General features: G+C 37.9%; 3 protein-coding genes and 1 long non-coding RNA gene across 6 annotated transcripts; 1 reads left to right on the top strand and 3 right to left on the bottom strand.

Annotated features, from left to right (window-relative positions):
- Nucleotides 1-26121: 26121 nt before the first annotated feature.
- LOC121324851 (sodium-dependent phosphate transport protein 2A-like) lies at nucleotides 26122-33362 on the bottom strand. Its single transcript, XM_041267063.1, has 7 exons — nucleotides 32465-33362; nucleotides 31943-32086; nucleotides 31405-31516; nucleotides 30744-30939; nucleotides 30095-30233; nucleotides 27259-27383; nucleotides 26122-26691 (listed from the first exon to the last, which is right to left on the bottom strand). Exons 1-7 carry the CDS (start codon nucleotides 32616-32618, stop codon nucleotides 26122-26124), a joined length of 1440 nt encoding a protein of 479 aa, XP_041122997.1. The 5' UTR covers nucleotides 32619-33362.
- Nucleotides 33363-50459: 17097 nt separating this feature from the next.
- On the bottom strand, nucleotides 50460-75593 carry LOC121324046. 3 transcript variants are annotated; one of them, XR_005951209.1, is made up of 6 exons: nucleotides 75398-75593; nucleotides 64633-64749; nucleotides 55435-55522; nucleotides 52803-52880; nucleotides 51938-51994; nucleotides 50460-51754 (listed from the first exon to the last, which is right to left on the bottom strand). It is a non-coding gene; the product is annotated as an uncharacterized LOC121324046 (long non-coding RNA). The 3 variants fall into 3 exon arrangements; XR_005951210.1 differs by lacking the exon at nucleotides 75398-75593 and adding an exon at nucleotides 74883-74965; XR_005951208.1 differs by lacking the exon at nucleotides 75398-75593 and adding an exon at nucleotides 68311-68475.
- Nucleotides 75594-76841: 1248 nt separating this feature from the next.
- On the bottom strand, nucleotides 76842-99407 carry LOC121323977 (regulator of G-protein signaling 14-like). Its single transcript, XM_041265332.1, has 15 exons — nucleotides 99288-99407; nucleotides 94533-94554; nucleotides 89644-89819; nucleotides 88700-88792; nucleotides 88290-88433; nucleotides 87741-87923; nucleotides 85049-85193; nucleotides 84407-84519; nucleotides 83851-84054; nucleotides 83509-83582; nucleotides 82757-82883; nucleotides 82243-82324; nucleotides 81991-82037; nucleotides 81312-81432; nucleotides 76842-80190 (listed from the first exon to the last, which is right to left on the bottom strand). The coding sequence occupies exons 1-15, from the start codon at nucleotides 99330-99332 to the stop codon at nucleotides 79919-79921; spliced, it is 1848 nt and encodes a 615-aa protein (XP_041121266.1). The 5' UTR covers nucleotides 99333-99407; the 3' UTR covers nucleotides 76842-79918.
- A 34783-nt stretch (nucleotides 99408-134190) lies between these two features.
- On the top strand, nucleotides 134191-141848 carry arl3l1 (ADP ribosylation factor like GTPase 3, like 1). Its single transcript, XM_041264945.1, has 6 exons — nucleotides 134191-134208; nucleotides 139002-139145; nucleotides 139729-139845; nucleotides 140565-140615; nucleotides 141260-141445; nucleotides 141568-141848. Exons 1-6 carry the CDS (start codon nucleotides 134191-134193, stop codon nucleotides 141613-141615), a joined length of 564 nt encoding a protein of 187 aa, XP_041120879.1. The 3' UTR covers nucleotides 141616-141848.
- Nucleotides 141849-144179: the final 2331 nt, after the last annotated feature.

Raw genomic sequence — 144179 nt, 5'->3', positions numbered from 1 at the left:
TAATTACATATTTGATTATTGTAAAGACATTTATCAACAATAAATCGATGCATTGACCTTTTATTTTTCAAAATAAAGAACAAACAGGGTTTTTTTGTTTTTTTAACAGAAGATCCAATAACTAAGAACACAGTCGTGCATAATAGTTAAACAAAAATAAACTGAATTGAAAAGAATATGCGTCTGTTGTCCCTTTAACATTGTAATAATACAAAATATTATATTTTAACAGAAGTAATTTCTTTCTGAACTATGGTTGTTCATTACTATTAACATGTTATGTCCAAAAGCAAAGCAAAACATTTGAATTCATCTCACAAATCCTGACAAATGCAAATATCGTACTAAATTCAGCTTCTTTTCACATAATATTGCCATATAATCCAAACACAACATGTTTTGAAACAAAATAAGTTAAATTGGTAGATGTAATAGATTTAAAAAAGAAACAAACAAAAAAAATGTATTCCCTTCATTTTTAAATCAAGAAAACGTGAGTACAATAGATCTACTTCTGCTATGGCTTGTCCAACGCGAATGTAGAGGCCTGAAGTGTGTATCCTAGCAATGCACTAATCTACCATACTAGCACTAAAAAAAGTGCACTCTCACTTGCTCAACGTTTTAATGCAAACCGGCAACAGGAGACTTCAAACTGTGTTTTAATTTGATGCATTGATTTACCAATATGTAGTCAAAGCTCAGGAAATTTAAGGACAGATGATTAATAATTGATGCATCGGTTAATTCTTGCACCGCTATTGCATTGTGGTGATGAAAAAAGCAATAGCTATACAGCTGCATGCTGTTTAAAGTTTCAGAGAACGTCTGTAAGTGCTGATTTTATGCAGAGAAAAACAATGTATGTTTAAAATATTTAGTTCTTGGTTGAAACAAACACCTGGACTGTTGTGGGTTACAAACAGGGCCATAACTAAATATGAAGACACTAAGGTTGAGTCCTCGGTTTTTTTTTTTTTTGCATAAATCCTGATGAATATGTAAAAAGTCTGGTAAAGTACAAAAGTGGTAATTTTCTATGATGGTTTGCTGTGCAACATAGATTTGGAGGTTGAATAGTAAATACCAAGCAGTCCTATAAATACTGTCAGCTATAGCAAACCTAAGTTTGAATGTCGCTCTGGTTACGACGCTGGTTACAAATATTAAAATATAAATATTCACTAAAGACAGTTTGAGGGATTTAAAAAAAAAACAGATTAAAAACAGGATTAGAAAACATGAAATAGACAGCATCATTATGGAAAAACATTTTGCCTTTAGCCAGTCAGGAGAGACTATGTGAGTCATCAATCATGTGACTGCAAGACGTGACTTCTATAGAAGATGAGATGGTTTGTAATCCTGCTACAATCAATCATTTTATTGATATGCACGCTGGTGCATTGTAGTGTCATTTCAGGTTATTCATGACCCTACAAGCCTCAACATATATACAGTGGCTCTCAAAAGTATTCACCCCCCTTGGACTTTTCCACATTTTATTGTGTTACAACATGGAATCGAAATGGATTTAATTAGGAGTTTTTGCCACTGATAAACACAAAAAAGTCCATAATGTCAAAGTGAAAAATAAAATCTACAAATTGTTCTTAATTAATTACAAATATAAAACAGAAAATAATTGATTGGACAAGTATTCACCCCCTTTGCTATGACACACCTAAATAAATAAATAGGTGTTTCACATGATTTCAGGTTAAATACACCTGTCTCTGGGAGATCCCACAGTTGGTTAGTACATTTCCTAACAAAAACTATATCGTGAAGACGAAGGAACATTCAAAGCAAATTTGGAATAAGGTTCTTCAGAAGCACCAATCAGGGGTAGGATATAAGAACATTTCCAAGGCATTGAATATCACCTGACTGGGCCCACATTTTATTAAAACAGCATTATATAATCCAATCATTGTGAGCTGCATCTCAATAAGATTCACAGAATAAGAGATGGAGCTTTGAATATGAAAGTAACCCAGTATAAATGTTATGGGTAAACTGTTTATTGCCAAAAGTGCATTACACTCAATATAAAATTCACAACTAATGTGTGTAACTCAATTGTCAATTATTTATGGCAGACCATTGAGGTAGTCTTAATAAATGTTTGTTATGATTAGAAGCACTTAAACAAAGCTTCTTCGCTATTTAATGCCGACATTTTCTAGCATTCCTTACAAGACAATATTAGCGCATCCTCTTCTTTCATGGGAGGTGTGATGTGGAATCTTTACCATGTAATACAATTAATTTAGACAATCCTCTCTATTAATCTAAGGTCCACATTTAAATGTGGATTACTATGTTTAAGTAAAAATAGGACAAAAGGTACAGTTGTTGTTACACAATTTAGGGTAACTTAAGTTGAATGTCAACCATTTAAGAGTTCAAGTCAATACACCTGTCTCCCAGACATATAGATTACATTAGCTATTCAGTTTTTTGTTTTAGTCAACTATAACTCCAGGCAAGAAGCGGAAGTCTTTGTAGATGACTGAACAATTATATGTTGTCCTTGTTGGGTAAATTGATGTATACTGTCTATATAACAGCAACAACAAAAACTTTACTTTGCTCAAGTATCCAACTATTGTAAAGTATATTGTCTGATTACTGATTAAATAATGGAATGTTTCTGAAGCAGATTCTACAGGGGAATTTTTAACACAGTGGTGTAGAGGTTTAAAGATTGCAGAGTAACGATGAAGGCTCCCATTTGTTAAATAAAGGAACACAATTCATGTGATCAATTTTATACAGCCTTCTGAAATATATCACCTTGTATATTCAACACCACACACTCACACACACACACACACACACACACACACACACACACACACACACACACACACACACACACACACACACACACACACACACATCACTTTAGTCTTAGCTAGCTTCATATTCAGCTCAACTTTGATGCTAGCTTCATGCAGTTCTTAAAATCTTAGCTGCAATTCCTCTGAGCTCATTTCAAACAAATTATTATCATCAGCAAATCGTAGATGGTTTAAGCAAGTTCCATTAATCCTTACCTTCCCAATCCAGGGTCCTGAAGACCTCTTCTAACGTGGCTGTGAAGAATTTGGGAGATAAGGTATCTCCTTGTCAGATACCTTTCCCGACCCTGAATTTCCCACTGTCCTTGTGTAGTCTTGTTGTGGCTGTTAACTGCTTATAAATGGTTTGGATAAGGTCAGTGTAGGTATTCTCAATGCCCTGGTTCTTTAAAGCATCTAAAATAGATTTTGTATGTATAGAGTCAAATGCTTTCCCACAGTCTACAAATCATATACATAGTGGCATTGCATATTTGTTAATTGTTTGTAATACTTGACCTACAACTTGGAGATGATCCATGGTGTTGACCCTTCTTTAACCAATATTCTGTTCCAAAAGTCATCATACTATATTGTATTAAGACAGAAGTAAAATAATATGTACATTTAGGATAATTAAAAACATCAAAGGATAATCAGATGCCTGAAATAAAAGGGATAATCAAAATGGGTTGCAGTGCTTTTGCAAGAGTGAATATGGTTCTTAAGGGTAAATTGCCTTTGTGCATCAAAGGAAAAGTCTTCGAACAGTGTATACTTCCAGTTGTAACATACGGAAGTGAAACATGGACACTAATACAATAATTATACAAAAACTGCTAGGGATAACAAAGAGATACAGAAAAATAAATGAATGGATAAGAAAACAAAGATATGTGCAAAAGTGAAAAGGTTAAAATGGCAATGGGCAGGGCATATCATAAGAAGAAATTATTATCGTCGAACCTAAGAAATCCTGAACTGGATCCTAAGGGACATCAAATGACCAGGAAGATGCCCTCTTGGAAGATGCCAGGATGAAATAAAGTTTGCTAGCATAAAGTGGAAGTGGATAGCTGAGGATCTTGAAAGACTCTTGGGGAGGCCTTCATCCAGCAGTGGATCGAAAACGGCTGATGAAAAAGAAGAAATATATATATATATATATATATATATATATATATATATATATATATATATATATATATATATATATATAGATATAGATATATAGATATAGATATATAGATATATACACCACCCACTCAATATATCGCAGGTGAAAGGGTCCAAAATAAATCTGCCATATATGGAGGGCCATGATATAGCGAGAGACCCATAGAAAAACAAATAGGCTAACAAATAAATACTGTACAACAACTCCCTCGTTTTATCAGGGGCGTCAGGGTCCAATATAAATCCTCTACGCAAACAGTTTTTTCTCATTTTTCATATAAAAAGCAGCACACCGTTTTAATTTGTAGTGCAGAGGGTAATTGCTTCTCATCAACTTCAGTCTCTAATTATTTTCTTGAGTCTTCCTCTTCTTTCTCAAATGCACAAACCCGCTGCATTGAAATAATCCATTCCCAACAACAACAGAGCAGGCTTGCTGCTAGGGAGCTGACGACACTGCCTGCCTTGTGGCTTTAGCCAGTGCATTGCTGCCACATGTGAACACACTCATTGGCTAAAATAAAAACTGCTTCAGCCAGTAGATATTTAATTTGCATTGTGTTATTGTGCAAAATGTGTGTCTATGATAACAGTATGATATCAATGCTTTGTTTTTAATTGATTACTATACTGTTGTTTGTGACGTGCACTATGAAATAAAATGAACAGTAATTCTTTGTGCCTATGTATATTGCAGCTAAGGCATACACAGTTAGACAGTAAAAATGGGGAGCCAACTCCAGGACCGCAATATATCTGAATTGGCAGTACAGCGAGGGGCGACATAACAAGGGGTGGGTGTATTATTATATTATTTGAAAAGTAGGGGCAAGGAGGGACAAAATGGAATCAGAAATAACTACAGAGTCTGTTTGGAATCATTTTAGTGAACAATACACATCCGTGTCTAAAGAAAATTTAAAAAAACAAAGGCACAGTGATTAACAGATATTGCATTACTAGGTAATAGAAGAGGTTTATATAACAAACAGACCCATTGAAATTAGTAAAATGCTGCACTTGGACAACACAAGTTTTAAATCAATATCTCAATAACTGTCTAGATGTCTGTATTTGAAATAATTTCAGTAATTCAGTAACCTGGAACCATGAGTCACAGTCCTACATATCGCAGCCCATCAACTCCCACAGACTATAATAATGTCAGTCTATCTAAATTGGTCCAAACAGGTACGTTTGTATGCGCCTCAGGGTTGTTCAAAAGTACAGAATAGCCAAGTTAAATATTGTCAGCCTGTGCTTTAGAAGTGTTATCATATCATGAGGTTGCTGTACTAAGCCCAGGCTTGTTGAGATGTTTTGTTTGTTGGTGTTATTGCTACTTACTGTAGCACAGAGTGGAGCTGATAACTTGATAAGTACTGGAATAAATGGCCTTTGAAATAGGTAAAAGTTTTGTCTGGAGCTCTTTTCCCATTTTGCATAAGGGATTCAAAAAAAAAAAGAAAAAGAATGTTGCACAGACTGTTGCAAAAAAAAAGATAAAATGTTGCATAGACTTGTAAATAAAATAAACTGTTCAACCTGTTCTTAAAAGTAAAGCAGACATGTGTAAACTACAGCATCTAAGTGGATCAAAACATTACAAGTTGCATTTCTAAACATTTTCTGGTAAACATGTTGCAAATGATCAAGGACTGTTGTTAAAGCATGTTTTATTTAAAAAGATAAGCAGGTGATGCTGGCTTCGTTTTATTAACAATGTTTTACATAATAGCAACCGAATGCAAATACAAGGGTTACAGTTTTGTTCAATGGCTGTCAGCATCCCCCCTAGAAAAGCTGTTCCAGCACCACTGGCTTTGAGTTTAGAAAAAGGAGGTACTTATACCAAGAAATAGTCTTCTAAAACTTTTATTAGTTAGCTTAGTGTAGCTCCTGGACCAATTAAAACTTTCCAATTGCACAGAAATTAAGAATTTGTCTATTTTTTCAATAGATCACTTTACATTACATTGAAGCACAGAATAATTTTGTAGATTGTGGAATGATTTTGTAGGAATGCAAAACAAAGCTATTTATTCATGTTTTAACTGTAATTTGAATGCACTTATTTGCTGTGATTTATTATTATTGTAGTTTTGTATTACTATTGCATTGATAAAATAACATGTGATAATATATATTACTGTATATATAATATATATATAATATATATATATATATATATAATATATATATATATATATATATATATATATATATATATATATATATATATATAATTTGTGTGTGTATATGTGTGTGTGTGTGTGTGTGTGTGTGTGTATATATATATATATATATATATATATATATATATATATATATATATATATATATATATATATATGCTCATGCTGAGTCATCTATTCATATTAAAAAGTATACTATTTATTCATATTAAACTTATACATACATTTTTAAAAACAGGCATATTATTATCTGTGACAATTACTGTATCATCATTCTATCATGGTGTAAGACAAGAGAGCATGATCAGTACCTGTAATTTTGTAGAAAAGCACTGTGCATCTACAGTAGTTAATTTAGAATTGAGGTGGGTTTTGAATTTCGATGTATATTCTTGTTTTAAACAGAAAACAAAAATATTTGTGAGTACATAATAAGAAATTATGCATTGTATGTCAAAGCAAAATGTTGAAGTTAAAAATAATAGAAAAAGCAAATTGTGTAGCAGTGGTATACGCTGATATAGTGTGAGCAATCCTATACAATACGATAGCCTTTATTAACTGATGGAGCTTTAGCATTTGTCATTTACACCACCTGCTACCACCTGAATGGTCTCAAAACAGTAAATTCAGCTCTTAGCAGGACAGAATAGATTTTGTTGCATATAAAAACCAAAAGATGAGTGGGGTATTGCTTTAGACAGTGAATGCAGTTTCACATTGTACATGCTGGCTGTCACTAAGTTCACATAAAACAGAACAAGAAAGCAAGGGGTTCATATACTGTACCGTTAAAAATCGGTGCTTTTTTTTTTTTTTTACTCAGGTATAATATTGCATGAAAGAACACCTAAACACAGAAGAGTTGTATACATGTAGACCTCGCTGAAAACCACTTTTTAAGAAAAATCATAAAACAAATCATCTAAAATTTGCCAAGAGATATAAAGAGGAATTTGAAGCATTCTGCAGCATTTTTTTCCCACATAAATGGACCAGAGAATATTTGGAGAAAAAAAGGGAATATCTTCAATGACTAAAATCTTGTAGCTTCAATTAAACATGGAGGTAGGTTGATCATGATATGGGCATGTTTTAGCGGTTTAGGGACAGGAGACAATCGTGTGATTAAAGAAAGAATCAGAGCAGCCATGTATTAAAACACCCGACAAAAATCTCATTGGCTGATTGGCAGGCAGTTTATCTTTCAACATGACATTGACCCAAAGCATCCAGATACAAACCCTGGAAAGAAAAAAAGTTCTGAAGTGGCCTTCGCAATCACGAAATCTCAATCCAATAGAAATGCTTTGGGCTGATCTGAAAAAAAAGCTGTAGCCAAGCATTGTGTATCCAATCTGTCTAGCACTGTGTATCCAATCTGTCTGAGCTGAAGGAAATAAGCAAGACAGAATGGGCCCAGATTTCACCAACAAGATGTAACATACTGGATACGAATTATCACAAATGCTTAACAGCCATAAGAAAAGCAAAAGGAGGACAAATTAAATACTATGATGGACTCCCTGACACTTTCTCTGGGCTTTTAAAAGACCACTTAATCAACATCATTCTAAAGGTTACTGTAATTGTTAATTGTCGAATAATGACAGTTTTACTGAGACCACACACAGGATCAACAAGGAACCACTATCTAGCCTTGATATTTATCATAGTGTTTGATTTGTTGACTATCCTCATATTGTGCATTTATTTCCATTGCAATAATTAATTATTAATTTAAATTTCAGTTTTGCACATGTATGCATGACCTTTCGAAAAGGCCAGTCATTCCCAGTACAGAGAAACAGATGGGGGGAAATAAAAGTAATTGACACTTTGCAGAGTCAAGGTAAAACCAAATGAACTGAAAAATACACCTTTTATTTTGAAGTTCCTTTTGTTCTGCTTATTCTGTTTATTATGAATCTGAATATAGATTTGAATTTGGGCTCTACCTTTGTTTATTTTTTCTCCTCCGACTTACAATGTACACATGTTTAGTGTTACTTTCTTTTTATCCAGAATCAATTGTGTTTGGCCATTTCTGACTTCAATATGTATTTGTTTTTTGTTTATTCTGACTCCAGGTCGCAGAGTGTTATTGTCTTGTAGGCTCTGCATCATTGTTGGCGATTCCTTGCAGTTTAGACAGTCCAAATTCTCTCTGCATTGTCTTGAGAATATGACATAGTGCGCACATATCCTGCGCATTACTCACACTATAGGAAGTGCGGGGCTAAAATGGTATGGCTAAAAAGGGTGAGTAAATCATCTCCTCTCGCTAAAATGCCATGCTAATTGACCAAGTTCAAAAGCCATACCTTTATCCAGCAGTGAAGATCCTGTTTGTGACGTAACCTTGTGCGACTTTCTTCTATAACCAAGGAATTCTTTATTATCAACAGAGACCTGCTGTAAGTAACCCTGGCACGCTTCTTTGACCAAATAGGAACAAATAAGCATACAGTACGAGGGGTTTAGAGAACTCTTCATTCAGCATTTTTTTTTTTATGTGACATCATTTATTTAACATTTCAAATTATTGCTATTGGAGTCATAAAATGATAAGATTTATACAGTAGTTTAGTTGTTTTATAAGCAAAGTTATAAAAAAATATGGAAGCTACTACCTATTTAAAATGCAGCCCTTTGCCAGAAATAAATACATAAATAAATAACTAAGCCCTTTGCAAAGCACAGAAAGATTTTCTTTTGCAATTTTGTTATCTTTGTGTTTGGCCATTGGATAGCTGATTGCTTTAGGCCTAGACTTTTCTGTCCCTTAGCAATAAGATGGAATTACTGTACCATTGCATTTATCATGGGTACCTACCAAGGACAAAACAAGTCATGTTTGTACACAACATTCATTAAATTAGCATGGCTGAGAATTCATACCAGTGGCCTCCTGCATTTTTGCAGCAGGCTACCTACAGCACCAGACTTGGCAAACAACTATAAAGGTTCTCTTAAACTTAACACCAGCTTGCTGCAAGATTTACAGAACAAAGTTCCAGAAAGTTACAAAAATCCCTTTAGTTTAGGGATCAGTTATAAGTGGTTTTAAACAATAGCAAAAACGAAACAATGACAAAAGTGTATAATAACTGTATAGCAACCCCATACAATCGCTGAGACAGACATATAAAGACATACAGACAGACACACACAAGCACAGAAAGACAGACAGACTATAGTAAACTTTGGGTTAAAATGAAACAAGCATATAAAAAAGGGGATTTACTCATGTGCAATTTTCAAGAATCTGTTGATCACGTGCACAACTGGTAACTGCAGGTAAAGGTTCCCTCAGTACTGTGCTGCAATTCTACCACTGGTTTATCCATTATAATGTCTCCTTTGGTGTCGTTATCCCTTAGTACAGAACTGTTGCATTGCGAACAGACAACATTCACTAGGGTTACCTAAATCACAGATCCCTCATGTACTTATCTTCAGCTATGCATTCTTTTTGTTTAGATTCCAAATAACAAAAATAATACATTTGTTTAGTGATATTCCATACTCCTACTAAGTTCTCCTTTAAGAACCATTATTAAAACAAAAATAACAATTCTAAAATAGATCCACTTATTGTATTCATTACTATATATATATATATATATATATATATATATATATATATATATATATATATATATATATATATATATATATATGATATATTTGAACACCCTGGAATATGTCATTATGCTTATTGAATGGGACCTGCATCCAGCCTCCCCCTACCAGAATGAATTGGTTGTCAAAGGATAATGAGGCAAAACAGTTCTAAAAGTTCCAAGCTGCTCCATGCAGTGAATTTGACAATAAAGATTTGATGGATGCCAGCTTGACATTTATGTAAATTTTTTTTGTTTTGTGCCAGTATTATTTAGTGCAAGTAAATGTACCACCTGCTATCTTAGAGAAATAAAATATTTACAAAACATCAGTATACAAGTAGTCTGCTATTCGTATGTAGCTGTTACTATTAATTAAGGAGAAATTCAGAGTTCATAAATATTCAGCCACTGTTTGAGACATCTTGCATTCTTTTGTAATTTTAATTAGAGTGAGATATTCTGAACCCGACACACAAGAGACCTGCAACTCTAAAGCGATCTAAACTTATTACAATATGACCACACACACTTCCTGGGAGTCAGTATACAGTCTTCATTGTGGCAGGTGTACATTCGAATGCATGTGTGTGTACATGCGTGTGTGTTTACATGCATGCTTACAGAACAACAGCACAAATCTTCCCGTCAGTCACCATTTTATGTCATTTTTATTCATTTGGAAAATGTTGACTTTTGAAAAAACATTATAAATGATGGGATAGATAGGAAACATAACATGGTACTGCATGCAGTGACCGGTGGAGATACACAACTAAACTGTTTTGAAATCCAAACCTTGACAAAAGCAGTAAATACATAAAACACCTTACAAAATCTTGTGGCTGGAGGTTTTAAAGAGTGAAGGAGGTAAATTCTGTAAATTCTGGGAGATAGGTCAATTCATGACAAGAGAAAGACCACAAAATGCTGCCAAACAGGAAACTAGTGACTATGCTAGAAACCTACATTAGATAGGATATGTGTGGTGGAGATTAGAGGCTGTATGCTGAGGCTTTGTTAGGTTTCAACTTACCTTATATTACTGTATCTTATTACTTTGCCTTTTTTTACATTCGCTATACGCTGTCAACATTAACCACGAGAAGGAAGTTAACTTGTTAAAGTAAAAGTATAAAATCGAAGAGACAAGTATAGCCTCTAATTAACAGGGTAGTAATAAAGCGATTGTCTTTGAAAGGGTTCTCTGAGTCCCTCTAAAATGTTCCTCAAATAAAAATGAAAATAAATGATTTAAAATATGTTTACCATTTTCATGCATGGCGACCTCATATGAAAATTATCACAGGTATATGACAGGATGCACATACAGCCTGTTGCATGCTATTCCACTTAAGTAATACTTTCCATACACATAATCCTGCTGCTTTCTTGATTAAAACATACTTTTTGTATTGTTCTGCCATCACGTGGCCATACTTTAATGGGGCATAATACTTAGGCTCCAATGCATTTTTGAATAGAAGAATACTAACTGACTTACTTTAATTACTTTTAAGTTTTACTTTAGTTATAATCTATAACCAAGTGTATTGTAAGTTATAAATAAATGATTAGCAAGAACAAACTTGATGCAGTTTTGGTTGAAACAGTTTAGCTGCAATACCTTCATACAGTTGGCTTGAAAGTTTGATGAGCAATTATGCATGGATTTGATGGAGCCTTTTTTTCTGTTTTTCCGAATCAGTCTCTTCTTCACTGTGAAAATGATGATGTTTAGTAGGAGCTCCAGAAACTTGGCCACTGTGAAGATTGACACTCCGATCCACAGACCAACCAGGCCGCTGTTCCTGGACACGTGATCGATCGCCTGGGAGGGTTCAAGAGACATGCAAGAGGTAATGCGTACAGAAACCAGACCAATCACAGCTGCTGTATACTGGCATAGATAGGAAAAGTCAATGTGCTTTCTGTATAGCATTCTTTTGGAAATGTAATGCAGGGAATTAAAGAATAAAGCCTGCTTGATACAGTATATACTGTATGAGAATGAATAACGTTGCCGGCATGTATTTGCATTGGAAACAGGTATGTGTTTTCCAGTCTTGATGGTTTCTGTAATGTGGGCATTGTAGCATCTCTATTGCTTTTGACCAGAGTAGTGGTTTTCAGCAAACATTGCCATTCCAGGAACATCCTGGTCAGTGCAAGCCACTTCATTTAGATGAGCCAATTCCATGGGCAACAACTATCAAGCCCCTTGTGAAGTATTTGATTTCTCATGATTGTTGCTGAATAGTTGCGCACAACTATCAAACAGTTTTTCTAGAGCAATTAGATCTTTCATGTAACCACACAGCTTGGCATACATTTCAGGACACTTAACATTCTTCCATTTTTGTCCAGACACTGTACAGTAAATTTACATTGCATTTGTTTACTGTTGCTTTCTTTCGTATTTTGCATAGTGTTCCATAGTTCAACATGCTTTATCATTCTTCACTGTTCTTAACCATGCTTGTGTATGTTAACTTTTATAATACTTTACAAAACGATGGTATGCTTTATTTTAGTAAACATTTATAAGTGTGGTCAGATTAAGACAAATCTTGAATTGGGTATTGTGGCAGAGCAGAGTTCTGCCCTTATAAATTGGCAGGGATGGGGTTAAATTCACCTACCTGCCTGGGTTTATTGTGTTCAGGTGGCTGGGGTTGATTGGAGTAATTAACAATCAATCAGCAAGCAGCCACCTGACATAAAAGGAGGCCTCAGCCCATTAGACCCTCAGACACAACTATCCTGTCGCAGTTCATGCACTAGCCTCACCAAGGCCACAACCTTGCTATCCCATCTCTATAGTTTCTTTTCAGGTCCAAGGGCCTTTCTACCCCTTCTGGCTAGTCAAGTCCCCACCTGCCGATCCAGGTCCCGCGAAGGGGGGGGGGGGAGGTTTCTATTTTTATCTGTCCAACATGGACCCAAGACACTTTATCCTAACTCTCCAAGCTGCCCAGCTGCCAGCCACACTGCCTGAGGATCCTGCACTGAGTAGTGACGGATCTATCCCTTTGTCTTTTATGTTTCTAATCGAGAGTGTCTTTTATGTTTGTCTTCTCATTCTCCTTGTTTGACCAGTAGCTAAGAGATGCCGCCTGGCTAACTACCTGGACTGAGAGCTTTGTCTTTATTTGTTCCGTCTCTCATTCTCAATAGCCGCTCAGCGCTGCGTATGCGGCCTGACCCAGTGAGACGTGAGAGTTCAGAATGTTTTACATCGTATGTCTTGTCCAGCTATTTTCTTCTCAAACTGTCCAGCTTTATGTCTCTAATTCCTTGTTACACAAGCACCCCAGTTCCTCAAATCAAACCCTCGTAAGACCAGTGAATTTATTCTGCACAGTAGAGTTAGTGAAAACGACACACTGTGTTCTTCATGAGGCTGACACGTCTGCTGATCACTAACTTACCGGTATACAAAGGTAAAAACGCTTCATTGTGTCTGTGTTTACTGTCATGCTGGTCGTATGGTGTTGAGTTGAGAGGAGGGGATACATCTATTACATGATAATGAGGTTTTTTTTTTTTTGTATATGACTCCTCCCATGTGCAAGGCAGACTGTGGCAGCTGTTGCTAATAATCTCCAATGGTATACTCTACACTATATCACTGTGTTTTTAGTTGGGTTTTTTGACAGCTTGAGTAAAAGCAGACACTTATCCAAATTCTGGAATGTTCAACAACATTGCTGGTTCAGCTGGCTATTTTGGAGCATGCATACCCTTATATGTCCAGCAGAGGATAATGGGTATACACATAGAATATGAGAAGTTCTGAATTTGCAGTTGGTTGTGTTACACACATTGCAGCTGTTTTTAATTAAAGGCGTAGGTTGTGTGGGTAATGGGTTTTAAAGAACTTGCTTTTTTTTCTATTATTGATAAGCTGGTAAATCAGTCCTCTATTGCTCCTCCTCATTTAGAATCCTCCACTTTTAAATGTGAAGGATTTCTTAATTACTTTCAAATTAAGATTATTAATATTAGGAATCAAATTTCCATAGATGGCTGTCCTTTGAATATGCAGTGTAATCAGATTAGTTTTGTTATGGAATCTTTCTTTCAGATTACGGTATAAGATCTCAATAAATTTGACTGCTAATGAATTCTTCTACTTGCTTGTTAGATCCAATTTCAACCAGCATTGTAAAAGCAGTTTTCAGTGATTTGAATGAAATTATCTTGATGCTCAGACCCAACAGAAGATATGTCACACATTGAATTTTTAAATAACTTTCAAAAGCATTTGATGTACTGGTTCTCTCAGGTCAAGTGTCTGGCAGTCAAAGTATAATTTAATACACATATTAATACACTGTACCAAAAATAATAATGCAAGTACATGACAGTGTTTACTAAGGATATCTGTTATTCTTATCATGTAGCCAGCACTGGTGCACTGGGATGAAGCATTACATGGCAAGGCCTAGAAGTTGGAATAATGGCAGGATGTACCATTTCTCCACTGGTTTTTACCATAGCAATGGAAGTAATTATTAGGGCATCAAAATGGGTAGTGGGAGGAGCATACATGGATGACATGACAACAATGACTACAACAGTAGCCTGCACTAATCGATTATTGGGCAAATTAACCAATACCATTGAATGGGCATGAATGCAATTCAAGCCCACTATATCAAGGAGCATCTCTATAATTAAAGGTAAAGTAGTAGATAAAAGGTTCTACATTAACAGTGAGGCAATACCAACAGTGTCTGAGAAGCCAGTGAAAAGTTTAGGGAGATGGTACGACAGGGATCTAAAGGACACAGTTCGTGTGGTAGAAGTTAGACAACAAGCAGTGGAAGGGTTGAAGAGTATAGACAGCAGCGCTTTACCAGGCAAACTGAAACTCTGGTGCTTTCAGTTTGGTCTACTGCCAAGATTGCTGTGGCCACTGACTGTGTACGAGGTTTCCTTGACAACAGTTGAGAAGCTAGAAGCTTTAATCAGTTCATACGTCAGGAAATGGTTGGGAGTTTCACGCTGCCTCAGCAGAGTGGGACTTTATGGTAAAGGAATACTGCAGCTACCAATCTGTGCTCTAACCGAGGAGTTTAAGTGCACCAAAGTCCTACTAAAAATGACAATAGTAGATTCACGCAACAAATACATAAGGGAGGCAGCACTTGTGTTGAAAACTGGAAGAAAATGGACGGCAAAGAAAGCTGTTGAAGATGCTAAGGCTCCCTTTTTAATCAGAAATATTAGATGGAAAGTTCAACGTGGAATAGGAGGTTTTGGTCTCAGTTCAGCTCCTCCTACATGGCACAAGGCAACCCCGGCTCAACGGAGGAAGCTGGTAGTCAATGAGGTGCAAAAGCAGGAGGAGAGTATTGGGTGTGTAAAGGCCATTTCCCAGGCCAAGCAGGGAGAATGGATGAGATGGATGAGATGGGAGAGTGTGGAACAACGCAAGATCGGCTGGCAAGACCTATGGACAATGTAACAGAGCAGAATCAGTTTCCTCATCAGATCAGCATATGATGTTCTCCCATCACCACAGAACCTAAACAGTTGGCCTGAGAGAACCAGTACATCAAATGCTTTTGAAAATTATTTAAAAATGCAATTTGTGACATATCTTCTGTTAAGTCTCACAGAGACTGACCTGTCACTTAAGAACACACACAGAAAAAGAGCCTGTAAATGCTATATTTATATATTTGCATTTACTGTTTATAATATATACTTAAATTTGTAACTAGTACTGAAACAAATCACCTATTTATTTTTCTGTCTCTAACATGCTCCTGCAAACAGAGTTAATAGTTTTATTGTTCAGTAGGTTTGCAACTACTTAGATAACAGTAGATATTAAGGCTGAAAATGCTTAGCTGTTGGATGTCAGGCTTTTTTTTTTATTAATTCGCAGTACGCAACAAAGCAACATTCCTGTCAAACCTGCGACAAGAGTTTGGGATGAACTTGAATTTCAACAAATGTAGGAATACGTTCTAGAGCTTTGCAAAAATAACCTCATGATGTATTCTTGTATTTTCATTACATATACTCTTATAGATACTGTTACAGTTTGTTAAGTGATTGTGTGAATGTACACTTGGGACCTCATGGTGTTCACACATGAAGAGCATTCCCAGCACGGGCAATTTTAAATACAATTTCTTACACATCCTGTCATGCTTGACCAGCAGCAGAACTCCAATAGAGTGATGACAGGCTAATACATTAGCTGTTCTTGTTGAGTAGGTTTAGACCTTTGTCTGTTTGCTCAGCCAGATGGTTGAGAACATTACATTCCTTGTCAAATTGTATCTGTGGCTTATCATTATTAAATCTAAAGCTATTTTGTTTCTCAGATGTCTATTTTGATAATTAATAGTTAATGGGTATATTTATGGGTGTGTTGCTACAGTGGAAGGATATACACTTGTGTTTTGCAACAGAACAAATTATATTTTAAAGTGTTTTGTCCAACGTTGTGGTGCCCCACTTAATTTATCCTTGACTGCATCTCTGGGTAAGGCTGGATTTCTTTCACTGTTATCACAGATTTCATGATTTCCGTGAAATTTACCCTTTGCTGTATAATGCCAATTTCTAAAAGAATGGTGTAAATAAACATTTTGTTATGCCACTTAAATAAATACAGGAAATGTTTGCCAGTGTAACATGACCTGTTACACTGTATTTAGGAACCTGGCAGTCGGTTTCATTTACTTCCAGTAAATGATTGAACACACTGCACAGAGCTACACGATTTCTTTCAAATGTCAATAAAAAAGACACCACCTGCATCAAATATCAGACATATTTCTGCTAAAGATTGCTCTGTCCAGTACAAAAAGTACTCTGAAAACAATACAGCCCAGACAGTGGTATTTAAAACATTAGTATTTACATGTTTAAATAAACCAGCCTTACACCCTGGACACAGGCTTCAAGCAGAAGCATATTTCACTGATTAGGGGCTTTCCATGAATCAGATTAGGAGGCAAGAAAGTATGTGAATCATTTTATTGGAAACATATTTCTCTACTTTACCTTCAGAATGGCGAGGTCAGACTCCTGCCCAGGAGGAATGCTCACTCAATCATCTTCAGGGAACGGCATGTCCTTCTGTTCATGAATGATGAAACGTAGTCCTACCGTGTGACTCAACAGCTCTAAATACTCATCCTGTTCTATGAATAGCTCCATGATTAGACCTGGCAGAACCGAAACAAAATCCCTGCCCTTAGCTGAAGCCAATGGAATTACCGAACACCAGCACTAGTTTTTGCTTCTTTGCAATGCAACTGACACTTAATGGTATTCACTTCATTAGCCTTTTCCCTCTTTCCTGCCTTTACCATTAACCAGTTGCACAATTACCAGGTTTTAACGATGTTTCAATAAAGAAACCAAGTTGGCTGAAAATAAATGTTACACCAAAAGTGCTTCTACTCGATAAAAGTATGAAATGAAAAGTGGAGGTGAAGAGTGAAATACTGTGGAAAATACTGTAATGAAAATAAAATGTATTGTTTATGGTAGGTAGGCATATTTTTCTGTGAAATTTGTGATATTGTGAATTTTTCGGGGCCCTAAATATAAGGCTAGTAAATATGATCTGTGCTCAATCTGTATCTGGTTATTACCTCCTCCTCACACAACCCAAGTAACATCTGCCTGGTCCGAAATACTCTCTCCCTGACTTCTTCTTGCTCTCCAGTGCAGCTCTTCTGCTGCTTCTGTGACACCACCTGGTTTCAATAAGCAGTATTTTAAACACACACTGAGGCACCTGGTAAAGTGAGCACCCTTAAGTGAATATGGTTTGCATATCAAATACTTCCCTCATGGTATTTTATGGTATGATTTGCATACATTTCCACACATGAACATTATTTATTATATTTAAAATACTCAACGCGGTACTTTTTCCACACGCTTTTTCCACGCGCTAGGTTTCCTGTCACTGGTTAGTGAATACAGCAGGTGCACAAAACACACTGTAAGGGGCTTTCTGCTCACACTTCATCCAACCAAGCTGTTTCAGTTTTTATTTTTAATTAATTTTCTACAAATTTCTAGAATAGATTTTCACTTGGAAGTTGTGGGGTAGGATGTGTAGATAAATTAAAACAAAAAACTCAAGGACATTTACCTTTTTGTTCCTTTTGTTCCTTAATGGCTTCCTTCTTGCCATCCTTCCAAACAGGTCAGATTTGTGGAGTACTTGGGATATTGTTGTCACGTGCACACTTTGACCAATGTTGGCCATAAAAGTCTGTAGCTCTTGCAAAGTTGCCATTGGCCTCTTGGTAGCCTCTCTGATCAGTCTCCTTCTTGCTCGGTCATCCAGTTTGGAGGGACGGTCTGATCTAAGCAGGATCTTGGTGGTGCCATATACCTTTCACTTCTTAATAATTGTCTTGACCATGCTCCAAGGGATATTCAAGACCTTTGATATTTTTTTTATACCCATCCCCTGATCTGTGCCTTTCAACAACTTTGTCCCAGAGTTTTTTTGAAAGTACCTTGGTGCTCATGGTTGAGTCTTTGCTTTGAAATGCACTACCCATCAGAGGGAACCTACAGCAACTGTTGAATTTATCCTGAAATCATGTGAATCACTACAATTTAACACAGGTGGAGGCCACTTAACTTGGTGTATGATTTTGAAGGTGATTGGTTACACCTGAGCTAATTTAGGATTGCTATTACAAGGGGGGTGGACACTTATCCAACCAAGCTATTTCAGTTTTTATTTTTAATTGATTTTCTACAAATTTCTAGAATATTTTTTTTCACTTGGAAGTTGTGGGGTAGGATGTGTAGATAAAAGAAAAAAACAAACAATTTTTATGCATTTTAATTCCAGGCTATAAACTAACAAAAGGTGAACATTCTGAAAGGGGGTGTAGACTTTCTATAGGCAATGTATGCAGAAATATTTCTATGTGAGGATATTGTCAAGTATATGGCCAGTGCAAATAGAAAATATAATCCCCTTAAAATAATTACATTATTACTCAAGTTTGTTACAACATTCAGTGACAGCATTAAAAACACCCTCCTTACCTTAACTTTGTCGATGGCATTAAAAAAAAGAAAAAACCTACAAAGTGAAACAAGGTAATGGGAGTGATTATTTGTTTAAAAAAATGGATGAAATTGTTAACAATGACACAGCACTCATCTTAACTGAATCCTGCCTTGGTGGCATTCAGAACTTCTCGTCTCATCAGCTGCCCACGGCTTCCCATTTTCATTAAGCTATTGAACGTGTAACAGTTTCCAAACTTGTGATGCATGAAAGTACTGAAGAAACTGTAAGCATTTAACAAAAAAATATTAAACAAAACACACTGGGAATTTAAACATGCAAGAATTTCAATATTCTGAAAACACTGATGTATAAAGCAGGGGGTACAAATCCAGTCCTAAAGATTCTCCAGGTTTTAAAAGTATCATTAAATAATGAATCAATGAGGATCTGGAAGGAGGTTAAATTAGTTGTATTAAATAATTCAGGGTACAGATGGAACAAAGACCAGGAGTACTCTGGACCTCAAGGACTGGAATTGTGTCTCAATGAGTGCTGTCAGAGTTGATATCCCTACCTCCTGTCACACCTGCTTCCAGGAGCATGTCTTCCAGCTGATGTCCAGCCTCTGCCTGCATCTCAATGCTCAGTTTTGACAGCGCATAATCCAGGCTATAGGAATACTCATGATCGTTCTCCGAGCTCCTCGTCAAGTTAGAGACAAAGTTATTGTCCAGAAATAACAGCTTCTTCTTCAGGAAGTTGTACTTAGAGTTCAGAAGGGACTTGCGAACCCGGATGAGGTTGCAGAAGGTCACAGCGGGAAACTTCAGCTTGGCATTGTTGACCAAGGTGATCCTCTCTTGCGAGGGATACTGGCAGAAGGCAATGATGAGCTCACTGCATTGCCAGAACATGCATGTTATAACAAAGATAACAAAGACGATCCTGCAGTTCTTCTGAAATGTGGACTTGGAACGAAAAATGATGGAGATGCTGTGTGCTGTTGTATAAGTCAAGGTCTCTTTATAAATCCTTTGCAAAGACACTTTCTGGGAATAAGACATGTTGGCAAGATTTTCTTGGATACAGCTGTGGTACCACGTTACCAGACAGCTTGTCTTATTGATGGAGAATAAAAAAAATTATATTACCTACACATCTGCAACTCCAATAGCTCCTGGTTTACTACAGGGAGAACAACATGTAATGCACCCTGGTTAATTCAGTGCTAATGAGCTACGTGTGTCATTGTATTTTCTGTGGTCCTCAGAGATTTCTTTTGATCGTGGCATGATATGTTTCCACACACCTGCATGGTGAAGACCAAACTCACAAAGTTTCTGATCTTTATATAGGGTGGAGATCTACCCAATTATTTACACCTGATTCTAATTATCCCCTTAATTGAGCTGATAAAACCAGGGGTTAACTTATTCTTTCACATACCCTGAATCTTAATTACTCATTGTTTTTCTAATTTATACATCATTTTGTTTCAAAAGACATGGAACTGGTTACTATAGACCCTGTTGGATATTTAAGAAAAGACTGGTTTTGATTCAAGAAGGCTATCATGGTAAAAGTATGGAATTTCCATAATTATCAGTGGAGTTCACAAACTTTTTCTCGGCACTGTGCAGCATTGCATTACAGTGTGTATTACAAACTAGGGAATGCTAAAACACATACACCTTTGCATTACAGTGTGTATTACAAACTAGGAAATGCAAAAGTCAATGTACTTATAAAAAGAGAGAGCTTTGGCAGAGCAGTTTCTTTTTTTTATATAAAGAGTCATCCAAAATTATTATCCTGCTGGATCTGTGATTCATAGCTGATGTCAGCTCTTCAAAGAGTTTGAGTATTGCTAATAACAATTGTGCCCAATTGAGTGGTTGTGCCCTGAAGGCGATGCCTTAGGTCACCCAGTGCAGCTTTGAGGACTGGGACTGTTCTAGTGACAGTTCGAGTCTGGGGAGCTCGCCAGCGACTCGACCCACCCCATGCAGACGCACCTGACAGGACGCTTCACGTTCCCGATGAGATCTTTGTAGTATCTCCTCCACAGCTGGCCCAAAAGTTTGTCCTGGGGATATGGGCAAGTCAAGCCTTGCGGCCTTATCCGCATCAGGGATCCTGGCTTGTGTTAGCCACAGCTGTCTATAAGCCAACCCAAGCTGGCTAGGCTCCAGCCAAGGGCTTGCCCTTGGAGACCTGCAGCAGCGTGCTGGACAGGAGATGTAACTCTGAGGCTACCGGGTTTGTAGCCAGACCACCCACCTGCGGGGCCTTAACCAGGGCCACAATGGTGGAGTCTACCGGGGGAAACCTCTCCAGGCTGAGCTTATCTGCACCTTCCAAGGAGGTGAGCGGTGCAGCCTGTTTAAGTAAACTAGGACCCGAAGCCAGGCGATCCCAGGAGGAGTGTACTTCCTCCATAAAATCTGGGAAGGCCGGGAAACTCTGAGGGCAAGGAGCCAGCATCTGTGTCTGGAAAACACACCAGTGTGGTTTTGCCACTGGCATCCAGGGGACCTGCAGAAAAGCTGTAGCATGCCCCATGAGAGCCGGGACCGAGCTGGACAACGAGGTGGAAAAGGCCTCTGAGACACTCTCGGAGCCGGGCTCTTCCTCAGACGGCCCTCCCCAACCACCCTGCACTCCCATAAGGGAGGAGGGTATGGTAATTGGGGCTGCGGCGGACCCTGGACAGGGGCCTGGGCGGCTGGCACCTGCTTGGTCATTGAGGATATGACAGCGTTACAGGCTGTACAGGGACGGGACTCCGACATGAGCCTGACTTTGTGCATAGCACTAAAGCACTGCTTACACTGCGTTAAACACTGGAAGCGTTAACGTAGTGTAAAATCAGCAGTGGTAACACTCAGTATCGTGCACCGAGTACCGTGGGCACCTTGTGCACCATGTACTGTGCCAAAATGTAATGTATTCACTAGGAGAGCAGTGGATACGCAACAAGCACAACATGCAGCTCGTGCACTGCTTGAACCGTGCGTTCCAAGTGCTGTGCGTACTGAGTAACGTACACTATGTATATTGCGTACCGTGTCGCACTGTTCACAATTGCACTAAGTAGTAGAGGTACTAGCATGTGTACACTAGGTGCACTGTGCGTACCAAGCACCTCGTACACTGAGTAGTGAGAGAACTAAATGCACCACGTACCGTGTAGCGTTATTGTGCACTACCATAGAGGCGCTGGCAACATGTATCACTACTCTAAGAGGGAGAGAAAGTACACCTTCTGTACAAGGCCTGACTCATCGCAGTTTCAGGCCTGTAGCTGGCAGAACTACTCGACAACAGGGATGTGGCAAGGCCTAGCCCTGTGGAGGAGAATGCAGCTGGAAGGGTAACTCGACAGCAGGGATACGGCAAAGCCTATCCCCAAGGAGAACACATGTACTCTCAGGAGAACTATCTCACGGGCTTTGCCCACCGCAGTACCATAGCACTGGGGAGGGCGCTATGCATCGTGCCTACCCTATCCGCATGGTCAACCCACACACCTGGTCAGCGCATTGGATGTTTAAGCAGACAGCAAAACGTGGAACAATAGCAAAGGGAGAGAGTACATCGTTCATACAAGGCGCTAACCACCGCAGCGGCGAGTCTGTGGCTGGCAGAACTATTCGACAGCGGGGACGCGGCAGGGCCTAGCCCCATGGATTAGAACGAGGCTGCGAAGGTCACTTGACAGCGGGGATACGGCAAAGCCTAGCCCAGAGGAGGACATGTGCATTCTCAGAAAGAACAGACAATCATTCGCAGATGACTGCACAGACAGTCGCTCACATACGACAGACAGATAAAAAAAAGAGCGGCCTACCACGCAAGTGGGGATGCTGCTGAAAGACAGAAAGGCAATAAAGGACTCAGTCTTTCTTAAGTTGTTGATTCCAGGAAAGTGGCAAGCTGGCTTTCAGCACAAATGCAGGGGACATACAACCAACTTGAATCGACTCAAGAAGCTCGTTTCTTTAAACACACTCAGCTCAACACAGAGGTCTTACCGTATCGTCTTGACAGGGAAAAAGAGGAGGATCTCCCTGTGAGTGACGGTTTTATTCCCACGGTAAGCGGGCCCGAGTGCGTCATCATGGGAAGGGGCCTTTCGGCAGCTCTGGTATAGAGAGCTCAGCAATACTTACCCGAAGGGCAGGAATATCCCATACCTATCTGGTGGTGGTTGTCTTTGAATTGAAAGAGAATGCCAATCAATGGAATAAAATAGTTAAATAATACTTCATGTGTGGTGTTTGACTGCGGGACTACATACCAATCATTGTTATACAGCTTGTTAAATCTTAATACGAAATACACTTAATTATAGTATGTTTGTATTTTTAGCAGTATTAGCAACGAAAAATCTGCGAGCACACCTGATTTATTTTTTTTTATCCCACGATATCACGATATGTTAATTATTATCGATATCGACGTCGCTCTAGTTTTAAATGATGTGTCTTAATATACTGCAGGAGTAATAATTCATTAAGTACAAGTACAAACATATGCTTTTCAGTCTCTCTGTTAATTACCGTCACTACCGATTTCACAGCCCTCTTCTCAGTGTTCAGTTCAGGTATTCATTTATTAAGCATTCCTCCGGGTTTCAAAATCACAACCGTAAGGGGAGTAGTGAAATTGGTACTTAACTAATAATAGATCGAGCAATTGAAGATATATTCTTAGGAAAGGCACTCTTAAGCAGACGGTCATCCTTTGACCAGCAGGATATTGGCATTTAACCATTTGCAGCGAATATATTTGGCCTTGATTAGTATAAAATCAAAGTGGTCAGCTGACAGCTACAAAATAATTTCATCCCAGTCCAATCTGACCATTAGCCCATCCTATTGCTTTCAGGGTCTCATTCTTTACTTCAATGACATGCCATCTAATTCATGACAAGTGTCTGCCTTTTGACTTCTAAAACAGAGAGATCTTGATGGGTCATATAATTACAAACTCAGCAGGGGGGGGGGAAATAAATAAATAAATAATACACCATACCAATGAGACTGTCAGAAATTTATTACAAGGTCTTTAAAAAGGTCAAGTGCCAGTATGATACCACACACGTGGAAAGTCTTGAATGGAATACTATCATTTCCTTACCAAATGTGATTAAAGAGAAGTCTAATTTCCTGTTAAATCGCGACATGACCGGCTTTATTTTCTGTCAAAATAAAAACAAAATAACCTTTGCATACCAGTTGTTATATACAGTAGAGGATACTAGAAGAGTACTGTATTTATTCACCAGAGGAGGTTTTCTCTGACAAAAAAATGCATCTCCGAAGAAAACTGTATCTAAACCTGATTTGCCAAGTTATTATAGGCTGCACCTTACGAACTGCTCATCCTGAATTTCAGCTGCTATAAACAACCTGTGCAAACTCTAAGCCTAATGCTAATTATGGAAGTCAGGGCATGAGGATTAAGTCAGGCAGTGAATGAGACACTCAAGCAGTTATTTATTAGTATGTTTAAGGCATTGGGGAAGCTTCTAATTTCCACATTTGGGAATTAGCCATTTATTTCATAGTCCAACCTCCCAGCAGGCTCATATTTATGACTCATAATCCTGTTTTGACTTACTGATTAGCAGGTGTAAGTGAACACTGGAAGCTTCTGCATCCCTATTTGGTTATCCATACAAAAGGCTAAAAATACAACCAGTGACTAGAAAATCGACAGTATTTTAAGACTCATCAAAAAACAAAAAAAAAAAATAGTGAAACATGTAACAGAGCTTTTATTGTTGACTTTCGTCAGCTACATTGACTTTTACAACCATGTATACAATGCAATGCTATTAAGAGAATATAATCATTGATACAAAGTACAGTCTAACCCTTATGCAATCACATGGTCAAAAAAGAACAAATCATATTCGTAAATCGTATGATTTACGTTCATTACAGGAAGGATCAATGCTACTACTAACCATACTTGTACTTGATAATCAAAACTGTCGAAATGTTACCTTTCCAAAAAAAAAAAATATATCATAGCACCATTCAAAAAATAAGACAAAACAAGACTGCTCTTGAGTTTTGTGTGGTCTTTGACTTGTGTGGCTGCAATGTCTGACAATATTGTATTATAACACCCCCCCCCCCCCCCCCCCCCCCCCCCCCCCCCCCCCCAAAAAAAAAAAAACAAAGAAAAAAAACCCAAAAAACACTTGTATTGCGAAGATGACATATCTTTGAATATTTTAGCCTTGAAGTTGATAGAAAAATGGCACTGCATACTGTAGACAGACAATTTCAGTGTGTTCAATTTAGCCCAATAAATGTAAGCAAGTTGAAAAATGTTGTATCATTGAGCACAAGATGAATTACACTGTTTGACATGGGGGTGCTTGCTATTAGATGAAGTATATCATAAAGTCGGTCAGCCACAAATCAGATCTGAAATGTATAGCTGCCTATATTGACCTTTCACTTATTCTATTTCTACGAGGGACTCATCAGTTATCGTGTTGCCTGACACACTAGAGACCTTCGTGGCTCATATGATTACAAAACACACAGCACTGAAGATGAAGCTGTCAAAGGTAACATGTAAGCATCAAACTCAATTTGGATTCCCTGGGGATCATTTGTCTGAATTACGAACTGGGAGATTTTAGTAGTATAATAGCTAATCTGCAGCAGTCTTTTTGCATTTCTGAAAACAAAATTGACTTTTTGTATACTTTTTTGTGTTAATTCATGCTGCCATCCACTTATCGATCAGTAGGACTGAAGATCAGCGGACAACTTCCATTCTAGTCATCAAGCCAATTGCTTTCTTTCACCCACAGATTCTAAGGCAAGGGAGTTTCTGACTGACCAGTAGTGGTCGCTAAAGCAAACCTGCCCTAGATAACTTTTCCCCCTGAACCCTGCAGGAGAACAAAGGCAATTGCAGTTTCTGCAATTCCCAGCCAAGAATACTGGCAATGTGGTGCCCTTTTTCAGTTCATGCTTTTTATTTCTATTAATGTTAATGCACAATACAAGCAATCATAAAAAAAGAAAACTTACACTTAATACTTTAATTTAACAATTTTCAAAATAAAATAAAATCTACCTGCCATTCACAACCACAGCAGAATCAATTGTTTTTTTTATACACAAATATTCCTTTGGCTTGGATCCTGTTAAAACAGTTTGCAATCAAACTAGTAAAGATTTAACAAATCAAATACCACTGAAAAACAAATCTACGCTGTAACCCATCACCTAAAGCTGTGTGCTTTTCTGCCTCTCCAGTCCGCGGAGGGTCAGCATCGGGGTGGCTGTTGGGCTCTCATCCAGATAGGCAATGGTTGGGTTCTCATAAGCTAGCTTGTCTTTCCCCTGGGGAGACTTCTCTGGGAATGCACACAAGTCTTGGGTGTCGCTCTCCTTTGAGGTGCAATGGTCTGTGCAGCACAGTGTGGCGTTGGTGATGAATGTGTCCATTGGCTTCAGAGAATGCATCCACCGGGGGAGGAAGTCCCAGCTCTGCAGTTTATTTGGCAGGTGGTCTGGGCTTCTGGTCTGAAGGCAGTTGATGAAGCCGATGAAGACCAAGATCCCTGCAAAGGGAGCTCCTACTCCCACCATGACCTGCCACCCAGCCATGGATAGCCCAAAAACCAGCGAAGGCAGAAGGAGGAAACAAATGATCAGGTAGAGCACTGCGAACCAGCGGTACTTGGCGGTGCGCTCCCCGAGGGTCTTGGCCATGCGGATGGGCAAGCGTGTGCAAGGGATGGGGTACCACAGGAGGATACCAAAGATGTTGAAGAAGAAATGACAGAGAGCAATCTAAAATAGCATAAATAAGGGAGTTTATTCAATTAGGATACACAAGGACTAGAGAACCACTTCTGTGAGCTGCATATTATAATATTATCACTTCAAGTGAGACTGAGCAAAACAGGTGACAAAAAGGGGGGGGTTATCAGGAGTTCACCAATACCTTAGCAAAAGAGGCATTATGCAACTGAAAATATAGTGCTAGGTATTTGGATTGATTTAAAATAATATATTTATGAAGAAGATTGTATTCAGAAAAAAAATGCAGGACATGCAAATTACAGTGTTGATATGATAGTCAGAAATGTAATACTTTACCTGAACCTAAATTACATATAATTTCTATCATGCTTCCCAGCGAGACATTTCAGTGAGATAATGTGGAGAGAAGGTGACACTAGCAGATATACAGCATATATCACACTAAATATATACAGCATTAAAAGTGTGCAATGTTTCTCATTCTTTTTTTTTTTTGTAGAAGGCACACTGTTGCAAACTTTTATAAGCGATCAAACCTGGTAAGGTAAAAAAAAAAAAAAAGCACATAAGTATCACTACTCCAGTAGCTGTTACCTGAAAAGCTGCTGCTAGCTTGTCACCCGGGCTGGCCAAGGCAGCCAGAATGGCAGTGGTGGTGGTACCAATATTGGAGCCGAGAGTGAGTGGATAGGCACGTTCGATACTAATCACACCAATGCCTGAAACAACAAGAAGAAACAGGAGCTAAATCCTCTGTTTTCCTTTCTAATGTCATCTTAATGATAAACAAATCAATGATGTAGCTCAGCTGCTCTCATCTAGGTGGTTTGAACTTGAGCTGCTTGTTAAATCAGGGAATGAAATGATTAAATACAGATGAGTCACACTGTAGTGAATTATCAGCAAGTTTAAGCTATCGGGTGCTGCTAATTTCTTTCATTGGAAATTGGAAGAGAACTGTAATAAAGTTATGAAGATTAAACATTTGCTATACATCCTTTATCTGAATCCCAGTCAGCACACATTAGGCAGTTTCCACTTGACTTAAATTGTGATTCTGTACAGCTAATTAAAATGAACATTTCAGCAGGATTTTTTTTCTTTTTAAATTCTATAGATCTATAATTGAGGACTTAATTCAATCTAAACATTAGTCATGGCTAATCATCACCACAGTGGAAATTATGACAGACAGTATGTAGCAATTCACTTGCTCCATGAAGTGGGTGTAAGTTTCACCCACCTGTCCCTTTAATTAGGGACAGTAGACTGGCCAGGTTAAACTCAATTTCCCATAGTTCCTTGCTTTCACCCTCTGTTCATCCTCTCCCCCCATTGGCTCATTCAGATATCCACTCCTTCAATCTCAGAGCTCCTTGGAAGCCAGCACTTGTATTAAAGCTGGCTGGCTAGGCCAAGGAGGAGTCCATTTTCTCTTTAGGCATCCATTTACAAACATACAGCATATTACTTAATTAACAGTGTAACTTTAACTAATTTAGATAAATCCTGGTGCATCCATTTACTCTTTTCATAATCTTGTACTTTGTCTAAACCTTTCTTTTTTGTTTACACTGTTACTTGTTTAAGTTTAGTTGCTGTTCAAGGTCTGTTTAGGGTTTGTTTTTGTTATTGTGTTCAGTCTCCATTTTGTTCCTGATTCTCCTGATATTTTCCAAATGGCTGTTCACCATTCAACCCGGTACTACTCAACAGACTCACCATTTTCAACGATCGTTATTTTTTCATCAACCTTCATCCATCCTCTTCAGTACAGGACTCTATTCTGGACTTCTTTGTTGGTGAGATTATTCCTTTTCTGTTTGCTGTTTTTTTCTACTTTACTTTAGAATATAAGAACATAAGAAAGTTTACAAACGAGAGGAGGCCATTCGGCCCATCTTGCTCGTTTGGTTGTTGTTAGCGTATTGATCCCAGAATCTCATCAAGCAGCTTCTTGAAGGATCCCAGGGTGTCAGCTTCAACAACATTACTGGGGAGTTGAATCCAGACCCTCACAATTCTCTGTGTAAAAAAGTGTCTCCTATTTTCTGTTCTGAATGCCCCTTTGTCTAATCTCCATTTGTGACCCCTGGTCCTTGTTTCTTTTTTCAGGCTGAAAAAGTCCCTTGGGTTGACACTATCAATACCTTTTAGAATTTTGAATGCTTGAATTTGGTCACCACATAGTCTTCTTTGTTCAAGACTGAACAGATTCAATTCTTTATGCCTGTCTGCATATGACATGCCTTTTAAGCCCGGAATAATTCTGGTCGCTCTTCTTCGCACTCTTTCTAGAGCAGCAATATCTTTTTTATAGCGAGGTGACCAGAACTGCACACAATATTCAAGATGAGGTCTTACTAGTGCATTGTACAGTTTTAACATTACTTCCCTTGATTTAAATTCAACACTTTTCACAATGTATCCAGGCATCTTGTTAGCCTTTTTTATAGCTTCCCCACATTGTCTAGATGAAGACATTTCTGAGTCAACAAAAACTCCTAGGTCTTTTTCATAGATTCCTTCTCCAATTTCAATATCTCCCATATGATATTTATAATGTACATTTTTATTTCCTGCGTGCAGTACCTTACACTTTTCTCTATTAAATGTCATTTGCCATGTGTCTGCCCAGTTCTGAATCTTGTCTAGATCATTTTGAATGACCTTTGCTGCTACAACAGTGTTTGCCACTCCTCCTACTTTTGTGTCATCTGCAAATTTAACAAGTTTGCTTACTATACCAGAATCTAAATCATTAATGTAGATTAGGAATAGCAGAGGACCTAATACTGATCCCTGTGGTACACCGCTGGTTACCACACTCCATTCTGAGGTTTTTCCTCTAATCAGTACTTTCTGTTTTTTACATGTTAACCACTCCCTAATCCATGTACATGTGTTTCCTTGAATCCCAACTGCGTTCAGTTTGAGAATTAATCTTTTGTGCGGGACTTTGTCAAAAGCTTTCTGGAAATCTAAATAAACCATGTCATATGCTTTGCAATTATCCATTATCGATGTTGCATCCTCAAAAAAATCAAGCAAGTTAGTTAGACACGATCTCCCTTTCCTAAAACCATGTTGACTGTCTCCTAGGCCTCTGTTACCATAAAGGTAATTTTCCATTTTGGATCTTATTATAGTTTCCATAAGTTTGCATATAATAGAAGTCAGGCTTACTGGTCTTACTTACTGGTATATATATATGAACATTTTTTCAAATACTCTAGTCTTCAAAAAGGAGAACCACAACTGTTAACTGCTGTAAATAATATAATTGAATGCCACTTAAGTTTTAAATAGGAGTCTATTAAAGACTGTAAATATGTTTAGAAAATATCACCCATAGTGCCTGGGTGGGGTGTTGAAGGGCAGGTAGCAACCCTACACATGTCTGTTAAGCAATGATCTTCAGTGTTCTATGGAAGTAAGCTGCTGGCTCTATGTGTGGCTGCAGAGACTCTTACCACAGAGATGCTGGTCCTGCACCACACCTTCACCAGGCTCTTATTCCTCAGACTCTCGTCCCCAGTCGTGATGCCTGTTATCACAGATTTGTCCAGCTGTATAAAACAAATACAAAAGAATAGATTCACTACTGTATATGAAAATGTATTCTTGTCCATCATAATCATCCCTTTAAGTACAGTACACTGTAGCAGTGCCCTCTGTTGGATACTAAGAGGAAATGTTTTTTGTTTGTTTGTTTGTTTGTTTTAAGCTGCAGTGTTTATCAGAATTGGACATTGCTGACAGTATGCAGTAACAGCGGTAGGATGTTATGGGCTTTTTTTTTTTTCATCATTCAACAGGAAATTCCATAACTGATATTTTCTACTAAAACAAACATCTACTTAAATATTCACTAAACTTACAGTGCCAATACAATAAATGAAAGCAAAATATTTACTAGGCTTTTACAGAAGTTAACTCAGTTTCAATTTCAGGGCAACTTCAAGCACCTGCAAGTTATTTTTAACATGTCTAGGCCAGTACCAATTTAACAACAGCAGCATAAATTGCACTAGAGCAAGTGCCTATTAAATCGCATGTCCCAGAGTAGGAGGCATTACTTGTATGATGAGTTTTGTGAAAGGCTCAGTGATGATCTTCAGCAGCTCAGGAGCGTCCTCTCCACTCTGGATCTGGAAAGTCTCCACTACAATCACAGTGAGGTGATACAGGAGCCCGCTGGCAACCTCGAGGGGCAGCAGCACCAGCACAGAAAGCCAGTTGAAGCAGTCGTGGACTGTGGCACCAGCAAACGCACTGCAAGGAAAGAGAAAACTCAGTAAGGAATGACAGAACTATTAATTTTTTAAATCCCCTTATGTCCTTAATTAGCCATGATACCAGCAGTTATTGGGAGATTTATAGGACACAAGAAGCACTGTTTTGGATGAAAAGCAAAGACACATTTTCAGAGAGAAATTAAAATTATTACATTATCACACTTGCATGAAATTTCTTTGAACTGTTACTTAATGCAACTAAATGTAAATTGTTCCTTGCTAGATTTATTCCATTACAATTGTTTTATTTTATTTTATTTTTTTTATTTTTTTTATGTTCTCTTAGAAAATGTACAATTAGCCATTGCCTCAGGTTCTTAAATTGTTTACAACTAAATGCTCCAGGAACATCCAGACTTTGAAATAGTATTTCTCTATGCAATAAATGCTATTTAACTGTCAGGGTTGAGCAACCCACAAAGAACCCTGAAAAGCTGCTTACCACTTAAATTCATTCCTATCTCCAGCCTGCATTAGAGCTACTATGGTATTTGTGACTGAGGTCCCAATGTTTGAGCCCATGATAATAGGAATGGCAGCTTCTACTGAAAATACTGCAGGACAAAAATAAAACAGTACAGGCATAAGAGGTCATTGGCAAGACATTTTATTATGCCGATACAGGGTGGTTATACTGTAAAGTCAAATTCAGTTTTGGAAAAAAAAAAAAAGCCTAAACACTACACACAATTAAGCAGTTAAGGTAAGGCTATAAACTCACACTGTAACCTGTATTGTGCTTTATTTTAAATGACCAGGTGCTATGAATCTGAGCAGCCAGGCCCCTGCTAAAGCTAACCACGTGTTAAATCTGAACTGGTCCTACTTATCACAGAATGTTTACTATAATCTCCTTTATCATTCATGATTTGATACCTGTCAAAAAACAAAACATGCTGTACCATAAATAAAGCACTTTCAAGAATTAGTCAATATCTTTTCCACCTTAAACCTTTTATATGAATCATGACAAGGCTTACATCCCGATGATACCATGCTGACAATGATAGACGTTGATGTGCTAGAGCTCTGAACCAGAACAGTCACCAGAATCCCCACCACCAGCCCAGCAACTGGGTTAGACAGAATAGCGTTGTCCTTGAAAATATCTCCAGCGACTCTGCCTGCAGTAGGAAGGTGATAGTACTTCATAAATAAAAGATGCTCATTCACAACACACCTGCACAAATCCTGACAGTTTGTTTATTGATTTCCTCAGTTGGTTGCAAAGGGTCAGTTAGGCATTCCACTCTGCCATCATGTGTAAAGCAAGAACAACTGAAACCAAGTTACAAGGTTTCATGAACAAGCTGATTTTAATTCAAACCCTTCTGACTTGTGAGCTTCTACTCTACTGGGTCAGGTGATGCAAAGCTCCTTCATTTTGTTAGACTGGCTGTCCATTCTCTTATTTCATTTTAATACCCTATCACTCTGCAACACAGGAGCATAGCCCTTTTCTAAGTCTATGGTACTTTGACATAAAGGAACATACAAATTACCTCCTGCCAGCTGGAAGGCTGAGCTAAGGACATCCAGGGAGCACACAAACATGTATAGAAATAAAAACAGCATAGGGACCTTCATGAAAGAGATGAACCGGGATTTTATTGTCCATGTCTCTTCTTGTCTCGGCTCTATAAGGAAACCCAACATGTTACCAACTTAACAAATAAGTGATATTCTAAAAGCCCCAAAGCAGGCAGATTTAAATTTAGTTTACAGTTTGCTTGTGCAAGCTTTATATGCAATGATTCAATGTTTCTTCCTGGCTTTAGCCTACCATATCTTGAGCATCATATGGCCCTAACAATGTGACCACTCACCTTGCACCTTGGGCAGTCTCTGGCATTCCCATGCTTTTGGCAAGTGAGGCTCAGGTTCGAATCGGTCCAGACAGCCAACAAGATCTCCTGCTGACCCTGGGCAGAGGTATCCATGGTCAGCACCTGGGAAGGGGTAGGGATGGGTTCCTGGAAGCCTCACACCTGAAATAGCAGCAGATGTTAGAGAATACTCTTGTTAGATCTGATAAAGTAAACAAGGTTGGGCCTGGTCAGTACTGCACAGAGCACCTTTGAATTAAGTCCTTCAGGAAGAGTTCCACCAACTCCCCAGCAAAGTGCAGGGGGACAGTGCCATGAACATTTAAGATCTCATGATTCAGCCAAATGTAACAGGTGAGATCTTTTTGCTAATTACTTTTAATTAAGTAATGATTGAATTAACGTCTCACCGTTTTTCAACAATTTTCGCACCTGTATATATAGAGCTGCAGTGTCCCTTGGTAAATCAAGACGCTTTGCTGTGGTTGATTTGTTTGGGTCTCCCTGCTACTATTGACAGTAAGATTTAAAAACAAGAGAATCACTCTCTCTCCCTTTGTTTGTTGTGTGCCGATCTCCCCTGTTTGTAAATGCTTTTATTTTGTTTTATTGTTGTTTAACTAGAGACGATTAGATCAGTCCGGTTCATCCGAGGTAACATGATTTGTTTTTCATTTTAGACAGGTTCGACTTGTGGGGCAATGTGTGGACGCGCCAGTAGCAATGGAACTGTTTTCACTGAACCTTTTAAAGTGAATACATTTACTGATGGTTACCATTGTAGTTAGCCAGTGGGCAGGGTGCTTCTTTGTGGGGGGGCGTCTGAATTCTGGACACATGAGGACTGGAGGTTTCAAGAGAACAGGAAGCCATAACCCCGTGAGTCTGGGAGACTAAACAGAAATTCACAATGACATCCTATGAAACATTAAAGTGATACTTTACAGCATCCACATTTTCCTGTTTGTTCTCCTATGATGTGTGTTCAGTATGGATTCCGCTTGAATCATTATTTGCCATGCTTACTAAGCCGCATTGTTGGGAAGTGAGGTGGGGAAGCAGATCAGACATGCATAGGCTTCAGTAGACAAAGCTTCACTGGACTTCAGTTGGAAAGTGCAACAATAATATTCTTCCCTACATCACCTCCCCCACAATCGGCCTTTAAAGGTTGTTTTTTTTTTCTGAGGAAATTTATGCAAGAATAGCATAGCATAGAATACAGAACACAGTTAACAATATATTAAATAGGTAAGACATGGAAATGTAAGTCCCTTTACAGGGGCAAAATGAGGTACACTATTAAATTAGATAATATGACCATTTCAAAAGAAAATTAAAAAAAACAAAAAAAAACAAATTATGCTGATAGTTGATTCAATTAATTTAAAATTACTCATTTTACAATAGATCCAATCCCAAAATATCCAATTGTTCCCATTGTCAAATGTGTTATTATCGTATGCTGGTATTGGATTAAAAAAAAAATACATCATTTAACTCTATTCTTAAATTGAAAAGCCTCTAATGTGTTACCTTGAAAGCAGTATACAGTCATTCATTGCAGATACTGTAAAAATTGTTATTAATGTTGGTAAATTTAGTAATACTAAAAGAAAAACAATACATATTCTGACAAATATTTGAATGAGAAGTCTCTCAATGTCTTCAATGTTACATTTTGGTAATCTACATGAACATTAGACAATATGTCCTATTACTTCCTTTTACAAATTGTCCATGTAAGGAAATGTTTGATTAAATACATTTTGGCTACAAGGTGTTGTTTTAATGGAACTACAGTACCACAGGGCAGGGGTTCCCACACTTTCTTGACTCCCCATAACATTACGCATCTTGCCCTATTAGCAAGTAGGGCACTATAAGTTAAATTCCAGAAGCTTCCCAAATTGGTGATAAAAACTATCAAGTTTCATTACAATTCGATGCGCAGCAAAGCTAATAATAATATTTAAAACATTGACAGAGACATATTTGGTAGATGGATATAAATACAATCCAAGCAACTGGGTTCTTATGATATAGTCTTCATTAGCCCAACAGATAATAAGCCAGATAAACATTAGAATTAGCAGGTGGAGTTTGACATTGTAAAGAGTATAAAAATACTATACTGGTAGGAATGCCAAACAAACTGGAGTCACTTCTCCTAAGTTCTAATTAAACCCAACATTAGTAAAGCTTGTCGCCCTTCCTTCTTTACTACTGTCTTCCATAAAGCAATATATTCTGTATTCTTTGAGACTGCAGTCAATAATAGTTTGTCTAGCCGTATTGGTTAAATAAGGAAAGTGAAGAGACATTATAATTCAAAAGAAGTAAGTAATATAAATAAACAGAAGTAAATAAATCTTCCTTACCAAGTTCAAATGAATGCTTTCGTTGTCTTTTTTAATATATATATATATATATATAGATATATATATAGATATAGAGAGAGAGAGAGAGAGAGAGAGAGAGAGAGAGTACCAAAGTCTGAGAAGCATTCTGTGATTTTCCACACTAATTAACTAATCATTGATAAAAAATTAACAAACTGGAATTTGATGAAGTGATGTGTGGATGCAAAAATCTGATTGCTTTTTCCAATACCAAAATATGTTCTATATAAAAATGTGTTTATATAAATATACTTTAGAAACAGAATTCTCCAAAGCATTCATAGAGAGCCTTGGTTATTTCATTCATGAGGACAGCCCATCTACAGTACGCGATCAACAGTTTTAGGGCAAAAAATACAGCAGCATTTCTACTCCCAATAACATCAACACCATACAAGGGATATTCTATAAATAGATTTCTTAAGATAAATCTGTTCCCAAGAGTTACCATTTTGTACTTATTAATCAAAGTCCCATTCATGCAATTCCTAAACAGTCCATGTAATAGGACGATACCAACGTCCATATTGGATCCATTCTACTCCTACAGATTAAGACAAAAAAGGATAACCTGCCATTCAAAGGCTTCCAAAGATCCTTGTACCTGTGTGACTGACCTCCGTGACTATCTTGATTGCAAGATACAGAGCACGATAGGACAGATGGACAAACAACCAGACAGCTACTTTTTAGTATTCAGCATCTTTTTTACAATAAGAGACATCAAAATGGATTTAATTAGAAGTTTTTTGCCACTGATCAACACAAAAAAAGTCTAAAATGTCAAAGTGAAAAATAAAATCTACAAATTGTTCTAAATTAATTACAAATACAAAACAGAAAATAATTGATTGCATAAGTATTCACCCCCTTGAGTCAATATTTGGTAGAGGCACATTTGGCAGCAATTACAGCCAGTAATTCCAGTGAGTCTATTTGGATAAGTCTCTACCAGCGTTGGACATCTAGACACTGCCATTTTTGCCCATTCTTCTTTGCAAAATTGCTAAAGCTCCGTCAAGTTGGATGGGGACCTTTGATGAACATCAATTTTCAACTCTTTTCACATATTCTTAATTGGATTTAAGTCCGTGCTTTGACTGGGCCACTCCAGGACATTGACCTTTTTGTTTTTAAGCATATCCATTCTGGCTTTGGTTCTATGTTTGGGGTCATTGTCCTGCTGGAAGCTGAATCTTCTCCCAAGTCCCAGGACTTCAGCAGGTTTTCCTCCAGGATTTCTCTGTACTTTGCTGCATCCATTTTGCCCTCTATCTTCACAAGCTTTCCAGGCCCTGACGCAGAGAAGCATCCCCATAGCATGATGCTGCCACCACCATACTTCATGGTAGGGATGGTGTTCTCAGGTGCAGTGATAGGCTTGCGCCAAACATAACGCTTAGCGTTGAGGCCAAAAAGCCCTATTTTGGTCTCATCAGACCATAAAATCTTCTTCCACTTGGTCTCAGAGTCTCATACATGCCTTCTGGCAAAATTTGGCCGAGATTTGATGTGAGATTTTTTCAACAATGGCTTTCTTTTTGCCACTCTCCCATAAAGGCCAGTTTTGTGAAGCACCCGGGCTATTGTTGCCATATGTACAGTGTCTCCCAGCTCAGCCAAGGAAGAATGTAACTCCTTTAGAGTTGCCATAGGCCTCTTGGTGGCCTCCCTGACTAGTGCCCTTCTCGCCTGGATGCTCAGTTTTTGAGGACGGCCTCTTCTAGACGGATTCACAGTTGTGCCATATTATCTCCTTTTCTTAATAATGGACTTTACTGTGCTCTGGGGGATATTCACTGCCTTGGAAATGTTTTTATATCCTACCCCTGACTGGTGCTTTTGAAGAACCTTATTCCGGATTTGCTTTGAATGTTCCTTCGTCTTCATGATGTAGTTTTTGTTAGGAAATGTACTAACCGACTGTGGGACCTCCCAGAGACAGGTGTATTTAACCTGAAATTATGTGAAACACTTTAATTGCACACAAGTGGTCTCCATTCAACTAATTTGCTGTGTCATAGCAAAGTGGGGATATGCTTATGCAATCAATTATTTTCTGCTTTATATATGTAATTAATTTAGAACAATTTGTAGATTTTATTTTTCACTTTGACATTATGGACTTTTTTGTGTTGATCAGTGGCAAAAACTCCTAAATAAATCCATTTTGATTCCATTTTGTAACACAATAAAATGTGGAAAAGTCCAAGGGGGGGTGAATACTTTTGAGAGGCCACTGTATGAGGGTATTGAATCTCTGCTAAACCCACCTCCCATTTTCCCAGTAGATTCAAAGGTTTATAAACTTTGATAGTAAAATCAGACAGTGTTTTTAGGGAAATCATCCTGTGAAGAGTTGTTAGGGAGAGTCACATAAAAAGAGTTTTGGTCCATCTTGAATAAGTGTTTTAGGATAATTACCCTGTGGCAGGGCAGGGCCCTGTCTGTAAATATTGTTGTGTGGTGATTTGGTGGTGGTTGGCAGGGATGGGGTTAATTTCCTATCCCTGCCAAAATACATGTGAGAATGTGGCTGGAGCTAATTGAGTAATTGATAATTAGGCTCTAGCCACATGCTATAAAAAAGGGGGAAATTACTTTGTTTTGGGGTGTGTATTATTGTGTTGCTAAATTTGTTTTGTGTTACAAAGTTCAGTGAAGGCTCTGCCCAGCCTGAACAGTTTTTGTTTGACCTTTTATATTTGGCTCTGTGAGCAGTGTTTTGTTTGACTTTTTGATTTATTTTTGTTAATTAAAACACAGCAGCGCGGTAACTGCAGTTTTACTGTCTCTGAGTCTCTGTCTTCCCAGCTATCCTGTCACAGACCCCTTTAAACTTCTCTAACTCTCAATATCTGTCAACAATATCTGTTGGGCAATAAATATTTTTTCTTCTCAACCTAAACAATCATTGCACTTATTGTCTGCAGGTCAGGTTTATAAAAGGTCCCTGTTATTTCTTCTCCATCATAGTCATTCAGTTTATACACTGATGGGTCTCTTGGCAGACATTTGGCAATAGTAAAAATGTCACCTGTGAAAGTCTGTTCATAACTCTTTATAAATGGGGCCCTTAGCTTTGAAACTCTGACGCAGTCCCCTACCCTAAATCTATATTTAGGGCATTTGCTGGGAACCTCCATAGAGTATAAGTTTTTAAACACTTTAAATTAATTGTCTTCATTAACCTCTGAGGGGCCCATGTTAATACTGTAATGGTATGAGTTAATATAAGCCTGTACCATTTCTTGTAGTTTATCTGTATATTTATGGGTGTTGAAGGCTGTAAAATATTTCCACATTTTTGTTTTAAGAGTCCTATTAAACCTTTCGATAATAGAGGTTTTTTATTTGCTACCTGTTGTAAAATGGCGTAGTTTGTATTTTTTTAGTAAGTTTTGAAATTCTCTGCTTAAAAATTCTATCCCTTTATCAGTTTGCTTTTTTTTATGGATGTGTCCAAGCAAGAGCTTTAGACACCAGAATTTTTTTCCACGGAATGTGAACTTTTTCTAGTATTACTTCAAAAACGGTTGATGAAATATCCAGTATCAGCTTCAAAAAGGCAGCAATGTCTTTGTATCCACAGCCTTCACAATCTTTCCTTAGATCCCGGTTTATGATCACTTCTAGTAGAGCAGCCAGGAGACCCTTTGCAATCTTTAAGATTCGACTGAAAGATTCATCGGGGACATCCTCAGGCTCCAACAATGAGTCACGACTCATATTTTCAAAAGCTTTTAAAAGATTTTGCATGACGTCCGTTTGACGACCCATCCCTGCAACCTTGTCCTCATTAACGGGGTGCTCCATCAAGACATCATCAACCTAAAGAACAGCATTGTCTATCTAAATATCTAAAGCTTTCAGAAGACATGGTTTTGTAACTCTTTTTAAGATGCTAGAGAATGTGTTACTCCTTTTATCAGGTTTGAAAGACACCCCTTCAACACAAACAAGAAGCATCACAGGATATGGGGCGGATAAAATGTGTCACAGGATATGGGGCGGATAAATGTGTCACAGGATATGGAGCATGATAAAAACACATCACCGGAAGGGGAGTGACTTAGGGGCCATAAATCAATTAATAAAGGGGTCATAAAGGCATCTTGACAGAAGGTGTCATACCTTTACTACTTACTGTACTATAGGGCAGTGGTGCCCAAACTTTTTTGGCTCAAGGCCCCCCATAACATTAGGCATTGTCATTGAGGACCCCTATCTGAAATTTAGATTTTGATACCTTTAGTGAGAGAGGCTGTTCATTGGTACAGGCAGAAGTGCTACTGTTTTCATGATGATCAGTGTCATTTCTCAGACATTTGAGAAACCGCTCCATAATTACTATACTGACTGCAAACGCAACAAAACCTGCCTGTAAAGTTAAGTAATAGTGGTATGGTTTACCTTGTTCATGTAGGGGGAAGAGAAAAAACATAATAATAACTAACACCGAAAAACCACACATTGGCAAAAATACAGCACTTATTTACAAAAAAGATGTTATAATTATAAAGTGCATTATATGATTGCCTGTATCTGTTCTCCTTACAATCACTCCCTTTTTGTTGCAAAGTGCTAGAAACCTTCTTTTAACCCCAAGCACCTAATATCAGCATTTGTGTGCAGTGTTCCCCCGGTCTGGGACATTTGGGAGAAGGCAATTGCGTATGTGCTATGACCCCATGTAACCCACTTCTGGCCCCCAGTTTGGGATCTCCATACATAGGGTTTATTTTACAGTAAATGTGTTGTTTTTGCCAGTCACTTGTTGAATCGTGTCCTTTATGCAGTTCCACATTAATTCAAACGGTGAACTTAATATAAATATTCTTTTTAATATTTTGTTATTTTAAGCAAGTGAACCATACATAAAAAATAAGAAAAACTCTAGGGTCAATAAACACACTCTTTAGACTTTGATTGCATTGTGTTAACCATTAGAGAATGATTAACCTGTTAAACCCCCAGCCTCCGACAGGAAATTTCCACCTGGAGGGCTATGACCTTAAATAAATCACATTATCTTCCAAAGTATAGACAGCACAGGCATGGTTCAGGACTTGAATCCAAGGTAACCCCCTGGCCATTAGGACTAAAACCTCAGATTTGATATAAGTCTTACTCAGTACCACACTGAAAGGAGATATCCAGGAAAAAAACAAAACATAAAAAACAAGAAAAGCTTTTCATTTGTTTATATTTTATCATCATTTTTTCACCTTCTAGCAAATGAAAGCCAGATTTTTTTCCAGTGCTTCCCCAATGTGTCTACTACACTGGATAAAAATGGATTGAATACATGGATCAAATTCTACATGAGTTTTTAAAAAGCTAGGCCCAAGGGTCCCCACACCTCTCCAAAAATGAATATTGTGTAAATCTTTATGGCCAATCATACACTAGTTTCTTGAGCAAGATGTAAGATCTAACCTTCTGGCACCTCAAATGCTATACATTTCCACATGAATTAGGTTTTGTAATCCTCATTTTTACATATTTTTCCAATATTTCATTCAAAAGGTGGCCTTTCTGGAGAGCTTTGGGGTGCCCGAAATATATCCATAATGAGTATGCATGACAAATACTCTCAGTTCAATGCCACAACTGTCAGGCACATTGCTCTCACATAACTGTGTGTTTGTGCAGGAGAATGTTTCTACTGAGATTTTTTTGTAACTCTTAATTTTCAGTACCTGACTGTATTTTTGTTACTCACTTGCTTGAAAGTATGTAAATGTCAAGAAGCAAAATTATGAGGTTTTTTTTTTTCAAAACAAAGTGGTTACACTCATTCAAGCATTGCTGACAGGTGAACATATGTTGATTATTGGATAAAGACGTCTGCTAAATGTCTTAATAATAATAATAATAATAATAATAATAATAATAATAATAAATAATAATAATAATAATAATAATGAGATTGCAGACACCTTTGCTGCTCTAAATCAGGCTGCCAGACTGAAAACACCTCAGTTCCTTTCATCTTTACTTTGAGTGACATGTGGCAAACAAAGGAACTGAGTGAGTGATTGTTGGAGCAGGCAGACAGCTTATCTTGAAAGGCTAAGAAACCTCTCTAGCTGAAATATAAAAAAGTTTGCTAAAAACTCCTATGCAGTAATTTAAATCAATGAACATCAATGAGAAAATAATAGACGGCTGGAAAGCAACAATTACTTCTTGCAACTTGTATTGCATTGTAAAGATCAGGGACCGTGTACAGCAGCACAGCACAGATGAGACATGGTGTTGCTGTTTACTATGCAATAAAAATTATTTTAAAAAATGTTATTTTTATGTGCTCCTTGAGAGTCAAATGGTTGCATTTTCTAATAACATTTACAGTAAAAATGTATATTGAAAATTACACAATAATAATAATAATAATAATAATAATACTAATAATAATTATTATTATTATTATTATTATTATTATTATTATTATTATTATGTGGATCCATTATACTTACAAATCCTGAAGAGGCTCCTATCCATCTTCAAATGCTGCTTCACAGACGCTGAATCAATGCTCTCCAACCCAGAAAGTCATTTTCGCTGTCACTTTAACTATCCATCTCCTCCAAAACTTCAAAAAGACTGAATTGACTTCTTTTGGGATGCTTTGGAACACTGCTTGCCATTTCATTCGATTTTATAAATTTTACAAATTGAAAAATGATCAGAAAACAATAAGAAACCTTGGTCCTAAGTGCGTAACACTGCGCTCTCGCTTGCAAATATGTGTATTGTTTACATAAGCACATTGATTACTCTTCAATGGATTAGGCTACAAAGTCAAGGTATGAATGGACAGCTTGTGACCTCCCCTACAACGTAATCAGGGAGATTTCACCATCAACAGATACATGTAAGGCCAGAACAGCGAAACGCACAGCTAGTCGATCGGAGTTGAACCGTGAGGTATTAGACACATTGCGAAGGGAATAGCTCAGCGGTGAAACGGCGAATTCGAAAAATTCCTTCGCTGTTTGACGGTAGGAAAACAAAGTTTCTGATATTGAGTCAGTTTTTTTTGCTGTTTTGCTTTTGTAATAATACTACAGATGATTTTTGAAATATAATGTGTAATTGCAGTACCATGTCCCGCCTGCAGGACATAGGGGGCGTAAGAGGTTAAAGGCAGATTCTAGGAACATATAATATAGGGATCTACTTTAGGTAGACGCTAACAAGGTACTGTGCACAGATAGCCATGACTCAGTGTAAAAGACGCTGAATACTAAAATGTAGCTGACTGGTTGTTTGTCCATCTATCCTATCGTGCTTGGTATCTTGCAATCAAGAGAGTCATGGAGGTCAGTACCAGAGGTACAAGGAACTTTGGAAGCCTTTGAATGGCAGGTAAATCCTTTATTTTCTTACTCTATAGGGGTAGAATGGATCCAATATGGATACACAGTTGTAGAACTAGCTACAATATTGGTACCTTCCTATTACACGGAATGTTTAGGAATTGCATGAATGGGACTTTGATTAAGAAGTACAACATGACAGATTTATTTTAAGAAATCTGTTTATAGAATATCCCTTGTACGGTGGTGCTGTTATTGGGAGCAGAAATAATACACGTGATGAAACACGTCACCTGATATGGGGAATGATAAAAAGCACGACACTGGAAGGGGAGTGACTTAGGGGCCATTAATCGATTAATATAAGGGTCATAAAAACATATTGACAGAAGGTGTCATACCTTTACTACTACAGTAGTTCCACAATTTAATGTAGGCAAAACTTCTCATCTTATAGACCTCTGTCCTTAAATGTTTGTGTACACTTTATTTAGAAAAGGTACTAAACCCAATGTACCACAGAATGTGCATCATGGTTGTTGACCTTGGCAGTAAGCCATGGTCAAAGGTATTATGATTGGACTATGGTCAACCATGGTAATTGCACTATCCCCAGAATATAAATAACAATGGCTTGGGCATTCTTTAAATTGTAAAGGTTTTTTGTATGATCTAAATGTTGTTTCTTTATTCTCTTTACATATTGACCAATTAAAAAACAAACAAACATGAGCCTTTCAATTTCAAAATATGATTGTAAGAGTACATTGTATGCCTGTACTCAGTACAACACTACTTTTTAATAAAATACATTTCTCATAAGGTTCTTGAGGCTGCAGCTTATTGTGCAGGTCATCAACAAGTGTTGCTGAGGTCAACTAGTGTTAAACAGTAACTCATATTCTGGGAGATTGTGGTGAAGCCTGATTAATCATGATTACTCACAACACCAGAAATCATTGTCAGCTATTGAAACAACCACTATGAACAAATTTCTACATGGTTTTAAATATGGTACCATGGCCTGCTGTTGATTATTGTCAGTGACACAATTTCTCAATGTTAACTCAAATATGATTTAAAAAAAACAAAAAAAAACAGTTGGCTTATTTATGGAGGTGTTCTTTGACATTGTTCCACAAATGTATTTATTTTATAAAAAATAACTGACAGCACCAAGATCAGGTATTTGATCATCTGAAATAACCTATAGGAATGGAAATAAGCCGAAATATTATTTCTTTACAGTAGTAGCTCACATATTATTTTGGAAGAATGTACTAAAACAGAAATCAGGAAATATTTTGTCAAATTATTTTATAGTATGCAGCCTAAAACACAAAAATCTCTGATCAAAGCAACCGATCTTCAGTCCTCCTCCCGCAGTGAAACAAACAACCTAAAAAAGCATATTCTTCGGGTTCCATCTTGGGACTCATTCTTTCCACTGACACATGCTGTCCCAGTCATTTCTGGAGATTAGTATTTGAGATCCCAGTACAATGCCCCAATCTGTTCTACCTTGATGTGTCAGGTAAGGAATGATTGCTCTTCTTTGTGCCCGTCGTCACTGGAGAGTTCATCCTGCATGCATCCCGAGGCATTTTGTGGAGACTAAACACGCTTCACGCTTCCCGAGGGGTGTGTTCTCTTAGCAGAAGACACTACTGTATATGAAGAATCTAACACAAGACTGAAACAGTGTTCTAAAAAAAAAAGAAATCAATCACTTTACAAAGAGAAACAATGAACCACAAAATTGGATGGGTGCCTGGTATGTTTCGCTTCAATAAAGGAAAAGTGTGCAATCATTTGGCTCAATGTGCTTGTTTAGAGAGACCAACTTTAAAAAATGTATAAATCAAAATTATGCTGAAAAAGCAACATCAAATTAAGTATATTCTCAAAGCATTACTCAACTGCTATTTTTGGAAAGGTGAAAAATTCCACATCATACAGTATATACACCCTCGCTATAACACCCTTCATTATAACAAATCTTTGGCTATAATAAACCAGACCACTGGACCTCCCCCCAAAAAAGTTACACTTCTTCAACAGTTTATAGTTAATTTTGATTGTTGTTTTGCTATATCGAACCCCTCGATATAACAAAAGGCTTGGACCCCAACAAGTTTGCTATAGTGAGGGTGTACTGTATGTTATAGACAAAAATAAACTGCAGGTGTGTCACAAAGATGGCTGCAGTGGGATGACGTCAGACCCAGAACAGTAACACACAGGACAGACAGAGACGTGGAGTTTGGTGAAGCTGAGCGCTTCGTTGCGCTCAGCATTTAATAGGTAAACAGACAGTAAATAAAAAGGTTGTAACAAAACACTGACACCAAAATAGGACACGGCACTTGTGGCCAAAATAAATAGACAAACAAATGTACTAACAGACAAAACAAGTGGACAAATGTTAAACAAATAAATACCGCGCTGGCCCTCCAGCACGCCTTAGCAATTGCTATTTCTCTCCTTACTTTATTTTAACTCTCCTCTCCACACCCGTTCTCCACGCACAAACACACAACCCCGAGTGAGTGAAAACATGCTGCTTTTATTCAGCTGTACCGAGACTCAATTACTAATCAATCATTCAATTGGAGTCTCGGTACAACTGCACGTGAATGTGCAATTCCCCGTGCTCACATATTATTACATTTTACCTGCACGTGAAGTGCTGTGCAATCCTTGTGCCTAAATACAAATATACATTTTAAACACTAATGCTCGTAACCCATATTATATCCCGTGTACCAATAACTATACACCAACATTAACACTCTACATACAACATAAAACACAAATAAATAGCACAGGGGCGGGCACTTTGCCACAGGGTGTAAGAGACCCAATTCTATTATATTAGTTGTTTGGCTATATGTAGTTTAATTTTTTTTCTCCTTCCATAGACTGGAGTGAAAGCTTTGAAAATATGCCCCACATCAAGTTACCCATCAATTCTGTCTGTCTTGTTCATGCTAGTCTGTCTTGGCCAGGCATACAGTAGTATAGTTGTTCTTGGAAGTTTAGTTTCAGGATCAAGACAAACCACCACGATATTTAGTAGAACATGATTGTATTGAACAAATTTGTGAATACAATGGAAGACAAAGAAGTGACAACAGTGTTTTGATACAATATTTGGCCTCTTGCCTGATGGGCTGCTTCTTAAGGTGATTGGAGACCCCCACATATGTAAAACTAGGCGCTGCTGTAGTGGTGGAGAGGCGAGAGGTGAAGAGATGTTGATCCTGGCACAGACGCCGTTGGATGAATGGAATACTAGGAATGTATATTCTGAGAGAAGTGGCGTAAAACATAAAGGAAGTGACTTAGCGCTGGGGTGGTCTCTCCTCCTGAAATCTGGTTAACAATTATTTGGTGGAAACCTGTTATTGAGACTTCAATTATTACAGCACAGAAAAGACAATACCTGGCACACTGACCAAGTTGGACATAAAGGGATTCCCCTGGAGAATCAACAGTAAACTAACACTGGGCACCAGGTTCTGGATTTTATCCAGCACACCACTGAAGCAATGGCTGGACTGCTTTGGAATGTCAACTGAGAATTGGCAGGAAAACCATATAGCATGGTTACAAACTAAAGCAAGGTTACAGCCAATTTGGCGGATGATCTCACATTACATCATTTCAATAGAAAAGTCCAAAGCACATACTAATGTGCCAAGATACAGGAGCAGAAAAGAATTATGTTATGACCAATTATCTTATTTTTCCGCTCAGGCGGTCAAGTAAAGAGTAAAGACTATTTATTTAGATGTAACCAAAGCAAAATGTTATAATTCATGTGCAGAGCATTGGTTTGGAAACATTATGCAAAAAGCATCAAGTACCACTTAGCAAGTCATCTCACATGCCGTGGACAGAATGTAAAATAATATACGGGACCCTGCACAATTATGCATTTCAAAATTGAATTTAACATGAGCAAGTGTTTATATTGTGAATGTCATTTTAGAAGGCATAGCAAAGACAAGGAAACAAACTTTTCAGTCATGTTAAGGACAACAAAAAATGTGTGCAATGCAGCTAGAAACAGGTCTTTCCAAATGTCCAAGTAAGATTGGGGTGGATGATGGCAATAGGGTTACAACACACATTACATTGCCGATAGTCAGGGCCCATAGTAGAAAAACATATTGCCACAGGATGAAGCATGTAACCCCTATATCGTGCAGTGGTCAAACTTCCATTATCAATCACATGCAGGTTTGTGTTGCCACCAATCAGAACCTTTAGAAGCATTTTAGATTCTGATTACAATACTGAAATGTAGAAATTAAAATCCATATAAAATGTAGTATGTGCTGTACGCAGAATAGTAAGTGCATATAAAACGTACTGAATACATATTTCTGTCCAAACCAGTTGTGCAGCATGCACAAGTCAGACAACCCGGTCCACACTCTGCTGCCTCCCTTAGAACATGTGAACTGGAAGGGTACAGCTTTTAACTTAGTACCTAAAAAAAAAAAAAAAAAAATCTAAATAATTTTAAACTTAGAACTGACCCAAGGACCCTCGCTCAGGAACAAGTCCAGTTAACCATTATAACAGTAGGTCACAGTTTATAAAAGTTATGTGTTTTAGTTACTACTGTACGTTTTTATTTGTGGCTGACTTATTAAAAATATATTAGTAACCTGATACTTGATATATTTGTCAGCAGCAACAACATTGTTGTACAGATATAATAACACAGATGTAAAAAATAGTGCTAACTTGTATTTATTTATGAATGTATGCATTTATTTACCTTACTATTGCATGCTGAATGCAATCAATCCGAGTAGCTCCTGGTTACCTTGCTCCAATATTTAGTTTATTGTTGCGTTTGCCTACTTTCACAACCATTGTTGTAGTGAATACTTTTCCACCCTTGTAGAATATTGTGTTTAAAAGCCAACATCATCATAAGCAATACATTTGTTTCAAGTAGCAGGGTCGACATGAACAATTATACCCTTAGAGATATTCAGAATAAGACACTGGCTTTAGAAATTGCAGCCAACCAGATGGTTAATATTATTTTACTGGTAATTCAAATCTTGAAAATAAAAATAAAAAGTCATCATCTGTTTGAATTATAGTTTTTCTGGACAGCAGAAAGCCATGCCTATATACTGTACATAGAGGATTTCATTTTGCTGGAAATGTGAATATTGTCATGAAAATTCCAAATGCTAAAATGTTTGACTCTGCACCTGATTAATCTAACATCATAAGCAATCAGCTACTTGTTACATTACAATAACAATCCAGTAGATGGCAGTAATGTATTGTATAAATTGTGTTACTGCACTATGTTTGTAGGCAGACAAAAACAGTAATGAAGGTGCTGATGGCCATTTCAACGAATTAACAAAAGACCCCCCCTTCCAACCAATCTCAAAAGAATGGTACTTCAGAAATCCAGGGCTTGTTCCTCCTTACAGATAGATTCCACAGGTATGCCCTTCAATTACAAATCCCTCCCTTCGCAAGAGCTAACACAGAACAAGTTTGAACAATATTTATTTTTGTTCTCTTTACAGATCCTTCCAGAAGGCCTTTTACCAAACATTCTCTCACCAAAGAACCCCAACCAGCTGACTTGAATTGCTTAATTGGTTAACTCAGTAACAGATAAAGTGACAGGGGAAGAAAAACACTGGTAATTTCAAGAAAACAAAGCCAGCACTTTTCTTTTAATCCATATCTGGTACAAAAATAAATTGAGACGGAAGTTGCTCACACACTTAACAGACAATGACAGTTAAACTAGAATACCCTTTATACAAACAAAGCAGGGAATCGTCCTTTTTGTATAATATTGTAGCGTTTTTGTCAGGTTTATGAAACAGGACTCAGGGAGACAGTGTGGAATTCTCGATCTTGAATTTTTATTGTTAATAAACAGAAATCCTGTCAGGGGTCGGAATTCACGCCACCAAAACAACAAACCCTTCTATTGCTATCTTTCTCGCTTTTGCACAAGTCGCTTCTCGCTGTCACTCTCTCTGCCACTCTCTCCCCTCTGTCACTCATGCACCCCCTTATATATCCTCCCCTCATTTCCCGCTGCTGTCTGGCTCAACCACTCAACACATGGTCTGGAGTCCCCCTCTTCCCGCTGCTAACTAACGATGTGACCCGTTCCCCTTACAATACACGTAACATAAAAGGTAGACAAGACAAACAAGTCCTGCGACGATGCAATTGCCCGGGTTGTTGCAATATAATACAGCAGGCCTAATACATTTTGTGTTCTGGAAGAAACTTACTGTATCTCACTGTACGTCCCAGTGTTCAATTAGGAAGATTTGATGTGGGAAATGGCACTAAACGATATCAGCTTGTATCTTTTTCTCATGTATTAAAGTCAGTAAATTTACTACAAAATATTTTGGAATGGCAGCAATCATTTTAACCCCTGCAGATTACAACACAATTGTCAGCAGGGCAGTTGAAGGCAAGACAATCATTTCAGTCACACTGAGCAACTGTGTATTGTCGGTATTCTGTGAAAATGGTGTAAGTAATAACAACCACTTAAAGAAACACTATTCCAATCCCAATAAAAAGCAAAGCTTGTTGCTTCATAATACGTTTAATTGATAGTTTTACAAAAAGAATCCGTACAGCACACAACAAACCATACACACTGACATCACGAAATTAAGAGAGCTACTCTCTGGATTGATTGGCTGAGCTTCAGATATTAAAACAATGCTTACTTTTCGGGTAAACTCTGCCTGGAAATAAAACTAATAAAAACACCAATATTGCAACGTCACAATTAAACCAATACTGTAAAGTGAAAAAGAAAGTAATGGAACACATGTTTTCATTTAACAAAAGCAGAAGCAAAATATATACACCTAGGGCCAAAATGCATCACCCTGTAAAATTCACAAATTTAGCTTCATAAAGTCGAATGAAACCTGCTGAATAATGTGTCGTTAACATATTGAATTACATGCTGCTTTGTAGTTTTCCATATACTTAACGAAATATGCATTTCAAAATCTAACATGAAATACTGTTCTACTATTATGGCTTCTGGTAGACTTGTGCAAGATAATTTTGTAGTTTCTTTGATTACATGATAAAATATCAAAATTATGTTCATATAGTTTGTTTTATATATATATAATATCTCCATTTGAACAAGCATGTTTTAGTCATGATGAAATATCCAAATTTTAAACATATATTCCACATGTACACTTGCTCAGATGCAGGGTGTTTTGAATTGGCATAGTAAACAAACTGGTTTTAAAAGGTACTGTAAATAATGGCAATTTCAAACTAGTTTATATACAGTCAGACTGTTCTACACTAGAACACAAATGGCATATCAAATAAAAGTAAGCAAGACTTTAAAAACCCATGTAACCACCTCCATCAGTACAACTTGTACTGACCGTTTCTCTGTTGTGAAACATTTTTGTAACTACAACCCCACAGAGCAGCCCTCTCTCTTGGTTCTCTGGGTGACTCAGGTAGTCTATTTTCATGATCTAATCAATTACAGATGTAAATAACGCCACGATTCAACTTCAACGTAATCCTGCAGGCGTTGTCACCAGGTGTGATTTATTTACCGCGTTCCTTCAAATTTAAGATACAGCCCAAATTTCCCACCCTCAATTTGAGGTAAAAATAAATCAAATAAATATTAGGGCTGTCACTCAATTGAAATTTTTGATAGGTTAATTTTTGGGCATTAGTTGATTAAATCAGTAGATTAATCCCTGCACATTTTTAATAAAGGTAATGATCTTATAGTGGCTGTCCTGCATATTAATACATTTAAAAAAAAAATCATAAGAATCTAAAATAACATAAACCCAATAGGAATTTGCCATTTTAAAAGCGTTTTCATTTCAGTAAATGTAACATTTATTTCACAGAACGTCAATCCATGAAAGAGTTTAATGGCAAAATATAATGCAGAAGAACTGAGAATGGATTTTTATTTATTTATTTATTTGTCTTTGATGCAAACATACTACATATAACACTTATGGCTCCTTATGAATCTTTATTTTTTTACATTATATTTAGGGCTTCACAACAATATGAACTACTATGAATCGGTATACATGAACAACTTGAACAGTAATGTAATATTAACCACAGTAACATCAATAAAACTAAACTTTATAGTCGCAGCTTGTGACACTAGTAAAAGACATTTACTCGCCTGAAAACCATGCCAGGCCAAATGAAGGAATCATGAAAAATTAATGCTGCACTACACAGTCAACTCCGTCAAAATTAACTTTGTACATCCAATTTAAACATAAAAACTCCCTTTTCACGAACACAGTTGTAAAATGAATAAAGTCTGCCTTGACTGTAGTAAATGCAGACATTGAGGATCGTTCTGGACGTTATAGAAAATGTAAGAAGTGTGTGTGTGTGTGTGTGTTTGTGTAGCAACAACAAACCAGATACGAACTGACGCTGGAAGCCTCCTTGAGCGCATTCTTTCTCAGCAGGGGATGTTGGGAAATGGAGTTCAAAATGCCCAGCCAAGAAAATAAAAACTGCCTGATTAAATTGTAAAAAAAAAATGTAGTTATCGCAGATTATTTTTTGTTTGTATACTCGAATTTAAGGCGTAGGATATTTGAGAAGAAGAAATTGGTTTAAAAATTGCATCTTAAATTCGAAGGAATATGGTATTTCAGAGCAAAATGGAGCTATGCCCTTGTTTTATCTTCCAAGACTTTACAAATAGCTCTAAAATGATAAGGGGTAAAAAGAAAAAAAGGTAAGTACAGCATATTGAAGGGTTTGAAAAACCCATTCAACAACACAAAATAAGACTTGGCTAGTAAGATGTCACCTATTCAAGCACTCAAGCCAACTCATGGCAAGACTTCACATGAACAATACCAAGTCATTTTACTGTTTGTGCATTCAGTACAGGTGAACTGGCATTACAATGGCATTGCATCAGCGTTGCATTTGCAACATGATAGCAAGAATGAAAAAGGCAAAACCCTCCCACCACACTTGCAATATGGTATCCTGGTCCTTTTTGAATGAATTAAGAGAGAAATAAGTTTGCAAAGATTCCTTGGTTTCTGGAAAAATAATGAACCCATTGAGGGGAAAAAGTAGCCAAGCCAATTGCTCTTGGTCTTTCAGTTCTCTTCTGCTCCAGTTAATTCCTCAGTTGAAGTTGATGTCTCCAAGACTTCACTGGACTCCTGAAGTGGAAAAAAATTAAACAAAAAAAGAGTAAGCAATATGACCTCAGCAGGGACTCACAGACAATTGGCATAGATACACTACTGTATAGTATGTCTTCATTTCACCTAATCCTTTTTGAATCATTAGATTCCCAGTACTGTATCTCTGGAAATCCATTGGAATTTAGGAGATGAACTGACCTTCAGCTTCTCCAGTTCCGTTTTGCCTGGCAGGGACTTCTGTGGCGTGTGGAAAGCCTGCAAACAAGCAAAGAAAATACAATAAAAAAGATCCTTCTATAATAACTTTCAGGTACATTGCAAGAGTCTCAGGGTCTTTTCAAACAGGGCTTAACTGGACCATTGCATCAATTAAAGACATCTAGGTAGTTTGTTCTACAACCACAACATCAGATATCAAATCAGAGCATTACATGGGGCAGCATGTAAATAAGTATCCGCAACTATCAATAAGCAACCGGGTGGGTGATTAAATCACATAGGTAAATTAGCAATGTAACTTAATTATGCAGACACATTGTGGATGCATGTCAGCCACACTGCACTCTATTCCCAAAAGTTTAAGACAGTTTTAAGGAATGTCTAGATAAGAATAAACTTCTAAACATTTTTGAAACAGTTCACAAAACCTGATTACATTTAAAAAAAAAAAAAAAATGGTTTAAAAAAAAACTGTCCTTAAAATAATTGTTAATGTTTTGTGAATAGGACCCATTGTTTCAATATGCACCTTGAATTATTCTATATTAATTTGTACCTGTGGAATGAATGGCTGAGTGACTTACCTGTTTGATATCATGTTATGTGTTTTCTATATGATTACCTTTTGTTATTTCTCCTTAGATCATTATTTGCCATGCTTACTAGCTATCCCAGCAACATTGTTTCTGAAAAGACTTGAAGACTAATTGTGTGGAGGCTTTATATAGACCTGTGTTAGCTACAACACAAGCTACATTATACAAATGTCACACACCACACACAAACCTGCTTTAGTGAGCAGATAGAGTAATAAGTTCCTGTGTAACAAAGATAACAATATTACCTTCTTTGCTTGCTGGATCTCCTCAGTGGATTTGGATCGATTCTTCACTGTTTGTTTCTGAGGGGAAGATGACTGGCACTGAGAGAAAGCGGGGCAAACAAGAACTTCAGACCTTTAAAAAACAGCCCTCCATGCTGACAGGAAAATACGAAATGCCAGATTAAAAATGAGAAATTGACATTTCCAGAACTTGACCCAAGGTGTGCTATGCACTGATAATATTCTGCAAAAAAGTTTTTAACTTTTAGTGCAGTTCTTCATAACTCATTTACATTGTACAACTCAAACGTTTCCCATCAAATCATTTACTAAACCACACATTTATTTATTCATTTAATTGTATTTTACTGTAATAAATGGGTAAATCACTGTGCAGCTCTTCACTATCAAATAGGTCTTTCACTACAGTATTTTAAAGAGACTGCCTTTTTGTAAATAGACTAGTTATAGTCTTTTTTGTAAAAGGAAAACTAGTGTTAGTGTTACAAAACTACTGACAAAGACTGTTAATACATTATTTCTTTGTTTTACAACACAACAGGCCATTTGAACTACAGTGCTCCCTCGTTGTAAGCCGGCCCTTTATACCAGGAAACTGGTTATAATGAAGTTTGGTTGTGGCTTCCATTTGCTCAATAATGGCATTCCACTAGCACTCTTGCAATAAGGCAGAACACAAATAGCACCCTATCATAATGGCTCCTGACTACTGCATTATAAAGGGGGAGCACTGTATTTATTTAGACAGGAAAATAAGACTGAGACCTGGATACAACTGGCCACATACAGTAAACTCCTCTTAGCGTGGTCATCTAGGGACAAAGTCTAGTAGTCCACATTAAGCAGCTTGTCAAACACACTCTGCAGTCTACAAGGGTAATAAAGCTCTTGCACAGAGCTGTATAAGTACATAACATTTTTGTTTAATTAAAAAGTACCAGGAAACCCCTTTATAGGTTTTATTGATGCGCATATAGCACCACACGAAGGGGCATAAAAACTTGCCAGCGTGTTTGTTCAGCCAATTGTCCCCATATCGTAAAACAGTGTATAGATGTAGTCATTTTGCTTTTGTCCATAAGTAGAGTGCACTCAATTTCCATGTTCAGAAACTGAAAACACAGAAGGACAGTGATCTGGGTGAACTGGCTGTCTGGTCATTGCTGTCCTCTTGTAGAATGAACCACCTGTATACTAAGCCCTTCAGGGTAAACTACCATTTTATAATGATTTGTAAACAATCTGTACCAGTGCTTATAAACTCGGGTCTTTGTCATTTTTTGACTTTTGCAATCCCTAAAGTACAACCAGAAATTGGTAAAGCATATTACTGGTTATAGAAGCAAGCATGATATAACCCATACACAGATGCTCACTTATGTAATGCTAACATGACTGGCAGTGGGACCAGGGGTAATTTACAATCATTTAATTACCACCTGGCCACATTCCACACTTTTCAATAAAACAAGCATACCATTCAACACAATCCTCACACCAATTAAACAATTACATTCACCTGTGCATAGGCAGCCACAAAACACACACACACATATATATATCTCAGCATGATTCACAATACAGTATAAGCAACACACTCTGACAGGTTAATGTAACCTTAGTACCAAAGAGATTATAGGTTAAATTAGATACTGGTTGTGGGTGTAATACTTCTGTAACATTACTTTGAGACCTAATCCTTTTTTTTTATATATAATAATGTCTGGTTTCGCAGGCCCCAATTTGCACTCATTTTGGACTACCTATGGATTTAGTACCAGATGTGGTTTACCTAAGGGAGTTCAAAACCAGTGCTTATTAGTATATTTGTATTTTGTGAATTAAGATCACTAATGTTTCTCCAGTAGATGTTACTAGTCTACCATTTTAATCATAGTTAAGTCATGAGTGAGTGACGCTGAGATTAACTCATGTTTGGATAACTAATTGAAGGCAGAACTCCCTGTCAGATAGAGAAGAGCACTCTCCATTAATATGAATGGAGTTCTGTAAAAGGATGTGTCCAGGCAATCTCTTGCAATCCAGGGCTTCAGTGTATATAACGTGACACCTCCTTCTTCATGTGCAGGACTACTTTCTACTCCACAAGGGTGACTTACAAGAGCAATGGGAAGCAACATTTCCATGTTACATTAATAAAGAAGTGATTAGTAGTAAATAAAGAAGAGGTTCCATAGAAAAGCTATGGCTCCTTAGCTGTACCACCCTTGTAGGTGCTAACCAAAAGGGTTATGTTGATTCAATTCTGAATGATTCTCCATATTCAACTGTTCTAATCCACGGATGCCACTTGCTGTTTTTAAATTGCTGCATAGTTATCCTCACAGTTTGAAGAGGAAATGAGTGCTGTGAAAAATCTGACACTGCTTTCACTCGCATAAAGTACACGAATTCCAACCTAATAATAAATGGCTAGGTAAAAATGCCATTACCTACGAACTGGATGTTAACAGGAAGAGGAGCAGTCTGTGTGTATATCTGTTAAAAGGAGGGGTACTGTTGAAACAGTGGCAGCACTGTAAAATATTAACAACACTGATTTAAAAAGTGCGATTATCAATCAACTTCAGTACTGTTGCTAGGTTTTGTGCACCCCGTAATAAATTCTTACCTTTGGGTCCATAGCTACCTCCTTTAGAGAGTCAAGGTGCTAAGAAATGTATTGGCTTCCTCTGCAGAGCCGACAGACTTAAAATGACCTGTGGAAGCATAAAATGTACAATTATCGTTTGTGTCCTGTAGAATAATGGTAATGTCTGCTAGAAGAGGGTCACTGAAATGTAAGCATCTTAAAAATAGACTGATCTGTGGATTAGGTATTGTTTCCTGTTCTCAGTAATGGAATGTACCCCAATTATTTTAATGTATTGCCCACATTTTGTTATTATACAGTATTAGAAAGCCCTAGAACTGTAATACAACTGATCTAGAACTCAGTCCAGTTATACGACAAGGTTCTGGAAAGAAGTAGAACTCTGTAGGTAGTATTTGCTCATTTGGTACCAATAAATGCAATGAGTGGCACATGCCAGTACATGCACAATCTTTAGAAATTGCTGGTGAATTCTACTCAGAAGTATTGTATTTAGGAGTACTGTCGGCGGTTTCAGAGTGTAGAGAGAACTGCACTTCTGTAAAAGGTCAGTCTGTATGTGAAAGGGGGATTGTGGGTATCCACAGGAAGTTGATGTTGAAATGATGAGTTGGCATCCAGGTTTACATGACCATTTGATGTTACCAACAATGGTAGATCACAGGGGTGCACAGAAAAAATGTACAAAAAGGGGAAGAGAAAATTAAACACTGAAAACAGCTAAAAATAAAAAATGTCATAAAGACTGCTCCCGCTACAAAGGGCGGTCCTGCGGACACACTTCACTGTACTTTTAAAAATCTCTAAACTCGTTTTAAAAACCTTGATCCAGGTTCCACCCATGTGGCAGAGGTTTGGTTTCTTGTTTCACCAACTGTAAACAAGAAATAAATGCTTGTTGTCCGGGGTTAGCATGGACAGTCCTGATTGGCTCATCAGCCTCGATGTGTGTCAGCGTCCTCCTTATATAGCAAGATGCTCCGCCGGAATACGTCCACCAGCCAGTCAAGGAACCGCAGCCGTCCAAATCAGCAGCTGCAATTCTCAGTAAAAAAAAAAAAAAAAAAAAAAACACACACTACTGCCATCTGAGTGCTTGGCTCTAAATATTGAGAGAATAGCTACAAAAATATAATCAAAATACAAAACACATTCTTATTCCCATGTGCAGGGCTTCTGCTCTGCCACACTAGATAATTCAGATAAGCCATGCAAGTGAGAATACTGATGTTGAAGTTAATAGAAAGTTATTTGGTTTTATTTTGCAGTCTTGTTCAACGTCGTAAATCATCTCCTGTACATACAAGCACTAAAGTGTGAAAATAACACTATTTAGTCCAGAATGTTGAAGGATTTTAAAATGGTTACCAGAGTTGATAAAGGACATCTCCTGTTGCCTATCAGTTTCTTATAAATAGGCCACACTTTGCTGTACACTGTTCTCAGTGGTGAACAATAATATTCTAACCTTAAATTTCACGAGCCCAAAATTTAACAAGCCTGTGCTTTTTTAGGTTATGTTTAACAGTGATTGATTCCCCCTGACATTTAGCCCCCTAAACCTTTAGGTTTGGCAAGTTAGCTGAAAATAAATTAGACACCTCAAGACAGAGCAAAGCACATAGCTGCACCAGCCTTATATTATTACTATTCAAACTGTAGTTATAAAGCATGATCTTTGGAGGTGTTCCTTGTAAAGCTTTATTCAGCTCAAAAAAAAAACAAGGGCTGCCTACAAATGATGGCTAAAAATATTTATTGTGGAGCTGTTTCACCTTGGTACAGTAAATCTGCCGAAATGCCACATTCTTTTTGCCATGTGTATCGAATCCTGTTAGGCGCATTTTTACTTCTTTGGAATAATTTCATTTAAATGCCATCTTTAAACTATCATATTTTGATATTTATCATGTCATAATGATAATTACACTGAAGACTGAAGTTGCCTAGAGATGGTGCCGACATTAAGAAATTAAGACACAGAAAATGTCCTTAAATTGAGCAAAAGAGTAAGAAAAGCCATTTTCATTTTCGCAAATATACCCTATGGTAGTTGTAAAGGTAAAGCAACTTCCATTGTAAATTTCATATTTAGCCATCAATTTGTAGACCGTCATATAGACGTCAGCCCTCTTTCTACCCAATCAGAAAATCTATTATTAGACTGATGAGTCAACCCACCTGTTGATCAGGAGGCCTAGATTAGCCGACTATCACTGTCAAGCCAAATGACCTCTGTTAATATGCAGCATCTAAGCAACAGCAATTACATAGCTACTGAACCCTGGAAGCAAGAGTCAGTCTTGAAAGTCAACCTCATCCACCTGGACCAGTCAGTCAGACACCTGACCAGTAAGGGTGGCTGAACCGCAATGAGGAAACCTAGCCTGAGCTGAGCTCCCAAACTCTGTAAGAGAACAAGTCTGTACTCCAGGCAGCAGTGCTTCTACTATAGGAGAGCCTCTGGGGGTGGACAACCTGATAACTATTCAAATACAGCAATAGCATGTACACCTTATAGTAAAAGCTGTAAAGTATCACTTGCTTAATTAGACCTTTTTAATTAATTGTTCTCAGCTCCTAAAAAGTTGCCGATTTCAAGTTACTTAAACAATTCGATAGTTAACTTGAAATCTTCAACTGTTTAAAAGCTGAAAACAAGTAAGACTAATTAAGCTGATTAAGTTATATTAAGGGTTTGATTAAGCAACTGAGAAAGAACAGTTGGCATGAAAATCAGCAGACACAGGGGTCCCCCAGAACTAGGATTGGGAAACCCTGCTGTAAGGCATAAGGCAATGCCAAAATGTAATGTTTGGAATCTGAGTACCTATAAAGGGATTGCTTTCATTAACACTTTCATATGCAGGTTGAAGCTGTTGAAATAATGTATTTCTATCCATGTCAGTGACATAAATTGTATCCAATATACAGTGTATACAATGAATTTGTGTCTGCATCTCTCAAATATCTCCACTATTAATATCTTACTAGATTAGGACTGCTTTTTCTTCCTCACCTGCACTACATATTTCTTACCCTGTATTTCACACTGGAATCCTCTAAAGTAAACTCCCTTGATGTACTAGCTAATCATCAAACAGCTCATGGGAGTGAGGACTTGTCCCCTTGCACTGGCTCTGCACATTAGCAGAATATTAATATGCTCCGAGACATGTTTGCAGTTATGCAGTGCTTATGCTTTTTTTTTTTTTTTTTTTTTTTTTTTTTATTAATTTGCTACTGTGAAATGACAATCCCATTTCATTTAATGTTTATATTGATTTCTGAGCTTTGTCAGCAATACTGGTAATGTGCATTATATATGAACTTGCCAGGCTTTTTTTTTTTTTATCCCTATCTGGAAGAAAGTGCAAAGGGACATTTTCAGAGACAGGTTTTGACAAGATTTTTGCTTTGTATTACTTAACCTATTAAGTACCAAATACAAGCTGTATTTATGAAATCTGATACATTATAAATCAATATTTCTTCTAGAAAAAATGAAATCCTTTTGCTTTGGCTAAAAACGACTGTCAAATTAGACGTGCCTGTAATCAGAGCAGTGACATTACACACGGGCTATTGAGCTTTATCATCACTGTGGGGAGGAAAACACCAAGAAATTGATCATTTTCAGTTTCTTGTTTTATATTGCAATATCAATTGCGTTTTGATTTAACTTTTGGTGTTAACAATATAGTTAGAGAAAATAAAAAAAAAAAAAAAAAAAAAAAAAAAAAAAAAAAACAGGTAGATGCCAGTTAAATTCTCAAAGAAATTACAAAGTAGCCTTTTCTCAAATGAGGACAATGACACTTCATGGGTTAGAGGGATGTGTACTTACAATACATATGCATTCAGTGTTGTGTGTACACAGTTTGCATGTTTAGCCATTACTGTGTCAAAGGTATGAAGAATACAATGCAAAAAACAAATGCCCTAAATAACACGTTGATGTCTAACATTTATGTAGTTAACCTACATCAGTTTATTGAAATCTCAGGGTAAAAATGCAAAAGAAAATAAAACAGGGGGCAAAAAACCATGAAAAGACTCATGCCATCGATATTAATAATTGCCATCGGCTTCCGTCACATCTGAACAAACAGTTATTTAGAGACATGTATTTAAGTATGATGTAGTGACAGACAGCTTCTATACAGCCTCCTGTTGACCACAGATGATGATACACTCACTAACTTGGGATATGGGTCCTTAGCAAGCTAGCAAAACCCTAAAGTGTGACAACCAGCCTCCACTACAACCCCTGGCACAGATATGCTTTTCCAGAAAGGCTGAAATGGGATTCTGCACTAAAATTAGTATACATTTTATTACATAAATGATTTGAAACAATGCATGCTATCCAATACATTACTTTGTTTATACAGTATCTAATAAAAGGAGAGGGGAATTGAACAACTATTAAGCAGAAATCAATGTTAATGAACAACGATAAACAGAAAAAGTTGATTTTACACTAAGCTGCACTGCAAGATCATGGCGGCTGAGCTTGAGCTTTTGCAAGGTACTATGCTCTCTACTGTGGTACTGGGGCCCTTCATTATAGGACCCACTAAGTATTAACACCTGTAAATTTCAGACCCATCCTCTGATCCTGTGAGCGAAGTGAAACTATGTATTGCTCAACTATCCCTTTTCCTGGTTATAGGCAAAACTTCCATTTGCTCTTACGTCAGCTCAACTCATATTCCAGGCTATCAGTGAAATTAGATTGTCGATGTCCAAGTCAGATTAAACTGTAAACACAGTTTGGTAAAAGGTAAAAGTGATTTCATTCCATTTCCAGTTGAACATTTACACATGGGTTCTTCACACTGTATCAGAAGCACTGGAGTCTTTATAAAGCAAAATCAGAAGTCTGCACTTTATGTGGATTATATTTCAACAATAGATTCACAACAGGCCTAAGAAAAAATAACAAATAAAACTGAATAGAACCAAATACGTGTATATTGTGGTGATTTTAACAACAAGAACTACCACAAAACAAAAACATAAAAAAAAAAAAAAAAACACAACATTTTGTCACCGATTTATTTCCTTGTACTCTTAACCGGTCCTAAAGTTGCTTGAGGGCAAGACAATCAAGTTGAAATCAGGACATCCCAATCCCCAGAGTCCCAGGCGAGCCACATGGGTGACATTTCACAACGCAGTGAGCACACCATGGCACACAAATGAGTTTATATAAAGGACAGTGTTTGTGCCTTGGAGATTTATTTACAGTATGTAAAAACAGAAGTGTAACTCTTGTGTGGTGTATTTTCCAAAACAGAATGAAGTCTTCTAGTAAACATTTGTGCAGAAATGTTTGTCAGAACAGTGCAAGCGGACACCAAAAAATATTCTGTGTTATCGATGAAGGGAATCGGATCTTAGTTATGCCCTTTCTTCAACAGAACTAAACATTAAAGCCAGGTGGTCTAGCAAAAGTACAAATCAATCACAAAATGGTAGACAAGCATTAAATGCAAGCAACAAAGGTGACAATTTTGAAAAGGGGTGTAGACTTTCTATAGGCACTAATTATATATATATATATATATATATATATATATATATATATATATATATATATATATATATATATATATAATAATTTTAAAGCCAGCTGTGGACCTATGAAAAGAACCAATTAAGCCTTCATAGATTGTTATGTAATAAACAGCAGGTTGTGTTTTAATTAAGTTTTAATTTTACAATTGAAAGAGGATGATGTCTCAAGAGGGGTGCGGAAGGGTTCAGCAGGGGTTGTGGGTGCCACAGTTACACCTGCTGTTCTGGTTACTCTTGTCTAGAACAGCAGTGCCCATCAATAATGAATACAGCTCATCAGAAATACTAAGAAAAATAGCAACAGGACAGGCAGTGCTACGGTACTGAGAGACCCCATGGAGATAAATCCTTTCTCAATCTACTGTACATGCAACATTAGCATTCCTCTGAGAAGGTTCATTTTTTGTCATTAATGCAAAAGGGCTGACTTGGGATAAGCCTTGAAGTGTATGACATTGTTATATTCTTAAATTAATCTATAAAATAGTGGGTTCTATAAATGTTTTATTTTTTTTCCCCAAAGCATTGGAAACAAATAGAAATACTATGATTTTCCTGAAACTTTTTATATTCATGTTGGCTTCTTTAACAGGTAAATGTGAGAAGTCTGATTCACACAGGACTAAAACAGCATGCACCACAGCCTACCCCCTGAAAAACTGAATCAAATACATGAAGAGGTTCAACCCCTACCCCCAAAACAACATCATTCTGCGAATAGATTCCCCCTGCAATGTTAACTCAATGGATGCAAGAATCTCCACATTTGCTCAAGATGTTATTTCTTACTAATAGTTTTTGCAGCAGGACAGGTAAACTGACATGTTTAAGAGCCCTTTTGAGGTAACGTTAAGGTTAAAAACTTCTGTCTTATGCAGTCACTAGGATGTGATGACTTGAATCACTTAGTATATATTGTTTCAAACCAGAAGAATATATTAGTTAAATGTTATAGTTCAGACCCATGCTCTTTAAGCACATTTCAGTGGTTTCTTACTCTTTTGTAATTTCTTCATTCATGTAAATTACTCCAAAAGATGTAGAAACAGATTGATACTGGTGGAATAGGTCTAGGAAACCAAGTCATGAATGAGCAGAAATGATGCAGACTACACTGCAAACTAGGCAGACATATTTTGCTTTGAGAATGCTGAGCTTTATTAACCAAGGGGGCTAGTGCTGTTCTAATCCTTATTATTTTCTTGCTTTATTTACTTATTTATTCTTCAACACAATGGTTACATGGAAGAGACAAAATTCTGTAAGTAGCTCTAGTAAATGCCAAAAAAAAAAAAAAAAAAAAAAACAGATCTTGAGGTCAATAAACAATTCTCCTTATTTCCTGACAAAAAACAATCTTTAAATTAATTGCATTGAATTAAGTGTATTGAAGAGACAGTTTTAACAATGTTAAAGTTTTTATTTTGTCTAAGCCATTCTTATGCACCGATTACAGTACTGTGGTGCGAGTCAGATAGAGTTGGAACTGTTACATCTGGGTAATTCATTATAATGGAATCCCAATAGCACTGTAAAATAAAACTTCCACTCCCTAATTCAATCTAAATCTAGAACAATGTGTCCTGAATAAGTATTTTAAGCAGGGAAGATGCAGATTGAAGTGACAAGCCTGGTTGCTATGCAATTTTAATACCAAACAGACAAAGAGAAAATTCTGGGAGGTACAGTAGCAATCCTTCAGGCATATATCATGAAATGAATGTTGTTTCCCCCTCACAGTGTTTTCATCCCAATGCTCATTTCCTCATTAACTGTTTTTTAGGAAAGTGTTAAAAAATGGCAATGTTCCTGGTGCTGCTACTGCTTCCCACTGTCGAAGTCATCTTATTTTATGCAGGCCATAGTCACGAAGATGTCACCATAGCAACCATGAAGATGCACTGTGCACTTGCTTTGGGTGAGTATGAGTGTGGGACTCCTGTCAAACTCACACATTGCAAGGTTCTTTAAACAAAGGTGGTGGAAATTAATGGAGGGTTGACTCAATCTTTAAGGATTCATTTTGCATTTTTATCTTAAACAAAAAAAGTGTAGCAAATGTATATTATATTAGAGTTGCTATGGTGTCACCTTACATTCTTTTTTTTCAGGTTATAGTTTCTAGTAGAATCCCAGGTCTCTAATTTGTTGGATAGTGAAATTGAAATCTTCAGGATAAAGATTTGGTAGGTCAGTTTATAAAACTACAGTATAATGCTCACACTACACAACTTGGTGGGCAGGGAGATTATACATTCGTTGGGGATTCCAGATGGAGCATCTCATTGGCTCTGGTGCTCCCTGGGGATAACAATGAAAAATCAGCAGGGATGACTTCCCCTTAACACATAGCAGCACACCCTACTGGCAGGGGTGGAAAGTAGAAATACTTCATTATATTACTTAAGTATTTGTTTTCAGGATCTGTACTTTAGTTAACTTTTTTTGGGGGGGGGGTGAGGGACACTTGTACTTTTACTGAAGTACGTTTGTTTAGAAAATATTGTACTTTTTACTCCACAACTTTCCCAGAAGCACCTCCTTACTCAAGCTTTCAGCACACTGATGCTTAGGGAGTGGCATGCAGTGTCAGCTTACTTTGATGATGACATAATATGTTGATGCCCAATCAGAGACCATTTTGATTTTTAAAATAACCAATCAACAAACACAACGTTTAGCTGCGGAGAATGTATTAGTAGTTTAGTAGAGTAACAGGAATCTACAAGCAAAACAGGATTTCACATTTAAACATTTTATGCTAGAATTGTTTTATGAATTCTTTATTATTATATATGGATAAAGGTTGTGACTAAATTAATTCCTAACTTGAGAGTTAAATTAAGCATTGAGCCTGAAAAAGTGGGCTTAATCGTGTGGTAATGCTTGCTTCATGCAGTTAGTTACCGAAGACGAGAAGGTTTGAGGGCTCAAATGCTAATAGAATATGGATACGTTAAACAGAATTTTAAAAAATTACGTTTTTCTAATAGTTGTATCCTGAATTTATGAAAACTAGTTTTTTGTTGCTCAGTTTACCTCAGTATTCCAGGAGTAGTGTAATGCGGTTTTCTCAAAAAATCTGTAGTCTGTAGAGTCTCTTTGGTTTAATCCAAGCGGTGGACGCTGTACGATACTTCCAGTTACGGCGTAAATAACAATTTAATACAGTAAGGTATTTAATTAAAATATTCTACCAGCATGCAGCTGTTCGTACCCTGTTTTGTGAAGTGTTTGTTATCGAATACTTTGAGTGCATGTTTGTACAGCCAATTAAATAAGTATGTTATGTACTTTAAGTGTTCTTGGTAATCGTGCTGTTGTGTTCATGAAGTTTATTCGAAGGGCTGGTCGGAGAACAGGTGCCATGTCTGTTGCTAGTGAATGTCAGTCTGCATCCATTGGTTTTAGAATTTGTGAATAAAACCATAGAGTAGTTGCTATAGCCGCTGATTAGCACAATTTTCAACTGAGTTTTTTTTTTTTTTTTTTTTTACTTTAATTTGCTATTCTAAATTTAAATAGATACAGTAAGGACAGCTAGGAAGTAGACATTGACAGACTGTGTTCAGAGTGTGTGTACAATAATAGTCAAGCAGGGAAAGGTGAATAATATCCGACGCGAATACATACTGGAGGTCTGGAGGAATACTTTTTCCACCCCTGTCTACTGGCCAGGCAATTTGCTTGGAGGTGGTATCGGAGGATGCCCGCTGATCTTCAGTTCTCCTGAGCGGTTACGAGGAATTGCTACGATAAGGAAACATAAAAATGGACATTTTAAAACCATTGTAAAAAAAAAAAAAAAAAAAAAAACATTGGGCAGTCTTATTATCTTTTGGACAGTGTTTGAAAGTTTCTATGCTTTCCAGGACCCCCCAGTCTCAATGTGTAAATCTCCTGGTTAAATAAACAAATACAAATATTATATATTATATATATATATTATATATATATATATATATATATATATATATATATATATATATATATATATATATATATAGTTTATCCCCCCCCCCCCCCCCCCCCCCACTGTGTGACAGTGCCACTTAAATTACTTTATGAAAATTCTGTGGTTTATATTAATAAATGTTTTACTTTTAAACTGGGACTATCTTTTTAGAGGACATTTAAAAAAAAAGGATACCAAGAAGGATAGCATAGAAAAAGCAGTGTAATAAAGCATTGTGAAGGTGCTGGACAGCACAGGTAAATGTTGTAAAGCACAGGGAAATATGGTAATTAAATATGGCACACCACGGTCAACTAAATTTAGCTTGAAAAACATTTATAAGGGTACCATCTGATAGTTGATCAGGTCATGAAGGTCAGGTCAACAGGGTTTGTAGTAGTGTTTTTAAACATTTTACATCTACAATTTACATGTTTTTTTCTTTTACATTTTGCTTTCCGTCTTTTGCTCTTGAGACAATCTTTTTGAAAGTTCTGTGGTTAACGTTGTGGCAGTGACTTGCTATGGAATTTGATTAGTGGATAAGAGTTCTCAGGTTTGTTATGCATTATTTAAGTTCTGTGCATTAGAACAACCCAATTGTCACATGGATCCAATGTGAAATATATAATTGCTTATTAACCATTTTTTGTTTAAAAACATTACAATCCCCTAAAGATAGAGAAATAGTATAGTTTGCAATAACCTGAAGACATGCGTTTCCATTTCCTTTTAAAAGGTAGCTTTCTCCATACACCTAGCTCACAACAGCCATTCATTTGAAATGTTTATATACTTTGAAAGGTTGATTGTCAAGGGTATATAGTATTTAACATAGTAATAAAACAGTGTTACATGTGCGATAACGAAGACTTTTAAATCTTGCAATATTATTACTGGTGCCCTTTCTGTAATGAAGACATTTTGGTTATTTTTAATTGAAGATGAAACAGATTTCTGTGATACAGTGCTGTTGACCAAAACATACTGCTGCTTCTTGACCACTCAGACTTGTAGCTCCTTCTCAATTGAATGGTTGAATCCAAAAGATAGTTGTGATCAAATGGAAACTAGGAATTGGGATAGCCCTTGAACAGCAAAAGTGCTAATGGTCAACATTAATTGCCCTTTTTTCTTTGCTTATTGATGATGCATCAATAGTAAATCATATTTTAAAATGAGTAAAATGAGTAAGTTAATTACTACATATGAATTTAGTAGGAAATATGTTAGTTCTAACAGTTATTTTAATTTTACACTTAAAAGTTTGCCCTAAAGTACACAAGTTTTCAGTAATGTCAAAATTGGTCATGGCTCAGTAGCTTTTATACATGAGGTTAGTGTACAAGACCATATCAAGATGGCTTGTGCATGGTTTTGCATCCTACACCAAAGCTGCAAAGTTGTCACTGTGGTCAAAACTAGCCTTATAGCGAGGGAGCACTATTACAGAGCAAGAAACAACGTCCTGGAATACTTAAAGCTTTAAATCATCAATGTTTTATTCAGCTGCTCTAATTATTTTTCTATCACCCCTTTGCAAGGAACACATCTTCAAACAAATCACACATCCACACACAATTGCACAGATTAACACTGAAATCAATGGTTTGCAAAATGGCAGTCAGCAAAGCCTCAGCTACTGTATAACAGGTCCAAACGCCAATGATTTATACACTTTCCATTTATTACACCAATTTAAAATATTTTTGAATGCTATTTCAAGACCAAAGTGCAAAATAGGGTCAATTTTCATCAATTTCACTGCAAACATTAGGGAATTCGAAGTTCCAAAGCATAGACAATTCACTGCTGAATACCAGCAAACAATTAGGATAATGTGGTAATTAACAGAGGTGCACCACTATTTACACAAGTATAAACATCCATTTACAACAACTACTACATATTATACTTAGCCAAATTACAACTGTGCAGACCCTAACCATTCCACTGGAGCAAATTCCAAAACACACATGCAGTCCCACATTTTGCTCACACACACACGACCTGAAGGCAAGGCAACCTCTAATTGGACTGTACCACTATCACAAGCAATCAAATCACAAAGGAGAGAAAACCTGTAAGAGCACACCACTGCACGACAAATACTAGCTATTTACATACACATTTACACACACACAATCCAGAAACTTGACAAATGAGGTAATGTTCAATACATTACAAATAATAGGCAAGTCTAACAAATCTATGAATGAATGTCTAATGTATGCATTTCTTGCATGTTGTCTAGCATTACGAATACCATATTGAATGTTCAGCTCTTATTTGAGTAGTATGAGGGATAAAACCATTTGCCCTCCAAACTTTCTGTGGGATATATTAATGTAAAAAAAAACACACAAATGCACTGGACTAAAAGCACACCAATCTGGTAAATAGCCCTTATGAATATATATATATATATATATATATATATATATATATATATATATATATATATATATATATATATTATATATATATATATATATATATATATATATATATATATATATATATATACATACACACACACACACACACACACACACACAGTTTTCATGTGGAAGTTTTACAATATTTCTCATACATATTTTTGGCTACTTTAATAAATTTTAACACTCAATTTTGTAGGTAGAATTAACTATAAATCAATATATTCATTCAAAATATGTTTGAACTGAGCAAAACAATTTAACTACATTTGAACAATACCTTTACAGTGTTTTTCAGAATACTAATTTTTCACACAAGGCTTTGCTGCCGATTAGTTTAACAGTCAATCAAACCCTCTGTTTGAATGTGTAGGTTTCAGTCTCCTTAAATTCGTATCTTTCAATTCATTTCAAAGAAACCAATTGTTACATTGCAGAACGTCAACCAGCTTCTAAATTACCATTCTTAACCTCCCTTTTAAAACCATGTAACCTATCTAGTTAGTTTATACTGTATAACACAAGTCAAACATGCTAGGTACCTGTTTAAAATCAATTTAGCAAGGTTACTGCATACAACAGTTCTGTTAAGGTTTAACTGTCAAGGTTTTTTTTAACACGCTAATATGTAATGCATGAAAATTCATTTTCTATTCCATTATATCTATTAAAGAGTGGACATTAAAATGCTGTTTCAGTATGTCTTTCAGTATGAATTTATATACAGTCCACCGATCTCTCACAGTGCACCACCAACCAAAAACTGCAGACCTGGACAAACAAGTGAATCAAAGCAACAGATTATTTGACATAAACTGTATTAACTGAGATGAAAGCCATATGTGATGGAATGTCATCCACAATAGAAAAAAGCAGCAGCAGCAGCCACACAAGCAGGATAAGATAGGAAGCTCTTACCTTTCTCTGCTGAAAGGAGGGTGTGCAGCTCATAGACTTGCAGTTCACTGTCATGCTCATCTCACGTCTTTAGCACTCCTGGCAGCCTGTTCATAATTCCAGTGACATTCCAACCAGCATCACTCCAGCTTTTCTAGCACAGCCAGGGGGTGTCAGGTGGTTGCATGTACACCAATCAGAAGGAGGCAGGGAGCACTAGCATCTACTCCAACATTTTCATGTATATGCTGCATGCATCTTTAGAGGATATAGCAATACATGCAATTTATATATGTCTTATTGAGATTGTTATGGCTGCCATTTTGACTCCCCCTGCTTTTATTATGTACTATGAAGCAAGTGTGATGCTGGTGGCTTGTTGGTTGTACTGGTCCAGGAAAACAGTGTTTTCACACTCCTGAATTCATCTATTTGCTTTAAACCTTAGGTGTCAATTACAGTGTTACCACATTTAGTCCACCTGATGTGTCTAACTAGTGGATTAAGCCGGTTTAGTCCACTTGTTTAGACTAAAGCCAGTAGACATTCCGATTGCAGCGTATGCAAAGTAATCACAGGTAGATTAAACAAGATAGAGATTGCAGCATACCAAATCAGATTCGTGATGATCCTGTTCAAGTTGGATTAACACAGTGCTTCTTAGCATGAACATTATGGCTTTGTTTCTTAAACAGAAGGTACATTATCATAATGCGTGCATTTTGTTTTGAACTCTGAAGTTCTCCTTGGCCAATTTCATCGATCCAGATATCAATGTCTTGATTTCTGCATCTGATCACGTCGCTGCATGATCCACCATTTTATAACAAGTCTCAGAAATTGTATACGCTACAGCAGTATTGATAGTAGTTTTCAACTTCTTCAGATGCCTGTTCTGATTAATGTATTTGTAATGTCCATGCGCCAAAAATTAATCAGAAAGCATTTTGGGATATGGAGGATACACAAAAAATGTATTGCAGCGTCCACACTTCTGACAAACCGCACTACCTGATACGATCCAATTTAGAACCAGACTTGACTACCCTTGAGGTGGTCTCGAGTACAGTATTAATCACCTCCTAGCGTAGACGCTAACCGTCTTTAACACTTAAGCCGGTTTAAATGCAATTATAGGGCCTAACTGTGTTAGATTTCAAAATTGAATTTGTCTTTTTTGTATAGTAGTAGTATATAGAAACTACAAAGCTGTATGCTATTTAATATATGAACGTAACATTATTCAGCAAGTTTCATTCGACTTTATAAAGCAAAAGTTGTTAATTCTATAGGATGATGCTAAACTTTTAGCAAGAGCTGCCTTTGAAAAGAGATATGGTTTGATTAGAAGAGAAACAAAATCCAAGACGTTATTCTAGGTAAAAAAAAAAAAAAAAAATTAAATTACGATTAGAATGCTGAAGGAGGAATAATATAATTACACAAAGCTGTCTAACAAGGATGCGCAATACAGGCGATCCTCGACTTAGGACACACGGCACTTCTGTCTTTTGCATTATTACCCTGCTTTGACTGTACAACATCAATACGGCATTTCGACATGGTGAGACCCGAGCCATGCATCATGTGCGCATGCCTGGTGGCCGCCCTGACACTGTCTAGTGTTTTTTTTTTTTTTTTAAATTTACCTTTAACATTTTCTGATAAGAGCAATGTAGGTGTCTGAGTAATATGCGCATAATCACCAGGTTGAGTGTAAAGAGTTAAATATTTGCAGGAGTGCAATATAACAGGTCATTTTTGTAAAACTACATTATCTGGCTGAAGAGTCAGTAACGTAACCAAAATTTATAACTTTGTTCCCATGGGAAAATTTGCTTCAACTTATGACGCGTCGACTTACAACGCGACTTTCAGGAACCAATTGTGTCGTAAGTGTGAGGACTGACTGTACTTGAATTGACAACAGAACTAGCAGAAGGCACAGGTGTTCCATCGAAATCACCAGTACGAAGGTCATTATTGAAATCAGGACATAAAGGATATGTTGCAGTAATACCTCTTAAGAACAGGGAACAAGACTAAACAGCTAAAATACGCACAAGAACACACAAACTGGACTATGGAACAATGGTCAAAGGTGCTTTGGACTTTTGATGATTGGACAACACCTGTGCAGCTACCACCAGCAGAAATTAATTCTTAGACTACTTTGTTTCAACATGCTTTTCTCCTGATTATGGAGCTTTCTAACATTTTTCTTCTGCCACAACTGTCTTTACAAACCATTTTCCAATTGTCTTCATTGAAGGTTTTGAGGTACAGTCCCGCATGGCCTTTAACATTGTACTCTGTGCTTGCTTCATATAGTTCAGGCAGAAGCTGTTAACGGGTACTGCTGATTAACTAACTCAAATTAACACATCTATTTGAGGGGAAAACTGTTTTCTATGTGAAAATGACCAATTTCTGACAATTTGTGTACTGAATTCTGCACCCTTGTGTGAATTTTGTTTTGGATTTGTGTTACTGCTGATGCTGTTTTTAACATATTATTTATTTTCTCTTATCTGTTTATGACCGAAGACATGGGGGGGGGGGGAGTTTATTTTGGAGTTTTAATGACAATTGCATAAGAAAAAGGACCCCTTTGAAGAATACTGTTTGATATTGTTTATTTTGCTTGTGTAAGTTACCTACACTTTCCCAAGGTCCTTGTTGTCCTTCTGTGGAATAAAAAGAGTTAATAAAAGTAACAGTCATATGCTTAAGAGCACACTACATGCCACTCACTGCTCACAATTTACACAACTTTAGAAGCTTTTTTTTTTTTTTTTTGACTTATTTCCCCCTCAGGCCTGCAGTTTACACCAGTCAATCAGTCATGTTTATTTTGACTTTTCTTTTATCAGGCTGGAGTAGCATGGATGGAGGATGCCCCTTTGCTTTTTCACAACCAGATGTGCAATTAACCTTTTACAGTAGCTCTTGGTCCCAGTATAGAGCTATAGTGTCATTATTGAAAATGAAAACAGTGGGCAAAACATTTGATCCACTGCAGGTTTCACCATGAGCTTTGCAGTCAGCCAATCTCAAAAAAAAAAAAAAAAATCTAAAGCTTACTCAAATCTACAGAATGGATCTAACTTGTAATCCTGTATGCAACTACAGTAAAAGACCCTGTGCAATGGTTTATAAAATGTGTTAAAAGACACAGCTTCAGTTGTTTTGTGATAATGAGGTAGGACATGGGCTTAAACAGACAAGAGTTCAAATGGCACTCCTTTATTTCACTTTCTTATTGTGAAACAGTTAATGAAAAACAAAAAAATAAATATCTTGGTTAGACAAGTACTCACCCCCTGAGTCAATACTTGGTAGACCCACCTTTGGCAGCAATTACAGCTATGGGTCTTCTGGGGTAAGTCACTACCAGGTTTGCATATCTGGATTATGCAATATTTGCCCATTCTTGGCAAAATTGTTCAAGCTCTGTCAAATGTTGGATGGGGATTGTTGCTGGACAGCAATCTTCAAGTCTTGCCACAGAGTCTCAGATTCAAGTCCAAGTACAGGCTTTGACTGGGCCACTCTAGGACATTCACATTCGCTTCGGCTGTGTGCTTGGGTTGGGGTCATTGTCCTGTTGAAAGATGAATCTCTGTCCCAGCCTTGGGTCTTTTGCAGACTAAAGCAGGTTTTCCTCATCCTCAACAGATTTGCCTGTATTTAGCTCAGTCCATTTTGCCCTCTACCCTGACAAGCATCCCCATAGCATGATGCTGCCACCACGATGCTTCACAGTAGGGATGGCGTTACCTGGGTAATGTGCTGTGTTGGGTTTGCACCAGACAGAACGCTTTGCATTTAGGCCAAATAGTTACATTTTTGTTTCATCAGACCACAAAATCTTTTGCCACACCTTTTCAGAGTTTCCCACAAGCCTTTTTGCAAATTCCAAGCGGGATTTTACATGGCTTTTTTCAGAAACGGCTTCCTTCTTGCCACTCTTCCATACAGGCCAGAGGTGTGGAGTACCTCAGCTATTTGTGACAGTTTCTCCCATCTCAGCCATGGAACGCTGTAGGTCTTTCACAGTTGTCATTGGCCTCTTGGTGGCTTCTCTGACCAATGCCCTTCTTACTCTGCTGCTCATTTTGGGAGGACAGTCTGCTCCAAGCAGATTCTGGGTGGTGCAATATACCTTCTACTTCGTAATGATCGACTTGACTGTGCTCCAATATTCAATGGCTTTAAAATCTGTTTATACCAGTCCCCTGATCTGAGCCTTTCCATAACTTTATCCCAGAGTTGTTTTGAAAGCTCCTTGGTCTTCATGGTAGTATATTTGCTACTCAAGTGTGGGACCTTACAGAGACAGGTGTATTTAATCTAAAACAATGTGAACCACACAGATGGACTCCATTTAACTTCTTGTGTGAATTCTGAAGGCAACTGGTTGCATCTGAGCTTATTTAGGAGTGTCATAGCAAAGGGGATGAATACTTATCTAAGGAAGACACCAGATTTTTTTTTTTTTTAATCTGGCAAACTACCTACCTCACTTCCATAAGTTTGCCATGTTATCCAGCACGGTATACACCATTTAATGACAATAGTGACAGCATAGTTTAAAGAGAAATGCAAGTCAGAAACCACCAGAACAGCTTTGCAGGCAATGGTCAATGCACTCTAACCTAGCAGAGCTACATTGCATTGCAGTTTGAATGTAGTAATCAGCTAGTGTACCACAATCTGAAGTTAAAACTACAGTTCATGATAGCCTGTGTTGCTATTATTGCTAGGTCACCTGCAAGATAAGCCACATACAGCTGAGAAACCAAAAGCTATTAATTAGATTTTGGCTGCATTTCTTTTGACATTGCTGTTTTCGCACATAGATGCAGCTATTCATCTCCGAGTTTAGCAGCTCCCATTCGGGTCAACGAATGGCTTCTTGAAAAGAGAAAAACTCCAGCACAAGTTTGCTGATATAATGACCCACATCGTTTTGAAATGAGTTCCTCCATATTTCAGAAATGTTGCACTTTATGCAACCATACTAAAACTCTGATTCGTGGGTGTTGATTGTAAATTACAACATACAAATTCTGTATATACAATATTAACAGTATATTCAGCAGATTAATAGTGTGTCATTTCCAATTCAAGTGGGCCACATTCTGGAGAGCTGTATCATGTAATTGTGGCTGATGATTCATAAACCACATCTGCTTGATGAAATGGTGCCAGGGCAGAGGTTGTGCGGATGGTAACTTTAAAATCATATTTCAAGGGCTTTCTAATATATTAAATTAAAATGGCTTGATGGACATACTTCCATAAAAAGAAAAAGAAGCCTGCAACTTAATCTGTTTGGTGGCCCTTTAGATTACAGGACATCACTATCAATGTAATTACTTTGAAATAACTGGTTCATTACCTGTGACAAAGTAGATGAAAAAGCCATGTCTATGGAATTACTTCTACAAGTAGTAGTTGCAATGCAAAAACAGAAGCCATAGGTAGTTGTTACCTAGTTATTACATGGTTATGTTTGCTCCAGAATAAGTCCTATCTAATATTTGTATTTAATTTGGGTTTGTTCTGTAAATCATGGGCTGACAATAGTTTAGCATACCATATTTGGCTAGCAGAGAAACTTGCATAAATAGCTTTTGGTTACATCTTAGAAACCTATATCCCAAAATCAAATGAAAAGGGCTGTGCAATTACAAATCTTTTCTGCAGCGCAATAAGGGTGTCTGGCAGGGAAATAATTTTAATTGTAGTAGTCTGCTTATTGCATGCTCCCTGTATTGGAAACATGCCTCTGAATCACAAGCGTTTCCCCAGTCAGGTTAACAGTAGGAGTCCAAGCCCTGCCCCAGGCAGCACACTCATTTGGTCACAAACATCCCCCAGTGCCGAATCAGGAAGACGACAAAACACTCTGCGTGGTGGGAGGTGAGGAATTACCAAATTGTTAACTGCCGATTGAAAATTCTCATAACTAATGAAACAGCAAGAAGTAAAAAGAGTAAATAAAAATGACTTGCAGTATTTGAACCTTTTACCCCATTCAGACCCCTTGCTTATTGCATGATGCTTGAAGCCATTCCTATAGGTTATTACAATTTCTAGAACATTATGTGTTTGTCTTGTGTGTGTCAAGCTGCTTTGACTAAGTTCAGATGCAGCTCTTGTCTTGCCTAAATCATGTAACACAGTTGGCTATATCAGCCAGTGTTATTATTAAAGTAAGCACCAGCCCGATCTAGTGAAAAGCAGCAATGACAAAAAACATCTTTGCATTGTCAGTTTATGGCCTCTCTATGCCAGTATGACAGTAAAAACGTAACACGTTTGTGAGCACCTCTAATTCTTACATATGTAGAATATGCTGTAAAAGATCACCGCTTACAATAAAGGTCACCTAATCTTAACAAGTTAGTGATGCAAACTACTGTACACATTTGAAGTATGATGGGAAGAATTTGAACTTTACAAATCTAACTTGAGTGCTTTCACACAAATCATTTCTATAGCCTCATCTCCTGGGAGACTCAAAGCCATTGATTTGCAAAGTTCAACACATTCCTTCCAGTTGATACACATAGCAAGTACCTTACCAATAGTCTTCTGCAGTATGCAAGCCTTGACCCGTACATATCCACAGCAAGAATATCCATTCTCAAACCACTCGTGCTGTACTATTGGAAGGTGAATAGTGTGCAAAAAGGCAGCCAATTTAAAAACAGCAATATTAAGTTTCAAACAAATTCCACCTTTGTCTACGCTATTCCCAACAATTAATCTTATGTCAGTATGTATTTTTGCCTTTCTTCTAAATACATTCACATCTGTTTTGAATGCATTATGACTTAATGCTCTTATGAATGTAAAGAACCGAGTTGTCAACTACTTGATGCTACATTTTGGTGGGACAATATACTGCCATACCTTGCACATTTAATTAAAGATTTGCTAGAACTGTATACCTCAATAAAACGACAATGATCGCAAATACTATTTGCTACTTTGTTGTACTGTTTGCACTTGTAATTTCTATTACCACAATGTTCAAGGACGGACATATGAAGATGTTTGACAAGTGCAGAAAGCCAAGAAATGAAGTAAATCTTACCTTAATTCAACACAATGGATTATGTTGGTCTGAGGTTCACAATTCAACAACTTCCCCCAAATCAGGTCTCCACTGAACTGAATTTTAGTCGAGTAAACAAAAGGGATTACATAATCAGACACCGATTATGTAAGATTTAGCATCTCTGGAGACTGGGATACCAGCACTCACTTAATACAGAACAGTTCTGCAAAAGGCTAAATCTTACACTTCCAGTTATCCTGAAGTCTATGTAATTACAGTCGCCATTGTGTTAACGTGATTCACCCGCAGTAAGCGACGGAAGGTAAACTCACAATAACCTGACATTCAAAATGCCTCCCAATCACCAGTACAGCAAATCAAACATGCATGTATGGGGTTATCTTCAATCTTTATATGTATTAAAACCTATTAATAATAAAAAAAAAAATGCAAAAAAGTAATGCAAGTGCAGAAATGTACAGTACAGGTAGGCTACATTACTGCACATTGTTTCCAGCGAACTCCTCTGACAAGCATCTGGATGATTTTATTTATTTATTCTGCAAGTATGAATGGCAAACTTTCAGCGTTTTCTAAAAATCCCAATTCAGCTCTATATCCGGCTGCTGCTCCATAGCTCGCCAGTGTTACAAGCGCAGCACGCACGCTTACGTCATCGTTGTCCTTTACAGGACAAGCGTCCTGGTCGCCTAGGTAACAGCTGAGAATTCTTCCTCCGATGTTTTGGTTGTATTTGTCAGCACTCTCCTCAAGTACAGAAACCCCATCTTTTTTGAAGCAACGTTGCATGTAAACCTGACACTGCGTATATAGATTAAAGCCAACCTACAGTACGGGGGTAATCGCTCAGTAACGCTGTGCAAACAGCTGGTTGAACGATCTGTCAAGCTTTTACTACAGTAAAAGGTTATCTTGTATTGAAAATTATGTGAATGGAAAGGTAACGCGATGTAAACAGCCGATTAGTAAGGGCGAGTACTACAGTAGAAAGCAGTGTGTTATTTAAATATGAATGGCACATAACGAGATCAAAAACTGAGTTTGCCCGAAATATACGTCGTGCTTAACACTGTATAAACGATGCTTTGTTGTTGAAATCCATGGGAATAGCAAACGGCGAAAGCTATTTGTCCTATATAAACGGCTGCCGAATATAACACTGTACGGTGCAAATGGTGGATACTGGATCTCCTTTTACAATTTATACAACATGCAGAGATGGTTTAATTAAGCATTTACAAGCATTAGTGGAGGCAAAAACGTTGGATCGAATTATATCTAACAATTATAGTATAAAAACACCCACAAGTAGCATGTACACATGTTAAGACTGGGCATTGATTTGATTGATGTGCCCTGTAGAGATAAACCTCAGGTGGATTATTTATTTATTTTTTTTTTTTTTCCCCCCCCCCCCCCCCCCCCCCCCAAGAGAGAATACTTACAGTTTGCACACCGTTACAACTTTTATTTAACACATACAAGTCACATTAGATTCGACAGGATGAGACTGCTAAAAAGAAAATGCAACTCCGGTGTACAACACAGATTTTAACATCGGGAGAGTAATTACAGAAGACCATCATAGGTTGCCATCAAAACAATCTGCTTGTTGAACAGACCCAATGCAATGCTAATCTTGGTCCACCTTACTTGATGGTGAAGTACAGTAACATTGGTGCTAAAATTGGCATACATGAAACATGAATAAAAAAGGTAGCTGTTGCCATTAACCAAATGTCCAAACACTTAGCTGTTCTCAAAAACTAGCTGGATATAGTTCACCATTTAAAGTATACTAATTTTCCACCCCATTCAATGCATTACCACCACCTACAGAGACTCCTATCCAATTTACTCACATCAACCTCCTTGCAGAAAATAGTTTGGCTTGTTGCATGGTTTTTGGTGCTGTATTTATAAAAGCATGCTTCGTTCTTGTACATTCATTATATTTTAGATTCAATCCATAACAATCATCTTTCTGAATCTTTGACTGATAAGATAGCTTTAAAACATTATGCTTTTATGTGCCCATATGCTTATGTTCAGAATTTTAATCTACAACATTATCAGCAGTACAACATAAGTGCATCTCCTTTATTTAGAAAATTGAGCAATTTCTTTTGACTGACTTACATTCTAGGAGTATTCTTCTCCTTGTGCCTTAGTGCAGTTAATTATCTATATAATTCAAGTTAACAAAACAAACCAAAAGAAAGTACACCCCTGTTGTGGTTGAAAAGGCATACATAATTTAAACCTTGTTTCACCGGTCATACTTCCAAAGTATTTACAGTCATCATGCCATTTCAAACACTGTAAAAATGTTATTCTAGTTGAATGACCTGACAAACAGACCCTGGTTATTGTCATATCCTGCCAAAGCGCCCCCTTGTGATCACTGGTATCAAGTGGAGCCACCTGCTGTAATCAATCAGACTGAAGGGGCTCCCACAGCACAGCATCCTGCACCATTCCAAAGCCTCATATTGAACATGCACACAGTGCCATATTCTCATTGAGGCTGCCTTGGCTTGGGATCTTGGTGAAGTTCCCATGCCATAAGGTATTCATTGCAGTGAGATCTAGCAATTAGGTACTTACCTCTTCACACAGGAAGTGTGCAAATACAAAAAATGTATTACATAAAACCAACATATCTGTTACACTAGCAAGTTGCTTGTCATTTCAGAGAGTCAGAAAATCCCTTCCTTATGCAACAGTAAAAATGTCTACTACTCCCTGCAAACGGTAGGTTTTCAAATAGAAAATTGCTGCCATTTAAGCAGGCTTTGCCCCAGACCACCTCAAAGAATATCAAGTATTCAAAACACAGTATGTAGCGAGGTAGGAACATATAGTGGCTGAGAATAAATTGGGAATGCCAGAGGAAAGCAATGCGCGAGTGCATTCTCGTAACAAATAAATACGCATTGGTGTCAAACTTACAAATAGGAACAACTACATACACAATAGAAATGTAAATTAATAAAAGAACAAAACAGAACAATACTATAAATATATTCTTTAAGTCCACATGCATCTTACAGTACTTTCTCCTGGTGCTCCTTGGTTCATTCTTGACACCACCGTGGTCGATATGGGAATACACCGAAACTAAAATCAAATTCATGCTTCGCTAATATATCTTGCTGGTGTGTTATTTGAGAAGTTGAAAAGGGTGCTTTATTCTAGTGAATACTACAACATGATATTTCCTGTTGTGGTATGTCAAAGTATATCAAATTCCAAAAGTGTACAAATCTATGCAAATGTACCATGGCAAACTTTTGAAAATGTTCTGAAGGTGGTGCTAGAGTAGTGTAAAATTAATAAAAGTATGGCATCTGTCTGGATGTAACAGACTGACCAACTAAAAATGCCAATTACATTTTATTTTCTGTGCACTCCCAAATCTTATAATGGTTATTTATTTTATAATACAAGTGTTAAGAAAACAATATTAATGATTAATTTAAGTGATGGATAAAACTAGACATGCAAGGTGTACATGTTACATTATTTTTTTTTTTTTAATTGGTTGCATTTAAATCTAAATAATGCTATATTACAGTGGCACAACAGAACAATCTTAAGTTAACACAAGCCAAGTGCAAACTAAAAAAAAGTAAACATTTTTACATTGTTGTGAATTGTGTGGAGTACAAGTTTATTGTAGATTCCACAACTGAAGAGCGACAAAAAAAAAAAAAAAAAACCCTGATTGTGTTACTGTTGGCTACACATGTGAATTGAATCACATGTCTAACAGTGTCATCACAGAAGATGTGAATGAGTAACATGTTGCATTGGTGTCCAGCACATTGAACAATAAAGTAAAACTGTTCAGTTAACATTTACGTATTTCTTACCACATTCTTCAATTACAGTAGTTAATCTTTCAATACATTAATGACTTCTGTTTTCCTATTAAAAGGACACTGCACTTACCTTCAGGTTGGGATTTTGATCAATTTTGACAAAGTGCTTTTTCACATCATAAAAAGGAGTCCAAAAGTTGTTATCTAGCAATACGCTCCAAGAATTCCTGGACATTGAAACCGGCCTTCATATGTATACAAGGATTGGCAGGTCTGCCTCTAATTAAAATAACAATGTTTCAAGTCTGGTTGGTTCTAAGGGTGTGTCTAATGATTAAATAGAAAGAATAAATAAATAAAAACCTCACTGTCCTCTCAATGCTGCGGTCTTTCCCTGTGCTACACAGGATCATTCAAATACAATTCACTGGTCGGCAGTTAAAAAGCCTGGATATCTTCATGTCAAAGCAAAAAAGAAAGCGAAACCAGTCAACGTTAAAATGAAATCTATATTTATTAAGGTGCATCGAAGTTCCATCTGTCTCTCCGGTCACGGAACGGTTTCAGTACCATATTCTGCTTTTGCACAGTGATCCAGTGTTGAAGGTCTATTGCCGTTTGTCGCTTTGCTGCTTGGTTGTTTTTGTAAGAGTTGTCCGTCTGAATCATTGTCTGCTCCAGCACTGTGGTTTAGTAGTTCGTTTGCATGCAGTTAATTGGAAGGAGCCTCTTTAGACCATGAAGATGCAGAGATGGTTTTTGCGTTCGCTTCAATGTGCTGCCTGCAGCCTTCACCCGTGACCATGCTGTTGGTAGGTCCCAAACTAACTGATGTCTCTGCTATGGTGCCCTCATCTTCATTTTGTTCCTCTTCCTTCACAGGCAGCTGCAGGAACTGGGGGATTACCAAGTTCTCCTTATTCAGAAGTCCCCGCTGGTCATCCACTCGGCAGCTCTGCACTTTTGACAGAAGATCGATCAGTCCTGTAAGACACACGCAACACGCAACTTTCAGACAGGGTTTTATTTCATGTTTATTTTCCATTTACAGAGATATTCTGTAGTCTCAAATGTCAGTGTAGGATAGCATTTACATAAAAGGCAGCTTCTCTCAGAGAACAGCCCAAAGCAGGGCTGGAAACATTTGCCCAGCACCCATGCTTCAGAACAACCTTGTTTAGGTATATTGAAAATGACCAGGTGCTAGGAATGCAAGCAATAAGGCCCCTGAGAAATCTGTTCTGAAATGAATACAACATGATTAAGTATGTTTACTATTCAGAATTCATGCAGCTGTAGAGTCGGAATCCTTTAACAGGGGCTTGATTGCTCAGTGCCTGATCATTTAAACATATCAAGGGTGCTGTGGGGCAAATATACCAAAAATACAAGGGTCGTAAATATCTCTGAAGCAGACTAATGAGTGCAGCACCTGCTTGATATGGGCACCATTTGCAATGAAGAAAGGATTTGTTGGAATTAAATTAAAAACACTGTTAGGACAGTACCAGTTCACAGTGGTATGCAGACTTTATAACCACACTGTAGTATTTATTGCTGTATAAAGTTGTAACGATTTATCTGTACATAGTTTTTTTCTTCCGTATTCCTTTTTCAAGGGTAGCTTCCCTCTATAAATAATGATTATTAAATGTGGCCTGAATCCAGCATGCCATTGTAGAAATTAAGGTTTATCCTCTTACTTTTATTAAAAGCTTATTTTAAAAGCACATAACATAGGAGACAGTCCTAAAAACATAATTCAGCAAATGCCATTTATTATCCCTACCAGGTGATAATAGTAAGTGTATGACCAGCTTACAGAGCTATATCTTACAAAAACAAAAATAAATCGCACCTGAAGTTATCATTGAACATGACATGGAAAATACTTAAATGATCCGATTGGCCCAGACATAAAATCGAGGCTAGGCAATATCTAGGCTATAGCTGCTAATGCATAGTAGTGTTAATCTTTGCATGGACATTTGTTATAGAAGTTGTTCAACAGATTGTGAATTGTCAAGTTATTAAACTGGACAAGAGTTGTTCCAGAATTTCTTGCTCCTTCATGGGATCGTCAAAAAAATACCCCAAACATATACCGTCCATTTCGCAAGTTCTCCTCTGCATAGCATTTCTGGCTTTGGTGTTCCCTCTGATTTGGTTTCTGGGCAACAAGGACATTTCTGCTGCCTTCACATCCACAGCTGCTGCTGCACTTGCCTATACAAGGTTAAAAGATTTCTTAAAACACATGCATACTGCACACACCAATATACTACAATAAGCTCCCTTCAATATACTAACAGGATATACTTACAGTTCATTATTTAATTTGTCTATGAAACCTTGGAACTTGCTTCAAAATGGGGCTTCACCAACAGCCAGTTATGTATTAAACAACAATGTGATGTTATCTTCCTTCAAGTTTTATATTTAAGGTGACCATATGGTTGTGTTCAGTGGGACAGTTCAGGATTTTCAACTCACAACCCAATGCATTCTGGTATGTTTTACCTGTCTCTGGTACCATTCTTTCCTTTAAGAGAAGCAGGACTATGCTTTCCAGAATGTATTGGGTTGAGTTGAAAAGCCTGAACTGTCTCGTTGAACACTGAGCCATACGGTCACCTGAAAACATGCCGAGAAGGAGCTTGATACTGTACAACATTTCAGATAACTTTACAAAAATATCTTTATTATAATTGGGTGTTTAGCATTACTGTAAAGGTGAACAGAAGCTATCTTCCCTATACTTTTTAGAGTGAAGGCGGTACTTACATTAACCTGGATCACTGGAGCACAGGGGAGGTGTGCGTTACCTTCACCTGTCAATATTAAAACACCAATATAATTTTTGCACTCCTGACCAGAATATGCAGGCCTGTTCTTAAAAGACCACTCTTATTACAACATGGACAAAAACAAAAAGCACTGCTGCTACTATATGCATAGAGAGACGTAGACTGATGCTGTTTCATGTTAAATGCCATTCCATTTTTGTTTGGTTAAACACCAAAAACCACCACACACCTTTTACTCTGTCCAGAACCACTTTCTTGTTGGCCAAGGGCGTGACTGGCATGTTCATGTTTAAAGGATGCATTTCTCCACTCTGGATTAGAAATACAAAATCGGTAAAGCAAAAAGTATCTATACATCATTTAATTATGCAACGTCCATGGTTTCACTTGCTCATTTAATAGTTTACCATCTTTCAAAAGCATTTCATTGTGCCCACAGGGTGTCTGAATCATTGTGCAACAGGTTATATGCAGTTCCAGTAATGTACAGATTAAGACCAAAGAATTAAATCAAAACAGGTGATGCATATGACAATATAATCTAAGGCACAATAATACACAGCCACCATTACACTATACAGACAAGGCTCAGAACACAATGTAAAAGTAGCTTACAATTCACCACATGAAGTCTTAAAACACAAGCCAATGATAAAATAAATTGTTATAAAAATGATTTATAATGCTGTCTCGCATTTAATTGCCTAACATAACAGCAAGGGAAACAAAAGAAATTAACTTACAATTCTAGCTTCCATATTCTGCAACTTCAGGCCGTTCTTGTCCACGATGGGTTCCAGAGCTTCAAGCAATGTTTTACTGGATTTAGCTGCAATGCCAATGGTTTTATTGAGAGGTACCATCTCTAACCTAAAATTGCACACAAAAAATAAAAAAATAAATCAATGCCACCAGAGCCATAGGATGCAATTATTTATAATAACATGGGCACGATTGCTGCAATTGAAAAGCGCTGCTAGAAATTGTCAGACAATCTCAACACATTGATAATTAAAACATAGCCCAGCCAGTAAGCCAGGCCGTTCTTTGCCCAGCATGAATGAGTGAATACATCTAGCTGGAAAGTGTGTCATAGTGGCAGAGACTCTCCAGCCAAATTTAAACCAGTAAGGATTGTTGAAGTTCTGCAAGTTCTAGCAAGTTAACTTGGCCAGGTTTGTGTGTTGAATTGTTTTTCCTGCAGCATATGTTTGCTCCTTGTTAAACAGTGGTTGGGGTTAGACTAAAAGTTAGCACACATGCGGTATCATTAAAATATTTTATTAGGATAACATATGTTGAGTGAGACTCAATTTAAATATTAAATACCATAATATATTGTATGTTATTTACATGAAAAAAATAGGTATGTGTTGAGGTAAAATTAAACAATTTATTTTCTTTTGACCATTGAAACACAGAAAACATTTTGTGCGAAATCCTGTCTACTTTACCTTTCTATAAATTGATTTAAAAAAAAAAAAAGCAGACTCACGCAAATGTTATCCTCGTCTCCAACAGCACCTGCTTGTCCATCAGGACAGAGCTGTCTTGATCAAGTGAGAGAGGCTTTTACAAAAGAAAAAAAAAAAACCATAAAAATAGAAATAGAACCCTGTCTTCATGCATGATAGGATTTAGAATGCCCCAATAGATAGCAGGAGGAGGCATGCCTGGGTAAACAAATCCCAATAAAGCCAGCCACTCCATTTAACGTAAATTCCCTTTTGCATTTAAAATTAGTCACACACAGCATAAAACACACTTGGAGTGCTACGGTACAACAAATTGTTTTTGGGTGTTCTGTTACAGTATTCTCTAACGGGAGGTTCTGTACCTTGTCCTTGTTCTGCAGATAGATCTTGACTCCAGACAATGGGATTCCTCTCTTCTCACAGATTCCAGACAGCATGTCTCGGACGGTGATCCCGAAGCGCGCTGGGGCCAGGGAGGCAGTGCCATCAGGGAGGTAAACACAGCAGTACTTCACAGTGCGGCCCTCCTTCTCTGCATCCTGACAGCGAGGGCTGGACCTGCCGTTCTGTTGCAAAAACACAGCCCCTGGTCACACCTTGAGAGCTTCAGCACAATGTTACTGCAAAATTAACAGATGACCATGAAATATTATCATAGGAACAACTGTTAATATTGGTTGTCTGCTTATTTTAGGTGTGAAGTGTCGTTAAGCAAAGAGGGACAAATTCAGGTCATTTTGATATGAATGTAAGCATGCAAAAAAATGGATTTGACAGATATTCTACATATAATTAAAAAAAAAAACTTGTGTAGTATATATTTTTGAATATTTGGGTTTTGTGATGTGATGAATTTTATTTCACCCACTTGATATTTTTTAGGTGGGTATCTCCAGCAGGGGAGTAAGACACGTGTACCTCAGATTTGTTGGAAAGGGACCCAAGTTGTCCTAGCTCCAGGCTGGCAGCTGAATGGACGGAGCACTGGGACTCACGGCGCCCTACCATCGTCGGACTGTGGTCAGAGAATTCTGCCATAGAAACAGGTGTTAATACAGCAAGTCTATATTTAGTGACTGAATGCTGTTAGCCACTTAGTGTGATCTCAAATACAGCTAGTGACAAAGCTTTTCTTTATGAAAAGAATGCTTTGAGAACCTCGAACCCAAGTACCCCAATATTCTCACAATTCACTGTGGCTGTTTACCACCTACTTCAGAGATTTTACACAACTCAGTGAGTACGTCAAAACATGTTAGTGTATCTGTGGTAACCCCTGAAGTTTAAGCAGAAACATCCATTGACTTTAAATACTGAAAGTGAATTTATTTAAAAATAAAATAAGATGATTGTTCTTGGCTCCCTCTGTGTTTTGTCTGTCAATCATTGATTATTTGTGTTTCCCACATCCCCCTATATCTATGCCTATCGCTTAACTGTTAATGGAGACCATTTGATTTTGTGGTCTGATCCATGTGGTCATAATGTGTGATCATGTTACTGTTAGAAGGGATGTTTAGAGACTTTGCAAAAGTCCTGTCTCCTGTTCTCTGTTCCTACCTCCCCAAGAGCCTCGCTTGTCTCTCCTCTTGTCCCTTTTGCTTGATTTCTCTGGACCCGGTCGACTGTCCAGCGTTGCTCTTTTTTTGGATGCAAAGTCCTCAGAGTCAAATGGAAGAGATACCCCCACTTTTAGTTTTTTCTTCTGCATAAACACAAAACCATTTGTTATAATTACATGCACCGTATTATTTCAATATGGCATCTCTTCAGGGGTTTACATGTACATAGTCAGTGTTGCACGTTTGTTTACTGTGTGTTTTTTTTTAGTAGAGGAGAAAAAAACATTTAAAGAATTTTTAATTGATAACAGCGTTTGAGGACGGCCTCTTATAAAGCTGATATGACTGGCGTCAATACAAGGACGGTGCCAAATATATATATATATATATATATATATATATATATATATATATATATATATATATAATATATTATATATATATACCTCATGAAATTGCAAGGTTCACATGATTTCAAGGATAAAATTCAGGGTGATTCACATGATTTCAAGATAAATTCAGCAGTTCCTGTAGGTTTCCTCTGCTGGGTAGTGCATTTCAAAGCAAGGACTCAACCATGAGCACCAAGGCGCTTTCAAAAACTCAGGGACAAAGTTATTGAAAGGCACAGATTAGGGGATGGGTATAAAAAAAAAAAACAACACAACCAAAGGCCTTGTATATCCCTTGAGTCGATTATTAGGAAGTGGAAGGTGTATGGCACCAACAAGACCCTGCCTAGATCAGGTCGTCCCTCCAAACTGGATGAGAGAGCAAGAAGGAGACTGATCAGAGAGGCTACCAAGAGGCCAATGGCAACTTTGCAAGAGCTTCAGGCTTTTATGGCCAAAACTGGTCAAAGTGTACTTTTGACAACAATGTCCCCCAAGTACACCACAAATCTGGCCTGTACGGTAGGGTGGCAAGAAAGAAGCCATTACTCAAAGCCCACCTTTGAATCCATGCTGTTTGAAGCATGCAAAAGCAGCTCAGGAGATTCTGTAGCCATGTGGCAAAAAGTTGAGGTCTGATGAAACCAAAATGGAACTTTTAGGCCTAAATGCAAAGCATTATGATTGGCGCAAACCCAACATTGTGCATCACCCAAAGAACACCACCCCTACTGTGAAGCATGGCGATGGCAGTATCATGTTAGGGGTGTTTCTCATCAGCAGGGACTGGGGCACTTGACAGGATAGAAGGGAAAATTAATGGAGCAAAGTACAGAGAAGTCCTTGAGGAAAACCGACTGCCCTCTGCTTGAAGGCTGAAACTGGGACGGCAGCTCACCTTTCAGCATGACAACCCAAAGCACACAGCCAAAGCTACACTGGAGCTGCTAAGGAACAAAAAGGTAAATGTCTTCGAGTTGCCCAATCAGAGGCCGACCTAAATCCAATTGAAAATTTGTGGCATTACTTGAAGATTGCTGTCCATCAACGCTCACCAAGCAACCTGACAGAGCTTTGTAACAGTTTTGTAAAGAAGAATGGTCAAATATTGCCAAATCTAGGTGTGCAAAGTTGGTAGAGACCTATCCCAACACAGCTGTAATTGCTGCCAAAGGTGCTTCCACCAAGTATTAACTCAGGAGGGTGGAGACTTATTCAATTATGATCTTAAAGTTTTGTATATTTTTTTTTTTTTTTCCCCCTCACTAAAAACTTTTGCCATTAACAGTGTGGAGTATGGTGTGGAAAAAAATCCTCATTTATATGCATGAAACTGAGGCACTGACACCAAAAGGCACTGAAAAAAAGTTCAAGTGGGTGTAGACTTTCTATAGGCACTGTATGTGTGTGTGTATATATATCTCACACACACACATTTGTGTGGTGAAATACACACATCCAAAACATGTGGGATAACAGCAAAAATCTTGATGGGTTGAACAGGAATAGAAAACAAAATCTGTTAGGTGTCAGCACCAGCATGCTCCAATTATCAAATTATCTAAATACAGTAGGTCTCCACATATAGGAACACCTCCCAAGAGAAGACGTCACCTAAGGGAACACCCTTCTGGTGAAACAGATTTTTCCTCATTGTAAATGCTCCGACTAAAAGGAACAGGAACTTGACTTAAAAGCACATCTTGGCACCGATAGCGATTCGTCCACAATGGATAGAGTACTGTTTTGTAACCAGATAACTCAAATTTAAAAAGGTTTATTCAGTCTTTTCAAAGTCTACTTCGAGTGTCTAGAGCCACAGGGATTGGTTTACTAAATCTTTTCAGACCCTGTTGACCAGTTCTGTATTCCGATTTCCACGAGTGCACCTCATAGCTTCAAAACGGCATGTAAACAAAATGACAATGCGTCGCTGCTTCTCTTGCTACAAAAACTTAGAAATTGTTGGAGCTCTTAAAAAAATCTGAATCAGAAACAAGGTTGCAGAACAATTTGGTCTTCTGTTCTGGCGAGTTGCTTCACTATTCTGTTAAATAAAATGCAAGTCTTGTATATTGCTGCTGCATTATTTATTACGTGTGTAGGGGTGCTGTGTTAATTTAGTTTATTACAGTTTAATAACACACACTTGCCTATTGCTTTTCTTTCTTATTCAGTTAATTTAATGTGTCGACGCACGTACGTCATGACAAGTCAGTCATATTTATTTATATTGTGTCTGGTGGCTCTCCGTCTTAGAGAACACTTCAGCCAGCAAATCATTTACTGATGACATACCTTCTTGGAGGAGTCGCTCAATGCTAGGCTGTAATTGGCTGGGCTTTTTATAGACTCTGGGCTCCTGAAGCCAGAGCAAAGGTCAGGCAGGGATCCTCCTTCCACGTTGGCCAGCATGCAGCTCTGGTACAGTTGGGACTTTACAAAGCGGGTATAGCTGTCAAACTTCATGAGTTTAAAGATCTGAGGAAGGAGGAGAACTGAAAATAAAAGGGTGTCTGCAGTTCAGTGCACACAGATGTGGTGATGCATGACAAGAACCACACCCAGAGAAGGTCAGAGTCCTGAGTTTAAACTAGCTTTACATTTTTTTTTTTTTTTTTTTTTAAACATATCCTTAACGTTATTTTCAATTGTTCAAGTGCTTGAGTACCATTTCCTGAACACCTATTGTCGTCATTTCTCCCCCCCCCAGTACCACCAGACCTTGTAATTTGTCTTGCACTTTAGTGACTATGTCTACCTCTTCATGTCTAAAAATAAACCAAGCTCTTAAAGAAAAGTTTTTTTGCAGGAACGAAGAATTGCCACAATGAACCACTCCACTACCTGCTGCTGTGGTTTTGCAAACATATCTGTCTTGGGGTCCCCCAGCTCGCTCTCCTCCATCCGGGCCGTGTCATCAATGTTAATAGCATTGCATGCACCGATAGACAGGTAGGTGTCGTAAATCATCCGGGCTTCCCTGGCAAGCTGCACCAAGCAAAAGAAACACAATCAGGACAATACAAACCCACAAGGAAAACAGTATCAAATACATCTTACAGTTGTTACTAAGTTTCATTATACATTTAGAGAAATTATTACAGCAAATTAACTTTATATATATATAAAAATCCATTGATCACTCACATGAATGTAATCCCCTGCTCTTATTTTAAGGAACAGACTCGAGAGTTTCCATTTGTTGGGCTATATTTGAAAATAAAAATGCTTGAATTTAAAAAAGAATGCAGTACCTCATGCTTGCGATCCGCCGGGATCTGTCTGAATTTCTCACAGGCCTGCCAGAATAGTATATTCTCAGCACTAACTTCTGATTTTAGGAACTCCTGCAAGAATCATATGTCAATGATGTGGACTTGTAGGGGCCTGAGGTCTCATTACTAGAGCTAGAAGCAATACCCATTTAAAGATCACAAGGAAATGTTATTTTTACAGAACTACTTCTCAGATGCTAAAGAACATCAAAAGTAACAGCAGAAATCATCGACATACAAGTCACAGCATTAACTGGTTTGACAATTCATTTGGGTACAATTGCTTTAAAATCATTAAAAAGGCAAGATGTTTCATTGAAAATAATTAACACACACACTACATAGAGGAGTTAAAATAAAAAATACAGGAGTTTTATAGAAATGTTGAGAGTTATATTAGGAGTGAATTTTAAATAATTTTAACACCAAAATATACAGTAGAGCACTTTTTAAAATAAGGGATGTATAGGGCAGTGTTGATTCCCTCCTGTTACCACAAGTGAAGCCTGTGGCAGCAAAGAACAAAAACCAAAATACCACTCAAACGCTACACCTCATCAAGGCATTTCTCCATTTGGATGAGCTGATATTTTTCGGCAGGGAGCTGGGTCAGAGTCTTGCCTTCAATTATATTGCTGGCCATTCACTGTGTGTACAGCACCACATTAAGATCATGTACCCCCCCCCCCCCCCCCCCAATAATATCATCTTTGCATTTTATAGAGAAACACACACTGCTTCATTAGAATAGCCTTGGGTTATAGTGGTTCCTTCAAATTGTTATTCGGAGCAATTGCATCATCATTTCATCACACCCAAACTGAATCTGCTGGACGTCACAGAACACATCTCATGCTACCTATTGAAAAATGCACTTTAGGAGGAGTTTCCCCCAGTTGAATTTGCTGCTCTGAGCTTCTTACCGTAAAGTAGCGAACCCCGGTGGGATCCTCAAGGAGTCTCTCAAAGGAAACCGCCCAGCTGGCCACTGACCCCTCAACACCACGATGACCCCCACTTTTCACACTGGGCCGGCTAGCATTGCTGTTCAGGCTCTGACTGCTTCCACGCCGCCCATCCACCTCAAGGCAGTTCAAGTCTGTGCACAAAACAAAGCCTGCTCACAAATTTACAGTAAATCAGACGACAAGTGCTAGAGGGCTACAAACACCCCCCCCCCAGCCAAGATACTACTGCCTAGTTTGTTCATACATTGGGGGCCATGCCACATTTTAATTTTCCTATGATCTCTTCAGACAAAACAAAATACAAAATGCATTCCATGCAAACCAGAGGTCTGAAAGGGTTCTTAGTACAGAAGGATTATGTTATTACACACCATGCCTAATGTATTGTGGTGTCCAACTAGACTGTTTCATGAAAAGTTAGAAAGAAGGCAATTTATCAACATATGTAACTAACATTTTTGCAAAATAATTTTAGTATTTCAACAGCGATTGCCAAACTGGGCTAACAGCTAACATATATTCTAAACTTTCGTACAAGTGAATAATTTTACGTGCTAAATTCTAGCAGCATTTTAGAAGATATAATAATGATGAGTAACAATAAGGGATCATAGTCATTAACACAGAGGCGATGAAATCAACTTGCACTTGGAAGGAAACGGCACAGTATGTGCAAGCAGTATGAGCAATCAGATTCCTGCTAAATATGCTACTGTCAATTTTAACTCGGGACAGCCATTTTAGGGGACATCCAAATTATCAGGAGCCATGAGTTCAAGAAGTTATCCATCTGTTAAATTGTTCCTCCCCAAGAGCTGGACAGGAAGCCTCCTAATAGCAAAACTAAAGACTCAAGCGAGACATATTTATGATTTGATAAGTGTGGTCACTTCAAAACAGATTTAGTAGGGGCCCAATTGTTCTGAAACCCATCGCTAGCTGACTTTTTAAACACGTTTCTGAACAGACAGATTTAAAAAGAGAGCACTCATCTGGAAGATGTGTTTTTTATATTCTTTTTTGCAGACATTGTTGCAAAATCATGCAGATCTATAAAAGAAACTGCTGTTTAATTGTTTACCTGACAAGATGAAATGCTGGCTAACATATTTCTAGTTTAGAGCCAATATAGCCTGGGCCTTCGATAGCATGAGGTGGTTGATCTAACTCAGAATATCAGAGCTGGTCAAGGGGATGTCCACAGCCCTGCAACACAGATCAGCTTCTCACTCACTGTGTTTCTCTGGGTCCCTCTGCAACTCATAGAAACCACTGCGCCATGGACACAAGGTGTAATCCTCAGCCAAATACACTCAGAAGATGTTTCTACTGTACAAACATGGGTAATGAACTTTCTATTCAATGCACTGTGCAGAGTAAGTTTAAAAAACAATGAGGGAAGCTAACAAAACACCTGAATTAATTAGATCTCATTGAAGCACCAACAGGTGAAGTACTGGAAATTGTGGTCATTATTTTAAAGGTTAAACGATACCGTGTTTTAGTGCTTAAATATTCGAAATATTTAACCCTTTGATAATGCCTTTACAGGGCTTGAAATTCATACTATCCCTCCACCCAGTCCTTGGTTTCAGAACCTCCCCATTTAGGTTTACTACTGAAATGGCCAGGTACTTGGTGTTTGAACAATGAAGACCCTGGTAATGCTGCTCTGAACCAATTGCACTTTTCACAGAATGAATAGCTACGTTAGTCCGTAGGTTAACTGACAGGAGTTGTTGATGCAATATTATATTTATATCTATCTATATACACACACATACATACACACACACACAGCTCTGGAAAAAATTGAGACCACTGCAAAATTATCAGTTTCTCTGGTTTTACTATTTATAGGTATGTGTTTGGGTAAAAAGAACATTTTTGTTTTATTCTATAAACTACTGACAACATTTCTCCCAAATTCCAAATAAAAATATTGTCATTTAGAGCATTTATTTGCAGAAAATGACAACTGGTCAAAATAATAAAAAAAGATGCAGTGTTGTCAGACCTCGAATAATGCAAAGAAAATAAGTTCAGATTCATTTTTAACAATACTAATGTTTTAACTTAGGAAGAGTTGAGAAATCAATATTTGGTGGAATAACCCTGATTTTCAAGCACAGCTTTCATGCATCTTGGCATGCTCTCCACCATTGTCAGAGTAGAAGGAAGCAAGTTTTCTTCCAGGACAACCTTGTGCTTGGCTTGATTCATGCGTCCGTCACAATCAAGCCAAGTACAAGGTTGTCCTGGAAGAAAACTTGCTTCCTTCTACTCTGACAATGTTCCCCAACTCTGAGGATTGGTTTTTTCCAGCAGGACAATGCTCCATGCCACACAGCCAGGTCAATCAAGGTGTGGATGGAGGACCACCAGATCAAATAACCCTGTGGTGGAATAACCCTGATTTTCAAGCACAGCTTTCACGCATCTTGGCATGCTCTCCACCAGTCTTTCACATTAATGTTGGGTGACTTTATGCCACTCCTGGCGCAAAAATTCAAGCAGCTCAGCTTTGTTTGATGGCTTGTGACCATCCATCTTCCTCTTGATCACATTCCAGAGGTTTTCAATGGGGTTCAGGTCTGGAGATTGGGCTGGCCATGACAGAGTCTTGATCTGCTTCCTTCTACTCTGACAATGGTGGAGAGCATGCCAAGACGCATGAAAGCTGTGCTTGAAAATCAGGGTTATTCCACCAAATATTGATTTCTCAACTCTTCCTAAGTTAAAACATTAGTATTGTGTTCAAAAATGAATCTGAACTTATTTTCTTTGCATTATTCGAGGTCTGACAACACTGCATCTTTTTTTATTATTTTGACCAGTTGTCATTTTCTGCAAATAAATGCTCTAAATGACAATATTTTTATTTGGAATTTGGGAGAAATGTTGTCAGTAGTTTATAGAATAAAACAAAAATGTTCTTTTTACCCAAACACATACCTATAAATAGTAAAACCAGAGAAACTGATAATTTTGCAGTGGTCTCAATTTTTTCCAGAGCTCTGTGTGTGTGTGTGTGTATATATATATAAAAATCACACACACATACACACATATACTTCACACAAACTCCTGGCTCCTGATCATTTAAAATATACTATTAGAAGGTAGGACTTAAACCCAGGAATGGGTACACCACTAAAGCAAAGTATTGTGTATTAATTAGGGCTTGAACCTTTCAGATTTTATTTTCCAGATTTCTACCTCTCTTTAAATGTTAATTAGTAGTTGTTAAGCTGTCTCTGCATTCCAATGTAACTATTTGTTAGAAACTGGGTTTAAGATCATTTTTGACTTTGCTATGAATCAATGAGATTTTAAATGGGACTTGCTATCAGTGTACACTCCATGCTGGGTATTGTAGGGCAAAAAGAATCTTCCAGGGCAACTGTTAAACAAGTAAAAATAACAAAAGCACAACGATAAAACTAGGAGACTGCAAGAACGAAATGAAATTAGGGTCAGCGATGAGCAATTAACATCATTTGGTACTTCTGTTTGAAATAAAAATAAAGCGAAACAGAATCAGGCCAAGACAAAGATAAAAACAAGGACATTGTTTTGTGTTTAATTAGAAAAAATAAATCTGCTCAAAATTAAAGGATATCATAGAATCAAAAATAAAACCCTGATAAATTCAAGCCCTAATTAAAAGGGATGTAGGGTTGTGTACTATTCCTAAACCATAATTTGATCAACACACATCAAAAATGGATAAACAAAAAGTTTGATTTTAAAAATACTAAAAGCATCGACCTGCAATGGCAAGAAAGCATGTCACTGTACATGCTAAAGTAACCTACATACATGTAACCTGTGATTCATTAAATCACTTGTCCTATCACAGTAATTTGTTAAAATAAATACTTCAGTATTAAGGGCATCCCTATTAAAAGGTCCATTTTAATTTAAAACTCAAACTGGTTTGGCCTTAATCTGTCAAAATACATTACCTACATGCTTAAGTAACCTACTTGCGAAACCCATGGAACTCGCACATGTGTTTAGTTAAATTAACTGACAGACCAGTTTCCACAGCCTACAGCACATTAAGATATGGACACCAGGCATGTTGGATGAGATTTCTCAAATGGTTTTCAATTGGCTCTGTACTGACGTTTAAACTATGTATGTACAATGTTTTTTTTTCCCCCAAATTCATTAGTTTCCATTCCATCTTTTAAATGTGTATCTTAACAATGCTTTAATGTATTAAGAAATGCAATTGAAATAAAGAACCGACTGGGTCAACATACATACGTAACAAACACACGTAATGCAACACAGGTATGCAAAATACATAAACTACTTACACAACCTACATTACTACAGTATGTTTAAAAAGCATAGCCAACTTATCTGCTTAACATTTTATTGAATAGTTTAAACAGTTCATTATTGTACTGCATAGCTTTCTACAATGAAAATGAGTTACATCACGCATCCAAGTTTTGAGGCTTTTCAAACAGATGGTAGTTTATAGCACGGTTAACTTTAAGAGGTCTGAAACTTCACACCAAATACAATGGTGGCCTTAATATTGACTGTGACTTTACATCACTGTCAACAGAAGCAAAATTGGCACTCTGTGTGGCTTCAAGTTTGGCACAGGGATGAGAAACTTCAAGAAATTAGTTGAATCAAAGTTTCTGGAGCCCCAGTCCTGTTATCCTGTCCAGTACTCAAAACCTTTCAAATTGAAAAGGCAACAGTGCAACATTCCGGGCTACTATGATGTATTAGATTAGAAGCTTGTGTATGCGTGACACAAAACTATACCAAACAGTACTAGCTCAAAATGTGTTTGAATGAAATGTTACATCACCTACCTCCATCTGAGACTGCCAGGGACTGTAAGAAAACAAAAAGAAAGATCAGCCAATATATAAAACAATGAAAATATATGCCTCCAGACTACTTATTTGAATACAAAGGCGTGGGGAAACTTACATTAAAAGACACAGATACTGTGAATGCAAAGGGCTCAAAACAGCAAACTTCATTTAAAACTCCAATATGGGGGTCAGAGATATGGATTCTGTGCTTTCACATATATCCAGAGAAGCACTTATTCTTCAATTGAAAAAAAAAAAACACAATACACTTTAACCCTTTAAGGTACAAAGGCACACGTCTTAAATACAATGATGCCAACTTCCTTCTTTTTGCAGTGCATGAAACAGGGTTGATCAGTTTCCTCATGATCCTCGAGTTGCTCTCAAAATGTATTTTAAAAGAAACCGTTTGAACTGCTCAATTCCTTGTGTACCTTAAGGGGTTACAAAAAATATATAATAAGGGGTGGGGTTCCATAAGTACGCACTGCATGTTTCACACATTTTTATACAAATACAAATGTTCAAATACTTGCCAAATTCAAAACCCCTCCCTAATAATACATGTTCCGGGTCATTAGTGAGGACCTGTATCATTATATTGAATTCATAAGTGAATATGGAGGACTACAGATGTACAGGTTGCTCGCTTTACTTTTGGATAATGTACTGAACATGAACCAAACAAGCCCATTGAACACCACTAAAATAAGCCGTTAGCATACAAGGGACTATACTCAAAGTGTTTGCCACTGCGCTGTTAAAACCATGAAAAAGGTTGATATTAATCTTCAAATACACTAATTCAGAGATGAAGTAAAGATATCTGCAAAATTAGCATGGTGCTAAATGTTCTGATATTGATAAGAGATTAATACAGCAAAGCAAAACATGAACAAATCACAACAGCCTGCATTTACTTGCTCATCTGATATGACCCTAGCCATGATTACATAGACAGGATATAGGTGTGTCCATGTCTCTGCTGGATGTTACATAATTATACTGCCATACAGACTATGCAATAATAGAATACATGCTGGACAATTTAGTAATGTGGAGAAATGTAAATTCTTCCAAGTCCCAGTTTAGTATTGGAGCTAGTTTTGGTTAATTGGTTGTAGTACAAGTACAAGTGGAGAACCAAAATAAATATAAAATCTATAAAGCCAACAATCATAACCCTCCTTTACCGTCTAGGGGTGCAAATGCACCCCGACGTGTTTAAAATGAAAATCTCATAGCTCTGAAGAGTGTGGAATATTCTTACATGCGATTAAGCGCTAATTGCACACCTTTACTTTGATACCAAGAAAGTCCTTGCCCAACTCAGGAAACGGGACTAATCCTTCGAAGTGCACATGGGAAACAAGTTATTGATTTCTCTCTACATATTTGGTTTAGCCAACAGCCATTCATGAAACTGTATATAATACTGTATTGAACAAAATATGATTATTTTCTCCGCTTTCAGGGAGGAAAAATGACGTGCATTTCATACAGGTTTTTTTTTTTTTTTTTTTTTTTTTTTTTTTTTTTTTTTTTTTACTAAAAACACAAGCCAATTGTTTTGATGCAATGCAATTTCATATTTAAGTGTTGCCAATTTTATACTACATTTTTGTAGTTTGTGTTGGTTTGTAGCATTTAATGTTTAACTTTTTTAAATAAAATATTTTTCAAAATGCTTAGCATGTCAATACATTCACTCACAGAACAGTTTAAACAGAAATTCGAGTTCACATACGTGGGATGCTTTCCGCCTTCAGTGTGAGCTCAATTATTGGCACTGACTAAAGCCTTCATGTTACCGATCATGCATCTGATTTTAATGTGCATCTAAAAAAAAAAAAAAAAACACGATCATGTTCCCTATTGCACCTTACACAGAGTCCGTAGTTCTCGTATGATGGTAATGCCTCAATTTTGAATCTAAACCAGTTAGATTTGATTCGAACTGACGCGAGTTAAAATGACATTGACCAATGAAACGACTGGAATGACACGTGGCTTCTTGCAGTTCCCTGAACAAAAAGGAAACACTAATTGTGTGCGTTGCCAAACAAAAAACACATTATGTTAAATTCAGCAAAGACTTTGGGGGGAAAAAATAGAACACGTATGGAGAGACATTGCTGTGGACTTGGCTGTGAATGACATGTATTATTAAACATGACATTATGAAACGATAGCATACATAAACATGGATTTTGTGCAGTATAGGTTATTACAAGCATATACATTATTTCAGTTGTAAATTGGCAAAGTAAAGAAACAATGGCCTAACCTGGAGACGCCAGAAAAAGAAGCGTGACAGGGCAAGAGCGGTCAGGGCTTCAGTCAGAAGAGGGGCAGTACATGAAAGTGATGGAATTTCTGGCTCCATACACAGAGAGTAGAAGGTCATTATGGTGAATTATTTTTGGTAGCTCATTGCTAGCTTCCCAACTTTTAGATGTATTTATTACAGGAGCGAGTGTTTGAAATAATTTGTCACATGGTTTATGATGCTATGACAACTATATGCAGTTGTGCAATATGTTTTTGTATTATGTAATATTGTAGATCTAGTAGAAAAGTAATAATTAGGAAATGTTTTAAATTCCATCAATAACACATCTAGTGTGCAATGGATTGAAGCATGACTTGTTAGGATGATGGATGATAAATGACGGAACGGATCCAGTGGGCAAAGGCCTCAAAGGTTAAACACTTTCACCAGAGAGAAGGGTATACACTTGTTTAATTACACAGGTCCAGGAAAAATAATCAGATTGAAAAATGTGATGTGTTGTTAACTTTATAAAAGCTAAATAACTTTAAGCAGCAAAATAAGTTTAAAAAGTACTCCACTTCCAATTGGGCATGTACCCCGGAAGCTGTGTTCCTGTGACTCGGTAGTTATGAAAATGTGCTCAGTACTCAATTAACAGCAGCTTTGTTCCAAAGTTAATGCGTTTAAAATAAGTTTACAGTTGGTAAAGTCTGTTGGTAGTTACCGAGCAATATATATTAAAAAAAAAAAAAAAAAAAAGTATACGAGAACTACCAACTCGAAGAAAGTCCATACGAATGGGAATTTTATTATTGTTCAGCCCCAGATAAGCTACAGATGTTTATGATTTACATTTGACATTCTACCTCCTCAGAATGGAAATCACCAAGAGTGGGGACAGCATGCAGTACTTCGCTTCAGTTAAGGCATCCTCACAGACACACATTTGACATTTACTAAACCACAATCCTGCCCACTGCATTTCAACTACATGAACTTGCTGTAGAAATACGCAGCCTTTATCAATGGACATTTCCCCTAACCATTGAGGGAAAAAAAAAAAAAAGAATTGCATTTCAGCTCAAAAGTTAAAAGTTAACATTCAAACCACAGAAATCATCACTGGGAAACTAGTTTAATCTTGTGGCTGTTGAGATAAATGACTAGTAACTGCGATTTCACAGATAAATACTGAATTTTTAAAATGTATAAATCATCCCAATATTGGAAGAAGGTAATATCAAACCACATCAAAAGACAAGACCTGGATGCCACCTAATTTAAAGCATCAATGTTTTTGAATGTCCCTATGTTTAAAAGATGCAGCAGATTGTGTGGTTTCCAGTATCTAGGCACCACCCTTACTGTATATGTAATATTTTGTTTTGCAACCAATTGCCTTTTGTTTCATTAAAGCTGCAGTGCCCTATAACCATATTACATTGACACAAAGCATCATTGACGTCAGTTTACCAGTTCCCCAGGCGACCTTGTTCATATTCCAGTTTGTTTAGATTCCCAAGACAGTTTTTAATTTTAGCAGCACTTTTCTTTCCCCACAACACCAATCTCCAGCACTTGGTGGGGATTGTCTCGTTTTCACTAAACCATGCAGACACTGTGCTACAATAGAATTAGATCCAAGACCTTCATCATCCACACTCTGGACAGAAGGGTATGGTACCTTAAACAGTGTTGTTTGCAAATATAATGACTATTTAATAGTTCATTCTGAATGATTGAATCACTAATTAATTGATAAACTAATTGAGGTGTTAATGAATTTAACGATGAGTGCTGTGAGTGTAGCTTGAAGGCGGCCATCTGGCCGAAAGTGCTCGTTTTTAACTTTGTACTTTTTAAATAAAAGAATGGAAATTTGATCTACAATCTATTCTTATGGTGTTGCACCTCTACTTGCATGAATCATGAATATTGGTATATTTGAGTAACTGATCCTGGAGGCAGCACCCAAAAATGGAAATACTGGTGATCCTCAAGCACAAAATTATATAATAGAATGGTTTACCAAGAACAATCCATGGTAACACTCCATTTTATTTTCACATTCAAAATCAGTTACCTTTGCAATTATAATGTAACTGTTCAAAACAATTGTCATAGAAATACTAGGCTGTATATAATTGACAATTTTCCTTTTCAAAATATTGGATTTATTGTGGTTTGTTATGAATATTAATACTACAGTGCTGCAAATACAAAACAGCATCTCAGGTGGCTACACTTAATAACATTGTTATAACTAAATAAATGTGTTTTCCATCCATAATATACCAAATCTTGGTGGAAATGTACAGTTTTTATTTGTACAACTTATTTTGTAGAGAAACCTTTGTAAGGTTCCCCCACCACACACTTTGTCAGATAAAAGGCAGAAATGGAATGGTCCTACACCCTCTCTGGAATCATTCAAACATTCGACCCACATAAAACAAAACCGTCTCAAGACTCACCAGGTGACCATTTGGAACGTCAAGATGTTTCATTTGTTTAGACATATCCTAAAGTTTAGGGCATCAGTTGTTTCTAACCTCTCAAATGGTGAAGCAGGTTGTACGAAAGCACCATGCAAGTATGAGACATATTCATAGAGACGGTTCATCACATCCTTTTATTCTACAGTCACTACCATTTCCTGCCACCACAGGAAGTTTTACCATAGCAACAGGCCACAAAAGGAAGTGTGGTTTCTGCAAGAAAGCTTTCTTCCTTTATTCATCCATAATTTCAAAAATACTCAAAACGGTTTTACCTAATGCCATCAGCTGTGTAAAGGTACACTGTTACACCAATGAGGCAAACAGAAACCTATTTTCATAATAGCTTTTGAAAGTATTGATTTTAGGTGCTCACAGTAACAAGATAGCCAACAAAAGCTTTGTGTTTTACCATTTTATTTCTTAAAAAGGACAGATGTATTATTAATTTCTAGCAAGCAAACAAGTTAAGGCCTACTGATTCCCAACAAACTCTGAAACAGATAACTGTGGCGGTGCTATGGTCTCCTATCCTTGGACTTCAATAAAATGGCTCCCATTGTTTAGGAATGCATTCAACACATCTGGGAAGATAGCTAGATTAGTAGAGAGAGGCAAAATGGGTTAAACACAAAAGCTAATTTAGCCAGCCATTAATGTTGTATTACTGTAGGTGCAGAGCACGTTCACGTGCACTGAAATAGTTACAATGTATATTAACACGTGTAAGACAGCGTGATAGGCAACATTTGTAAGGCGACGTGTTAGCTGCACTATAAAAGGGAAGGCGTGTGTGCGCTTTGAGGTTCTGAGGTCTGTGTTTTGTGTGTAACTGCCTGAATAAACTATGTTTGATTTTGTACGGTTCTCCTTGTCTAGGATCAATTATTTCTGGACCCAAAATACATAATTAATATTCACACAGAGGACCAAGTGGTAAACAAAAGTTGAAGACAGTTGGGATTGTCTTGTGGGGCACCAAACAAATTAAACCAAAATTAAGTCAGCCTAAGCACTGTTGGATGCAACTCAAAGATGTAAAGTCAACTCTGAGTAAAGCCAGTCAACACATCACAATCTGAATCAAATTCACCAAACTCTACTTTATAAAAGACAGCAAGCAAATGTATTTAAACTGTATGAAGTATGTGTTCTGTTGCACTGTATGCAGCCAATGCTTCAATCACAAAAATACATTTGTATAAACTAAAGCCCTATGACTGAAGTTTCAAAATATCCACCCACTAACAAGTATCCTGTTTCAAATCGCAGTACGTTGCATACTACTGCTACAACTACTAGTTATATTAGTCTGAAGGTGTCTGGTCGTGGCAAGGGAGATGAATTACTCGGAAAAGGGGGTGCTAAGCATTATCATAAAGTGCTCCATGACAACATCCAGGGCATCACCAAGCCCGCTATCCGCCGTTGGGCTCGACGCGGAGGAGTGAAGAGAATCTCTGGGCTGATCTATGAAGAGACCAGCAGCGTGCTGACGGTTTTCCTGGAGAATGTAATCCGGGATGCCGTCACCGACACTGAGCATACGAAGAGAAAGACTGTCACCACTATAGATGTTGTGTATGCTCTTAAGCGCTAGGGTCACACTCTGTATTGATTCAGAGATTAAAGATTTGGACACAAGAACACTACGACTACTAGTACTATATATTAATAGAACTAGTTTTGGGCCAGTTTGACTGTGAACCAACTTGACAACCCATTTAATTCATAAACCCACTTGCTTGATCTTGGAAACGTGTGCAGTATAGCGTTTACTGACCTTTGTGAGGCTTAACATAAAACATGCAATATTGTATTCTGTGTATAGATATGCATTTGGAAGGAGTCCAATGTGAACCTGGTGTTGGGATGTAAGAGTTTCCTATTGCAGGGACTTAAAGGGTTAAATGCTGAGAGGGTGAAATGGTTTACTAGTGCATGGGTCCACTATATGTTAAAGTGCTGTATCAGCTAATGTGAAACAAAACTAGATGTTAGAGTATGGAATTCTAGAAGATAAAGACTGCAGATGTTCAGAGCGAAATGAAATGCAAAACTGAATAAGCTTAGGAGGTGACTATTTCACTGAATTGCTCAGGTGAAATGAACTAACTACCACCATTTCATGAAGTGGTCAGTATATGCATTACGATACATAGATTTGGTTTCTCTATCTCAATGTATTGGGGTTAGATTTGTCCATGATGCACCACTAAGCCTTCTTAAACTTATCATTGTGCTTCAAACTCTGGGAAATTTGGAATCCAGCACACTGTCTCAAACCGATATTAGAGCAGAGGCCAGGGTTGCGCATGCCTCTGTGTACTGCATCTGAACACTCACCTTCATATCAGTCAGTGGGCGGTTCACAGTAAACGTGCTGTACCTCCCAAACTTCCGTCGAAAAGATGCTCGTGGAGTAAATGAACTGAATCCTTTTGAAAACTCCTGGAAATTGATCATCCTCTGCGAAACAAAAACATTACATTATCATACAAACATTTGTACAATGCTGGAAGTTCATGCAAACAGTCCCAGCACTGAACAGCCCCCATCCTGTATCATTAGAAACCTCAGAAATGTAATCTACCAACTGAGATCAGGCCCCGTGCTGTGTCAAGTGTGGCACCTTAGGGGCCAAATACTGTTGCACAATTCTAAAAAATTAAATTAAACTTGCAATATATTGTATAACCATAGTGATTTGATATTTTAAATCATTTTACTTGAAATACTTAAAATAATTACAACATGTACTGTATACATAAACAGCAGTGTCCTCAACCAAGTTTAGTGTTACTGTAATTTGTATCCATTTACTATTCTTCAAGTCATTTTGTTGACTGTTTCACTATTACATTAATACAAAACCGTTGAAATGTGACACTTTTTGGAAAACAAGATTCAAAAGATCGTGAAAAAAAAACTAAGCATGCAAAAATGAATTCTCCGACTACAAAGGCGACACTTCCGATGACACTATTTGGCATAATATCGCGGGAACAGGAAATTCAGAACCTGGGTTCCTTTGAATTTCATACCTTTATTGTATTCCAATATTAGTTGTTGTTCTTTATACATTAAATAATATTTGTTCAAGTTCATTAGAATTTTTGTGTGTGTGTGTGTGTGTGTGTATATATATATATATACACACACACACACACACACACACACTTCAAAATGGTCAGTTAGATTTTCGGATTCTTCAGACAAGACAGGTAGGCATTTCCGATTGTGACCTTGTGAGGGGGGAAAAAAAAAAAAAAATCCCTATCCTGATTTCCAAGCTGTGATGTATTTCCATTACAGATCAAAGTTAAAGGTTTGCATTCCAATAACAAATTGAAGGAGGAAGAGTTTTTTTTTTTTTTTTTTTTAAAGATATTTTAAGTCACCATTAAATTTAGTATCCAGATTGAAATATAAAGAAAAAAAAAAATGCCACCCACTTTAAGAGATTCTTTATGAAGTGCCATTCGGAAATAACAAATTGCTTAATTTATAAATACTATGGTAATTTACTAACAGTATGGTTTATTTATTTTCAAGATTTATAAACAGTATGGTTGTTACATTAAATAGTACTGTTAAGGGCACACTTGGGGTCCTTACTTTCATACCATATAGACACAAACACATGTTTTTATAGTTGGATGCTCGTCAGTTTCCAAAAAAACTACTAGTATCTTACATTTGCCATTTGAGTGAACAGACTCCGGTGAAAAATGAAGAAAAAATAAAATTAGACTCAGCTGGTAAATGTGAGAAAGTAGCCATTTTCTTGGAAGGACGAGCATCCAAGTTTAAGACTGTGTTTGTGTCTATATGACATGACAGGATGGACCCATAAATGGCACTGTGTCCTTCACAGTGCCATTTAATGTTCCAACCATACTGTTTATAAATGAACCATCTTAAATAAATTAACCATACTGCAAAATTAACAAATTCATTATTTCCTGAACAGCACCTCACAGAAATTAAAATTAGTAAGAAATTAACAAAAAATACTGCAGCCAGTAGTTCAGGGAAAGGGAAATTGTTAGTTTCTTTGAGTGTGTTTTTTATTTTATTTTTTTTAACAGCTGCCTTAGTGCCACTAAAATTACCTGCTACTAGTACAATTTTTCTACACAAATAAATAATTACAAAAAAATAAATACATACAAGACACCAATGAAAAGTTAGAATTTCAATATTCACAACAACTTAGCAAAGTTAATATGCTACTCAAGATACACATCCAAAATCTTACCATTTTCAACTGCATGGTATTTGTAATCCACCCAAAGGCGTGCAAGTGAAAAAACAAACACATCTGAAAAAATCCACGTTTGGGTCCCAAAAAAAAGGAACCCCCTACAATATCAAAAATAAATCAAAGCAGTTGTGTAGTAAATATCTAACATCATCTTACACAAATCAAAAATACATAGTGACTAACCAAAATATAAAAAGGTAATAATAAGGGGTCGCATTGAAGTGAGAATCCAAACAACCAACAACTCTTTCTTTTATCACAGGTGTGTGTCATTTAATTTCCCCTTCTGATTATTAATGAGCAAGAGTTTTGTCTATTAGAGTTAATTGTGGTTATACTCAGAAGAATGGAATCACATAAGTGGAGGTATTTTGTTAATTAAGCAGGTTAATTACCAAATTTGAGTCAGAGTGGTGTTAATGTTGTATTATTTAATAGAGTTTCTGTTATAAAAAATAAATACAATTTAAAAAGCGCTGTCACAAGTTTACTCAAACTAAATGTAATTGTTTCCCCACTGGGATTGTGCTTTGAACCCACTACACCTGTAGACATAGAGAAGAGTAACAATATCCTCACCAGTCTATGCCATCTGGTCACTGCCTCTCTTCTCACTCTCACCTGTGCAATAAAACTTGTCTTCAGTCATCTGCTTTCCAGCCAGTAAACTTGAAAAACGAGGTCCTATTGTAAGTGACTGCAACAGCAGTTGTGATGCATAGTTCACCCCCAAGTTTCATACGCGTGTAATTCGCTTTGGATAAAAGTGTCTGCTAAATGACTAAATAATAATAATAATAACAATAATAATAATAATAACAATAATAATAATAATAATAATAATAATAATAATAATAATAATAATAATAATAATAATAATAATATATAGCTACGAAATACAGCATCTCCGTAGAGTTGTATCAACAAAGAAAGATTATATATATATATATATATATCATATACACACACACACACACACACACACACACACAAAATCACACATTGAAGGTATTTCTACCTACAGTAGGTTGCAAATGCACATCTGAACAACACACATTAATAGTGACACAAGGTTGTGGTTTTTTGTATTAATTATTAAAGCACATTTTTTAATCAGGGTTATTATCCTTTAACCGTCTCAACATGATTCATTCCTTCCAGTTCAGGTTTTTCTACCTCAGCATCGTGGGACAGAGAAGTAGAAACCTAGCAACCACGATTTATTCCTGCTCCAAACTGTTTATTTCCTGTCATTTATCTCTATGTGTCAATTGATGTCCAGGTTTTCCACAGGCTAGCTACAAACTGTAGATCCTTTCAACCAATCGGAAACAGAGCCTCTTTATCTATTTAACAGATAAACAAGAAACTCTTGCAGTCACCCCTCATTTACACCGTATCCCATAGCGACGGCCTTTAATCATCATCATCTGTATGTGTGCAGCATACAAGACCAGAAGAGTTGGTCATGGACATGAAGGCCTGCAGCAGCTATAGTTACATAGCAGGACTGGATAGAAAATGAGACACACCTGAGATATGTAGCACAGTTTGTAACTACAATCAATAACATGTACAGTATGTTGTCATATAAAAAGCTCTCCCACTGTAAGTCACTTACAGTTATGACTGACAAGACAGATCCCTAACTTGCAGTAGAGGCTTGGTTGGCAGGTGCTTCCTTGCCTACACATTCCTGAATCACGTATGGGTGACGCAGAAGGGTTTTTGACAAGTCCTTGACATTTAATGTTGTCGAACCACACTTGTTTTTTCCAGAGATTAGTTATTTATGTTTTTTTTTTTTTTACAGTGACTGATTGTCTGCCTACTGTGATACAGGGGGCCAATCAGATTGTTTAATATTTGCACAACCCTGTTGCTCGACGACCAGGACTCTCTCACGTCAAACTCGGCTTTTTCACTATCAGCCTCCTTAGTGCTATCCATATCGTAGGAAACTCTCTTGCTAAAGGGACTTCTATTTTCATCTGACAAAACATTATAAACCACCATACAGCTTATGAGTCTCGTGTTTTGTTTTTTTGTCACCTGGAAGGTTTGAAGTTGATGTTTTTTTTTTTCCTAAAGAGATTTTTAAAACAAAATGTTGAAAAAAACATTCACATCCAAGTTAGACTAACAGGGCTGGAGCACAAAGTATTTATTATGTGAAAACTGCATCTCGCTGTGGTGAGTTTCATAAACAACGTGCAAGACTACAGTATGGGACTTGAATTCCCCCAGAGCAATTTAAAAACATTGCAGCTATGTGATTTATTTATTTATATATTTATTGCATTTATATAGCGCTGTGGCAAAGTGCCCGTCCCTGTGTGTATTTTATGCTGTGTGTTAATGTTGGTGTATAGTCATTGGTACACGGGATATAAATGGGTCTGTGTAACACTAGTGTTTAAAATGTATATTTGTATTTAGGCACGAGGATTGCACAGCACTTCACATGCAAGTAAAATGTAATAATATGTGAGCACGGGGAATTGCACTTTATTAATTCACGTGCAGTTGTACCGCGACTCCAATTGAATGACTGATTAACAATCGAGTCTCGGTACAGCTGCATAAAAGCTGCATGTTTTCACCCACTCGGGGTTGTGTGTTTGGTGAGTGGAGAATGGGATTGGAGACGGATAATTGTAAAAGTGATAAGTAAAATAGTCTTCTGTTTAGTGTTAGTCCGTTTTGTTTGTCTGTTTATTTTGGCTACCAGTGCCGTGTCCTGTGTTTTTGTTTGTTACAACCATTTATTTTCTGTCTCTCTGTGCACTATTAAATGCTGAGGGAGACCATTCACTCAGCTTCACCAAACTCCACCTCTCTCTTTGTTTATTTCCTGGTTTCTCTTTCTGGTCTTACGTCATCCACTCCGGCCATCTTTATGACAGGCGGTTTTTATACAAAAGTATTGCAAAGCACTGTACAGCACATAGCAGAATAAAAATAACAAACCCACAACACATTTGTATAGCATGTCACATACAACTGCCACAATCAGACCATTTAAATAACAGTATACACTTAATACAAAAGCAGCAATTTTAAACCCACTAAGACCCACTAAAGCCATTTTATAAAAGTGCATTTTTAGTCATGACTTGAAAACTGTAACGGTCCCAGCTTCCCTGTCAAACGAAGGCAGAGCATTGCAGAATTTAGAAGCTCTACAAGAAAAAGCCCTACCTCCCATGTTGCTTTTGTTGACCCTAGGATACAGCATCCCCACCTCCTGTGATCTCAGAGTGTGGTTTGGAACATACGGGGTCAGTACCTTCTGCAAATAACTAGGTGGTAATCCATTCAGTGCCTTGTATGTTAACAGCAAACTCTTAAAATCAATTCAATACTGCACAGGCAGCCAGTGATTTCTCAACTTGCCCCTTTCTAATGCTCAGAAATCTTCTACTAATGATTTATCCAAATCAGTAAGGTCATGCTAGTGGTGTTGAACAAAAAGTAAATAAAAACTGCAAGTTCTGTTTTAGTTAAATTAATAGAATTTTGGTTCTTAACAAAAACAAGACGTGTCAAGCGCTCAAAACTGCCAATTATTCAAGTGACCCTGTCACCCTGCTTGTGTCAGAAATGATTTTGTGCCTCATACAATTTCAAAAATAAAACAATTTTTTAAGGACATTTCGAAATAAGCTTTGGACAGAGGTTAGGTTAGTTTTCTTTCATGGGGGCACTGTGGTCAGATATGCCAATGTAATCCACTGCTCCCCCTTTATATATGTACTGCCACAGTACGCAAAGACCATCTTTCAAATATAAACTTCATTCAGGATTTCCTGCCACAGCTACGAAAGAGTGAGAGTGAAATTCTCTACACCTCTCCAATCCATTTCCTGTCATCGCTAATTTACTGCTTTCCCAAATGACTGAAATGATTTTGACAACTGATAGCTGACAGGAAATGACCTAGGAAGAGTGCGGCTTGCAAACTGAGCTTTCTTGAACCTAGCATGGTCCCAGATATCATTTTTTGTTTAAATGGAAAAAAAATGTTCAGTCAAAACTTCATTCAAAACTGCATGTGTGAGATCTGCAAAGTGAATGGGTTTATTTTATTATACACTGAAGAACCCCTGCAAAATGAGTTTTAGTTAATAACCCCATTGTGAAAAACACAATGTGCATCCTGTAAAATATTGCCTGTGTTTAAATGTTTGCTTCCCTGAGCTTTTGAAAATACAATATGTGATTGCACAGCATGGCATAATTTAAGTGCTGTATATTCAGGGCACAGTCTGGTCATAAGTGGTTGTCCTGATCAAACCCTTTCCTCTTTATACAGCTTCATTAACCAGACATCATGCTCAGTACCTTGTGTGACCGGGTGAATCCAGTTTCACAGGACTTTTGAACACTAATAAATTCCCCAGTTTCTATATATATATATATATATATATATATATATATATATATATATATATATATATATATATATATATATATATATATATATACACAAGTTCTGCCAGTCTGCCATCACCTTTTTGCATATCATATAAACCGTCATCCAGAAACTAATATTGATTCAAATATATTATCACACATTAACAGTTGTGAGTCTATTTTAATGACTTAAACAGTGACAGTATTGTATTGCATGCAGTTGTGTAAATGCGTCTGTGAATAGACACAGCAGGATTAATATAGTGTTAAAGAGAGGCAGTAGGTGTTACTCTTGACCTGTCCTCCTCTGCTACTCTCAACATATCTCCCTGTCACACACCTGACGCTTCTTTCTTAGCAACCTGCTGAATCCATCCTTTTCTCACTACTTATTCCACTCAGCTCCTGGTCCAAGCTCTTGTACTCTCCAGACTGCACTACTGTAACTCTCTCCTTGCTGGTCTCCCTGCTTCAGCTGTCCGCCTCCTTCAGCTCATTCACAATTCTGCAGCTCGTATTGTATTTTCCCAACCTCGCTACTCTCACCCCTTTGCTTTGCACTATACACTGACTACCTATCTCTGCTCGCATTCAATTCAAGACCCTTGTTCTTGCCTACCGCGCTCTTCAGCACACTACCCCCTCCTATCTCCAATTGCTTTTGTCTCCCTACATGTTGTATTTTAGTAGTATTAACTCACTGTAAATTACCTTGTATTTAAATATTGTTTTTGCATTGTAACCTTGTATTGGCCTGTAACACGTGTAAGTCACCTTGGCAAAAGATGTCTGCCAAATAATAATAATAATAATAATAATAATAATCCAGAAAAATATGAGGGACTGAGAAATAAGTTAAATATTAATACTTAGGAGAAAAATGTTAAATCTAATATTTTTGTTCATTACTGAGTAAAACTGTTCTGTATATATGATTGAATTGTCAGCAAGTGGTAGTTATGTAAGCTAACAGCGGAACCAAAATGGTACCCACAAAAACTCATGCTGCCCTTGTTGTAAACCTTGGTGCATTTCTAGCCAGCTCAGCCCTTTAGAACATAATCTGTAACACAAAAAATAATAGAAATTGACCTGGTCTATGAAAAGGCTTGTAAAGTTAATACACTGTGTTCAAGTTGTATATTCTCATTGAGTTTGGGCTCTGGTGGCACCCTACATTCAACAAATTACATTATTATAAATCACAAATCAAAGTCCATGCTTTGTCCTTTGTCCATGCTCAAACTGTGATTGGTTATTTCTAATGTAATAATAACTCATGTCTCAAACTCACAGCAACTGAATAAGCCTTCCCTCACTTGTGTTGCAAAGTCTGAGCCCCACTTTGTATACTCTGTGCTGTGCATACATTTCTGCAATGAGCAGATCAATACAGTGTACTAATCACTGCAAAAACTCTGTGGCTGCTCAAGGTGCCTGTCAATCACTTGTATTCACCAAACTATTAGTATGTATGTTTACTGGTTATTGACAGGTGACTTGTCAGTTCAGATAATACATGTTTCTATCTCCAGCATACAATGTATACAGTGTGCTGTTCATTTGTTTCTCTACAGAAATGATCTGTGTTTTACCACTGAAACCCACTACAGAAGATACAAGAAAATGATATTCCTTCCCCATTCATCAATCCCTTATGTGAAACATTTACACAGTCTGCTTCTGACTGGCACCATATATGGGAACCCCAGCTCCGCCTACAGTGTTTGATTTTGAAGAGCTTTCTTTCAGGGCATAAAAGAACTAGGGGGTCTTCATTACAAGTCCCTGTGATACGTGAAGAGCACTCAAAATTTACCCGGCTTTCATCCACACCCTGAAGCATTAAACCATACAAACAGACAAACAGAACTATAATTAAATTACCTTTGCCTTGGATTCACAAAGCATCGTAGGTTCCAGCTGATGGAGACACTGCAAAGAAGAGACACCACCTGGAGAGCGAGTGGCAGGCATCTGACCGTCATGTGGGGTTTACTAATGCTGGATAAACAAGGATGGTGACGTTAACACAGAGGCCTGGGCCAGCACTGATTGCTGACTGAAGAGTAAACACTTCAGGATAATAAATCTCAGTTCTCATGAAAATAAAGAAAAAGAACTGGATTTTCACACAGCAATATTCATGGCTGATGCTCCCAGGGAGCCGGCCAGTGTGTGTCTCCTTGGTTTCATAAAGGATTACATCATGCTGATAAGTTAAGGAGTAGGTAGCTTCATTTTTTTTATTAAAAAAGAAAATAAATTGTTGTTCTTATTGTTGTTTTTTTTTTTTTTGTTCTTTCAGTATGAGTTCAGGAGCTGCCCTGCAGTTCTGTTGCCATAGTCACCTGGAACAGAGGCTAGATCAACCTAATTGTGTTTATATCAGTAATCACCAGGACTGCACAACAGTGTATTTGCAGAAAAACTAAAGGAAACTTGATCCAAAGATCCATGGCACTACATGGCACTGGCTCATAATGTAACAGATGTTACAGGTATCTATGGCAGACAGCTAGTATTGAAAAGCAGTTCCTGAACTCACATTAAAGTACCTTAAACAGTAAGTGGCGGGGTTCTGAATAATACAGCTTTACATGTCCCCACATGCTGCTACAAATGTTTAAATAATGAACCTGTCATTCTTCTTTTCATTGTTGACATCCTGATAACTTTTTACACTTATAACTCTGTTTCAAAGCTATTTTCAAAATGTTCACTCTAGTGCACTAATAGTGTAAGAATTATTGCCCACACTTTGTCAAAGAGGTAACACAGCAATAATGATACATGATGTGTTACAGAACAGAAAAGCCAGAGGGCTTGTTGATTTAGAACAGTTGTTTTCAACCTATGCTACACGTACCACTACTGGTATGTAACAGGCTTGCAATTGGTACACAGCAGCAGTTGTATTAATGTTAAGTTAATTAATGTTTTCTCAACCACAATATCTCTATCACAATGTATCAGTTTGTTTGTACCACTGAACCACAGACAAAGAAAATAATCTAGCAAGTCTGAGAAGTCACGACAAGAGGTATTTGATGTGATCATTTCAAGTTACTAATGATGGGGAAGCTAAGCAGTTTGTGGTGAACTATTTTCAAATAATTAGGGAAAGCCATTGCAACTTCAGTGATACACAAACGTTTGATTACTTACCATAACTCTGGCTCCCTGAAAGAGAAGACGACCACCAAGACATTGCCTATGGGATATGCCTGCCCATTGGGTAGGTATTGCTGAGCTCTCCCCTTCCCGGGATTATGCACTTGGTCCCGCCCACCAAGGGGATAAAACTATCATCCAAAGGAAGCCATTTCTCTTTTTCTGTCGAACCTGTGAGGGTGACTGAAGCAACCTCGTGGTTGGTGGTCATCTTCTCTTTCAGGGAACCAGGGTTACGGTAAGTAACCTAACATTCCCTTTCAATTCGAAGACGACCACCAAGACATTACATGTGGGATCATGTATACCAGAGCCTTCGCAAAGGAGAAGGAACTGTAGCATATGAGGGATGCACAAGCACTGTCTAGCCCAGAGGTTAGTGGTGTGAACTTACACTCTCAAAGACCCTTGTCCCTACAGAAGGTAAGGCAGGGCCTACCACATTAAGACGGTAGAACCTGGAGAAAGTATGCGACGTAGCCCAGCTAGCCACAGTACAAATATCAGACATTGAGGTACCACTGCCTAAGCGGTGGAGGGAGTAACCACAGGGGCAATGTGTCGTGGCAAAGAGATTGACCTGCGCCTTCCACGAACTGTTCCCAAATGTGCTCCAATATATGAGGGTGGATTTGTCACTGTCGGATGCGGACCGCTCCTGGAGAGGAGGTCCGCTGCCCAGTTCATCACTCCGAGAATGTGCATCGCCCGTAGGGACCTCAAGTTCCTCTGAGCCCATGTCAGTAGCCCGAAAGCCATACAATGCAACCCTGGGAACCGTAGGCCCCCCTGGTGGTTGACATACACTAGCACTGTCGTGTTATCCATCCGGATCAACACATGCGTACTACTCAGCACTGGGAGAAGGTGTTGGATAGCAAGGGATACCGCTTGCAAATCCAGAATGTTAATGTGCAGGGATGTCCAGCGGTCCAACCAGGATCTGCATACTCCTCTGCCTTCCCAGACTGCTCCCCAACCCAAGTGGGAGGAGTCTGTCATCACTACTTGGTGGTTCAGCATTACTCCCATTCACACACCTTTGCGCAGGTGAGAGGTAGTCCTCCACTAGCGTAGGGCTGCCGAGCACACGTGAGACACAGTCGGCCGATGGTGTCTGTCGCGTTTGGCATTGAGGTGGAATGCATTGAGCCACGCTTGTAGTCGGCACATGCGAAGCAGACCCAGCTGCACTCATCAGACCCAATAGTTTCTGACACAATCTGAGGGTGACCTTGGATAGCTGCAACTCTGTCGTCCAACAGATTTGTACACACCATAGTGGAGTCCAGCCAGAGCCCCAAGTACGTAGTACACTGCACCTGTGTAAGTCGACTCTTTGCATCATTTATGGTGAGGCCCAGCCTCACCAGATGCTCTGTCATAACCTCCGTGTGGGCCAGTGCTCCCTCTCGTGACTGGGAACAGATCAACCAGTCGTCGAGATAGTTCAGTACTCTGATCCCTTGCAGCCGCAGGGGAACAAGGATAGCATACACGCACTTTGAAAACATACACAGAGCTAGGGAGATGCCGAATGGCAGCACAGCAAACTTGTACACACTTCTTTGAAAAGAGAAGCAGAGATACTGTCTGTGCTCTGGAAGAATGGGAACATGAAAATACGCATCCCGTAAGTCCACGGTGGTGAACAAGTCTCCCGGCAGGACGGACTGGAGGATGTGACGGTGCGTCAGCATTTGGAACCTCCCTTTTAAGAACCCATTGAGGAGCCTCAGGTCTAAGATGGGGCAAAAGCCTCCATCCTTTTTGGGTACCAGAAAATACCTTGAGTAGTATACTTCTCTCCATGGGAGGTGAGGTCTATGAGACGAATGGCTCGCTTGCACAGCAAGGCGACCACTTCCTTCTGAAGTACCGAGGCCTGGAGAGGGTCGGTCACAAAAGTATTCATGATTCCTCGAAAGGGAGGAGGTCCCAAGTGGAACTGAAGTGCATAGCCTATTTGCAAGGTGGCGAGCACCCAGGCGTCTGAGGTGCAATCGCGCAAGTTCTGCAGCTGTTGTGCCGAAGAGGGGGTCTGAGGCCTTCGGCCTTCAGGGACCAAGCTTGGGCTGCGTCGGTGCCTGGGCCATCTGGGCCTTGAAATCCATAATATCCCTTGCCTGCTTAGAACACCTCACCCACCCCACTTGCAGAGATGAGGAGCGACTGTGAGTGGCCTGTCTAGCAGGGAGTCCTGGGACAGATCATGGAGGAGGGGTTCTGGGGCTCCAAGAGCCGTCGACGGTCCGGCTATACAAGATGTGGAGCTCGCTCTTGTGGCCCTCTCAAAACGAGCCTCTTTCACCTGGGACTGAAATGCCTCGCAGATGCTACAGGCCACGTCCCTCTCGATGGCCAAGATGGCATATTGAATGCCCAAACATCGCACACAGAGGGTATGCTTGTCCTCTTGTGGGATATTGGTGTTTCAGGCTGTGCAGGGATGGAACCCCGACTTGCCCAACATGGGCCTGGTGTTGTGCATGCGCATTATACACCGCTTGCACTGCGCTCAAGCATTGGTGCAAACACTGTGCGCTCACTCACTAGCTCTATAGCAAAGGGTACCTGACACTGCACACCATGCACTGAGTACCGTGGGCACCTTGTGCACCACCATATGCCCATGCACTAGTGCAGTACCAGCACCGTGTGTGCTGAGCCCCGTGCACACCGAGTACTGTGGCACTATGTGCACTGGGTACCGTGCAGCACTGTGAGCTGTTGCACTCGGTCTGATGAAGTGGCCATGCACTGTGTGCACCGTGCACCGCGTGCACCGTGGGTCCTGAGCGCCGTGTGCACCGAGTACTGAACAGCACTGTGCGTTACCACACTAGCGTAGTAGCAGTAGCACCGAGCACCACGCGCACCGAGCACTATGTGCACCGTGCACCATGCAGCGCTGAGACAGTGCACTGCCTCTGAGGCGCTGGGCACAATGTGCCATATGCACTGATCAAGGGCTATGCGTATGTCACGGTACAGCAGCACCGGGGGGGACCATTACGCAATTTGCCTACAGTAATCGCGTGGTCAACACAAGGCCGTGGTGGGCGAGTTGAAGCAGACAGCAAAAACACGGTAGAAAAATAATGTAGGGGAGAGCACACTGTTTGTTTACAAGGCCCGACTCGTTTTAAACTTAATGCTAAGGCCTATATGAGAGTATCACATTGTTAATCAGCTATGAAATACAAAATGTGGCAACAGCACTCATTTTTTGTTTTGTTCATTGCTTCTTTCTCTCACCCAACATCATTATGCAGTACTAGTTCTGCAAAACTAAGCTGTAAGTCTTATGTTGTCATACAGCTCATGTTTTAAAAAACACAGGTTGCTAAATGTTCATGGCTTGCCGTCATTTCCTTTTGTCACAAATAATAAAAAAAAACAGATAACACCCTCTGCGCTGCCACATGCAGACTTTATCAACTGTAAACACTGTAAAATTGTGCCATTCACAAACAAACAATGAGTTAGTCAAAATCCCTTATATACAATTTGAGATTTGCCTATCATGTGTAACAGGCAGTGTGGTGTGATTCACTGCCGTTACAGATTCTGTCCCATCAGCGACATTAAAAGCTCTAAAAACTTACATTTAATTTTCTTTTTTTTTTTTTCTTCTGTACTGGCACACTGTGACCTTGTATAATACCTTGTAAAGACGCTTTGGCTAATCAAGCCTACATTACAGAGGTCTATGGTAGGGAACTAGAGCAGAAGAGCAGCTGGTGAACTCAGTCAAACATTATTTGACTAACTGAGTGCCTAAAACCTTCAAACGTATTGCTCAGTTGTTTGGTTCTACGTTTTTTTTTTTTTCCTGGAGTAAACACACTGAAAATATGCTCCATAGTATTTAATGAACTAATATTTTGTAAATATGGCCCACGGTTTTCTGTCCTTTATGGAAATTACAGAGGAAATTACAACAATGATAAATACGAACTTCAACTCTATGAATGAATATAAAAAAATATCCCCCTCCTTTTCTCACAAGAGGTGACATTCCTGCTCAGCACAGAGACGATAAGTTGAAAGACTAAATCTCCCACACATGTTGTGCGGTGGAACCCTTACTAAAGACAAACAAAAAAAAAAAAAAATAGAGAAGTGCTCAACAGAACAGGATCTTCAGCTTGCAGCCTGCTCACATTTGTTATGCATTATGACTTTAGTGTATGAACTGTATAATAGCAACTATTCTATAGCATGTCTTGGTGTGTGCCTAACGAGGTTAGCTTGAGTTCAGAAAACGTTTATTTAGAAAAGGATGTTAGCTTTATGGTTTTCAATCTTTTCTTTCTTCTGTTTACAAGGACAGACAAGTTAACAAGTTTGCAAACCTGAAGGGAACTTTTTCTATATGTTTTTACAGCTGGAACACTGTTAGGTTTAATTCACAGGAGGGCTGAGAGGATTACGATAAAACCATCTCCTCTGAATGAAAACACATGCAACATATAGCACACACTTTGTTGAAAGAAATAACATGTAATGCTGATGAAATCCCTGCTATGCATTCTACAATCTATAAACGTTGCATTTCCCTGTCAGCTTCGCTCACAACGGGCAGGCTAGCAGTTATGACAGACTGTGGTAAACTAAATACATTTCCTCTCTCAAAACATTTATGAAATGGAAGTATACCACATTCCAATGTAAAGCTTGCAATTTGTTCCTAAGAGCATGTTAAATTACTGGTAGCCTGTACTTCATATTACAAAACCACTGCAGTATTAGACAACAGTACTTGTTGTTTGGAAGTGATAACATTTAAGAAAAAAACAGCAAAACTGCATTCCTTATTGTGTTTACAGATGAACACCCTAGAAACCTGAGTTGGCCTCTGAGTTGCCTTGTTTACATTGTCTAATGCTTATGAGTGAGTTGGTGTCCAACTGTTGCCATAGCTACCATGGGAGAGCTTTTGGTAAAAACAACAAACCAGTGTAGAGCAGCATGGCAGTAACTGACTGGGGGTACTGAGCAGAGAAGCTGACTCTGTGTACTTCATTATCCACTCTTAAGGAACAGAACAGGATGATAGACTGAGATCAGGCCACTGGTTTCAGGTGAGACTTCAACTCCAGTGGATGGTTCATAGGATCTGTTAAAGCTCAGCTGACTTTTACAGGATTTAGCATGCTAAGGGGAAAACTCTGATCCCCACAGCAATAGAAAAGAAAATCACCACTGGCAGCTTCAAAACAAATGATCACAAACACACGCACACACACACACACACATTTTTTTACACATTGAAAGTGTTGAGTAGATGTGTAAATCAAAGGGAAAAATATTCCTATTTAAATGCATCAGGATTTGAAGTTGTAACACAACAAACTGAAAATGTCCAAGGGGGTGAATACTTCCTATAGGCACTGTATACTGTACAGTTGATAATGTAGGGGGATAGATGTGGACAGGGGAGAGAGAAACAAGCATGCTTTGTATTCTATTTGAAGTCCACTTCATTAGTCCTTCGTTCAATAGAAGAAGTAAGGAATTGATTTGCATCTGTAGTGTGAAAAGAAAGCAAAGTTCCTAATCAACTACAGAATAAGTAAGGTATCAGAGACAGAGAAGGAGATCAAACAGGACAAGCTTGAAAAGATAAAGAAAATTACAAAACATTGCTCCCATTGCTGTCTATGTATTATTATATGTCTTTTTAATTTGACTACAAAAAGTCTATCGTTTTGACAGCTATGACAGAAAGTGAATCATCTTTGACACCAGCTCGTACCTCAGTGTGAAGGGCCTGACAGCACTACACTGCATCTCAAGAGCGCTTGAGGCAGGGATCACCGCCCTAGCTCCGGTCAAGGAAAAAGAGAGCACACGGTGAGAAACTAGCTGGCACTCTGAGAACTACACTAACTAGACTAGCTAGACTAGCTGGCACGAGGAGAACCCATTTATTAATCTGAGTGCCATCGTAATATAGTAATTTAATGTCGGTCACATCTCATAATGTTAAGTAACATACTGAATACTTAAGTTGTTTAAGGGTGTGTAGCAGGGGGAGATCTGTGCTGACTCTGCTGGCGTGTTCATAGTGCTGCAGGAAGAAGGAAGCACTCATTCAATACCCGCCTGCGAGTCATGGCAGTGACATGAGGAAGGGGAAAGAGGGTGTGTGGACTTTCCCTCTTTCTGAGTGGCTGGGAGGCAGGTCTTGGGGAGATTGTTAGCCCTATAAGATAACGTTTTCCTCAGGTATGCCCTTTTAGACGCGCAGAGTGTGGAAGCGCTGGTCCAGGACCGAGAAAGATTGAGACACTGGGGAAACCTTGGGCAGACCCCGAAATATTGTATATAGGAGGCTGAGGGAGCCGCAAGAGTAGGTTGGAGATCCGGCTCGTGCAGGTAGCGACGACCGGGATAACGCTGCCAAGTTCAGCACCTTTTATTCACCTTTATAAAAGATTTGGGGTACTAAAAATGCCAGTTGCAACAGCCAAGGTTGTGTGATGCAATGCTGATACATCTTTGGGTGAAACATTTAAAGGGAGATGATTAAGATATTTACTTGGGCACAAAGAATTTTGCAGGTTCGTGCTCAGGCTTTATCATTTACTCAAAAAATAAAGTACATTGAAATCTGTTTTATTACATTTTCCTGATATGCTTTTCCCATTAAAATAATTTATTTAATTGGGATCCCATAGCAAGTTAGCAGTTACTTTCACAAAAATTACAATTTAATACAATCAGAGTCTGTGAGTCCTTGTTTTATGTAATCCATGTACCTTAGGTAATGGTTTCGCAGCAAGTTTCAAGGAAGCACATTGTTACAAGTATGAAAGTCTTCAAAAGCACACAAATATCTGAATAGTAACTCAAAAAACTAAGGTAGATTGCATGGAAAATGGCCAAAATGTTTAAATAATAAACCGAATGAAGAATGGACATGGTCCCAATGGACACTGTCCCAATGAACACTGTCCCTGAGACTAGGTTTCATTTTTCAGGTGTCTGACTTCATTGATACTTTCCAAAACATTGAAGGCGAGCCTAATCTTGAATGGCTGGCTCATGGACATACCAGAAACCTGCTCTGTTATTGGTAAGGGCAACATTAGCATTTTTGTAAATCTCCTTGACAAGCTAGACCAAGGTTAACCTCTTAAACAAAATAAAGAGAGACCCAAAACAGAATGACAGCCACAGCTGATAAAACATTTTGAAAAACAATTTAACGTGCGCTGCACAAAGCTGTAGCTCCAGAGTTAATTATAGGTATGTTTTGAAAGACCAATTTTACAAATTATTTTTAAATATTGTATCCGTCAAACATACAGTATATTATTTTTCACTTATAAACTGTGGTCTATTCGTCTATTCTCATATGCAATCATATCTGTTTCTTAGTGACGTTCTTTTTAATCATATTTTACAAAGCACAGAAAGCAAAATAAATTAAACTCAGGTACACATACAGTATTGAGAGATGTGAGCAAATGAACACAAAACATTGCTGTGTGACTCCGACACCCAAAGTGTCATCTATACAATTATTGACTTCCTGTGCTAAAGGCAGGAAGCAGAACTGCAGATTAAAGCAAAGAGACTGACTGGGTGTGTCACAGTCCTTAAGAACAGACAGCCAATGAAGTGTCTGGCCTATAGTGAGTATTAATAGGATGCGCAAACACTGGTGCAGAAAGCAAAATGATACTGCACATGTATCCAAAAATCTGGACAGTTATTGATTTGTTAAAATTATTTTAGACCCTATGCATATAGATTTGCTTCTGTGACAAGGCAGAGACACTGTATATTTAAAACATGTGTTTTGGGGCTGGCAGACATCTTGGATGGGCTTGGGATTGGGTTTGGGATTGGGCACATTGGACACATTGGACACATTGGGCTTGGAATTGGGATTGGGCTTGGGCTTGGGCAGCTCTAAAACTGGTGTCTGAGTCTGGGTTTGCTATTTCTGCTGCTAAGATTCTGTCACAAAGACGGCTGGAGTGGAAGACGTCAGACCAGAAACAGGAACCAGGAAATAAACAACAGAGAGGTGGAGTTGGGTGGAGCTGAGCGATTGGTACCGCTCAGCATTCAATAATTTAAACAAGCAGAAAATAAAAGGTTGCAAAGACAAACAAAACACAGGACATGGCACTTGAGGCCAGAATAAACAGACAAACAAAACAAATTAACACTAAGCGAAACAAACACTAACACAGCAGACGAACAGACAAACACGGTGAGTGAAATCACACATTTACTTTTACTTGTGCTTTTAATTCTCTCCTCTCCACACCCGTTCTCCACTCATCGAACACACAATCCTGGGTGAGTGAAAACATGTAGCTTTTATGCAGCTGTACAGAGACTCGATTGCTAATCAATCATTCAATTGGAGTCTAGGTACAACTGCACGTGAATAAATAAATGTGCAATTCCTCATGCTCACATATTATTTTACTTGCACGTGAAGTGCTGCGCAATCCTCCTGCCTAAATACAAAATATACATTTTAAACACTTGTGCTCGCAACCCATATTTATGTCCCGTGTATTTTATACATAAACACCAGCATTAAACACACTACATACAACAGAAAACATTTAATAAACATAAAGGGGCGGGACACTCCACCACAGCTTCATTTAAATGTGGTTAATATACAGCAGTAAAATTACAAATGGACACTTTAAATAGGTTTCCTAAAGTCATATCTTAACTTTGAAGGCTTGAAGAAATCTTTGTCTATGTGAGTGTCCCAGGTGGAGTATCGGGCTTGATGAAGCAGGCGTCTTTCTTGCAATTTTTCAGCCAAGAAAAAGCTTATTCTCCTGTTCAGTGGCCATGATGATGGGACCTTGCTGAAATGTGTAAGGTTCAACTCCTCCCACTTGCTCTATAGATTGTCACTGATGAAGGCATTGGTCAAAATAGTTGTCTACTTGACTTAATTTCTTGTACTTAAGAAGAAACTAATGTGAGTTCCAATACATACTGAAAGAGACCCCTGACAGCTCCATCGAGGCCTTCCTATGTTAGAAACATATTTGGATATTACTATAGTGTTTCCCAAAAATATAAAACATACATACTGCTCATTTGCAAGTATCAGAACTGGTGTTTGTTCAGGGCCAAAACCTTTTTTTTTTTTTTGCATCCAAAGTACAGTTATTAAATACTGAAATACACAGGTATGTTGACAGAAACCACATGGGCCAGCAATACTGTCAGTTACTAACACTCAATGCACAGCCGTGTGGTGCAGTGCCTGTGCTAGTCATTGCCAAAAAGTAGTAAAGTAGTAGTAAGTAGTTTCAGTAAAGAGCTCTTCAATGAGTTTGAAAAACCTCCACAAGGCAGAGGGAGACGGACGAGTTCCAGAGCAGACTCCAGCACTGTTTCTGATTAAATGAAGCGCAAAGGACCCTCGGCGAGGAGGCGCACAAGAAGCAATGAGTGTTCCACCAGCTCCAGGGAGCAAGACTGCAGGTTTTACAAGGTGCCCTTTTCTAATGGTTAAGGGGGGGTGTGTCCGACTCTGGCCTGAAAGGGTCAGTATTACAGGGGTCATTTATATTGAGCCATCCTGTTTAATTATGTATCATCCTGTTTAATTTTGTATCATGTTTAATTTTTTTAAATTTTTTTTTTTTTTGCATTGTTGAAATTGATCATTGTCTCCTAAGAGTTTAGTTAAATTGTGTTATGTGAAAGTGGTGGTGTATCCCTCATGTTTACCTTTTGACTTCTGTTTTGCTTGCCTTTCAGGAAGTCCGTTACTTTTTCACTTCCTGGGTCATTTCGCCTCAGCGGTGTCTTCAAGGTCAAAGCATGTTGGTCAATAGGGGATTGGTTGATTACCTAAAGACAGGAAAAAAAGGCCCTAAAAAGACTCTCCAGGTGTAATGACCAAGGAAGTTCAAGACCTACTGAAAGCAAGGCTTACAAACAAAGATTTCTTTAACCTACTGTAAACAAGATATCCTGTTTTAAAATGAAAATGCTTGCTTTAAGATGTGTTTCTTTTGAAACTGCACATATGATACCTTTATAGGGAATGGAAGTGTTAGCTACAACCCTTATTAGGAGCTGCATCTCCTGGCCCTCTCCTCTGAGAATGGAAGTGTTTACCTCTGGGGCTTCGACGATTCTCTCTCCAGCCTTTCCTTTTGTCCCAATGTTTTCAGTCACATCTTTGTGTTATCGGAGCTGAATTTATTATTGGCTTAAACATCAGTTTGGGTTCCACAGTGTATGCTCTGTCACAAGCATAACAGGACCCTTTTTGAACAAAACCAGATTTCAGCTCTGACTGCGATTTGTATTAGATTTTGACTTTGGCTACTGAGATACATGTATTAAAGATTAAGAATAATCCCAATGCTATCCTCCAAATAACTATGATAAATAACTTGCTGTGTTTATACAGTAATATATGTTGTTCATAGTCAACACTGCTGAGTAAATATTTTTTGTACTGGATCTTATTTTGGCATCTATCCTTGCATACCTTAAAGTCCAGCGAGAGTGTGTGGGTGAATCGCACTGCTCCAGATTACTCTGTGCTGTTAAGCAGATTCAGAGCTTGATCTAAGGAAAGGATAAACAAATTTTGATAAACTGTATGTATTTATTTGTAGGTCCTGGTCCATCTTTGACCCATTGTTTTGACCCATTGAATTGAAATCACTTTTACTTTTAGACTTGCTGCATTTCACCCAACATTCACTGCTTTGAACATCATTGCACTTCTTCACCCTGTAAAATTGATCAGCATATTTTATTTCACACCCTCTACACCTACCATTTCCCATCTTGGTGTATAAACCCATGCAAGGCATGCAATAATGATAACAGGAAGTTTTTTACACAAAAACATCTGTCTACTTCACTTACAGTAGAGACATATTCTAAAGGGTTTTCTTGTTGTCTGCAATTTACTCCTATTTTTCCAAGGGAACTATTTGATATTACAAAACAAGAAATACACTTTTAGAGAGTGCTGAAGAGCCCTCACATTAAAATTACAGACTGAAGTAAAACTCTTTGACATGGCCCTTATTTTCTTCTGGTTTTACCTCATTCCCTCCGCAGAGGTTTGAGTTACTGTCGGACCGAACCAGTGGGTCACGGGACAGCAGTACGACTGAAGAGGAGCACGTTTCAGATTCTGTAACAAACTGGTTCTCATGATCTGAAGCAAGTGCTCTGTAAAAGAAAGGTTGGTTTATTACAACTAGGTACAGATAACTTATGGAGTTGAAGGAGTTATGTCAGTACGGGGCTTCTCATAGCATTGATATATTTGTGCATGCTTAGAATGCAGAGAAGATATTCCTTTTTTACCAGGTGAATGCAATCTATGCAATTTTATATGCTTTGCATAATGAACTTTTTCTACACAAGGCTTCAGTGTCCCCTAGTGGGCACTTAAAAAATTCAATACTTAATTTCTACTACAGTGTCTGTAGTAGAAATTAAGTAATGTACTATATGAATGATACACAGTCTCCTTGTGTTATATGCTCTTTGACTAAGGCATCATGTATCTTGCAGGGTTTATTTGCAAGAAGGTTTTGGCAGGACACTCACACTTTCTCTGGATTTGCTGAGGTTGGGAAGTGAAGTATATACAGTACTGTATACTCAGTAAATTTGAAATATTTCAATAGTTTACATTGGTCTCACTTTGATTTAAACCTATCAAAGTGAACCTTTAAATACAGAACAGTTTAAATAAAATGAACTGATAATGAGCAGTTTTCAGAGGGGTGGGGGGGGGGTCGTCTGTGAACAAACTATTTTCATGGTAGCGTTGCCTTTGCTTACATGCTAGAATAAAACGTCTTGTCTTTTTGGCATTTTGGACTTTAGTTTATGTGTAGTGTTTTGCAAATTACACTATTAAAATTAAAATATGGGAAGATTACTGATATAATCTTAATATCTTCTATTTAGATTAGCAATCCAGATGGCAATCCACGAGTGGGACTAAAACTCATTTTGGTTATTGATATAAAAACATATGTTGTCTTAATGTTTAGTATGTGTATGTGTATTCGGCCTTGATTTTTAATTTTTTTTATTTATTTATTTTTTAAATCTGTCAGATTAGCGGGAGCTGGGACAGGAGACTGTGCATCTGGGTTTTAGAGACTGGTGAACTACAGGACACCTTCTACAACCTAAATCTCGATGGCTGGCATGAACTGAATGTTTTCTGTTGTATGTAGTGTGTTAATGTTGGTGTTTATGTATAAAATAAACAGGATATGAATATGGGTTACGAGCACAAGTGTTTAAAATGTGTATTTGTATTTAGGCACAAGGATTGCACAGCACTTCACGTGCAAGTAAAATAATATGTGAGCACAGGGAATTGCACTTTTATTAATTCACCTGCAGTTGTACCAAGACTCCAATTGAATGATTGATTAGCAATCGAGTCTCAGTACAGCTGCATAAAAGCTGCATGTTTTCACTCACTTGGGGTTGTGTGTTCGTGAGTGGAAAATGGGTGAGAGAGAGGAGTTTTTGTCAGCACGATGCTTGTTTGTCTGTTCGTCCACTGTCTTGTTTAGTGTTGTCCATTTTGTTTACCTTTTTATTTTGGCCATGTCCTGTTTTGTTTAGATCTTTTTGTTTGGTATTATTATTTGCAATAAAACTCACCACCATTCATCAGTGTTTGGAGTCAATTTCTGGCCTGACGTCACCCCTGCAAAGCCATCCTGTTCACAGGCCATCAAGGGCTATCTGGTACGATACATTTGCATGCTTTTTTAAATGTATTTCCTTATGTTTTACCACTTCCCTGCTGACTGTGCTCTCAGGAAATATTGGGCAGTTCTTGAAAGGCCCATTTTAATGCGATAGTTTAATGATGCCTGAACACATTTTTTGTTTTTTCATATTGTGGCAAAAAGTGGTATTTTAACATGGTTGCATTCATATCTGTATCTAGCTGTTCTACAGCCTATTGTGGTGAAATCTTTCATAGCGCCCCCATTCACAAAAATATATTGTATAGAATGTTTTGTTACCAACTGTTTTTTTTAAACCTATTTTAATATATATATATATATATATATATATATATATATATATAAATATATATATATATATATATATATATATATATATATATATATTCCCATGTTTCATTTTTACCACTTCCCTGTCCTCCCAGTAAATCTCAAAAGCCTTTTTCTAAGATGAAATCTTAACAATGGTGGTAAGCGTAATTTTTTTTTGTGACAATGTATTCTCTCTCATAGGTTCCTCTTCATAGAACGTTTGAAGGAATGTTTTCTTCACTTTTTTTTAGACAGACTTCTAGAAGTACAAGTTTGCAGTTCATGAAACCGTTTTCGTGATTTTGAAGCTCGCCTGTTTAGTATTCTGTGCGTTGTGTTTGATTCTCTCTCGTCATTTCTGTTTAGATCATTTTTCCATGCTTGATAACTACAGTATTCCAGCAAAAAAAAAATACTCTAAGGGCAGATTGGGGGAAACCATATGAGTTGTGTTTTGCACAAACCGATTGGTGAAGCATTTTGCTGGAGAAGTTAGTAAGCATGGCAGTTAATGATCAGAGGACAACAATATGGAACACACACATACTAAGATGCTTAACTTGTAAGAAGTTTAAGGACAGTGATAGCGATTCAGATATCCTCTTTAGAAGATGATTAACATGCACCACATCTAAAAGTTGATGGAACCGACACATTTCTGCCGTGAAGTTTATTTTGTTTTAAACCCTAAGCAAATTTGCCGCCTCTGCCCACTGTCTTCATTCCACAGACTGCAGATGGAATGTAATGTGAGCACACCCTAGCTACCAATGGGGCGGTCAGTTGTCTTAGTGTTGACACACTCAATGGCTGCATCATTGCTGGGGTCTACAATGTATTAAGGTAACTTTTAGCAACATGCTCGGGTCTGGTAAATATATACATGTTTTTGTAATAACTGTATTCAGGTTTGAGAACAATAAATGCTATATATTGCATAAGTTTAGCCATCTTTATTTAACATACATTTATTATAAATGGCTATTATGCTGTATTTCAAAGCTATTGGCTGAAAATGGTTTGCGGCCCCCTTGCAATTGGTCTGAACTATTGTACCCCAGCAGAAAAATACAAAAACTATAATGCAGGGTCTTTAGTTAGGCCCGAGAGAGTCAGTGTTCTAACCAGGGCTGCAAAGGCGGCATCAACTGGTGGGAAGGACACCAGTCCAGCCTCACTCGCTCCCTGCATGGCAAACGCGGAAGCCTTCCGTGAAGTTGCCGGTGAAGAAGCTGGGGCTCCCCAGGTGGACTGTACCTCCTTAATAAAATCAGGGAAGGCTGGTAGTGTCCTGGGTCGTGGTGATCATACAGACTGTGACTCAAACAGTGACCGCCGAGGTAGTTCTGTGGCTGGCCACTCAATCCCCAGGTGGCGAGTTGCTCGCTCCACTGGTGACTATAAGGGATCACTGGTGTCTTGCACCTCCAACTCAGTGTCTTGCTCTGAGTGCTGGGAGGTTAGTTCAGCTTCCACACTGTCCTCTTCAAGGAGAGGCTCCACTTCTGAAGCATCGCTTGAGATGGTATCTACATCCCAAACCCCTTGGGGTTGTTGGATGACCGGGGCGGGCAGAGGCTGTGGTGGAAACGTCGGTTCATCGGCAGTCGGCCCGACCTGTGCATCAGTGGCTTGTGGTACCATTTTAGTCAATGACATGAGCAGCGATTGCTGATCATCACGTCCATAAACTGGGACATCTTTGACGTGAGCTCTGCCATGCCTGACTAGTCCCTATAACACCTGTCTCGACAAGGGGAACGAGAGCGTCCCCTGTTGCGGGGTGACACAGAGCCAGGCCGTGACCGGTGAGGGCATTCCCTGTGAGGGAAGGGGCCTCAGGGTCGGATAGACGGGCTAAGAGAGCGTTCCCGGGCACATCTATGGTCTGGGGATCTTTGACCAGCTGTAAGCTGAGACGGCCTCCTGGATAGCCGCAGCTTGACAGGCAGTCACTGTAGACGACGGTGGGACAGACAGGGTGTAAGACGATCCAAAGGAGGGGGAGTGGCTCCCAACCACTTTCCTTGCCCTCTGGCGAAGAGTGCGCGGCTGAAAATTAGTGCACAATGCGCAAAAGGCAGACACGGAGTTCTCTGGTCCCAGGCACGCCACACAGTCCTCATGTTGTCGCTTGCAGGCAATTTTGCCTGGTAGGTGACACAACGGTGGAACCCAGACATCTTTAGACACCCTGATCTCTGAAGTGTTGCATGTCGATGAGTTGCGTAGAGCGCCGAAGCATCGAAGCTAGGCATGTCAACGAACGTCAAGGTGCGTGCACCGATCGATGCGTCGAGTGTCGAGGTGCGTGTACCAAGCGTCGAAGCGTTGATGCACCAAGCGTTGAACGCCGAAGCGTCGAGCGTCGAGGTGTGTGCGCCGACCATCGAGGCGTCAAAGAGCAGAGCGTCGAGCGCCAAAGTGTCAAGCATCGAGGCGTTGATGCACCGAGCATCGAGCGCCGAAGCACCAAGCATCGAGGTGCGTGCGTCGAGCATTGAGGCGCCGAGCACCAAAGAGGCGAGGTGCGTGAACTGAGCATCGAGTCATCGATGCACCGAACGTCGAGCGCCGAAGCGTTGAGTGTCGAGGTGCATGCGCCGAGCGTCAAAGCGCCGAACATTGAGGCGTCGAGGTGTGTCACTGAGCATCAAGCGCCGACGTGTGGAGGTGCGTGCACCAAGCGTCGAGCACCATAGCGCCAAGCATCAAGGTGCGTGCACCAAGCCTCAAGTGCCGAGGCACTAAGCACAAGACGCCAAAGCACTACACCAAAGCGCCAAGGTGCTGACACCAAAAACGCCGAAGCGCTATGCGCTGGAGCGCGTGTACTGAGCATGAAGATGCTATGCACTACACGCCAAAAAGTCAGCTGACCTGCAGAGCAGAGACACTAAGTGCTAGTACAGTGCCTTAGTCTAAAAGACAATGGTGTTGTGCTATACTTACCTGTTGTTAAAAGGGGCAACTGAAAAGTGTAGTTGGCGGTAGTCTTCATAGTATATTGTATGAGAAAAAATAAATCTTATTTATTTATTTATTTTTATTTTAGAGGAACTGCAGCCGCACTAAAGTGCAGATTATTTGTAGCATAGCTACAGTTATACAGCAACCACGCGGTGTGATGTTACACTCTGCGGGTGGTATTACTGGAGTGGCTGCTAGCAGAAGGCTCTAAACTCTATTCTATACCTAGGGGGAGAACAGACAATACCAAAAACACAAAAATAAAAATATATATCAATATTAATAATATTCAAATGAAGGAAGACGGAGAGCCAACGGGGAAAGAACGCAATACCGAAGCAAAGCGTGAAGGTGAAAAAGACTTCACTTTTATTATATATATATTAATATATATATAATATATATATATATATATATATATATATATATATATATATATATATATATATATATATATATATATATATATATATATATGCTATAATGCTCAGTAGAGCGAACACTGAAATAAACTCAGAGAAGGGGCGGTAGCCAGCTTCTCAAGCTCAAGGCTGTCGAGTACAATCAGTGGAAGTAAATCTCTCAGAGAGAAAACTTACCAGCTCAATGTCCTACAAAGGCTGAAGGCAAAAGAGGGAGAGAGTCTCCGCACACTGCAAGTAATAAGCTCCCAGGGGGGCGGGCTTACACGGCAGCTTTGCTATAAGGCTCAGCCAATCCCTACTGCCTGATGGCAATGTACCATACCTTGATGGTTATTTTCGACTTGAAAGGGAACTGCATTTAACAATATAGTTCTAGGTTTTAGAATTACAGAAACTCAATGGCAAACATTTTGACCAAGTCTTTTTCAATGTCTTCAAAGTAAACTTGTATTCAATGACAAACATTTCGTCTAGAAGTGTTTTTCAATGTCTTCTAAAGGAAGACACTGAAAGACTTCCAGTCGAGATGTTTGTCATTGAATTGAAGTTGCTTTTAGCAATTCTAAATCCAGTAATCCCCCAACTTTGTCACTAGAGCCCCTGGTGGAATTGTAGTTTTTTAGTATCCATTTTATTTATTGTGTACTAATGTTAGTTTTATGGTTCTTCTTTTTTGTTCTATAAGGGTCCACTAATTCTTTACACTTAAAAGAGGAGGACGATACTCAAATTTATGCACACATCTAGTTTATATCCATCAACATATATTCAAGTGTATTTTCATGTTAAAGTAACTAAAGGGTTATAGTGTGGCTCACCTGGTAAAGCACAGCCACACGGTGTGCAGTGAGATTCATACAGTTAGGGGAGTGCAGGTTTGTGTCCCTGCTGTTCGAAATTGCAATTCTTTGCCGGGGATTCAAAGGAGGAAATCAGTATTTTTTTTTTTTTAAATATTACTATTTCTGTGGTTTCTTTACTTTAATATGTGACAGCTTCATCAGACATGACTATACGGATGTGGAATTCTTACACCATGCTACCTCCAAACACCCAGCAGAGCTGAACAACAAGCAGCACAAGAGATATTCCGTTCAACATCGCAGCCCAGCCTTCACGAGCAGCACAAGAGATATCCCATTCGGCAACACAGTCCAGCCTTCACTACTAACACAAGAGATATCCCATTCAGCATCACATCCCAGCATTCACCTACAGCACAAGAGATATCCCATTCAGCATCGCAGCCCAGCATCGCAGCCCAGCATTCACGAGCAGCACAAGAGAGATCCCGTTCTGCATTGCAGCCCAGTATTTGAGTTCAAGACTCATGTACCAAGATAAAATACAAATTTTATGGGCACTTTTTAAATAACTGTTAATAACTAGCTAACACGTTACCAATTTGTTAAATTTTTATTGAAGTTAATTTACTTATATAATGAAAAAGGTCAGCAGAAAATGCATTAAACCCCCACTTCAGGATTGTTGATTATAAAATGTAAAAGAAATGGAGCAACAATTGAGTTTGAAAGAATATATATATATATATATATATATATATATATATATATATATATATACTACAAACATGCCTTTACAGTGTGTGTGTGTCGTTTTGTTACCATATGATACATATGTCTTGTATCATATTTTTTGGGAGCCTGTTGTTTGCAATGATTATATACTGTTTTATATTTGTAAGGAAATGAAAAATAAAACAATACATTTGAGTGAACAGACTGATGTGGGTGCAGTAATATTGATTAATGCCAAGTTGGTTCCACCAAACACATTTCACTTGTGTATTAAGCTGGATCCAAGCCCAGGAGGTTCTGCTATAGACAATCTGACAGATGTTTAAATTCTTCTAACAGTGAAGCTATCAAATTTAGTCAACAAAGGTCACCATTTTCCTTGCACTTTTAATAAAAGCTGAATAGATTTATCACTCTGCAATATTACAAATCCACATGAAAAAAATAAAATAAAAAGCTATTCCAATTCTCATATTATTATTAATATTGTGTTTTATTATTATTTTTTATGATGAAGGCATTTTGTTCCAAAAGTGTCTGATTGTTCCTATTGCAGTATTTTAAACAGGAAGGAGCCGTAGCTGCAGGAATTTTTGCTCCTTATTTGTGTCTGATTCTTTTTTCTTTTTCATAAAGATAGTTCTCTTTTGATAATTCTTGTATGTAGCCTCAGTGCAGTGGCATATCTCATTTTGTTTATCAGTGTGATGAAATGCATGATTAAAAGCTCACAAGGTAAGATTCACTGTGGATGGGTGTATCCAGAAACTAGAATATGTGGAATTTGAGATCATTTTTAAGCATTAGTGTCAGTATGTATGGGGTTCTGTATATGGGTTTATATATATATATATATATATATATATATATATATATATATATATATATTATATTTTTGTGTGTGTGTGTGTGTGTGTGTGTGTGTGTGTGTGTGTGTGTGTGTGTGTGTGTGTGTACCATTGTTCTGTCCATTGACAAAACATTTTGTAAAATGTGACAAAAACACGGTGTGCCTAAATGTTTCCATTAAAATGTAACAATGTCCATCATAGTGATTCAGCACCCTGCTTTCTCCATAATTCTTTGTTCTTTACCTTGCGTTTACCATGTTTCATTAGACCGTTTAGCACAGTACACTTTTATAAGAAATTCCCCAACATTCTTTAGTAACTCCTAACATATGTACTGGTGTACTCACTTTATACATCTAAATGAGTCCATGATCCAAGTGCAAGGGCTTTATCTTTGAAGTTAGCTGTACTTATTTCTTATCAAAGTGTATGTAAAGGTCTTTGATTGCGTTCCCAGGAGTTGCCACACTGAAATGCTGTCCGACAGAGGAGACAACGAGCAATATGATCCTATCAACCTTCATAAATGACCACATTTAAAATGACACTAAAAATTATGTTAGTAACAAAGGGTTACAGACCATGCATTAATTTAATTGGACTGATAGCAAGTTTTGATTGAGAAACATTTGGTATCAATGCCTACAACAGTTCAGCACCCATTTCCCAACAGGTTTGGGCACAAGATTGGCTGAGTTACACATTTATTCCAGTGTGGGATAGAATCTGAGGCACAAGAGTCCAGGAATCGGATTCCAAACAGATGCTGGCTGCAGTAGATTATGCACAGTAGAGGTTTAGAAAAGAACATTTAAAAATAGGAAACCGAGCCAAATCAGATTGATACATCCAAAAGTAAGACAGGAATAAAAAGCTATATAGCCACAAGAAATCCAAGGACGGGATCAAATACCAACACTTCCACTGTAACTTCACAGTACCGGTAAGTATGTTGAATGATGACAGAGTGTATATATAGTGTACTCAAGAAACAGCATTGCACAGATATAACAACGCGGAAATAATCTTATAGTGATAAACACACTTTAAAATAAACCTTGTATTAGAACAATCAAGATTGCAATGCAGAATTCAAAGGCAGTTTTCTGCCATAAAAAGGAAGAGTATATTTAATTGTCTAAAGAGTGGTAGATTTAAATGTCTTTTTCTAAACCTGATTTTTCACAGACTTTAATGTACTGTATATGGTTTTTACTGTATGTCCCAATCTTATTAAATCTGTCAAATCATCAATGATAATATTTCTAAGATTAATAAATAGTACATTTGTAAGTAGATGTACCACAGGAGACCAATTTACAGCCTAACATTTAATTCATTCGTAGAAAATAAAGAATCAGATGGGTTTTATTTTTGATCAATACAAATGACTGACTTTTAACATGGTTTTGTATGCGTGCCTCACAGACACATTCACCAATCCCAGGGACCAGTCAGGCCTCATCAAACATCAATTTGTCCTCAGACAGGGCAATGAAAACATCTGCCCTGCTCCACCACATCTTATTTCACTGGGATGACAGAGGCTGAATTAGCTGCTGAACAACCAGATATGAACTACTATAATGAAACAGGATAAAGGACAGGGGAATTTATTATTTTGAAACTCTAAATTAAGTTGCCGACACAACCTTAAATATACTCCCTGCGTCCCAATGGAGGGTAGTGCATATTACATGCCAGTAATATCCAACATGTTACATACATTGCTGTGTCTCTATGTATTAGTAAGCTCCAGTGCCCTCTAGTGCACAGCAGCATGCTGACAAACAATTTAGAAATAGTACATAAACTCAGTGTGGTATTGCCAGCAAATGAGCAAATCATTAGATGGTGCTGGATCATATGTCTTAAAAAAAAAAAAAATAGCAAACACACCAAAAATCCCCACTAAGTTGTGTATATCTGTGGCAGGCAACAAGAATTGAAGAGCAGCTAATGAACCCAGGTGAAAGCCACTTTAACACAGACTTATTAAATAATAATAATAATAATAATAATAATAATAATAATAATAATAATAATAATAATAATAATAATAATAATAATAGGGCAAGGAGACCATAAAAGATAAATACCAAGAACATTTAATCTTTTGCAAATATTTCATTTCTTACCTGTTTAATCCTATGGTGTATGCTCTGCTTGATTCTATATCCATTTTACAGCTTAGATCAGAGTTTGCCAAGCTTACTATGCAAAAAAAAAGGCTGCTAAAAAAAAAACTTACTTGCAGAACACTAACATTCTGTAAATAAAGAACCAAAAATTAATTGCAAAAAAAAAAAAAAAAAAAACTGTGTTGTGGTTTTAGAACCAGCAAAACTCAATTGAGATGGAGGAATTATCTTAAGTCAGATTTGCTAATGTAGTGCTAGACAAGATTTTAAAATACATATTCCTGTTCAATGTCTAGCTGCAATCAGGCACAGGCTTGTAGCTAGCTCACTGTTACTGAAAATGCTGTGTCCCCAGCTAAAGTATAAAGACAAAAAGATATTACACAAATACAGGTGGCCTGTGCTAATGCTAATAAGAGGTGAGGAAATGAGGTTGATTTTACAATCTTGGGTAGCACTCTTTATTGCTCTGAATTGCTTTCAGTTCATATTAGAAGACCACCACAGTTCACCACCATACTAAGCTTAGAAACATTTTATGTGCCAACAAATGAAGTTAGATTACATTGTCTTAGTTTAGTGACTTTTGTTTAATTGATGGTGCATGCATTATTTGTACCTATTAAATCATTTAAACAAATACACCTTTGTCTTAAAACTGTACAATACAATACAACTGAATGTAACTTTAAAATTGGGAAATAAAATTTCTTGACCTCTTTTAATAGCATTATTCAATCAAATTTTCCTCAAATACAGTTTAACACATTTTCTCTTTGGAATTTGTGAATGAATAGTGCCACAGAAAAGAGAAATAGTGCTGGTGCTATATTTCTTTGATTGAATATGCCTCTTGGCTTTGTTTACATGGTAGCAACATAATTGTATTTTGTCTAGGCCTGCTTTATGTAACTTTATGTTAATATTAATGATGTACGATTATTTGACTTGCTTTGTAGAACGGGATATAGGATATAATTATAAACTAGTAAAAAGTGCCTGTATATTTTCCAAAATATGGCTTTGGTGTGATTTTGTAGTATGTGAGAAACTAAACGACCATCGCTGTATCTGCCCTGAGGGCCTATTATAACCTGCTTGACAACTGCAGGCAAAATTGAACAGTTACATCAAATTGCAGTTACAGTGTGCGATACAGTATTGTTACAGATGAATTTTCTAAGTGTAATTGAACAGAATCTATGGATTTCTAATTACACACTGAATTACAGGGTTGTTATAAAAAAATAAAAAAAAAAACATATAAAAACATCCGCATTTCTGTGCTTTGAAAAGAATGCCTCGCATCGTATGAAGATAGATTAACAGGATTTGTTCTCACATGTAGTGGCCTCTGGTAGGCATTAACCTCTTGGTGAAATAAGCTTCATTTGTCATTCCCAATACAAAATTACAGCTATCAGTCTGATGGAATAGGAGACCAGCACGACTTGCTGTAGCCAGTGTCATATGAGCAGACTGATGTCAGCCTCCTCCAAATACCCACATGGGAGTGGGGTGGGGGTCAAAATGGTGCCGCACAGGCAAGGCAAATATGATACATCACAAAAATAGTGAAACACTGTAAAAATATGGCCTAACTCAATAAGACACAGTAACTGCATAGCCTACACATGGAGCACTACAATGGCAATGCAAATTTACCTCAGTAGGCTCTAATACGCACAAAACTCAAATGAAACACCTTTTTTTTATGGACTGCTGGACTATCCTCCCATGTGATGTCCTGAGAGTGACAGCTGGCGAGGGGATAATCCAGGTAATTATTTAATACAGGGGGTGTGTGTGGAAGCTGGCAGCTAATTCTGGAGCCCTAATCCTGCCTTCCCAGTTGAGAGAGAAAGAGAGGAGTACAATCCATGTGGACTGTACATATTGCATAAGGGAAGACAGCACCCAGGGACTCAATCCAGCCTGTAGGATCACCTCAATTTGTGTCTGCGTGGCTGTGAATATAGAATGTAGTTTTCTTCCCTCACTTTTATTCCTGAAGAAAACAAGATAAAATGGGAGAAGTTCAAAAGGTATTTATTCTATCTATATTGCCAGTTTGGGTGAGTCACCAGTCTTTAATGAGTTGAAAGATTTTCTTGAGCTTGAAATAGTCGGCTTTGTACTTCCTTCTTGGAAGGTGGGGTTGTCACCTTTTAAAGAGATAAAACAGCTGGGGATGGACGTCGGGTTTGAAAACATGTTTAGCTTAGGATGATTCGTCTGGTGAATATATAGCTTCTCACATTCAAGAATTTTGTTAAAATACACTGCTAATACTAACATATAACACAAACATTTACTTGGCAATCTAGTTCATGGAGTACAAACGAATTGAGTAGAGTAGAATTTGACCTGGACCTCCATCCATCCTGTCTAGACACAGGAAAATAATGTTTTATAATACAAAAACTGGCCAAACCCTGGACCGATTTAAGGAAAAGTATTGATACCGATAGTAACCTGAAGTCATTTTTTACCTCAAGGTTCTGGGAGCATGCTTTCAGTGGGTAGTGGACAGCCATAGAGGTGATGTACATCAATATAAAAATATTAAGAACATAAGAACATAAGAAAGTTTACAAACGAGAGGAGGCCATTCGGCCCATCTTGCTCGTTTGGTTGTTAGTAGCTTATTGATCCCAAAATCTCATCAAGCAGCTTCTTGAAGGATCCCAGGGTGTCAGCTTCAACAACATTACTGGGGAGTTGATTCCAGACCCTCACAATTCTCTGTGTAAAAAAGTGTCTCCTATTTTCTGTTCTGAATGCCCCTTTTTCTAAACTCCATTTGTGACCCCTGGTCCTTGTTTCTTTTTTCAGGCTGAAAAAGTCCCTTGCGTCGACACTGTCCATACCTTTTAGAATTTTGAATGCTTGAATTAGGTCGCCACGTAGTCTTCTTTGTTCAAGACTGAACAGATTCAATTCTTTTAGCCTGTCTGCATATGACATGCCTTTTAAGCCCGGAATAATTCTGGTCGCTCTTCTTTGCACTCTTTCTAGAGCAGCAATATCTTTTTTATAGCGAGGTGACCAGAACTGCACACAATATTCAAGATGAGGTCTTACAAGTGCATTGTACAGTTTTAACATTACTTCCCTTGATTTAAATTCAACACTTTTCACAATGTATCCGAGTATCTTGTTAGCCTTTTTTATAGCTTCCCCACATTGCCTAGATGAAGACATTTCTGAGTCAACAAAAACTCCTAGGTCTTTTTCATAGATTCCTTCTCCAATTTCAATATCTCCCATATGATATTTATAATGTACATTTTTATTTCCTGCGTGCAGTACCTTACACTTTTCTCTATTAAATGTCATTTGCCATGTATCTGCCCAGTTCTGAATCTTGTCTAGATCATTTTGAATGACCTTTGCTGCTGCAACAGTGTTTGCCACTCCTCCTACTTTTGTGTCGTCTGCAAATTTAACAAGTTTGCTTACTATACCAGAATCTAAATCATTAATGTAGATTAGGAATAGCAGAGGACCTAATACTGATCCCTGTGGTACACCGCTGGTTACCACACTCCATTCTGAGGTTTTTCCTCTAATCAGTACTTTCTGTTTTCTACATGTTAACCACTCCCTAATCCATGTACATGTGTTTCCTTGAATCCCAACTGCGTTCAGTTTGAGAATTAATCTTTTGTGCGGGACTTTGTCAAAAGCTTTCTGGAAATCTAAATAAACCATGTCATATGCTTTGCAATTATCCATTATCGATGTTGCATCCTCAAAAAAATCAAGCAAGTTAGTTAGGCACGATCTCCCTTTCCTAAAACCATGTTGACTGTCTCCCAGTACCCTGTTACCATATAGGTAATTTTCCATTTTGGATCTTATTATAGTTTCCATAAGTTTGCATATAATAGAAGTCAGGCTTACTGGTCTGTAGTTACCTGGTTCAGTTTTGTTTCCCTTTTTGTGGATCGGTATTACGTTTGCAATTTTCCAGTCTGTCGGTACCACCCCTGTGTCAAGAGACTGCTGCATGATCTTGGTTAGCGGTTTGTAAATTACTTCTTTCATTTCTTTGAGTACTACTGGGAGGATCTCATCCGGCCCAGGGGATTTGTTTATTTTAAGAGCTCCTAGTCCCTTTAACACTTCTGCCTCAGTTATGCTAAAGTTATTTAAAACTGGATAGGAACTGGATGACATGTGGGGCATGTTGTCAGTATCTTCCTTTGTAAAAACTTGTGAAAAGTAATCATTTAACATATTTGCTATTTTTTTTTCTTCCTCTACGATTTTGCCATTTGTATCTCTTAAACATTTAATCTCCTCTTTGAATGTTCTCTTGCTGTTGTAATATTGGAAAAACATTTTGGAATTGGTTTTAGCTCCCTTAGCAATGTTCATTTCTATTTCTCTCTTGGCCTTTCTAACTTCCTTTTTGACTTGCATTTGCAGTTCTGTGTACTCTTTCTGTGTACTTTCTTTTTGGTCCTTTTTTAATGCTCTGTAAAGTGCCTTTTTTCGCTGAATATTTTTTTTAATTGATCTATTAAACCATTTTGGCAATTTAGTTTTACATTTAGATTTGTCTACTTTAGGGATATAATTGTTTTGCGCCTCTAGTACTACATTTTTGAAGAACAACCATCCTTCTTCTGTGGGTGTTTTCTCTATTTTACTCCAATCTACTTCTGTTAGTCTCTGTTTCATGCCTTCATAGTTTGCTTTTCTAAAATTGTAAACCTTAGCTTTAGTCTTTACTTTTGAGGATTTAAAAAACACTTCAAATGAGACCATGTTGTGGTCTGAGTTTGCCAGTGGTTCTCTGACCTCTGTTTTAGTTATTCTATCTTCGTTATTTGAAAAGACTAAATCAAGGCATGCCTCCCCTCTAGTGGGTGCCTTCACAAATTGTGTTAGGAAGCAGTCATTTGTCATTTCCACCATTTCTATTTCATCCTTCGCGCTACCCACCGGGTTTTCCCATTTTATTTGGGGGAAGTTGAAATCCCCCATTAGTATGGCTTCTCCTTTGCTACACACATTTCTAATGTCATTGTATAACAGATTATTGTGCTCACCGTCTGAATCTGGCGGTCTATAGCATGCTCCTATTATTATGCCTTTTGAATTTTTGTCTGTTATTCTGACCCATATTGATTCGGTTTTATTTTCTTTGTCCAGGTTTAACACCTGGGCTTCAAGACTGTTTCTTATGTATAGCGCTACCCCTCCTCCTCGTCTGTCCTGCCTGTCTTTCCTATACAGTGTATACCCACAAATATTATATTCGTCCCCATCACTCTCAGATAACCACGTTTCTGTAACACCTATCACATCATAGTTACCTGTTAGTGCAGTAGCTTCAAGTTCTAGAATTATTGATAGCTGAGCCCTTACAAAATATTGTAATCAAATCCTTTAAAATTATTTAAGTACTCTCTTACAGTACAATAAAGCTGTGTATTTTTTTTTTCCTTAAAAGTTGAGGTAACAGGATAATTAAAAATGAATAGATTCATAGCTTTGCAGGGAGATGTGCATCTTTAAATGTTGTAACATGCCTGTGTGCATTTAAATAAATATGCTCATAACCTACACTGATAGTGTGGACTTCAGATCATCTATTTACAGGGATGAAGATGAGAAATGTAAGATTGCTATTGTCAAAATTTTGGTCCCTCATGCGTGGGAATGGGGATAGAGTATCGTATCTCCTACTCTACTGAAAGAAAGCATTGAAACTCATTGTCTCTTGCAAGCCCTACAGTTCTTTGATTATTTGAATTAGGTTGGTGCCTACAAGAATACAAAAACCTACATTGATTCATGCATTTGTTTTTAAGGGAGGGCTCATTATTTTGGACACCTTCAAATGATGCTACTACTCTCTAGCCCTCAAATATTGTGCCATCTTCATTCAAAAGCAATATGTCAATAGGCCTTATTCATAATCATGTATTGGGAAACACTGAATTGTAGATGTAATATAATCCAGGTTAACAGAAAGCATATGAGATGACAACATAAATGCAAGCCATGCATGAGTCATTTATTTCCAGAAAAAAAAGAAAATCCTATACAATTCTAATAGTTTACACTCATAGAACATATTGTAAATATGATATCTAGTAACACTGATTGATAAATCGACTATTATAGAGAAATTAGCTCTATGTTTATAGGTCCCTTACCTTATATTGTACTAAAATAACCTGCCCCCCTCAGCTAATATGAAATCTATAGCCAAAGTAGGCTGTGTGGTGTTGGAATATGTGCGGCTGGGTACTCAGAACATAGATAGCTTTTGTGCTAAACAAATAGTGGATTTTTCAACCAAATCTGAAATAAACATGAAATAGCATTTTAATATGCAATTTATAGAACCATGCTTCTGACTCAGATTCCTGCTGGTCTGCTCCTCCTGCTAGTTTCCAAAACTTCCTCTGACAGCCTACTATCTCCTGCAAACTAAAGACCCCAGAATCCCTTTGCAAATAATGCAATCAATCATGCACGTCCAACAGTCTTGGAGTCATGCTAACAATAGCCTGACCAGATCAATGAATGCCTGTTTTAACAAACACAGTTAGCATATTCTATCAAAACATAAAAACATAAGACAATTTTATTGACAACATATCAATTTACTAAAGTTTGCTAAAAAGGTTGCATGTTAAAACTTACAGTACAAGCGCTACACAGAAAGTCACTTTTTACTGGACTTTAATCATGCCTAATTCTGAGACTGACCTGTGGTCTGGTGTGAGCATATCTTGGAGACAGAATCTGACCCGGATGACCTTGCAATGTACCAAGAGTCTAATTCATGTTTGGTTATTTGTACTTGCTTATCCAGGGCTTGTTCTCGATCCTCCAGAAGCTGAAAGGCACTCCAGAGCAGGAGTTGAGAATAGTTCTCTTGGGCTTGGACAATGCAGGGAAAACAACATTACTGAAGAAACTGGCTTCAGAAGACGTTAGCACCATTACACCAACACAGGTGAGCTACACTACTGGGAAAAGAGGGGGGAGGGGCAGGATTATGATTGTGTTATATACGCAGGGTTATAGGATTAGGTATCATTTAGATAACTTGACCTTTTCGCAGAAGTAGTATTAACATAAAAAGGGGTTAGGTGGCATATCTATCTTATATAAATGCATGTGAAAAAATGCAGGGCGCAGCTACAGGCAGAAATAATCTTTTTAAATGACACATTTACATAACTACTGTAGTCAAAAAGGGGCAATAGGTAAAGTCCAGATATATGGCACCGTGGCTGAAAGTGTGATTAACGATGTAACCTGCAGGGAAACACAGCTCCTTGGGAAACCAGCATGGCTTAGCTCAAACTACACAAAGACAGCTGGCCAATGTAATCCCACAGTACCTCAGTCTGTGCAGTGATGCTGAGCTTAATCACTTTCAGCCTGTTAATCGAGTGGTCTTCTGGACGGTGGTCGCTTGATGGGTTTAAAACTGCAGGTCTCCAAGGCACCACCAAATGGCTAAAAAGGCAGCCATACATTCAGTTACATTAAGAAAACAATACCTGTATTTCACACACTTCTTTTTCTTGCAGGGCTTCAACATTAAAAGTGTGGCTGCTAATGGTATGAAACTGAACGTCTGGGATATTGGCGGTCAAAGGAAGATTCGGACTTTTTGGAAGAAATATTTAGAAAACACAGACTTGTTGGTGAGTTGCCTGATTTTATGGTTAACTCTAGAGTTATACCTTAACCTTAAATGTAATTTTTTTTTTTTGGTCATGTTGTTCTTCCTGTTTCCGCAACAACCATGTAACACCTTGTAAAGCCTGGCTACCCGACTCGAACCCAACTGGACCTGACTATATGTATCGGGTTCGGGTCGAGTGTATATAATCTGTGTCAAGCACTTGGGCTTGGATCGGGCCGGGCCGGCTCCGTATTTTATAAATAAATGCATTATTACATTTTAGCTAGTTTTTTTTTTTTTTTCCTCTTGCAAATGCAAATGCCTGATAAAATTACTTCTGGCTTGTCATGGATCCCATGTGAGCAAAGCGTTCTCGTGTTTGTGCTGTAAAAAATACAGCCAAAAAGTGATTCTACATTATTAAGTATGGAGGCTGTTGATATAAAAAGAAAGCTGTCTACTGGAGAATGTTTAGCAGTGGAAAGTTCTGTCGTAACCCTGTTCTGTTACTATAAAACAGTCCAATACAAAGGGAACAGATCAAGGATCCTTGAAACAAGCTGGTGCATATCTGTGGGTTTATCCTGTAGAAATATATAATACAATTGAATTGTTTAGCTGCAATGAAGGCAAAACTTGGCAGCCTAATAATGAGAACCTATTAATTACCTATCCATATACTAATTTGCTAATCCAACAAGGAGATACAGGGTTAACATTCATCTTTTCTGGTTGCAGATTTACGTCATAGACAGCGCAGACAAGAAACGTTTTGAAGAAACAGGACAGGTATGTGTGTTTCAGACTGTTAGTTGCTTGATTGTTTTAATTCACTGATAAATGTTACCCTTATTTTTTTCAAAAGCCATTGAAACTCACTTACCGATTAATGAGCAACCTCCATTCCCACAGTCGCTTTTCACCAGCTGAACCAGAGCAACAGATATTACCAAACTACTGGAGGCAAAGAACCAGATGGAAGGTTTGTCTGGATTAAAATGTGGTGTGCTTGACCAGTAGGGGGTGCCGAAGTACAATGATCTGAACTATCCCTAATTATATTATCCTGTCCACACCACTGCAGCACAAAACCCTATGCAGTATTCCCTGTGGGCCAGCCAAGGTTAGCAATTTGGCACTACCAGGATTCAAACCAGCCAGCTCCTCTATGACTTTCCTGCACTCCACATGGAAGTGCCTTCAATGGATATGGATATCTGTATATGGGGGGGGGGGGGGGGGGGGGGGGGAGTAGTTATGACTGTGAACCCAGTTTCAATACTGTACTTCATTACAGTACAGTACTACGCTTGATGGATCATAGAGTGAGAGAAGCTTTTAGTTTACGATCACCAATCCAGAACACACTTTAAACAGTGACACACATCTGAACACATTCCTATCTGTAATTACAATTTCACCCTTCCCTGCAGGAATTATCCGATCTTACTGAAGATGATAATCTGAAGGCAGTTCCAGTGCTTATCTTTGCTAACAAGCAGGACCTGGTGACAGCAGCTCCGGCAAGTGAAATCGCAGAGGGGCTGAACCTCCACACCTACAGAGACAGGGAGTGGCAAATCCAGGCCTGTGATGCCCTGTCAGGGGAGGGAGTGCAGGTAAGGGAAGGCGGTGCCAGACCGCTCTTAAAATCATTCACTTCGGAATCACCTGTCTAACGACACCACTTCTGTAGTTCACTAATAATTCTGACCATTGAGTATCTTTACTTCTTTTACAGGATGGAATGAACTGGATCTGCAACACCATTGTAAATAAGAAAAAGTAACAACTGCATCACCCAAAACAAACAGTACTCTCCTCTTAACTTTGTTTAAATACTAAAAAAGCACTGTTAATCCCAAACTCTTTCTTGAAACTGTGTACATGGCATTCAATTCTGTCATGTCGAGAACAAACCAGTAACCTGTTGTAGTTTATTACAGATCACAAGTTAATTATTGATAAACCACCACCAAGGGCAACACATTTCTAGGAAGAATACAGGATGCTTGACTGACATCTCTTTTTCCCTGAACATTCACAGGGCAATAAGACTCTTGAAAGCACCAGTCAATTATGTTTACTAGTTTCAACTGTACATGTTTCGTTTTAGCAAAAAAGTTTGGCTACTGAAGCCTATAGATATACCGATTTGTGTCAATTAAAACCCTCAATTATTTATAATTGTAATCCTTATCTTTTTTCATTCCATATTTAATAACACATGATGCATACTGCATTTTACATGATGATAAAACACCACATTATTAGGCCATATTATTTCTAATTCACATTTCTACTGTATGTGCGGGGGGGGGGGGGGGGGGGGGGGGCTCATAATACAGTATGTTAAACCCTGGGTGTAGTTTTTCTTAAATACATACATTTTATGTGAATAATAGGACACATACAAGTCATTGTTAACAGCTTTCTTAAAATTAAACCAAGAAATGCATATAAAGTAGGGAATGTTTCTGACATCCAGCTGGTTTTTGGTAAAACCAAAATGAAAGTTTAAAACCAAAAAAAATCAAACTGCATTTGTGCAGCCAAGGGAACAGGACATAACATTATCACACAAGCGTCTTGTTTTTAACTGTGACAAATAAGCTCCACACAGTGTTATTACATCACTCATTCCAAAGTAATATACAATTACACATAAAAATAATGTATTCAAAGACATTAAACATCTTATTTGTTATTTTCTTGGTACTGTTATTTTTCTTGACACATTTTTTAATCAGTTAAAAACAAATTACAATTACATGCTACAGTTGCAATGATATTATAATAGCACATTTAATTTAAGGTTGATCGACTTAAGTCCACACTTCTCAATTGAAAAAGTGTGCTGTGTTTTGAAACTGTCCTTGAGAAGGATTGGGATTGTCAGTCCTTGGAATGGAAGATTCTCATTAATCAGTTTCATCAGGATGAGACAGACATTCTCCCCCATGTACATCCCACTGATCATCTTCTCAAAGCTTCAGGAAATAGAACAAAATTACAGCCAACAACCTAGAAAAAAAATAACTGTGCTTGTGTGTGTGTGTTTGATTCGATTATAAAACAGTATTTTTTGGTTGTCATTGTACTTTACGGATTAAACTTCTAAATGAACAGTTAATAGGAAAGGTGTGATGCAAACAGTACTTGCATGCTTTTAAATGGTTTGCTAGACTTCTGATCTAGATCTTTATCAATATTTGTCCTGAAGTCATCAAGAACACCTTCATCTCCAAACGCAGCCCACTCAGTGTTTATGCACATACTCCTTGACTCCCTCCACATTGCACAGCTTCTCCGTTTACATGTGTTTGTCCCATCATCTTTACAACAAGCACATAGCAGATGAGCACACGTTGAATAAGACAAAAATGACACCATGAACATATATGTAGACCTTTTGCATATTCTTCAATAAATGGTGACGGCTGGATCCTGGGCATACACAAAGACGTGTAGCTTCTGTCCCCAGATTGTGTATATGACAATAGACATATCTATATGAATAGACATCCTGGAGGTTGTGGAAGGTCAACCACACCACTCTGTGTTTCACAAAATAGCAATTAGGAATCAACAGTTTGAATTTCAATAGAAAACACACTGGGGTTGATATAAGGCATAGTGCAAAGAATTGTGGCTGCAAAATCCTAGCGGCCATGCAATTATTTTGCACTGTGGCCTATGTAAGCTTAAGAACAATGTTCACAAATTACTCAACATACTCAAATAATGAGCCGCAATTATGATAATGAGGGTTGCAATGAGCAGCGCCTGTGCATTGGGTATTTAGCAGCCGCACTTACAGCCCAGAGTTGAGGTGAGTTAGGAGTACAGAGTAAGCAGTTGTCGCTCAAATCCTCACCTTCAATGGCAGGTACATTGCAATTGATAGCGATACTGGTCAAAACAATGCAGGCTAGAATTATGTTGCATCCTTGTAGCGGTTCCATACGCAGGCAGTTCAGACAAGGGATGTGTTCTGTTGTGCATCTCATCTCAGTTATTTCATTTCTGCCAAGTCAATAAAATAAATATTCTTTGCATGCTTTATATGTGCAGTAACATTAAAAGTTGTCTGAGCTTTTTTTTATTTTTATAAAACATAATTAATAAATAAACCTGTGTATGAATCACCTGCCATTTCTTTTTATAGGCTATATAATAAATAATGGCCCCGTCGATTAGGAGATTGCACAGGAGCCCATAATCAATACTGAAACATTCAACTATATGAAAAACTGATCTCAAGACCATGCCTATAGGCATCCTGATTTCTCGTGTTCAGATGAATGCCACTGATATTATGTATATTATGTACATAATAAAATGAGTTTATCT

This window comes from Polyodon spathula, chromosome 12 (genome assembly GCF_017654505.1).
Source record: "Polyodon spathula isolate WHYD16114869_AA chromosome 12, ASM1765450v1, whole genome shotgun sequence".
Lineage (NCBI taxonomy): Eukaryota > Metazoa > Chordata > Actinopteri > Acipenseriformes > Polyodontidae > Polyodon > Polyodon spathula.
Note: the sequence above shows the minus strand (reverse complement) of the source record. Positions and strands in the feature narration are given on the sequence as shown.

Bases quoted from the DNA above. Each gene is read 5' to 3' on its own strand.
- LOC121324851 (XM_041267063.1), bottom strand. From the start codon at position 32,618: ATGTTGGGTTTCCTTATAGAGCCGAGACAAGAAGAGACATGGACAATA. The intron at 31,517-31,942 runs GTAAGCCTTGTC...TTTGTCCTGCAG, and splicing joins CAGCATGGTATCATCGGGAT to TATTTTCAGTAGAAGCTGCC. The intron at 30,234-30,743 runs GTAATGCCTCCT...TGTTTTATACAG, and splicing joins TCACAAAACTCATCATACAA to CTGGACAAATCTGTGATAAC.
- LOC121323977 (XM_041265332.1), bottom strand. From the start codon at position 99,332: ATGTCTAAACAAATGAAACATCTTGACGTTCCAAATGGTCACCTG. The intron at 82,884-83,508 runs GTGAGTCTGCTT...GTGCAATTTTAG, and splicing joins GAGACGAGGATAACATTTGC to GTTAGAGATGGTACCTCTCA. The intron at 80,191-81,311 runs GTATATGTTTGG...TGTGTCTTACAG, and splicing joins GAGAACTTGCGAAATGGACG to GACTGATCGATCTTCTGTCA.
- arl3l1 (XM_041264945.1), top strand. The intron at 139,146-139,728 runs GTGAGCTACACT...TTTTTCTTGCAG, and splicing joins GCACCATTACACCAACACAG to GGCTTCAACATTAAAAGTGT. The intron at 140,616-141,259 runs GTATGTGTGTTT...CCTTCCCTGCAG, and splicing joins GTTTTGAAGAAACAGGACAG to GAATTATCCGATCTTACTGA.